Source organism: Rhinolophus ferrumequinum, chromosome 13 (genome assembly GCF_004115265.2).
Source record: "Rhinolophus ferrumequinum isolate MPI-CBG mRhiFer1 chromosome 13, mRhiFer1_v1.p, whole genome shotgun sequence".
NCBI lineage: Eukaryota > Metazoa > Chordata > Mammalia > Chiroptera > Rhinolophidae > Rhinolophus > Rhinolophus ferrumequinum.
The window spans coordinates 39,136,942-39,281,120 of record NC_046296.1 but is presented as its reverse complement, the minus strand read 5'-3'; the positions used below and the strand labels follow the sequence as shown (position 1 = coordinate 39,281,120).

General features: G+C 45.3%; 1 protein-coding gene across 1 annotated transcript; it reads left to right on the top strand.

Moving 5' to 3' along the window:
- The first annotated feature begins 32,714 nt into the window (after positions 1-32,714).
- Positions 32,715-117,768, top strand: EPAS1 (endothelial PAS domain protein 1). Its single transcript, XM_033125564.1, has 16 exons — positions 32,715-33,280; positions 79,002-79,192; positions 85,768-85,919; positions 86,309-86,393; positions 89,882-90,000; positions 90,093-90,298; positions 99,711-99,817; positions 106,643-106,790; positions 107,455-107,669; positions 108,761-108,951; positions 109,522-109,632; positions 111,177-111,667; positions 112,706-112,832; positions 113,128-113,245; positions 113,548-113,721; positions 115,483-117,768. The coding sequence occupies exons 1-16, from the start codon at positions 33,255-33,257 to the stop codon at positions 115,632-115,634; spliced, it is 2,613 nt and encodes an 870-aa protein (XP_032981455.1). The 5' UTR covers positions 32,715-33,254; the 3' UTR covers positions 115,635-117,768.
- Positions 117,769-144,179: the final 26,411 nt, after the last annotated feature.

Below are 144,179 nucleotides of genomic sequence, written 5' to 3'. Positions count from 1 at the left end.
CCATTACAAGGACATTAGTTTTTATTTTTTAGTGGGACAGTGACATGATCTGACTCCCCTGTAACAGGTTCCCTTGTGTTTAGGAGAGACAGCAGAGGACATGGGGAGACAGGACAGCAATTTGGACCGAAGTGGTTGTGTTTTGCCTGTGAGACACGGTCAGCTTCTGGATATGCGCCAAAGCAAAGCTCCCAGGTCTTGCTGATGAATTGAATGTGGGTATAAAAGAAAGAATGACATCAAGGTTAACTGCAAAGCTTTAGTACTGAGGAATGGGAAGGGTGGGGTCACTAAGTGAGGCAGAAGACACAAAGGGCTGGGGGGGTTGGGGAAGAGCAGGAATGTCGCTTTGGGCATTTTGAGTTTGAGATGTCTGCCAGACGTCCAAGTGGAGATGTCAGGCACGCAATTAAATATGAGAGTGCAATTTTGGTAAGTGGTCCAGGCCAAAGACATACATTTGAGAGTCATCAAATTTATATTATTTGTGTTTGGGTAGGTCCATCAGGGCAGAAACTCTGTCTTAATTGTCTTTGAACCCCCACCGAACCTAGAAATGTCTCGCCTACTCATAGTAGAGACTCTATAAATATTTATAGGCTACATGGATATATCTGTCTGTAACAATAAAATCAGGATTGAGTTGTGAAAACAATGGCACCCCTTACCTTCCATCATGCATAGGTAATAGCAGAAGCCCAAGGTCTAGAATGAGCTGATGTAGACATGAGTTCTGGTTCCACTGCTTATAACTGGGTAATCATGGCCAGGTTTCTTAACCTCTCCAAGCCAGTTTCCTCATTTGTAAAGTGGGAGCAATCTCAATGGCTGTTTCAAAGGGCGGTTATCAAGATTAGAGGAGATCGTGAGTGTGAAGTGTAGGAGTATAAGCCCCTTATAGGTGGGGGTTAGTTGTGAGAGTCAGGCAGGGGTGAGTGAAGACAAGATTCTGCACTTCAGGCTTCACCTAAAGGACTTTGAATAGGGACTCCAAAAGCTGGGATTCAGAATGCAATGGGCTAGCCAGATACTCCTCCCTGCTAAACAGCCAGTTTAACACCATCACCCCCCCACACACACACACACACATACACACACACACCGCACCAGGCAAAGGCAACTGCAAGTACAAAGCCACACGCACTATGCATCTTTTCTGGACCACCTCAGCCCAAGCTGAGCTTTCCTTCCTCCCCTCTAATATCAGTGGCCTCCAAAGTGCCCATAGTTTATCTACCACTAAGGCAAAGCTAGAAAATACTGGAACATTTGCTCATATTTATTTTTTATCTTAAAGAATGAATAAATAAAAGATTCTCAATATCAGTCATTAGGAACATGAAAATTAAAACCCTAATGAGATACCATCACATAAGCATTCGAATAAAAAGAAAACAAAAAGAACAAACATAAATATCCATAATCCTGATAACACTGAGTGCTGGTAAGAATTTGGAGCAATTGGGGTGACTCCTTCTCTGAGCTCACCCACACTTTCCTCTAAAGTGTGTACTTTCATTTTTCAATAAATCACTTTCACTTTACTGCAAAAAAAAAAAAAGAATTTGGAGCAATTGGAATTCTCATCTATTTCTGACGGGGATGCAAATGGCATAGCCACTTTGTCAGTCTCATATAAACATACACTTACCATATGATCCAGCCACCCTACTCCTATATATGTAAACAAGAGAAACAAAAGATTGCATACACACAAAAACCTGTGTGTGGATGCCTGCAGCAGCTCTATTCATAATTGTCCCAAACTGGAAACAAAGCCGGATGTCCTTCATCTAGTGAATGAATAAACAAACTGTGGTACGTCCACAAAATGGATGGAATACTACCCAGCAACAAAAAGGAACAAAGTATTGATTCAAACAACAACATCGATGAATCTTAAATGTATTTTATAAGTGACAAAGTGAAAGAGCCAGAGCCAAGGGGCTCTATATTGTATGATTCTATTTACATGACATCCCAGAAAAGGCAAAATGACAGGGGCCGAGAACAGATCATTGGTTGTCAGAGGTTGGGAGGAGTTGACCGAGTCAGCATGAGAGAATTTGGAGGTGACGAGACTATTCTGTGTCATGTGTTTGTGGTGGTGGATACACTGCTGGATGCATCTTTCAAAAACCATAGACCTGAACATCATAGAAAGTGAATTTTACAGTCTGTACTCAAGAAAACAACCATGATGTGGGGGTGAACTCAGAATGCAAATTGTAACAAATGAATTTAACTGAATTAAAAATTAATAACATCACCAAACTGAAGGGGTGGAGAAGAAAAAAAATTAACCTATGCAATTTTGGAAAACAGTACTTTGACTGGCTGCTGTAAGACTAAAGAAAAAAATGGACTGTACACAAACAATGGTTAGTAAATTTGTTTCTCATAGGGATACGCATTGGTTGTTCTGAAAATGGATATACTGGGGTTGAACAAATAAGTAAACATATTATAGATGAGGGGAGCTGGATTTCTCGCTGTCAGAAAAAAGTTACAAATAAGAAAGGGGGAGGTGTTGGATTGGATTCAAAGACATCAGTATGAACTCATGTCTGTTTGTTTTTGTGATACTATATATATATATATATATATATATATATATATATACAACATAACAGTTACCATTTTACCCATTTTTAAGTGTAAAATTCAGTGGTAAGTACATTCATAATGTTGTGCAACCATAACCACTAACCATTTCCAGAACTTTTTCTTTATCCCAAACAGAAACCCTGTAACCATGAAATAATAATTCCCCATTCCCCTCTCCTGCCAGGCCTAGTTAACCTCTATTCTGCTTTCTGTCTCTATGAATATGCCCGTTCCAGGCACCTCATGGAAGTGGAATCGTACAATATTTATCCTGCTGTGTCTTGCTTATTTCATTTAGCATAATGCTTTCTGGGGTTCTTTCATTTCTTTGCAAGGCTGAACAATATTCCACTGTATGTCCCTACCACATTTTGTTGATCCATTCATTCATTGATGGACACTTACAGGTTTTTTAAAAATATATACACAGATAGATAGCTACAGAACTATAGTTATCCATGCATGTGTATACATACCTGCTTTTCCTGTCTCTGTCTGCTGTGAGCGCCTAGAAGCAATGACAACTTCGGTGGCAATGAGCACACCTAGCACCTAGATCTTGGTTTGTAAATATCATTCTCCAATGAAAGGAACCAGGGCTCTTTGGAGACGTGGTTGATTCCAGATCTGGGGCAGGGAAAATGCAAGATGAGCCTAAAGCATCCTGTGGAGACAGAGAGTAAGGAAATGTTTTTAAAAGGTTAGGAGAATGTTAAGAAAGCGCAGGAGCCAAACTGAAGGAGGCCCCAATAGCCAAAACTAGAACAATTTAAGGAATAAAATGAATAATAATAGTAATGGTAATAATCTTAGATTATAACCACATCACTACCTACAAATTCATACTGGCATAGAGAAATAATTGAGTAAATCAATAAATGGAAGTGAAAGAACAGCTCCTCCTTTCAGAAGAATTCCAACTAATAAATGTAGAAAAAATGAAGGAAATAGAAAAATCACCGTTAGAACACTCTCGTAATAATTGTCAGGCGAGATCCGCACAGATGCCAAAATTAGTGGGCAAAAGTTTGAGGAGAAAGTAGACATGTGCATAGTCTGAAAGTAACTCTCCCAAGAGTGTTATTATTTACAGAGGGAAAAATTGTCAGTGGGGGGACCCAGCAGACACCACCTTCACGGAGTGACCAAAGTGGACATCACCAGTAGTAAGATATATGGACACCCTGGAGACCTTGCTATGATACACTGACAGGAGCCGGTTGACTCTATGGTATTCTTGCCAAAAATGTAGAACCACAAGCTAAACAGCAGAAAACCTCCCACAAATCCAACTTGAGGGAAATTCTACAAAATGTCACAGTCATGAAAGACAGAAACTATCACAGATTCAGGAGACATAGGCAACATAACAACTAAATGATGTGGGATTCCGGACTAGATCCCAGAACGGAAAATGTATATTAGTGGAAAGACTAGTGAAAATCCAAATGAAGTCATCTAGTTTGGTTAATAGTATTGTACCCACGTTACTGTCTTAGTTTTGATAATTGCCCTATGATTATGTAAGATATTAACATTAGGAAAAACTGGGAGAAGGGGGTATGGGAACTTTGTACTATTTTTGCAACTTCTCTATAAGTCTAAAAATTTTTTCAAAATAGAAAGTTAAAAAAGAAGGACTAAAATCTTTACTGCTCTCTACATATTTTCAAACACACATAACGTATTAGTATAGCAATATATGCATATTAATTTATAAATTAATATGTATAGATATATTGGTGGTGTGTGTACAAACTTATTTAACTGAAGGGAGTTCATGGCTAAAAAGATTTGGAGACCACTGTCCTCCAGCATGAACAAAAAGTACTGCAGGTACCTAGAGTCGTCAAATTCATAGAGACAGAAATTAGACTGGTGAGTGCCAGGGGCTGGAGGGGAGAGGGAATGGATGGGGAGTTATTGTTTTATGCATGAACTTTCAGTTATGCAGACGCAAAGAGTTCTGGAGATGCATGGTGGTGACGGTTGCAAAAAACAACAACAATGTGAATGTACTTAATGCCACGCTTAAAAATGGTTAAGAATTTCATGTTATGGGTATTTTACCATAATTCAAAAAAAAAAAAAACAAAACAAAGACTGCAGCGTTTATACGAGTATTTGATTCTGCAGTATCTCACTTCTGTGTATTTATTGCGGGTTAGACTTTTCTTCCTGACAGCACTGTATGTAATCTGGGTCTGGAAGACAGCTTGTTCTTTGAGATTGAGCTGGGAGTTGGTTCATGCTTAATCCACAGATAGGGATCCACAGGAGATGGGAAAAGGTCAGAGTGCAGAAAGGAAAATTCTGTTGACTTGGGGGGAACTATTAACAAGGTTTCATTGAAGGTTATCTTAATCTCCCAGAGACAAGATAAGCCTTCCCTCAGATCTGTGAGGCCTGGTTACTGGAGGCTCAGAGGTAACCTGGGAGATGTATGCCCACCTTCTATCTTCCTTCCCCACCTTCCTGAGGGGTCGGCTCAGGTTGTTCCTTGGTTCTGTGAGATCTTCCTACAGGATTTATGCTTACCCCATCTGTATTTGTGCACAGACCCATCTGTGTAGGCAAGGTTACATTGTGGCAATAAACGACACCCAAATCTCAGTGGTTCAAAACATCAGAAGTTTATTTCTTGCTCATTCTCCACATCTACCACAGGTTGGCTGAGGCTCTTCCTGTCATGGTCCATCTGGGATCCAGAATGATGCCACAGCCACTATTGGGAACAGTGTGGTGACTGTGGGTGCTGGCTCGTGCAGCCTTTGCCTGGAAGTGATCCAGGTGATTTCTGCTCACATTTCATTATCTACAGCATGTCGTATGGCCCAGCGTGCCTTAAAATAGGTGGGAAATTATAACCCTCCTGCACGACTTTTGGGAGAACATGATATGGCCCGCTGCCCTCATCCAGCCTCCCAACACTTTTCCTCAACCCTGGAGGAAGAAATTTGGGGCTGGAGAGAATTCCATCCCCACCCGCACCCAACACTCTGCCCCACTGAAAGAACCTGTCATACCTCTACCTTCTGCAGGGGAGGCCTCAAAGCCCAATGAGGGGAATTTGTGTGGGATTTAGAGATCTCTGTTGGTCCCCTCCACGTCTGTTCATTTCCTATCCCATTCCCACACTCGGGCTAGTTTTGCCCAGATGGCTGTGAGGGTCCCACCCTGCTCCTTCTGAGAGCAGACTCATGGTCACTGACGTGGAGCACATGGGCCGGCCACAGGGGCCCCTGTGTGACTCACTGGCTTCCCAGAAGCTAATCAGCGCCTGATGGTTAGTGATGCCCTAGCCTATTTTCCCCTCTGCCCCCTCTGGGAATCAGAGGCTGCAATCCTGGAAGATTAGGAGTATCCTTATCACTCACTTATTTGCATTTTTAAGGGCAACAACACTAGTGTGTTTTCTCAGCTTTTTTCTTTTTGAATAATCTAATGCAATCTTAGCAACAGATAAAGAAAGACATGGGAAGCTTCAGTGAGTGTGTATCTGTGTTATGTGCCTCATTTCTGTGATTTAGCTGGATTTCACTTTTCACTAATTTAACAAAGTACTCACTTTCTATACAAATGTGTAGCGTTCTTAAAATAGCCAGTTCCCATTGTGCATTTAAAATACTAAATTGTTTCACAAAAATCTGATTTACACCCAACTTTTCGGGAGTATTGTTCCTTTATAAAGCAAAGCCTCACTGTGCTGATGTTTCTCACCAAATTCCTAAAACTATAGACAATATGGAAGTGGAGGGTCTTGGATACAACAATTGGAATATTTGTGACTCACCCGAAACTTGCTTCCCTTTTGGGATGGGGGATTTCTGGGAGGAAACAGATTCATTCATTTGTTCAACAAATATTTGTGTTGCTGAGTGGCTTCTAAGAGCCAAATACTCTGATAAGTACTACAGAAGATGCAAGGAAAGATTAGCTCCCATTACTCCCTACTAGGAGTTTACAATGTGGTTGTTTGATCATATTTCATTTGCATGACATTCTCCAGAGGTATCTTCCTGCTTCACGACCAGACAAGGAAACTAAGACCTGGAGAGGTCAGGCCTCTGGCAGATAGCCCCTGGCTGCCACCTCCTGTGTCTAGGATCAGACTTATTCCACCAGACTAATCCCTCAGCAGATGAAAGCTACTGATGCCTGGGCCCTTTAAACAAAACCTACCCTTTTCTCCCTGGCACACCTTTCCTCAGAAGTTGTCCTTGGCATAAACAATTCCCTCCACCAAACTGGTGGCCTCCCAGGATCCGACGCTGGCCCCAAATGAGTCAAATCAATCCAACACAGGGAATGTCCAAGCTTGGGCGTCTCTATTTGCATAAGCTAGTCGTCTGTTATTGTTTGGCGTTAATATCTTATTAAATCGGGGTGGACTGAAATTGGCCTGTGAGTGTGCTTAAAGGTAATGGCTTTGCAGAGCCAGTATAATCCTGTTCTGAGGACGGAAGCTAGCACCTTGGTTTGCTTGGGTTTGGTGGCAGTGGCCATAGCCTGGAGCATTTTATCAGAACCTGGGAGATCTGGTCAGTGACACTGTCAGGCAGGTGGTAGTGTTGTGATTGCGAAACGCCACTGGAAAAGACTGGTCCTTTCTCTAGGGTGAAAGCACTTGCTGCCCCAAAGGGCAGACAGTTCTAATACTCACAAGGGGAACAGTAATAAGTTAAGAAACTTCTCCAAACCTGGCCTGCTATTTGGTTTCAATGCCTCCGATGTAGAACAGCTTTACAAAAGGGTAGGGAAGACAACCTTGGCTCCTTGGAGGCTGATCTAAGGCCCCAAAAGCTTCTGCAAGGACACTGGGTGTGGGGGAGGGAGATCATCTTAGAAAGCCCGTGAGAGTGAGCAAACAGGAGCAGCCCTGTGGCTAGCAGCTATGGCCTGGTGCAGAGGTGCTGGGTGAAGCAAGCTGGCTGACTTAGAACCTATGTGGGATTGTTGTTTCTCTCTCTGAGGGATTATTGCTTTAAATATAAATTACCCTGCAGTTACAGTTTGGGATTTTAAGAGGTGATTTAGTTAGCACAGTCCCCTGCCTCTGGTCAGGATGTCATGTAAGCTTCATTTTATGCTTCCATGCTTTTCCTCTCATTAGAAGTACCCTATATCAGCTCACCTTCATTAGAATGTCCCCCCGCAGAAACATTGTTCCCTCCTCTCTTTCTGCATTCCTACCTCCATTCCACACAGCACAATATGACATGACTATAGTTGGGAAAGTAGAAGGCAGGACCCCTCGCACTTCTCGTTGTGGGAAGAGTTGTTTCTGCCCAGAGCCGAGCACGGCACCTGTCACAAATGGATGCTTCCACAGTGTTGCAGAATTGAATAGAATGCCTCCTCCAACTCTCCCCTTCCCCCAACAGACTTCCTCTCCTGCCTCAGTGGCTCCTTTCCAACTTCCCCAGCCAATTCCTAACCAATTCTTTACCCCACATCTTAACCTCTTTCCTCAGAAATAAGTTACTGGCTAGGAGATGTCTTCTTCCCTATGCTTGTGGTTTTTATGAGGAGGAACTTCTCTGTCCCCTCCCAGATGCTTGCTCCACATATTTACCCTCCCCACAGAGGGGAACTGCATTAACTAAGTGAAGAGTTTGAGAGGAGAATAGAGCCCAGTCTGGTAACAGAACTGACATTTTTATCATACCTCTATCTGCTGATTCTGTATTTCAGAACTTCGGGGGCGGGAGGAACATGGGTGTTATATCTTGACCTCCTCAAGCCCCAGCAGGGTCAGAAAGACACCACAGAACTGTCTTGTGCCCCAGAGGCATGTGGTAAGCTGGGTGCCCAGGGCCTGGCACCCATGTTACCAAGTAGCTGTCTCAGTCTCTAAATCCATTCCTGTGCTCCATTTCCCCCGAGCCTCCTGACATGCATGGATGTCTGGCAGGGTCCCAGGAGCTGCAGTGTCATTTTAGACACTATGCCCAACCCAGTGTCATTATCCAGTGTCAAAATGAGTCAGCAGGCAACTCAAATTAAAAACAGCTCACTCACTGTGCCCACAGTCGACTGAAGGAAATTTCTGAAGAAAATCTGTGGGAGGGGGCAGGGTGTAGATAGCAAGGAGTCACCAGGAAAGTGCACTAGCTTCTGGGTGAGGTAGAAAGGATGGTGAGGTGTCTCAGGAAGAGAGTCAGAACTCCCCAGCACCCATTGTTCGTTTGCAATTAGAACCCCCGACCCCTGCAACTCTTTCCCTGGAGATGATGAGCCCTGGCCAACACCACTTCTTCCCAGAAAACATTTGCTGCAGCTGAATTTTGTGCCCAACCCCTAAAATGGGGACATATGGAGGGCTACTGGAACCTAAATAAAACAAGTATTTTCAGGATTTTAGCTCAGGCTACACGGTCTACTTCCTGAATTAATTGTGGAGGATTCCTTCGCCTTCCATTGAGGAGGTGACACTTGATAACTTTCATGGAATAATAATGGGATGAATATTCCTGGAGAGAAGGACTGAAATTTCTGAGCCCAATATGGGCCCCAAATTAAACAATCCTGCGAGGTCCCTGTATCTTTAACCAACTCTATAACCCGATTGAGCAGGAAGCGAATGGCTCTGGATGATTTTATAGGTCAGTTAACTCCAAGCCGTTATTTCCATGGCTAGTAGACCGGCCATTTATCAATCTGTAAAGAATAACTCTGTTAGCAAAACTAACCAATCCTTCTCTGATGTGTCAAACGTATTTTAAGATATTTGGGATTTCAAAGTATTCTTGGGAACGTCATTCATATTGCACAGACCTGTTCAATCAGAGAGTAGCGACCTGTGGGAGGAGCCGGGGCATTTAGCTGAGAGAGAGGAAAACTCAGTCTAAAATTTGGGAAGGGATGTCCTGTGGGTAAGGGCCAGACAAGTTTAGTACACCTCAGAGAGCAGGACTGTGTTCAGTAGATGGAGTAGTGAGGGGGAAGTTCAAAGGGAGACGGCATATGCATCAGCCAGCGGGGGTGCTTATGCACCCATGGGAGTTGGCTCCCATCCCAAGACACTTCCCACCAGTTATGGACTGAATGTTTGTATTCTCCATAATTCACATGTTGAAGCCCTAACTTACTAGGAGGTGGGGCCTATGGGAGGTGATTAGGGTTAGATGAGGTCATGACAGGATTAGTGCCCTTATAAGAAGAGGAAGAGACACCAGAACTTCCTCTCCCTACCATGAAGTGAGGAGGTAGTTGGCTGCAAGCCAGGAAGAGGGCCCTCACCACGAACTAAATTGGATGGCACCTTCATCTTGAACTTCCTTGCTTTCAGAACTATGAAAAATAACTGGTCGTTGTTTAAGCCAAAACTTCTCTTTGGTTTTTTGGATTAGGTTGGTGCAAAAGTAATTGCGCTTTAAAGGGTTAAAAATAATTGCAAAAACTGCAATTACTTTTGCACCAACCTAATAGCAGCCAGAACTGAATAAGACACCACCAGAGGGTCATTGATTACATGGAGGTTCAAGAGATGGGCTGAAGCTACACCAACTTGATGAGATGCCTAGAAAATTATGACAAAGAAAGATTTCTCCCTTGTCTCTCTCAAACTCAGGAAAAAACCGTCCGTGGTTTATACTTGCATTGTATTATGGATAAACAGGAATCTGCAAAATTTTCATGTGTTTTCCTGGGACCTAGAGGGCGCCATTTAGGGGTACTGAGTTTCACTGTACCTTGAGTCCAGGAGCATCTTCATAAATCTCCCACTCGCTCGGAGATTGCAGCGATGGATAGAGACCTGAGTTACCAAGAAATGACATTAGCTCCAGCCTTCCTGCCAGAGACCACTTCTCCTGTGGTTTCCCTTCAGTCGGCTCATCCACCCTCCCATTCAAGTAGCAACAATTGAGGTCTAGCTCAGAGGCAGAAAATAAAACATGCAGGAAGCCAAGGAAGTGGGCCTGGCCTTTGTGTGGGAAGAGCAGGTGGCTCTCCTTGCCCCCAACCCCCCCCCACTCTGAATCACCCACAAATCTCTTCTGCTCACAAAACTGTGATGGTGCCTTGGTCTCCCAACTGGTTAAACAACAGCACCAAGGCAGGAACCCAGGACTTGCATTAATTCAGCAATCCTCCAAGAGTCATCATGGAAAAGAAAATATGAATCTTGTCACTCATCCTTATGTTGATTTCACCTTTAATCTTGAAATATTTTAAAATTATGGAAAAGTGAAAAGAATAATATCACCAGCATCCACATTTTCACCACCTAAAATTTAAGCTAAGGTATTTTTCCATTAACGTTTCAGAGAGGCTGAGTGCCCTTGTATTTATGCCCCAGTCCTATTCTGACGTTTCTGTTTGTGTAGCTGTTTATCTATAAACAAACAAACAAATAAATAAGTAAAATAAATGACATGTAATTCTAAAATTACAAATGGGAACCGGGACCCCATGATATTTTTAGTGCTTGGGACCCCGTTTAGGGGGTCTCTGAGGTCCAGGAGCGAGCCCTCGGTGCAGCGGAGGGGTGCCTGGCACCACCCCACATTCTTTCTCCTCCAGAGCCGGAGGAGGCCAGGCAAGGCAGGGCCGCTTCCTAGAAAACCCCGCCCAGACTTCCGCGATCGCTCACTGCCTTCCTGTGAGCCTTTGTGCCCGAGCCCGGCCCAGCACTGAGGGGAGGCGGCTCCGGGACCCGCGGCTGGGCAGCCTGGCAGGGCGGTCCCGCCGAGGAAGCACTGGATTCTCCCCCAAGTGGCACGTTCGCCTCGGGCCCTGCCAAGTGCCCCGCTGGGCACAGTGGGAGGGGCAGTGCCACACTGGGGTCCAAACCAGGCCTTTAGTGATTTTCAGTGGAAACCTGGGTGCACTGACTTTTTGGCCCCTTCCTTCCTTTTTTCTTTCTTTTTTCCTTCCTTCCTTCCTTCCTTCCTTCCTTCCTTCCCTCCTTCCTTCCTTCCTTTTTTCCTTCCTTCCTTCCTTCCTTCTTCCCTCCCCTCCATCCCTTCCTTCCTTCCTTCCTATCTCCTTAATCTTTACAGCACTTCTGACTGCCAAGCTCTGTATTGGGTACTGGAATTGCAATGACAGTTTCTGCCTTCATTCATTCATTCGCATTCATTCCTTCCACAAATACTTACTGAGCTGCTGCATGTGCCAGGCACTGTTCTAGGTGTTGTGGATACAGCCAGGAAATGAAATAGGTAAAGATCTTTGCTTCCTGGAGCTCCCATTCTAGCAGAGAGACAATGAGTAATAGACATAATAATATACAGCCGATGATGAGTGCTATGGAAAGAAAGAGTAGAGGGGGGTGAATAAATCCATAGTGGGGTGGGGGTTATTTGGAGAAGAGCATTCTAGGTAGAGGAAACAGACCGTGCAAAGCCCTGAGTGGGGTGGAAGTGAATTACAAAGAAATACTTTTCTTTCTCAGCCACTTTTGCCTCACCTGGATTCCCAGAGCTGAGGACGAAAAAAATCTCCCTGAAGCAGGGCCAAAGGAAATAGCCATGTCTGTGTTCCAATGGCTCCCTATGGTTTGCAGATAATTTATACACCTTGGGATGCCCACAGGTATCCTCTTTACCTGGATTTTGTTTCCTTTTCCAGGCCCATTTCCCAACCCTTTCTCCTTGTACCTGCTGCTTGACCCATGACTTGTGGTTCCCCAGGAGAACCGTGCTGCTCCAGGTCTTGGCACATGGAATTTTCTGGAATGCCATACACTTACCTCCTACCTGTGTCTACCTGACAAGCCCTTATGCTTCCTTCACAATTCTGTTCAACATCACCTCCTCCATGAAAGGTTTTTTCACTTTCCCCTGAACATTCTAGCCCTAACCTCTGCTTATAAGGACTCCTGGCACAGACCTCGACTGGCAGGTGTCTAGCCACACTGCATTTATGTGTCGACTTGTCTATGGCCCCAGTGGGCCTGTCTCCCTCACCTCTGTATCCCCAGCATCTAGCACCTTCCTGGCTCAGAGTAGGCGCTCAGTAAAGGCTTATCAACCGACTGAATGCCCAGTGCTTGACTGCTTTGTTCCCCAGAGAGAGCTTCAGGGGCCTGAGTGGGACAGCCTGTCTGCCTGAGGCTATTTAACAGACTGTATTCACAGCTGGTGACTCCTGGGACCCGGATTTCCTGTGGGTGAGAGACTGGCAAGGAGAAAGGCCTTCATTATAACCACAGAAAATGGCTGGCTCAAAGAGCATTGTTGTTGGAGAGAATAGGAGAGGCTGCCCCTCTCCCTGGCTGCACCCCTGCTCCGAGTGCCCATTTGTGGCTGCCCGTACAACTCCTGGAAACCCTGGTCAGAAATGTGCTTCCTCTCCCTCTCCCAGGGACTCTGAGCACTCCTGAGGCAGCAGCAGCACTGACAAAGAGTGCAGTGGGGTGGAAGGCCCCCCACCACTCAGCCCCCAAGGACTGCCCAGACTTCCCTCCAAAATCCCTATCCTTTTCTTCCCATTCTCACTTTCACAGTCCTACTCTGTTTGTGTCTTTGCACTTGGATGGATGGCCTAGCTTTCCTCCTGACTCACCACTTTGTCTCCACCCCATATCAGTTCCTATGCTCTCCTGCCCCTGTTAGAATCATCTTCAGAAGCTTCTGTCTTGGGTTCATTCAATTCTACCCTGTTTTCCCTGCCTTCTTTGCCTGCGTGTTCTGTGTATTCTAGATTAGGGGAGGAGAAAGGAACTATTCCATTTGCAAGGAAACTCATCTTTTACTCCTTCACTGCATGCAAACCTTACCTCACTAGACATCCCTGAGAAGAAACCTTGGGCTTAGGTTTTTTGGGTGGAGGGAAGCAGGTGTCATCCCTGTCCCTCTGTCCCTGATCAGCAAGGCTGCCCGGAGCTCCTGCCAGCCCCTTGACCACAAGGAAGAGCTGTGGGAAGGAGCTAACTCAATCCTGTGGTCCAACAGACCCACTGGGGAGACAAAAGTTACTTGATTGAAGGAGACGGACTGCCGATGGTGCATAGGGTTCAGAACAGGAAAGATGGGTGGGGAGGAGAAGGAGAGGGAGAGGGAGGGATGAACTTGTATTTATTGAACATCTGTGATGAGGCCAGGCACTGTGCAACTCACATTCACATAGCTTAGCCTCCTCTAATCTTCCCAACAATCTTCTGAGATAATTGTCATCAACTGCATTTCTCAACACAGAACTTTATTTCCTCTCACACCCTTTATCCATTGTTGTTTTTTCTATTTGTTTTTCCTTTTCTGGTCATAAAGTAATTAGTGTTCAATTTAGACATGGTATAAGAAAAATCATACAAAAGTGCAAGGAAGAAAATAAAAACCACGGATATTCTCACAACAAACTTATAACCATTATTAGTACTTATATGTGTATATTTCAGTTTTTTAAAATTCATCTTAAACATGTGATATCACATGGTATACACAACTTTCTATTCTTTTTTTAAAAAATTGACCTTTATGACAAAAATATTTTAATGTCACTAAAAATTCGAAAAAAGGATCTATAGTGCCTTCACAGTGCCCCATTAGGTGGAAATAACTTTCCCCAATTGCTGGACATCTCTTTTTCTATCTTTTAAAATTATAAATAATGGTTCAATAACATCTTTGTACCAATATCTTTTTCTGAATTTCTAATTATTATTTTTTTTAGAATAGCTTAAAAGAAGTGGAGTTACTGGGACAAACAGTATAATTGTGATTTTTAAATAGTAGTTTTATTTTCTGATTTTAAAAGTAACAGTTGTTTATAGTGAAAAATTTTGAACACATAAAAAAAGAAAAGAAAATCATCTAACCTTAAATTATTATTATTAACATATTGGGGTGTTTATTTCTCAGTCTTTTTTTCCAATGATATACATATATAAATTTAAATAAATACAGCTGCATAAAACTGGTATTACTATATCCTGCTTATCAACAAGCATTGTATTATAATCATGTGATTAATTATCTTTAAAAATATTATTTTAATAGCTGTGAAATTCCACTCTAAGAATATACCATACACATTTAAGTGTTCTTTTACTAGTGGACATTTAGATTTTTGTTTCCAAAAATTTCCTATTAATAACTCTCTTATGAATATCTGAACATCTGTGAATATTAGTCTTTGACCTCATCTCTGATTATATCCTTCAAAAGGATTACTAGAAGTGAAATTACTAGGTCAAAGTGTACAAGCATTATCAAAGTATTGGTACACCTTGCCAAATTGTGTTCCAAAAAGCATTTTTAATAGCAGAAATTGTGCATATTACCATACCCTGGAAATACTGATTATTATAGATTAAAACTATAGTTGCTTTTCATTGCTTTTCAAAATGTTCTTCAGTTCTTTAATTTTCACTTTTATTATTTATTAGAGTAAACATGTCTTGAAATGTTTATTAGCTACTTGTAGTTCATTTTTTGGAATTATCTGTTTATGACCCCTATCTACTTATTGTTTCTGTCATAGTGTATTTCTTGTTTTAGGGAAACTCTTTATAGTTACATGATATTAACCCTACATCTATCATATTTATTTTTGATGATTTCCAAATAAAGAGGGAAAAAAAATCTCGTTTTACAGATGAATAAACCCAGACTCAACGAGGAAAGTGAATTATCCAAGGCCACCCAACTGGTAAGTGGTCTGGCTGGGCACCTTTGAACCCAGGTCTTGCTGGCTTCAGAAATCTTGACAGAAAAACAAAGTTAGAAAAGGACGGGAAACGATAACTGTAGCTGTGGGAACCTTTGTGGTAGAACTTGAGTATGTTTTGTTAGAATGATAAGAAGTCAGCTGTTGGAGGGGTTGGGGACATTTATGGAAGAGGAGGAGGAAGAAAGTGCTGGAGGACTTGGAAACCAGGAATGGGCCTGGACTGTGCGGGCTGTGCATCTTTCTAATCATTGTCTCCAAGTTTAGGGACATGCTCCTAGCATCCCTCATTCCTTCATCACCCTTCCTCATTTACCTGCCTCCATCATTTACCCATAGCCTCTCCAAATCTGGATGTGGCAGCACAACCTTTGCTTTGTCTTCACCTGTATGTTCCCAAGGCTTTGAGGGGCTCCTAGTTATCTCTTGCATTAATACGCAGATATAGGAGGACCCTGGAAGCAACATCCTCTGCAGAGTCGCGAATTTGAAGATTACCTACACAATCAAAGACCTGACAATATAAAGCACAGGAAGTTCTTTTAATAAAATACAAAATTTTTGCTTTCTCTTTATAATCTCTTATTAAGGACCTACCAATAGTATAGGAAAACGTTGGACTTTTAACAGAAGAGAAGGAACAAAAGTCTAATTTTGCATCAGCTTACTTTTATATTTAAATTGACTTATTTAATTAAATTCCTTTCAATCTTATTTGGCTTGACCACACATAAAATTTCCTTTCTCAAGATTCCTTTTTCACAAACTTTCCAACTTTCCTTATCTCGTTTAGTTTGTCTCTTCTTACTCATTCAGAAATAACCAACTTATTTTAGGACAAACCATTTTCTTTTAATTCCCTCAAAAATTGCATTTCTGTATCTTATATCTTGTTTTACTGAAAACACATATTATTTCCTTGCATTCAAAGTTGTTTCCCTTGTTATTTCTGTTTGTTTCAATTACACATATTCATTAACAGATCCAAATTTATCTTTTCATTTATCTATAATAAGAAATCAAAAGTAGGTAAACTTCGAATTAGTTAGCAATTAATATTTCAGTATTTTTTTATTTGGAGATGATCTGGATATTCAATGACTATCCATTATTTAATTTAGCTAGCAAAATTTTAAAGTTGCAAGTTACTAAAAGATTTCAGGAAACTATTTTTGTACATATAAAGTATAATTATTGCTAAAGAGTTTGTCTAAAAAACACCCTTTTTAGCCTACTTACATTTATTTAATTTATTAGTTCTTAACAATTATGTTTAGATCACTTGTGAAAATTTTATCATACTGAACTTTTTTATTTTTGCTGATAAATTTTGCAAGAGATAACAAGAACTTATTTGATTAATAAACCCAGGTAGAATAAAAGTATTATGCTTAATACTGATAACTCTAAAGACATGCCTACTTAACCAAACCAAATTCAATTCAGCTTTAATATCAAATATTTTCCCACATCACATGATTCTGAAAAGCTTTTGGGTTAGTTTCTATTATATTTTTGAGAATGTTTATATAAGTGCCTAATTCCATTAAGCCAATTAAACAGAGCTTTTAAACAAACCAATTCTAGTAATATTCTCTACAGATAGATGCATATACAGATATATAGATGCAACAAGAGACCTGATAGTTTCAATTTTTAAATTTTCTGCCATGAGACAGATATATTAAGGCAAACACACACACACACACACACACACACACACACACACACACACACACTAATTTATGGCAGTTGGAATAAGTTAAGTTTATTCGCTCAGATAGCTAAGGCTTTTTCTTATTAATATTTGTGGAGAAGACAAGATTTCTATTTCTCCTTAGCAAGGAACCTTGGAGCCAGAGCTGCAGTTTGCTTTAAGAAACGCTTGTTTCCTATTTTTATCCCCCTTCAGACTGAGGAATTGAGGATGGTAAAGATAGGTGGGTTTTGAACTGCTTCTAGAGTTGCATTCCTGATTTCACAAAGATTTCAAAGATTTGTAGGATAAGGACAGTTGCTCTGAATTCCCCAAAGAATTGGATTGTAACTTTAGAGACATTATAGGTTGATCTACCCATCCAACTACTATATCATTCCTAATTTGTTTCTTTCCCTCTGGGTACATAGTTTTATTTTAGCTCAGGGGAGGAGGTTTTTTTCCCTACATAAAAAAAAAAAATCCTATTAGGCTTTGAATCTGTAGCTTCCTATTTTGCCAAATTTCTGATCAAAAAAGTTATTAAATCCTTTCAAATATTTTGTCAGATTTTAGGTGGGAGAAACAGTGAAAACCCTGAGAGTACCTACTACGATGGCCAAAGCTGTTAGAGCTGATTTTTTTTTTTTAAGTCATTTTGTCTTTTAGAAGCTTCTGCTTTTCAATCAAAGAATACATTCCATTGTTCCTTAGTGGTTTGGTATTCTCTCTGTAAGGGAGGGCCCTTGAAGTGGACTTAAAACAAAGGTTTTCCTGAATGGCCATTAGAGTTTGAAATTATTTTGGTTAGTTGATCCATTTTACTAAAAAGGCACAAGAAGAGGGACCAAAAGGTTTGTACCTATAACCAGAGTTCCCAAGGAAGGAGCTTTTGGGGAACTTTTAGAGGGTTAATCTCCCACGTTAAAGACAAATTCCCCTGAAAGCATTCATGGCTGGACAAAAAGACTAAAGTGGTGTTAAGGCTATCTTTGAATCATTTAATTTCTTAGAGGCCTATAACTATCAATTGAAAAATGCTTCCCATTCAGCTTGTTTAACATTTCTAAGATTCTCTAATTACGCATGTAAGTATACTAATTTTGGAATCTTGAAAGATCCCTGGAGTGGCCACTGTGATTCCAAATTGTCCTTCCTATCAGAAGTGCACCAAGACAAACACGGAGCAGAGGATGGACAGTAAATTCAGCTGGTGTTCCAGAATGGGGGCGTTCCTCCAAAGCAGAGTTAGGAAGAGGATGCCTCATTATAAAAACTGGTATCAGAGGACCCAAGAGTAAAAGGTCTGAACCTCTAAGGAGGAAGGTTGGGAACCCAGAACACTCACCGCTAGAATCCTGGTGCTGTTGGAGATTACAGAGCACAAAGGGCCCAAGGAGTTACCTTGTTTGAATCCAACAGCAGCACAAGAATTGAAGCAGAGTTCTTCAGATTTCACATCCTTGATGCTTTAAATGTCAACTGAGCACAAGAGTCAGGAGGCTTTAGCTAGACATAAACGGCCAAGATTTATTCAAGGGTCTTAGGATTTGTAAAGTGGAAACAACTAGGTAATAATCATAGCATTCCAAAGAAGAAAGAAAAGCTGAATTCTAACAGTAAAAAAACACATTCTTGACAGTCCTGCATTCTTAACCTCTAGATTGGTCCGAGATGGTAATTTTCCAGATGTCTGGTGGTCTGGATAATGGATGTCAGGCAATGAAGACATGTGGACATTCTTTCCTACGTTCTTCGTTTTTTTCCGAAGTCCTTCAGAGGATTACTTATAGGAATTTATACACCTCCAGGCATTGATGTACAACTGAAATGTTTAACAGTTTTAAGTTCTCAGGCTAATTAACACAAGAATAGATTATTTTCCTCATGCCTGACTATAGTGACTCCATTTTACTTCTGCACTTTTTTCTCAGGCATGAACAAGACAAAGTCCTTGCCCCCATCAAGCCGGTGTTCTGACAGTGGGAGACCAGACACAAACATGATTCCAAAGAACAAAAATTCCAGTAGGTCAGAGAGGCCTGGAAGTCTGGGAAGACCCTAGGGTTAATGAGAAGGAGGCAAGCTGTGAAGAAACAATGTGGGGAAAGGGGAAGCATGAGCAAAGGCCTGGAGTTGGGCAGAATGAAGACAGCACAGTCTGAGAGGTGTGCAGAAAAGGAGCTTGGAGAAGGGACAGTGGCTGCACCAGGGGAGGCACCTGGATTGCATTCTGCCTCTAATGGGAAGCCATTGGGTGATGTAAGCAAGGGAGTGACAAGAGATCTCATTTGAAATTTAAAAGATGACTCTGGCTGCTATGTGGAGAATATTCTGTAGCAGTGATGAAAGCCCAACAAAACCAAACAATGGGCTAAGAGATAGGAGCCCTGGATTCCTCAATATGCTGTGTGTGATCTTGGATATGTTCCTAGTCTCTCTTCTGTTGTCTGTCCTTAAAATGCCAATAGTAACATCTATGCTCTTTTTGTCATAGAGACAGAGTAGCAATCAGTGCTAGGCCATTTAAAAGTTCCTTTTAAAGAACAAAGGGCTATACAAAAGCAAAGGCGATGGTATCTTCTTGTGCCTTTGGTATATTAGACACTCACTAAATTCAATTGATTAAGTGGTGTCAGTATAATAATGACTTGAGTTAATTTCCTCCATGAACATTGTGGCTTCTGAGATTTTACTCGCACAGAGATGATTAGCTAATTTGGTTAATGAGGCCGAACTCAGCTGAGTAACCCCAGTGCCCAGTAGATCCATTCCCTTGTGATCCCAAGCTGATCAGACAGCTTTCAGTTGGCTGTCATTGGTTACCACCAGCCCCACTGAGACAGTGGCACTTCCCCACCGCGGAGGCAGCCCCCTATGCAAGGAAATGAGAGCAACTTCTGGGATTGAAGACCAGCTCCAAGCCAGCTGAGGTGCTTCACCTCTCTTCCGAGGTGATTTCCTCTAAGACCAATAGGGACAAGAATCTTGTCCTGGTTTCCTCACAGGGAGATGTGGAATCAACAGAAATCCTTGGAGACATGTTGGCATGCTATTTGCATTGACCTGCTGCTGAGGGAACTGCTCCTGTTTTCAGTGGATTGGGAAAGAATGCCTATGACACATCAAGAAAGGTTTTTGTATTCTCTCAGCACATGTCACCCTGCGCCCAGCTCCGGCCCTGTAGTCTGGATTCCAACAGAAGAGAACTTTTTTTGAAAACACATGCACAAAGCAAAACAAGAAACACAAACAAACAAACAAACGTAAGAAGCCAGACTCCATTTACATGTTATACTTTGGGTGGTATTTAGGTGATTGTTATACCTAAGCACTATATGTATATATATATGTATATAAATATATATGAATCCTTACAGCATCCCTCCAAGTAGGTTTCATCAACGGATATTCAGAGAAGGTAATGGATTTGTCCAAGGATATCAGAGGAGTTCCAGAGCTGGGAGTTGGTCCACGTCAGCCTAATTCCAGGGCTTGTACACGCCAGGCCTCAGGCGTACAGTCCTGAAGCATTTGATGTACCTCTCTTCTTTCTTTCTGTGAAGGCCAGCACTCCAGACATCCTGGGAACCCCTCGGGCCAGAGATGATTGAGGACAAGCTCAGACCTCTTGGGGCTGGTTTGTCATTCAGTCCATCAAAACTCAAATAATCAATCATCCAGCAAATATTATTTGAAGGCCTCATGAGAGGTCTGGCAGCGGAGGCAGGAGGTGTACGAACTTGAGAATAATTCAATAGCAAGACACAGCTACATCTATGCCCAATGGAGGGGCAGTGCCAGCCACTGAAGAAGGAACTTGCCAGGGGCTAAAGGTGAGGCAGGGTCCATGGATACAGAGAAGTGAAAGAGGGTGATGCCATGGACTCAGCTGCCACCATGGGAAAGCCAGAGGAGGGCCTGACTTCTTCCCTTCCCGGGGCCTGGGACTCAGGGCCCTGGGCCCTGCTGGAGCATAGAGGATGGCCAGGACAGGGTCATTGGAAATGCCAAGCACAGCCTGTACCCACCTCTTAGGCTTGTCCAGGTGACCCTGTCCATCTTCCTACAGAGCCATCCTCTCAGCATTGGCAGCTTCTAGCTGCTGACTGGCAAGTGACTGAGGCTGCCCAGGCCCTGGATGCAGGAACTGAGGTAGGAGAAGGGATTTCGTCCTATGTGGGGGGAGGCCCCTGGGGAAAAGGGAAAATCAGTGGGAAGGACAGATTATTGTGGAAAGGCTGTGTGGGGCCAGTGTAGTGCCCTCTAATGTGAGCTCCTCGGGGGTGACAAGGTAACGGGGTGTGCGGTTCAGCAGCGTCGCCTGCCTTGACACCAGAGGCAGGGAGGGAGGCAGAAGAACCTGCCCTGCCTGTCGGGTGGGCCTCCCTCCCTCTCTCTCTCTCACTCAATACTATTTTAAAAATGTAACCAGAGGCTTACCTTTCCCCACCCATCTGTTCAGGGAGAAGGGGAGGAAGGTCACCTAAACACCCCGACCTTGGTGGGTGGGGAGGGGAACAGCAGGCCCTCCCCTCCGGTAGGCTAACTTACCATTGGCAGAGCAGGGAAGCGGGGTCTTTTCTGACTCTTAAAAATGCCTCTTAATTTTAATATAAGCTGATTTAAAATGATGTCCAATAAAAAAACAAAGTTTTGAAATGTACGAAATTGATATTATCTTAGTGTGCAAGATTTAGCTTTCTTAGTCCATTCTGAGACTATTCTATCTTGCTAATACTCTCCCTTTAGAGATCCATATGGCATCAGAAACTATGATACTGATAGCATATTGCCAACCACATTTGTATTCTAGTGTATAAGGTGTTTCTGGGCACCGTATTGCATCGGCTTCTGTCCCTAAGTCTGAGAGGTAGGGATTATTAGTATTCCCATCTTGCAGATGATGGCAAAGGGGCCAGTGGTCACCTAGGAAGTAGAGCCCAGAACCTGAGCTCAGTGGGCGCCACGGCACCCTCTTATGTAGAGATGTCTGGACCCAAAGGAGCAAAGAGAAACTCTTCAACTGCCTTTTATTTCCAGCTCCACCCCAGTCCGGAGCACCTTAACTCCCACAGATTTGGTTTGGTCAGATCAAGGCCTTATAGTGATACAGGGCTTTAGACTTTTCCCATCCCATGTCTCACTTAATTCTTCACCTTGTAAGAAAGATAGGTTTCCTTTAATTTGGAAGAAGAATCAATGTAGGGACAAATGGGAAATGGGATCTCTTTGTTCCCGACACCGTCTCTCCAGCTCTCTACCATACCTGTCCAGCATTTGTTGTCCACGCACTTCCCAGTACCCCCTCGCCCCGCCAGGGCCTAGCACGGTGCTGGGTTCCTTGGCACTGACCTCAGTAACTTCCAGCCACAGAAGCTGGCTGGAGCCTGACCTCCTGCCTGCACGTCATCCCCTAGAGTTCCTCATCAACAGTCCAGCCAGGCCTGCAGAGTCCAGCCAGCTCTGCTCTCTCTTATGCAGAGACTAATGGATGTGGCCTTCTTATCTCTGGGATGGTCATGGTTGGGAAAAGTCAGGTCATTGAAACACTCAAACTCAGTAGAAACTTCTGGAGAGAAATGATATATTCACTGGGAAAGAGGAATTGGGGGGGGGGGGCGGTGTGGAAAGAAAAGGAGAAATGAAGAGGAGGAGAAGAAGAAAAGGAATAGGCACAGAGAGCAGGTCGGGGCCAAGACCGCTCAGGGCAAGAATTGAGTGGAAACCTGCAGGACCCAGGGACTTCCTTTAGGTCCTCTCTTCCCAGCTCCAGGGATCTCCTCATGCCTCCACCAAAATAACCCCTGAGTTGAGCTGTGGGGGAGAATTTGATTTGCCTTTGACCCTATTTAACCTCCCCATGATGTGATAGCCTCCGTAGCCATCCATCTATACGTCCAGGGCCACACATAGAGACCAGTATCCTCTCCAATGTCAGGGCTATAAAAATTGGCTCCTTGCTTCCAGGGGGCATACTCAGGACATTCTAGGATCTATAGGAATTTTTCTCTGACGCTAACGTCTATTGTGCAAAATTTCAATATAAAGAGAGCATGCAGGCTTTGTAAAAAGTGGGCTGAACGAGACAGATAAAATGTTTTTGAGAAGGACTGGAAATAGGTGCCTGGCAACCTGAGCCAAGTGCTGCCCAGGTCAGGGACATGTGCGTTCTGTTCCACAGATGCCCCTAGAATTTGCAGAGAAATACTCACGAGTCTGCTTTGGTGTCATTACTGCTGTGACGGCCACTTAATTATTGGGTACAAACCCAATAATTTAGGTGTTAATCATTGGGTACAAACCCATGGTGGGACAGCTGGAGTGTCATGACTAAAACATGAGGGTCACATCCCATTCCTCACCAGCCCAAGTGTCACTGCCATCTTCAAAAGGCCCTATCGGTCACGAATTCGGGTGTTATAAGTGCTGTGCAAAGCCAGTAATAGCTGATAACCTTAGTGGACAATAATAACTAAACCTTCTCAAAGGGCCTTTTGTGCTGCTTCTGTATCCCTGCCCTTTGCTTTGAGAGTTATAAGAGAGGAGTCAGTCCCTACCCTTGGACCAGCACGCTCTTCTGCTCCTTCTCCAACTGGCACACTCCTGGTCACCCTTCAAGATCCAGCCAAAACGTCACCTTTTCTAGAAGATTTCCCTAACATCCTCCACCCCTCACCAGGGAGACAAAATCATTCCCAATTCTGAACTCCCAGGAAAACAGGATTTTTACTTCTTCAATGTGGTATTTTTATCTGTTTGTAAGTTGGCCTCCACCAGTAGACTGTGAGCTTCAGAGGGTAGAGCTGTGTTTTATTTATCTTTCTAAGCTGAGTCTCAACCACATTAACTAATGATGGGGACACTCCAATGCTGAAGGATGGAAGAATGAATGAAAATGAAATTAACTAATGAAACAAAGATTAGAGCATACACAAAGGGGATGATGCCTCAAGTGCAATGGGGTTTGAAGAGGGAGTTTGGAAACTTGTATTTTATAAATTATTGTTTTGTATAAAAATGTGCTCTGTACTCTTAACAGGAAACGTTAGCCTGGAATTGTCTATGGGCCTTTCCATTACTCTTTTGATTATGGCCTTAAGTATTAAACCTTGGGCATAGGAGCTTCACTCTGTAATGCTCTTATCCACAATAAACTTTGGGCTCTCTGCCTTGGAGTCATCTACTTAGAGCTTTACCGCTAGCATGTTTTTAGGTCAGAAGGCATCTCTCTACCATAAATTACTATCTGATTAGGATCCGCTTTAATTTAGCCTAAAATAGAATAACTAGGAGGGCTAATCTGCTATGATATAAAATTAACATTTAAGGTCCGTTGTCATTGTCTCAAGGCTTTGAAATGTGTGTGCCTCCTTTTCCTTCCACTGGGGTAAATCACTGAGCACATGGGTCACAACTGGGCTTGCAACCTCAGCATTCGTGTACCCTCTTAGGGCTACCAAGAGAAAATCCTCAGAATTTAACATCTTAAGTATGTAAAGACACATCGTCAGCATCGCATCCCTGGTTTTCTTCAAAAGGGAAAGACAGAGATATGCACTCGAGAAATGAAGAGTTTAAAATGAGGGTTGTACTGTGTTTCCCCGAAAATAAGACCTAACCGGACCATCAGCTCTACTGTGTCTTTTGGAGCAAAAATTAATATAAGACCCAGTATTACATTACATTACATTATATTATATTATATTATACCCGGTCTTATATTACATTATGTAAGACCAGGTGTTATATTATATTATATTATAACCTGGTCTTATATTAAAATAAGATTGGGTCTTATATTAATTTTTGCTCCAAAAGACACATTAGAGTTGATGGTCCGGCTAGGTCTTATTTTCGGGGAAACACGGTTCGGGAACTTATTTCTTGGCTTGGCACCTGGGGAGGTATGCGCAGGGTATGTGTGTCCTTGGAAGTACATTTTGGGGTATGCTAATATGTGCTTCAAAAGTTGCCGCTGACGCCCTCCCCTCTAACACCAACAATAAAAAAACACCTAACTTCAGTTTCCAGAATAATGCAAATAGAAAAGGCCTTTACAGAGCCATAGAAATCATAAAGAAGCAAACATTTTCCTCATTCTTTGTATATTGATACATTTCAAAATCAAACTCGTGCAGCATCTAGATCCCCTAAATGCCATGTAACCATCCTTCTCAATTTACGTAGGTCCAAAGCCTCAGTCGTCTTGCTATCTCTGACCACTTCTTGAACCTGCACGGGGTTTGCTGGGGAGACATGATGATGATTTGAGGGGGGAACCATTTCTGAATCTGTGAGGCCCTTTCCTCCCATTTTCCTTTTCACTTCTATTAGTTTAAACCTGAGATTTAAACATGGAGAGTGGGCCAGATGTGACTATGATCTTCTCTCAATACCTGGGCTTTCTCAGGGTCATTGCTGGGTACTCTGTTGTCTGCCCCAAGAGTGCTTTGAGGCTGGCAGGAGAAACATTCTAGATGAGGACATCATGAGAGCGGGAGACGAGAAGATGCTGGAGACCAACTCCTGCCTGAAAAAGATGCCGAGAGTGGTTAGTTTCCCAAGTAGGAAATGAAAGCTCTGATGACACAATTTACAGCCTAACCCTAAGCAGTCAATGAGGGCCTCACATCTCTGCCAGCCTAGGCTCATGAGGAAGAGAACACCACCTAATTCAAGGATGCAGAGATTATTCAAATGTCAGAGCTTAAAGGAACGCTAAAGATCCAGTCCTCCCGCTTTAAAAAAAAAAGGAAACTGAGGCCCCAAAATAGAAACTTAGCTGTTCAAGAAACTTATACCAGGCTGTGAGTTACTTGAGGAATGGAGTACGTCTCATTGATCTTGGTGTCATCAAAGCCTAGCAGAGGGCCTGGCATCTAGTGAGTGTTCAACAGACGCTGATCAAGTAAATACTGTATATGCATGAATGAGTAAATGAATGAATGAATTAGCCATCTTAGCTACAAGGAACAGACAGGATCTCTAGCTAATTTGAGAAGAAATGATTCATTACAAAGGTTTTGGATAGCTCACAAAATCTCTGGGATACTGGAGAGCCAGGCTCAGAGATTCAGCAACCAGGAGTGAAGCCCCACGTTCATTGGACGCCACAGTTCTCATGGTTGTCATGAACCATGAGAACGCCACAGTTGCCACTGCAGATGACTGCCTGAAACCCTCTTGCAGTCTCCTCTTCACTTATTTCTGGGACTGCCTGAAACTGCCTGGTTGCAGGACCAACCCACCAGCTCCTGATTCTGGATGCTGATGCCAGATCTGCTGCCACCGAGATGGTGCCCACTTTGCAGGGTGCTTGCTTCCCTCAATCACTAGCTTCAAAGTCTGGGCAGATGTATCTGATTCAAAGAACCTGAATGTATGTCCATACCCAGGGTTCCAAGGAGGCTGAGAGTATCTGGCATTTTTACTTTCTGTAGTGAAAGGCAGGCCTTACTTCATAATGCGAGTGACGAACTCCCCAAAGATTGAAAGATGCTACGGTTTAGACGCCAAGGGGCTAAGAAGAAAGAGAAATGTCCATTACCGTGAATGAATTAAGAAAATGTATGGTGCAAGATATTAATACATTGCGCATTCGGCTGACTCTTGTAGCAAGATGTCCCACCCTCTTGCAGTCTCCTCTTCACTTATTTCTGCGACTGCCTGAAACCTTTTTCACAAGTTCTGTCTGTAGGTGCCATTTGCTTCCCAATCTCTACAGCACTTCCTGGGATGTCCATACTTAAGGACTCTTTCAAAATTGGGTCAGTACGCTTGCGACTGGGCCTCCTGAGCCCATCTTTTTTTTTTTTCTAGGTCACTTCTTGAGTCCCTTTCAACGAGTCACCAGCATTGCTCTGGCTTCTGACATCGTCCACATGCACAGGCTTCAAGAGGCCCAAAGTCTCCTGAAATAGTTAAGTTGAACAAGTGGGATTTGTATAGTACAATTAGAAAGCAACATTATTATCTTCTCCCATTCAACTTTTAAGTAAACTATTTGATGGATTATTGCAATCCCACTTTGCATAAAACCTCATTTAGGTCCTAAGACGTTTCAAATCACCCTTCAATAGTAAAAATACAAATTGCTTTGCTCATACTGAATAGAAGTCTGAGTCCAGTGTAATTATGAAAAATCCAAGCTTCATCTCAAGTTAAAGCTCTATCCTCCCCAATTTAGACCTCCTTTAGCCTGTGTGGACAGGAGGAGAGAGGGGGTCTCTTGCTTCATCTTAGAATGTTGACTGACACATTCATTTGTTCATTCATTCATACAGTCATACATCCATTTGATCAGCATTTACTGAATGCCCATTTTATGCTAGATGCCCTGCTAGGCACTGAGGATCCTAAAATATTTCCTCACCTAGCACCTCTTCTCCTATCCCCCTAATAGCCTACCTTATCCCATCTAGGGTAGGAAGAAGAAAAGTAAGGAGTAGGAAAAGGTTGTTTTGGCTTGCTTGTTTGTTTTTGTTTTACTAGCATGGGTGTAATTTCTCTTTGGTTTTCTCTGGCGATGGCAGCTGTTTCCCTCATTGGTGTCTTAGTGGGTTTCTTGGATATCCCCTGCTGGTGCCGTCCAACTGCCGCCCTCATGGTTTCAGAAGGACCTCCTTCAGCCGGCCACTTGTGATCTTTCCTTAGATTCTGCTTCTAGTGGCTTTTCCACCTTTTTCTGCAGAGATGTATTTGAAGAAACGTATACGGACGTTTCTGAAACCCTACATGGGTTTCTTCCTGTGGCTTCCACATCTGTTCTGCAGACATTATGTACTGTACTGGGTATTGTGATTGCTGCTTAGACCAGCCTTCAGGAATGAGGACACATCCCACCAAGTGGTGTCGTCAAAGGTCTCACTCATTCCCCAAGGGCAGCCTAATGTCTTGGGAGCTCAGTTGAAACTGAACTGGAAAAAGTCCCATTTTAATATTTGTTGCAGGCCAGCCAAACTCAGACTATAGGAGTGGGAAGGGTGCCTCTGACCCCCACTCCGTGTCGTTCTTGGTTATCCAGGCTCCAGAGAAGCACTGCTTGGGGCCCACTGCCATTGGTTAGAGTGACAGCAGCACCTTCATTTCTGCTGGGCCTTTTACTCGCTGGGTCGGTCCTGGCAGTGAGCATGGCTGGGACGCTAGCTTTTTCTGCTTTTCCATTCACTCTCTCCACCCTCCCACCCACCCAGCCCCAAATTCTTACAACACCTACCGCCGTATGATTATATGATTTTCCTCTCAATTATTTTATTTTTTTAAGGAGGGGTGGCCCATGAGGGGATCGAACCGGCAACCTTGGTGTTATTAGCACCAGGCTCTAACGAACTGAGCTGACCGGCCATCCCTTAATTTTTATATTTAAAAAAAAATAAGACTATATAAATTGTATATATCAATTAAAAATCGTTTTTGGAATCATTACTATTAGGTTGGTGCAAAAGTAATTGCGGTTTTGCGATTATTTTTAACCTTTTAAACCACAATCACTTTTGCACCAACCTAATACATTAAAAGAAGCTCATTGATTTCAGAAGCCTTGAAAAGTAAGTAAATGTGTATGTCAGCATCTGGGAAATGCAGCGTGTGCATAACTGGATGGTCTCCTGGAGGGATGAGAACCACTGGCTCTTTCTTCCAGCAGGCTGCTGTCTTCCATTCTCCCGGAAGAAGCACTGCACGGTATCCATGGACCAATGACTCTTTCACCATTAGTTGAATGACAGAATGATAAACATGCAAGATGTTTCACAGGCCAAAATCTCATCCCTAGACCTAGAAAGACATTAGTCTTGAAATCAGTGATAATCCAGACCAGAGGGGTGGAGGCTGTGGTTCTTTAACACCGGATCCTTATCAGTAAGCACTTAGAAATTGAAGTAGGAAAAAAACAAAACAAAACAAAAAAAACCTTGACCCTTTACTCAATAAAAATCACAGAACTCTTTTGGAGGTCAAAAGTCCCAGCAATTAATGGTAGATACAGCTTTGCCCTGAAGCCAAACACAGGGGGTATGGTTTTCTGTCCTAGAGTTCAGTGACCGGGAGTGTGAGGATAGATTTTGGAAAGTCACGATTGAAGAGTTGGTTTTGTTTAGAGCAGGGGTGTCCAAACTTTTTTCAACGTTTTTCACCAAGGGCCCTATGCGGTAAAATACACAAGCAGCCGGGCCACTCACTCGAGGTGAAGTACGTATTGCCTCACCTGCTTTATTTAAGTAAACTAAATATATTTTTGGAATTTGCTGCGGGCCAATTAACAATGGATTGTGGACCGCAGTTGGCCCGCGGGCCGCAGGTTTGACACCCCTGGTTTAGAGGGAGTAACACGCAAGTGTGAGGGAAGGGGTGACCCAGTAAAAGCATTTCAATAGAAAAGGAGCCATAGTCTCTGCCAGATTACCCTTCCTTCCACTTCTGCTCCCTAGCCTGCACGTTCTCCCCAGCCCAAAACCAGCTAAATGGCCAGACCAGAGCCAAGGGGTAATCTGAGAGATAACAAATGTTGTAGGCCAGGACTAGTTCAGGAAGTGCATGACCCAGAGAGTGAGGGCCTTCTTTTGCATCCCAGGGGCCTCTCTTGCCTCGATGCACTGAAAGTTGTAAAATACTAAAGAAAGAGCCCCGCTTTCCAAGGTCTCTTCTGCTGTCGGATCCCACCCATTCCAACCTGATTTCTAACCATATCCTGGCCCATACTGTCTGCTACTATTACTGAGGCCCTCTTTCTTCCACCTGCCTACTTCATCCCAGGTGCCTGCTCTCTGGCAAGTTTGTACGTTAACTAACTCCTCATCTTGATCCCATCCTCTGAAGGGTGTGCTCTATAGAGGAGAGAAGAAGCTAGAGACTTAGTCTTGTTCTTTGTTAAAAACGAGCGGCTGTTTCCTTGTTGCCACAGGTTTTGTGGCCAAGCCACCCAGTCTAGAGTAGGGAGACAGGTGGAGAGATTGGCTGGGAGATGGGCAGTTGGCTCCCATTTTAAGTAGCCTGGGAGCTTTGCTTCGTGTCGCAGTACCCTCTGCTGCCCTCTGTGGCCAAAACAGTAATGTCTCTAGAGACACTAAATCCTGGCATCCATCTCTCCCTGCCGATGTCTTTTAGTTTTCTATGGGCTGCAAAAAGTAAAATGGGACACTCTCACTGCAAGCCTTTGTCTGGCTTACACTCTCAGATCCTTCCGGCAAAGTTGGTTGAACTGAATCCTCAAAGAAATCTTAAAGGGCCATTGGGGTCCTCAGCTCTGCTCTAAGCAAGTCTGGGTCCAATCCTGGGGGGAATTACACAGGCTTTGGTGACTCTCTAGACACTGCCAAAATACCAGATTCTTTAAAGTTCCTCAGTAGGATTTCCACAAAATCTGTCCAATTGTTAATCTTAGCGTAGGGACTTTTCACTTAGAGGGCAAAATCCCAATTAGAAAGATGGGCAGGCTGGTGGTCATGGAGAATAGGCCATATTAACATGGCTGATGTGTTCTTCAGTGACCTTTTAACTTTCTTCTTTTTTTTAACATCTAAAAAGATAATTTCATAAGCTCAACCCTGCTGAAATGTTCTCTATGGGTTGGAAGTGTTGCTTTGTGACTTGCAAGCACAGCTCAGGACTCAGCAGTTTTTCCTTGCTTTGGCAGTGAATGGCTTTGGGTACCTGGAAGCCAACAAAGCACCTGTTTCTTCCTCCACTCCAGTCCCAAGTAAGGTGAGTAAGCTTATTGCTGATTAAGGGAGAACCGTGTCTTACCAGTTTGAATTCCTCATTAAGATAAATAAATGTGTCCACTAGGATTGGCTGGCTGGAAAAGCCCAGGATGAAATCACCCCATTTCTGAAACCCACCCAGTCCCAAAAAATGGCTCCCTGGAGAGATTGGCAATTTTTGTTTGAAACATTTGGCTGTCATGTCAGGCTAGATGTTTGATTTCAAAGTCTATGTGCACAGTGCTCAGTGGCTGTAGGAAAATGAGAAAAATGTGCCTAGTTCCCCAATTCGCCACAGGTTTTATTCATCTCTCCCGAATTCTGCTCTCCAGTGCTTTCCAAAGGCCCCGCTCACCATGTGCAAGGGAAAAATGCATGTTAATTTTATGGTGGTGGTGACACAAACCTATAACCCAAAAATCTGCTTATTTTTTTCTTGATATTTATTTTTGTATTGTAAAAATGTATAGCATTAAATTTCCCATCTTAACCATTTTGAAGTGTACAGTTCAATAAATACACTCACATTGTGCAACAGATTCTCTAGAACTTTATCATCTTGCAAAACAAACTCTGTGTGCGTTGAACACTACTTTCCACTCCTTGCCCTGCACCACCCCCCTCAGCCCTTGGTAACCATCTTTTTACTTTGTTTCTATGAATGACTACTTTCGATATTTCATGAGTGGAATCTTACAGTATTGTCCTTTTGTGACTCATTTATGTCACTTAACAAAGTCCTGGAGTTTCTACAGGCAGATTCTTTAATATAAACTGTGGCATATAAACTGTGGTAAGGCTGAGCAGGAAAAGGTTTCAGGTCCCAGGGCGGGCCAGTTCCATGGCCCTTGCTTTCTCTTGTCTTCAACTCACACCTGTGAAGCCTGTGGGCCCTTCTCAGAGCTTCAAAGATTAAAAGCCTCCCCGGTACCTTCCTGAGATATACCAGCTGGATCACGGTAAGCTATGTAGGGGAATGGGGTGGGATTCTTGGGAGAGTAGCTCAGCGGCAGGGCAGAGGCGTCAGGCCTGCAGGGGTTGGAGACAGCGTTCAAAGCGCAACTGGAAAATCCCTGAGCTCTAACCATCTGCCCGTTAGATCTCTGGTCTCTCCACCTCTAACACTTGCAGCCTTCACGATCCTAGGGCTTCAGTGGGACCCTGGAGACTCATGGGGCAGATCTGAGGTCTCACGATTGGAGGACAGCCTCTCAACTCTTACCCCAAGATAACACTGGGAAGCCAGACTGACTTGTCCAATTCTGAACTGGCCCCAAAACCCGGGCGGTGGTGGCAGGTGTTGGGTGCCAGTAGGATGTGGCAGGGCAGACCCTCCTCTCCTGCATCCCAGCCAAAGCCGGTATACCTCCCAGTACAACCTTGCAAGCAACCAGCATGCCAGTTGAGGAAAGGGAAGAACAGGCGCAACCCTAGCTCAGTTTCACTGTACTATTTTCCCCAGACCCGACAGGAGCAGGTGATAGATCTCCCCATCTCTTCTTCCAAATGGCAAACTCGGGGCGTTCTTCGGAAGAAAGCGCATCTCCCAGGCCTGCAGCGCGGCTGCTGGGGCTCTCTGAATTATCCCCACCCGGCCGACGGGCCATGCAGAGAGGTGAGGGACGGCTCTGCAAGCAAGGCCAGGCGCGGGAACCCTCGGCGCTGGCGGTCCTGCCCTCGACTCAAGGGCACGGCAGCGCTAGGAGGACACCAGCGCTCAGGAGCACTCCCGTTCTCCGCAGCACTCCCAGGGACCGACTGTTGCTATCGTGTAGCCCACATAAGCCTCCCCTCCGCGGCGCGGAGTCCCACCTTGCTACCCGCCACCCTGCAGACCTCATAAACAACTTCTGCAACAGCGGAGGGAGGAGGCGGGGAGAGCCGGCCGCGGAGGAGCCGAGCGCCCGGGTAGGGGGCGGGCCGAGGTCAGGGCAGAGGCTGAGGCCGCGCCTCCCCATTGGCCAGGACTTAGTGGGCTGCCCGGGCGCGCGGCGCGGCACGGGCGGGGCCTCCCGGAGAGCACCCGCCCCGCCCCCCGCGCCCGCGCCCCTCTTGCCCTCCCCCTCGTGGGCCGCCGGAGTTTTTAAAGTGGGAGGGCAGCCGGGGGAACTAGACATTCGGGAGCAGCCCGCGGCACTGCTCCGGCGTCTGCTGCGGTCCGCCTAGCTGCTCTGAGCCGATCGTACAATCCTCGGCAGTGTCCTGAGACTGTATGGTCATCTCAGCCATCGCGCCCGCCCGGCCCCAGACTCTTTCAACTGCCGTCGTTAGAGTCACTTTTATTTTTAATTTTTTTGAAAACCCAGGACAGTGGCTGCTTTTCGAAGAAGAAAAAGAACTTCGGTCCCTTTTCGCTCCCCTCGTTTTTGCGTTTGACAGCCTCCTCCCACTCCTTTCCCTGACCCCGCCTCCCGGTGCAGGTTCCTCCCTGTCACCTTTCTCCACCCCCTTTTCCCGCACCTAGCCAGCAGCCCGCAAACTTGCACCTGACTGTGCGGGGCTCTCGAGCCTGTGAGCACTTAGGACCATTAACACGGGCCCGGACCTCAGGGAGTGGGAAAGCGCCAGCAGCTGCAAATCCCCACCGGCCAAGGAACCCAGGTGCTCGGCGTCTCAAAAGGGCCACAGCGACAATGACAGCTGACAAGGAAAAGAAAAGGTAAAAACGCGCGTCCGAGCCGGCTATGGAGCTGGTCCGAAGGGGTGTCTGGGCTTTGTGGGGCCGGAGCGGTTGAGAGCAGCTAGGAGAAGAGTACGGAGAGATCCTTGAGGCTCGAGGATCAGTTTGGAAGGTTTTGAGGGGGGAGAGCAGGTGCCCCGTCTGGGGACGCGGTGCTGCAGCTTCGCAGTGGAGAGTTCTGTGGCCCGAAAGAATCGGAAATCAGAGCGTGAAACGAGGCCAGGAGGCCAAGGGAAATGGCCCTGCAGGTCGGAGGTGCTCCCGGGGTACCTTCCAAAATCTCCCCTGCCCCTACCCCAAACTCCCGCGGCCAGCTGGTTGAAATGTTTCTAGGTTGATTTAACTGAAGTCAACTTTCGATTTTCTTAAGTCTCGCATGCGGGGCAGCATCCACACCTCTCTTTTACTCCGGACTTTTCGGGTCGGTCCAAATGAATTGCTATGCCCTTTGTGCGCCCCAATGGACAAGGGGTCGGAGGCGGAACGCGACGCTGGGACACTGCCGGGCCGAGGGGCCCGGACGCAGCAAAAGGCCCCATTCCGGGTCTCCAGACCCCACTGACGCTTAGAAAACCCCCTTCCTGATCCCGCACCTTGACTCCGCGGGAGAGTGGGTAGTGGGCGGGGCTGCTTTGCGGGGGTAGTAGGTGTCTTGGTGTGCAGCGAGGGGATGGCGACAACGGGCGTGTTTCCCACCCGAGGACAGAGAAGGGCAGCCGCGATCTGCCTGCCTGCCCTTGCCAAGCCTCTAGGCTCTGTGTGAGAAGCAACTCCGGCCAACTCTCACTGCCCTCCCGCCCCCTCCGGGCTGCTCCCCGCCCGGCCCTCTCCCGGCGGGAGTGAGAGTGCTCCGCGCGGCCGCGCAGACGTGAGTACCGCGTCTCTTCCCGCAATCGTGCGCTGCCTGCCGCCTGGCACCCCACTTCCCTTATCTCCACTGGTGCTGCCCCAGCGGGCTGGAACTTTCAGCCCCGAACTCGGCAGCGGCTTGGCAGGACTCGGGTTCGGGGAGGGCGGGATTGGAATTGAACGCGGCCAGCTGAACAGCCTGAGCTTCAGGAGATCAGCTGGGCGGCTGTGAGGTGGTGCGGAGACCCCGGACCCAGCCACGAAGAGAGGAGGTGACTGGCCTCGAGCTGGGGACCCGAAGAGCTCACTCAGTGTCAGTGCCGATTTGCTCTATTCTGACTTCCACTGAGAGAACGGAGCTAGAAACTGTGTATACTCCTCTGGTCGAAAGCCGCAGTTCCCACCTCGGGGCACCGATAAGGATTTGATAAAACCTCGCTGGTGTTCTGGCAGGGAGCCCTGGCCGTCCGTTCTCTGATCGATGGGGGGAAGGGACTGAGCCCGACTCGCCCCTTCCCGACCGCAATCCGCTTCCCGCGTCACTGTGGCGCCCCCAGGCCTGAGAAGGGTGAGCGAACCTTGGCCCAGTCACCCAGGGCCCTGAGACTGTGCCCCCGGGGGACTGTAGCCCTGGAGTCCTCTGTCTTTGAAGGGCAGCGAAGCAGGAAGGAGACTTTAGGATTCCAACGCCTTTTGTAAAACCAATGTAGCCTGCATCATAATACCAATAATAATGACCGAACAATCAAAAAACAAAGTTACAGTCAGCTTCTCTGCTCGAGCTCCGGACTCGGGAGCCGGCGAGGGAACTTTTTCTACGTTTACAATTGTGATGCCTATTGGTGAATGTCGCAATCGCAGAGGTGGGGCCTGACGGTAATCTTGAAAGATGTGTGAAGTGTCAGCTTCTCCCGTGCCGCTCGGCTCAGTTCCTGTGCTATTATGTATATTAATCGTCGCAAGAAGCTTGAGAGCAGAGGAAGAATTATTTCGACAAGCCCGCCTGCAGTGCTTCCTCCTTCGTTAGAGATGGAGCCGGAATGGGAGCAGGAAAAAAAGTGGGATTATCAGACTCCGAATTATTTGTGAGAGCGGCAGGTTTAAGAACGACTGCCAGGATTGCCTGCGAGTAGCCTTGGAAGTTTTTAGGACACTGCTCAGTGGGTGCTACCTCCCAGTGTGACTGCCCTCTGCGACTTGCCTTGATTTCTTGTGTTGCAGGCTGGCAGGGCAAACAGCAAGTCCCTCAACCATCGAGAGTCCCTGTAGGGGTTGTCCAATTCCTGTTGGGCTAATTGTTTAAAGACATTTACTTTTCGTGTCTGGCTCTGTTTGCTGGCTGCAGGCTCCTTGCAGGACAAAGGTGTAATTAAAATAGGAGAACCAATACATTGAAAGTTGGTGTGACATGTAAGTGGTTGTCCTTAGTTTTCCCAGAGTACCTCACAAGTGCAGTGTGTCCCCTGCCAACGGGGGACTGTCGGGTGATGGTTCTGCGCATTAGTTGTTAAGAGTTGTGATTCTTTTGGTTCTGCAGAGCCATTTCTTCCCCCAGATTCAAGATGCATGGAACACTTGCAATGTTCCTTTCAACAACAGCCCTTCAAGAAGTGGGCAGGAACATTTTGTTCCAAAATGTTCATGTGTTGATGGGTAGATTAATGTTTAATAATAAAGAGTTTGCTTTCCAAGAGTTGGCTGTCTGGCCTGGATAGAGGGTATTAAAGTGTACTTTCTGGTAGTAGTGGGCATTCCTGGTGACATCAGAGATGGTCAGAAACCAAAGCTTGATAAGGGTGCTGCCCTTGCCTTTCTGCACTGATCTGTCAGGAGTGAAGTAGAGGCCTCTTTAATCGAGATTCCTGATTCTATAAAGAGCTAGAAAGCGTCTGGGTTACTCACCTCCTGATATGACAATTTCTGAGTCCCTTCCCTGGAAGAGAAAAGAGTCTGGAAGTTTTTAGGTACTGTGGGGAATAGAATGGTTTTGGTAAATGTAAATGAGATCCTTGGATTATCAGGGATCAAAGTCCATTCCCAAAGCCAGACCCAGCTCAGAACACTTTCTGGAAGGCTTAGTGTGGGGCCAGTGGTGGAAGGAGTCAGAAACATCTGGATCAGAAGTTTTCAAACTATCTCCTCCTCCCCCTGCCAGCTGGACATATTTGTTCCTCTGCTAAAATAAAACCAAAGTCCATCTATTTTCAGTACTGAAGGCAAAAATACTACTGGACAGTTTTTCTCAATTTAAGTATATTTTCTATAAATATTCCTTCAACATTTGATGTTTGTTTCTGTTGCATTACCAGGATTCAGGGATGATAAGGAATGTAACACATAGGTTCAGGTAGTTAAATTTTTAATTCATACAGCTTTTGTGAAATTCTAAAGAATGCTGTGGCTACAGGTTTTTTCAGTGTCACTAATGGGGAGCTTAGAATTGTTTTATAAGGGACTATGGAAAGCCTCTAGTCAAACGTTTCTCTTTCTGGATAAGGAAACTGAGACCCAGAGTAGTTAAGTGACCTCCAGTCACAAGGATAGTTATTGCTGGTGAGAATCAGAACCCTGGTTCATTACTTTCAATTAAGTATGTATTTCCCAATAATTGACAGAATAGTACCCCCAGCCCTGAAATGCCTCTAGACAGTGAGAATGAGCCCCAAAGGATGATAATGCCCCCCCCACCACCAGCTCTAAACACTGAACCTTGCAGAAAGGAGACTTGCTTTTCTGGATAATTATAAAAGACTTCAGGCTGCAGATGGAGCGATTCTGTTTGCTTTTTGCAAAAAAGGAAGTAGAGTTGGTGCCGGTTCCAGTGTCTGTAAACTTTGGGAAGTATGAATTCATTGCTTTAGTGCTTTTCCTTTATTTCACTTAGAAAACAAATTAGTTATATGTGAACCTCATTAAACAAAATCAAAGCAAGGACTGTTCTCCAGTGGAGCAGATTGCTTTGTGATGTAGAGAACTGCCTGTCAGAGGAGACATTCAAGCAGCTACTAGATTGATTCCTATACTGAGTGAGGTGGCATTTTCACTAGGAGTGAAAAGCCTGAGACTAAAACTGTTCAACGAGTTTTGAATGTAAATCAATCTCTCTCTCTCCCCCCACGCCCATCCCTATCCCTATCTCTGTCTCTATCTCTGTCTCTGTCTCTGTAGGATGACACTCAACTTTCTAGGAATCTACTGTATAAAATGTTTACAAATCGAAGGAACCAAATTAGATCAATCTTAGTGTGCTCCAGGATTTTAGCCCAATACATTTGAAAATATTTGCTACCAGTAAGTATCTCAAGATTTAGGATTTTCCACATCTCAGGAAATCTATCCAGTAGTATTTGCTTTTTTTGTATTGTCCCCAATCCTGTCTGAAACCCTCAGAAGTTTTCCACTTTAGCCTACTGAATCGTTCCTTTGGCTTCTAGTACTTACCACCACTGATCGATCACAACGGGTAGAGTGTTTCCTAATACTGTAAAGTTAGCAACGTGTGCTTGCTGTGCCCTCAGTACCCTTTACTCCCACCTTCCCCCGTACCATGTTCACGTCACAATATAAATAAGACAACAAATGTGTATTGAGCACCTACTCCTACTCTGGATAAAATACTGAAAAGGAGATGAAGAAGCAGAGGATGGGATCCTTGTCTTCAGGTCCCTTAGTTTGGTGGGTGGGTGGGGGAGGGGAAGACACACAAGGAAGCTTAACTAAAAATATAGGTAACTAGCAGCTTACAAGTGACTTTTCTGTTTATCTTTTGAAGCTAAAGATAAGAAGCTCTTAGCTTTTCGGGCAGTGGTAACCATTTCCACCAGTACACACAATTATTAAAAAGCATTGTGTGTGTTTGGGGGTGGGAGAGTTGGTTCATAGTTTTCCCTGGAATCACTCAGGGTAGGTCCTGACCACCAGCATAAAGACTGGCTCTGACAGAGGGTCAAATGCGAGTCGGGGGTAATGAGAGGAAAGAAGTGGAGGGTTCAAGAGTATTTCCCGTCCTGTATTTTGACACCAGTCAGAAAGGCCCCCAACGTTGCATGTTTGCTGTTCTCTACACAGTTGCTTTGGACAGAGAGGGAGGCATCTAGTAGGGCTGCAAGAGTGATAGGTCTCCAGGTTCTTGTCCCACTGAGGATAACAGTGGAGAAGGGAGAGGGAGTTTCTTGCCCTAGGCTTTGGGAATAGGCTTCTGTGAGCCTCTGAAATTCTGTGGAAGGGCTGATGTATATAAGCATTTTTTTTTCCCCCTGATGGAAGTATGTTCGACTCTCAGTAGCCTTTCAAAGGCTCTATCATCTGGAAAAGGTAAGCCCTGGCTCTTAGAGGATGTTGGTGACTGCCGGACATTTCAGTATCTTTCTGTTCAGGTCCCAGACGGTTCCTAAGTTTTTCTACCAGTGTCTCTCACTGTCGTAGAGATGGGGAAGGAGATTGGTGCTTGCATCTAGTAAAGATACCGTGGTGCAGCTTAACCTTACCTGTACTACAGGTCTTCCATCCGTCCTGGAAGGCAGGGGAGCCGAGGGCCTTGCACAGGGTGAGTTCTGGTGTGATTCATTTCGTTACTGCTGCTTAAAATGGCCGTGACAGTTTCTCCTTACATTTTCCATCTTCCTCAGTTATTTGGAGGTCTTTTTATGCACTAGGAATGTGTGTGTCCTTAGTAGAAATCATATATGCGGTAGGACGAAACAAAACAAAAAAAAACAACCCAAACGCTTAGTTACATTTGTATAGGCACTGTTCTAAAAACTTTATATGGATTAACTCTCGTAATCCTCATATTATTATAATAATGCTTATCCTCATAAGCATTATTATTATCCCCATTTCCCTGATGGGAAAGCTGAAGTATAAAAAGGTGAACTGCCAAAGATCAAATAGGTAGTATGGGTGGAGCTAGGATTTGAACAAGGCAAGGTATCTCCAGAGTGTCTACTCTTAACCACTGATCCATACCATCTTACTTACTTTCCCCACCATATCAATAAAGTATTTAATATTCCTGACTCATGGTAAGTACTCCATAAATGATAACTGCTTTTGTCGTTGGAGTTATAGTCATTACAATTACTTTTCCATTTTGTGACTGACTCATCACTTGCATTGAACCTCACACGTAGACAGGGATTGAAGATCTGAAAGGTAGAATTGGCAATCTTGGAAATTCTTATTTTTCATGGGTTTTCCTCAACTCTGGCAGGAGGTGGTTCTCTCCTGCCCCAAAGAAGTTCAAAGCTTTCCACCTCCCACCCTTCACTGGTGGCAAGACTTCAATAATTACTTTAGCCTTCGGACTCCATTGTGCAGAAGAACCTGTTAGAAGTCTTCCTCTGTGGCTTCTGAAGAACCATCTCCAAATCAAGATGCACAAGACTTCCTCTGGTTCTTTTGATCCTTTGAAATTGCCAGCACAGGAAGGAAAGAATGGATGGGGGGATAAAAAATAGCTATGATCGTTGCAATAATAATAATACGTTGCATTTTTATAGAGCCCTTTCCCTGATGAGCTCCGAGCTTTCGCGGCCATCACACTTTTGACCTCTGCACTCTGAACCTAGAAGGGCCTCTTGAGTTGTCCAAGTGCCGTAAAACAATTGCACTGACACATATCATAGCACCGTATGTGTGGTATCCATGCATGGGTACGTGCCATTCACAGCATCTGATTTTTCGAGTAGAGATGGGTGTAATGTGGTCCCAGTTGTCTGGTCGTGCAATTGGAAGCTACAGAAGTGATCTGCCAGCATGAAATCAAGAAGAGTGGCATGGCCCTTGAAGATCGCGGGAGCTGAGGAAACAGGTGTGGAATGGACCAGCACGTTATCTACTTCTAAGTGGCCTCCATTTTCCCCTAATTTCTCAAGAGATACTGGTTCGCTTGACGGCCTTAGGCTGTTTCTAGGGGCCCCTTGTACATCAGCAAAAACTCTTGTTATAGCACATCACCACCTGAAACATCATGTATTCCCCCGTTTTTAAAATGGAAAAATTCTTCAATTTTAAAGTTACAAGTCACTTTGATGCAAGGTAATGACTCCGGGAAGCAGTTCTTTTCTCACATGCAAAGGTATTTCAGAAAGGGTGGGCTGGCAGTCAGGAAAATGACCCCCATTAAAAAATGTATTTATTTATTTGCCATTCACCCATCTGGCACTTTCCCAATTCTACAGAGCCTTGGAAGTGGATTGTTAGAACTCTGTTTTTATATTCCTCAAGTGACTTCCTGCGTCCCCTCTCTGTGGCGCCCTCCAATAGAAAAATAAACCCTGAGAGGTTAGTGCTAGGAATCATAACAGATTAGGGATCGTCGTGGGTTAGGCTATGTAATAAAACACATGAGCGGGAAAATGACTCCATCATGGTTCACTCATGATTGTGACGCTGCTGGTTAACCCCGCTGCCGTGTTTGCTGCCTGCAAATGCTGGGGGTATAGCCAATATTATAGTCTTTTTAGAAATTCATCAACTCTGTAGCAGCTTTAGTGAGGACACCTGGGCTTCATCTAAGACAGTTCAGAAGCATTTTATAATTCCTTTAAAATACATCAATGAAACTGTATGATTATTTTTTGGTAGTAAGCATTTAAATTACTGTGTTGTGTATCTAGCCAGACGGTGCTCTCTCTGTGTCTCTTGATGTCGTATTTATATTAATAAAATACACATATTTTCTTCTTGATAAAATTTTCATATTGTCATCGCTTTGTATAAGATTTGTCCTGACTGCCTCGGGATAGGGGGCAGAGGGAAGGAAAGGCAACACATTAAACAAAGTTGACGTTTGGGAAACGGAACTGCTGAAAATAGCGAGTCATGCCGTATGCAGTGAGACCTAGAACTGGGCCCAGGTGTCCCTGGTGAGCTGTGGCCTCTACCTACCACCTTGGGCTCCTGTGACAAGGTAATGAAGACGCAGGAGCACAGAGGGGATGACTCAAACTTTAGTACTAACTATTCTCATTACTAATGAGTAATTACAGCAAATATTTACAGGCCTCTTTTCCTACCTTTACGACTTCCTGTTGCTGAAGCACTTTGGAGTATTGAGAAAGATAGTCCTGGAAAAATACGTCATACACAGTTGCAGGAAAGAGTGTCCTTAAGCACACACACAAAATCAGTTGCTTGGCTCTGTTTATGAATTCCATGTGCAAACAACAGAAAACGATGCTTGCGAGGGGCTGGCTGATTGAGCATCTATTCTTTGAACTTCCAAACAAAATTTTAGAAATCAAGTCTGGATTATCAACTCTATGGGGAAATGGGTCACCCAGTGTTTAAAGATACTTTTAGAGAGTATTCTAGAAATAACAGGACTGTGCAAGTTAGTAAGGTACAATTGTGAGTTACAGCACAGGTCATTGGATAAGCACTGTTTGATGCACCTATGACCTCTACAATATTTTTCTGAATGAAAACAGTCTTGCTTAATGGAGTCAATCAGGATGCATAAAATACGCCTTGTGGGGGATTCAGGGAGTTAGAAGAATATCATTCACTTTATCAAGATTCTAGAATAAATCCTGATAATGCTCATGTCCTTTTATGTGGTTTAAAAAAGCACTCTGGTGAAATTGCTTTCTGTAGTAAAAGTCTGTAAACCACGGTCCCCTTGTATTTCTCTCCTACGTTTCCAGGAGTTCTCAGTGCTATTTTAGAATGGCAGCCTTCACTCCGGCACTGGCTGAGGTTGATGAAGCTAATTTTGGTGCCCAGGGTAAAGGGAGAGAGGAGTCACCTGCAGAGCCAAAAGGGCTTTCTGGTGCTTGGATTTGGAGCACCGTGGTGTTACCGGACACACCACATTTCACCTTTAGAACCTTTATTTGTGTGCTTGCACAACAAACGTTTACTCAGATATTAAGATAAGAAAAGTATGAAGGTCACATTTCGCTGGTGACAAGGGAGCTTCTATAAATGTAACCATATCACCGTGCAGCAGGAGTCTGTCTTTTATTCTATACCGGGGACTTAGGGGACTTAATGGTGGGTGGGGCCTGGGAGCCAGGCAAGGCCCTTCCCAGTTTTTTGGCTTCTCTGCATGTTCTGGCTAAACCGACATGCCCCTCCCATTTGTAAGGCCCTTTGGGGTGGCCAAGAAGGGAGGTGGAAATCCTAGTCCACTCTGTGCTCCCCCCACCCTACCCCACCCCCACCCCCTACTCTATGGAGCCTCCTGGTAGGTATTCCATGGACATTAGTGCCCAGTGCATTTTCCTGCTGTCTGACCGTCTAGGAATCAGTCTGGCTGCTAAAATAGCTTTCCTGCCTCTCAGAAGAGGTTTGCAAAGGTTCCGAGAGTGCCCCAGTTTTAGGCAGAGCACAGAGAGAGTCTTCAGCGTGGGAAAGGGGTTCCTTTTGTGGATTTGAGTGTTTCCCTTAAAGATTGGCAAGGATTAGCTAGACACACTCAGAGCCTGAATGAAGACACAGATCCTTGGCCCAAGGGCAGCCTCCAGGGCAGTGGGAGTTCATCTCACTGATTGTAAGGGACCCCGGCCTAGCTCTCTCACCTTGTTCACCATCACCGGCATGTCTCCTAAGCTCCAAAGATGCAAATTTCCTCCCTCTGCCCCAAAGGCTTGTGTACCCTGCATAGTGTCGCAGGATTCCCACCTCTGTTCCCTCACCCCAGTCCTTTCATCTTGGAGGCTCTTCTCCTCTCTTTCTGCTCACATACCTCCCACTTTCCTAGCGTGAGCCCAAACCCACAACTCCTACAAACGCTTCTGTAGTAATTCCCACACTGGCACCTCCCCCTCCACTTGTTTCTAACTCTTGCTTATGTTTGCCAAAGAGCCTGCCTGATTATATTTCCTTGTTATCTAATGACATTTTATGTGTTTGTGTCTTCTCAACAAGAGTGCCTGTTGCTCAAGGGCAAGGATATCCAATTTTCTGACGTGCCCTGTAATACCTTGCATATTTTGAGTCCCTAAAATCATAATTTTTATTTATTTTTTTAAAAAATTTTTTTTAATGGCATCTTCAGGGTTTACCTTTGAGCCACTGCTTAATTTTTATTTGTCTGATTGCATCGTACAATTCACAAAGTGAGGTATAGGAGTGTGATATTGTGATTTATAATAAGAAATATATATCTGGACTTCATCCCATTTCTGGCACAGCTCCTAAAACCCTAGGAATTTCCTCAATTTTTAGAAAAATCAGAATCGCTTTGTTGTCTTTTGGGTCCTTGGAAAGCCTGCCTCTTGGGCTTTCATTCGTTGTTGTTTTCCTTCCTATAGATTTGAGCCCTTTACTCATTATTTTTGGAAAAGAAAAAATCGAGGGGACCACTGGCAGGTCTTGGTGATAAATGATTTTACATCAAAGGCAAACCTTAGGCTAGTATTATGCCAATGCTTGACTTCCAGAATGCCCAATACACTAAGGCAAGGACCAGCCAAACAATAAAGTACTCCAGCTTAATCTCAAAGTTAAAAAGCCAGGTGGGAAAGCGTGTGTAGGAGAAACCCAGCTCTCAGCTCAGAAATCCACTTCCCTGGGGGGCCCTCCCCACTTAGCAGCACATTGGTTACCCCTGTGTTTATGTGGCCCTCAGTCTATATTTTATTATTTGTGTGATGCTTTTACAACTTGCTTCTGAGTGGTGTGTGTGAGAGAGAGAGAGAGAGAGAATCTGTCCCTGCTCACCACTTAGGTGGTAAGCCTTCCAAGGGCAAGGACCCAGGCATCCTTTTCTGTTCTGTCTTCCCACAGCACCCAGAACAGAGGCCTACATTTGGGTGCCCAATAATTGTGTATGAACTCTGTAGTTCTATGTCCGAAACCACGGGAGCTTAGTGCAGAGGCTTAGAGGCACAGGCAGGAACCTTTTCTCAGATCAACTTACCCATCCTCCTGGTCACCCACCGTGCATGTAATAAGGTGGGTGGGGACGCTGTTATCATCGCTGTGTGCAAAACTTTGTAGGTTCTGTTCCACATTCAGGTGCCATGCCATGCAGTGAGATTACGAAGAGGCATTAGATGGACTCTGTACTCAGGAGGCGCATAGTCTAGTTAGAGAGTCGAGAAATACCTAAAATTATTTGTTTAAAATATTGCAAAATGGTTTATAGAATGGGTGCCCTTGGCCCACATTTAAGATATTGGTATCTTGTTAGATAGTCAAAATTAGCTCAGATAAAACATGAAGCAAACAGTGGGATTTTGGTAGTAATTAGTGAGAGTGAATTGGGTAAATAGATCTTGTGTATTATGAATCGACAGAAAGAGGGGTGAACAGCATAGATTAGGGGGAGGTTTCATGGAGGAGCAGTACGATCTAGGTCTTGACGATTCGGTGGACTTTGGATGGGCCGGAGGGCATGGGATGTTCTAGTTGGAGTGAACCGCTTGAGTCAAATGAGGAAGGAGGAACCAACAGGGTGTGCAGGCAAGGGCTGGAGAGTGGCTCCTTCCGGGACTGAGTCTGGAGCTCTGTGAGTGGACAGGCGATGAGGACCAGGCCCGGACGGATGTTTGGGAAGTAGAGGGACAATCCTCTCGAGTCACACTGCGATGGAATCTTTGGGCTGCCTTGAGGCCACGGGAGCAGTGCATGCCTCTCTTAGGAATTAGTGGAACCTGAGGGAGCTGCTCAGGGCACCTCCATTATCTTCCAGCCAGGAGCCTGGTTCTAGTGTGAGCACCAAGGGGTGGCTGGAAGAGGCCATTATTATTCTTTATAAGAATGACCTGAAAGGCTGAAAATGTCCCCCTGTTTCCCTTAGGAAATCGCTCACCTGAAAATGCCTGAATTGATCTGGAACATATTTCTTTGTGGACTGTACCCCCCCTCAGGGTAATAAATGTCTCCCCGTGTGCAGAGGGGGAGCTGGAGGAGACAGCTTACCATATTGGAACACAGAGTCCTTGGGGCTCTGGGGAGGGGTGCAGTGACCCTCATCCTGTGCTCTTGTTTGGATGGTAGTCTTTGTCCCCTTGATTATTTGCTAAGGACTCTCATTCTAGCCCCTCTTCCCCTTTCTCCAGATCTAGGCTTTTTGAGTCTGATCACTGTGGAAAGATACGACAGTCCCTTTGACACTCCCCTGTTTGTAGGGAGGCGGCCTAATCTAAGTCAGACCACTCCTTTTGTCATCTTTAGCAATTGTCCCTTGCGTGCTCTGTGAAGCAGTGCAGCAGAGCTGTTCCTTGGCCTGCTGCTTTCCTGTGATGTGGCTTCACATTCCCTAAAGCCCGAGCTCTGACTTTCTTGGCCAGATGCTGCCAGAAGAGACAGAAAAAGGAGCCATCTTTCTAGGGTCACCTAGGTAGGGCAGCTGGGGCTTTTCCCCTCCTCCAGCAGGTCTAACCTTTCCCCTAGAGGTATTTAGAAGCAGTTGAGGTCATGGCTGGACACTCATGAGCAGGGCTTGGGCCAGAGATCCTGAATCACTGGAGAAGATCCCACACCAGGGACCAACAAAGGCCAAGAAAGTCACTGTAGTGCGCCCTGTGCTGTGGTCCTTCGAGGGAGGCTGCAGCCCCTGAACAGGCTCTCGGCTTGGAATTTAATCTCATCACGGTACCGGCGTGTCTCCTCTCGTTCCTTTTCTATCCCCGCAGTCATCAGCACATGGTTGTAGAACTGGGATACTGCAGCCCAGTCCAGGCAGGATTGCTTTACTCAGTGGTGTGCTCAGTAATCATTTAAATGCCTACTCTGTGCAGGCTGCTGAATGTTGGGCCTGAGCCCAGGGAGGGGCCCCTGGAGTCAGGTGGAAGGGGCTGCAGAGCCCAGGTTGCCCAGCCCAGACACAAGGCTGTCTGGAGCTGTGGGCGTCTCCCAGGAAGCTGCCTCGAGGACGTCCTAAGAAACCCATAGGCCAGAAAGTGGTGTTCACTCAAATCTAGCCAAAGTTGAAAATGCGAGTGTAGCATCTACCTTCCTACAGCCGCAGGTAGGCCTCAGGAAGGCAGAGGAAGGTGATCTAACCAAGCTAATCCGTGACTACGCCATTAGGGTGTGAAACCTGTGAACTTGTCTTGTTTTGTTCGTTTCTTGTCCAAAGTAAAAGTTCCTTTTGAAAAATTCCGATGTTGTCTCTCCTGAACTCCTCGCAAACTGTTTTGCCCCACCTGGGTCTGTGAGGTGATGGGACTTGCGCACACTTGCGGGTGACGTGGTCACTGCTGCCGCTGGCCGGCTTCAGGCCTTGGCATGCTGAGATGACCATGAATCCTGATTCCTTCTTTTCTGAGCCATTCACTTGAGCACATTAGAAACCATTTTCCGTATTCAGATCAACACAAACCTTGTGATTCTGGGCCACCTGTAGCTCCTTGTATGAGTTCACATATTACAAGGGTAATGATGACAGCTTAATTCTCCATGAGTTAGATCTTCCGGGCCAACGCAGAGTACATGTTTATTTTGGAAAGGGACAAACTTTCACCCACTTGAATTCCTTTGCCTTCAAAATTAGTGTCAGGGGGAGCATTTCAGATCTTGCTCCCCAGCATATGTTGTCAGTTTGGCTCAAATACACTCATAAAAATGCTCAAAAAAAAAAAAATTAGTGTCAGGGATTGACCACAAGAGTTGCATATTTCTTAGCCTTTGTCTTGCCAAACAGATTATACTCGTAAATGCTCCCAGGGCCACCCTCACTTCTTTTGTGTCCCTGGCAAAGCCTGCCTGCACAAGAGGTTCAAAGGAGTACTCAAAAAGGCTCTAGGAATGAGAAAGACTGTTCTAGATCCTTTTCTGACGTGTGTAACTTAGAACAGGTAATTTAACCTCTCTGCATGTTTCCCATTCCTAAATGGGGGTTAGACACACTAATTGCTTTCTAAGAGGACTATTCTGAGGTTGGAATGAGATAGAGTTTCAATAGAGCCATGCATTTTAAAAGTGTATTACATTTTAGAAATCTCCTTGTAACCATTATATCCATAGAAAGACCTTTGAAAAGTTTAAAGTACAGACCATTAAGGCATCATTATTAACAAGCCCAGCAATATAATCATTTGGCACATCATTTGTTGGAGTGGTTTGACTGCAGTTGGAAGGGAGTCTTAGGAGAATCTAAAAAGTGCTTGTGCTCAGGCCTTTAAATCCCACCCCACCCCCACTTCAATCCCTGCCTGAGCTTTTCAGGATTATGAGCCCTTCCCAATAGTGATTTCAGGATATGAATTCTATTTTCCCCCATACTCTGAGATGTGAGGAAATCTGATAACACCAAGAGACCAAGGAACCCTCCTGGACTCCTGAAAAATGGCATGACCTTGAATGTGCCCTTTCCACGCCTGGCTTGTTCTCCCCTCACCTGTGGAGAGAGAGGGCCCATGCCAGCTGCCATCCTGTCATGAGTGGGAGTTTGCCCTTTGATTTAACACCCCCAAATCTCTAGACCTAATGGGCTACATCCATATTAGATCCGCTCTGGTCCACTTGTTGCTCTGAATCTTACATGCAAGACCTAATTGTGGGCTCCCGAAGGGACTAAGTGCCTGGCCCAAAGTCATTCCAAGGTCAGACCACTTTACTGGGAGATCTAGAAATGAGGGGCAGGATGATACCTCGAAGAATACCTGGGCCTCCTGGAGTTACTAGAAGTGGGAAGAGGCTTTGGGTGCGAAGGGTCAGGCTCGGCAGCACAATGACCGTGAGACTTGGCAGGTCACTCAGCCCTGGCTTCAGACCCATCACCTGTAGCATCCCTAACACCTCTTATCCGTGAGTCTGCCCGCCCTTCCCTCAGCCCAAGCCGAGGCAGCCAGCTGACTCGGGCCTTAGGTCTCAGCTTAATATCACCTCAGGGAAGGCGTTCCAGACCTCCCCCAGTTAACCTCCATCCCTCCACTTCTGGTCTCCTTTTTTTTTTTAACAACACTTCCTCCATGCTGTAATTTATTTGTCTGTTGTAAGCTGCTTGAGGGCAGGGACTGTGCTGACCCTCTCACCAGCATATCCTTAGTGTCTATGTCTATGGCAGTGCTGTGCACATATTAGATGCTCCTTAAACACAGGTTAAGGAAAATAATGAATCCAGGGTTGCTGGGTCTTCATCTTCAACTCCGCATTGAAGACGCATTTGTTCAGTGTTTAATTTTTTCCCCAAAGCTCATAATGTATACTAAAGTAGTTGTTATTTTCCTCATATAGACAAAACAACTGAAGCACAAAAATGGGATCCTAAAGCCAGAGAGCGGGAGAGTCCATGTTAAGAGATCCCAGCCCCAACTTCTTTCCACTGACTGGTGGTGTCTCTCCAGGCACTTTCCTCTTTTTTTTCTGTTGTGGTGATGTTATTGTTTGTCTTATTTGGCAATGTTTACACCGCAGTGGTAGGGGCCATTGTGTGTTGGTGGCGTCTGGAAATACACAACAGAGTCCCAGGAGAATGCCACTGTCGGTCCTTACCACAATTAGCAATTGTCAGGCCAGGGGTAGTAACTGGGTGGGTGTCATTCTCTACGTGGCTGGTCCTGCGTGTTGAAACACCACTGCCTGCTCCTGACAGAGGCGAAGGGGAGTAGACCACAGCCCCATTTCTGCCTGGTCCCATCTATCCTACCACACACACCTAGGCCCTTTCTGCTTGGGACATGTCCTGTTTTGTCCTGTCTAGTGGAATTCCTATGGCCTGGTGGAAAGGAAAGAGGAGTGCTAACCAGCGGGGTGACTTCTGGGCCTCAGTTTCTCCATCTTTAAAATGGGCCAGTAGGTGGGAACCAGACAAGATTGACTCAAAGATACCTTCCAGGGTTCTGATTCCATTGTGAAGTACAGTCTAAGTGGAGCCTAGTTCTGACTCTTGTTTCCAGATGCTTCCTTGGGGAAAGAAGATGGGAGGTTAAAGGTGATCAGTGAGGGGTTGGCAGAAGGCTTTCCAATTCCCCTGTAACTCCCCCCTCTGCAAGAGGTTCTGTTATAGTGGAGAGGGACAGAGACTTGGAAGTCACTATTGGACATGGCATGATGCCAGAGAGAAGGGGCTGGATCCACTTCCACAATAGCAGCGGGACCACCCTTAAGAAGGAAGTGGGTTCACATATGACAATATGCACTGCCCCGTGGTTTCTACAAAAGGGAACAGTTGTGTTATTAAGAGGGGCAGTGTCTGGTCTCCTAATGTCAGGGAAGAAGGAGGCAGGCTGCTGGAGTGAGAATACCCTTAACTAGGAGACCTGGCTCCCAGCTCTGACACCACACGGCAGCCTGTCATGGACTCATTCTGAGCCTGTTTCCACATCTGTCAGATGGCTGCATCAATTGCTGCCTTGCCAATTGGTTTGGGACTTGGAAAATATAAACAGCTACAAAAGGGGGTTATTACTATTATGATTCATATGTACGTATCTATATATTAGTGTGTATGTGTGTAAGTGAAAACGTCCGGAGTGCTCGGTTGATACTGATGTGGGATGATTGACATAATCTTGACTCTTACCTAAAAATACTGTGTCTTTTGATCTGAGGCAGAGAAAGAGAGAGAGAGAGAGAGAGAGAGAGAGAGGGGGGGGGGGGGGAGGGAGGGAAGGAGGGAGGGAGGAAGGAAGGAAAAAAGGAAGAAAGGAAGAAAGGAAGAAAGGAAGAAAGGAAGAAAGGAAGAAAGAAAAGAGAAAGAGAGGAAGAGAAAGAAATCGAGAAAGAAAGAGAACTGTGTTAGAAAGCCGGAGGCTTTGAGAGGATCAGGTTTGAAAATTACTGAATGGAGTTACACTGCATTGGGGAGGCGGGGGGTGCACTGTGGGTCAGAGGTGAGTCACAGTGCATGGGTGATGGGGAGTCACCTTGAAATTGTGCCCAAAAAGTGGAACTATTGGGACTTGAGTTTATCTGCCTTTCATCAGGTACATCAAGTCCTGGATGGCTTCCCGCTGGCCAGAGACCTGCGGTGGACGCTGTCCCTTGCCGCCCTGGGAAGGCTTTCTGCTGGCTTCAGCCCCGCTGAGCAAAGTCCGCTTGTTCACTGCAGTTCACACAGACTCTTTGCCAGGCCTGCCCAGAATCCTGTCTCCTCTGACTTCCTGTGCTCTTGCATAATATTTCCTTGCTTCTTGAACGGCTGCCCCCAGTGCGGGGGCAGCTCACTGACGCTGCTGGACGTTGAGCAGGATGTGGAGGGAGGGTGGGGATGTGCAAACATCATCCAGGGGTGCTCTGGGCCCTGTGGATTGAGGGAAGGAGGAACAGGGCTCCCCAAATTACCTGGTGGAAGATTTTAGCATAAGGGTAGTTAGGGCAGATGGTGCTAGCGCACGCGCGCACACATCCTCATAAATCATTTCTCCTATAAAAGTATTTTTAAAGTAGCTAAGTTGTTTTCTTCTGATTATAAAAAGTATACATGCCCCCTGTAAAAAGTCGTAGTACAGGAAGGCATCAAGATAAAAATAAAAATCACCAAAATTCCACCACCCAGAGATAACCACTGTTAACACTTTGGTGAACACACTTCTTCAATATAATAAGTGTGAATACGTAAGGACAGAATATTATATGCTGTTGTGAAAATGTACTTTCTATACAGCAATACGTCAGAATTATCTCTTGATATCAAGGTGCATAGATTTAATAGAGCTGTCGTAAGTTCTACTTCTAGATGTATCATAATTGCAGTCCCTATTCATCGATGTGTCCAGGCTCAGAAAACAAGCTCTAACCAGCCTAAAGATTATTCTCCAACTGGAAAAGCAGCATCTCTTCTAGATGCCGGACCAATGTGTTAGTTCTGGTGTCCCAGAAATGACGACAAATTCAAAGGTTTTGTACCCATGTCGACCTTTCTCTAGGCTTAGAATAATTCACGTGATTACGGAGAAGAGGCTGCAGTACTGAAAGCTGTCAGAGCTGGGCTGGGTCTTCCAAGGTGGCCCTTGTGTCTGCTTGAGCAAGAAGCCATTAACTGGGAGAACGAGTTTGTCTTCTGTGGCATTCCTGTGCCCAAGGTTTCACATAAGCTCCATTTAAAATTTTAATTTTAATCTGAAACTTGGTGACACAATCTATATTTTTTGAAAAGGTACTCTTCTTTACACAGTGTATTCATGATACTGAAAACTTTAATGCATGTTCAGTATCATTCAGATTTTTTACAGTTGGAAGAGCTAAATTTCTTTTTTCTTACCTGAAATAGATGCTATCTGTACAATGCTTCTGACCCATCCCTGAAAGCTGTATATTCATAAGGGTCGTGATGAGCTTTTTCTCTTCCACTGCTAATCGTGGTTGTAAGTGTGGCCTAGATTTACAGTAAATTTCAGCATAGAGATGACTCCTGTGCATTTGGGAGCCAGGTGTCTACAGCATTTGCTTGTTTTCTTTGAATCATTTTTAAGCTGGATTGGACAGTTTTTTTAATTTAATCAGGAGTTTTAGTCTGAGGCTGGGGCTTATTGCTTGTGGTTGGAAATTTCTTGTTAGGTTTACTTTTGAGTCAAGACAAACTGTTTCCTAGAGCTGTTTCAGACTTCTAAATCAAAAAGCATGATAATGCTAGTAAGTTAAAACACACTTATTGAAAAACTCTCAGACATCATTTAAAACAAAAATTTGTAACAGAATTTGGCACCAATAGAATCCAAGTATTTTACTCCATTTTGTTTACAGTTGTCTGCTCTCCAGGCAAATAATCTATTATGACAATTTGCATAATTTTAGTCGCTCCTTCCATTTATTCACCCAGGACTCCTTTTTCTAGAATTACTGCCAAACTGTTATTACATCAAATTCTTGACTGTACTCCTGAGGAATTAGGAGGGCGATGAGAGTTAGAGAGAGGAATGAATATAATCTTTGCCTTCTTACAACATTTTTGGTTGTAGACTTTCAACACATTGGTTCTGTAATTGTTCCCTTTCTTGGTCATTACCTGGCTTTGGTGAGGTCTTTGCCATGTGTGCACATTTGGGAAGTGGGGAAAGAGATAGCAAGACTGAATTGGTCCTCAGAATTATGAAACAGGACTTTGTGGAAATTGATACTTCTGTACAGTGAACATGGAGCAGCTGTTGGCATAGCAACCCCTACGTGGAAAAGCGCACGCTGCTGGCAGATGACTTTTGCAGTACTCAGTGTTAATCTGATAAATGGCTTTTTTAATAGTAGTTTGTGGGCTAATGGAAAGGTCGAAGCAAACCTTTATTAACGGGAAGAAGGATGGGGATTTTGAAGTCACCGAGTGCACACACTGGAGAGCCACAGCTAAAGTGTCTCTTTTTCACATCAGATATGCTTGGAGCGTGGCAAGCCGAAGCAAATTGGGGATACTGTTTGTCTTGACAGGGTGTAACTGCCATTATCACTTTATATTTCAAGCATGGAGAGGAGTCCTTTTTATTCAAGATGTTTACTTTGTGTGAGCATTTAGGAGCAGTTTAATTTTACACTGTGGTGTTTTTTCCTTTGGTGGATGGAGGTGGTTAACTACTTTTTTTTTTTAATGTTGTGGTAAGTTATATATAACATAAAATTTATCATTTTAACCATTTTTAAGTGTACACTTGAGTGGCATTAGGTATATTCACATTGTTGTACAGCCCCCTTCACTGTCCTTCTCAAGAATGTTTTCATCATCCCAAATTGAAAATAAGCATTAAACAATAACTCCCCATTTCTCAGTTCCCCGAAGCCTCTAGTAAGTATTGTTTTACTTTTTCCATGAAAGTGACTGTTCTAGGTACCTCACAAAAGTGGAATTATACAACATTTGACCTTTTGTGTCTGGCTGATTTCACTTAGCATGTTTTCAAGTTCCACTCACGTTGTGGCATGTGTCAGAATTTCATTCTTTTTTAAGGCTGAGTTATATTCCATTGTATGATATTCCACATTTTGTTTATTCTTCCATAAATGGACATTTGGGTTGTTTCCATCTTTGGCTATTTTCAATAATGCTTCTAGGAACATGGGTATACAAATATCTGAGTATCTGCTTTCAATTTTGGGGGTGTATATACCTAGAAGTGGGATTACTGGAGCATATGATAACTCTATGTTTAATAATTTTTTTGAGGAACCACCATAGCAGCTGTAACCATAGCAGCTGTAACATTTTACGTTCCCACCAGCAATGCACAAGGGTTTCAATTTCTCAACATTCTCGCCAACATACATTATTTTCTGTGGGTTTTATTCAAAAGCATTTCTAGGGGATGTGAAGTGGCGTTTCATTGTAGTTCTATCTTGCATTTCTCTGGTGATTAGCAGTTTATTTGTCTTTATATTGTCACGTGTGTGGGAACGACAATCACTGCCCCATTGTTTATCCCTAGGGGGTAAATGAGACTATCAATGCAGTGATGTTTGTGGGAGTGAAAGGTGGAAGGCAGGGAGGGAGGCACCGTGTGCTTATTTTATGCAGTGCAGGCACCTCAGGAGACCTGTGTTCAAAGTTTGTGTTGTGGCGCAAGTGAAACTCTTCAAATGGAGGCCTCCGGGGCTGAAGGAACAGCAACCCTTTGGAGGAGATTTTCCTAAGGAAGCCCGTTGTGGCTGGGCCTACCCTGTGTAATCCTTCCTGCTTTAGCCTGATGTGTAGGCATCAGTGTCCCTCTGCCCCGAGAATTGTCATTGTTGTCATTGGCTACGGAAGGCTGAGCCCATCCTCTTCGCCGTTCCTGAGGAGGAAATGCCCCAGACGTCTTGCCAAGGGTTTTCCTAGGTCTTTAAATGACCCCCACTGTCTAATTTCTCCACTGAAAACACTATACACACCTCCTCCTCTCTCCCACCCCCCAGGTTCGTGTGTGGGCAGCTTACATTTTGACCAAGAAAGAGAAATAACTGGGAATTAATTAAGCATCTGTGATAAGCCTGGCACTTTGCTAGTCACTGTGTAGTCGAGGGAAGCACCTGTCTTTAAGTACTCTAGGACGTTTAATTTACTGTGTGACTCGTTCCGACAGGAGTTCCAAACGTTAGCGTGCGTCAGAACCACCTGGAGGACTTTCTAAAATGCAGAGCACTGGGCCTCATCCCCACAGTTTCTTATTCAGGAGGTCGGGGTGGGGCCCGAGCATTTACCTTTTTAACAAGTTCCCAGGCGATGCTGTCGCTGCCGGCCTGGGGACCACACTTGGAAAACCGCTGCCTCACATCCACTCTGTGAAATAGATGTTATTCTCGTTTATAGGAGCTGAGTTGTCAGGAGGCCAGCTGACTTGCCTCAGCTCATGCAGACAGAGCGCCGAGGCCCACATCTGAAGCTGAAGGCCCTCACGCCAGAGCCTCTGTTGTTTCCGTGCTGTCAGGAGGAGCAGGCGCACAGCCCTTGAGCACCCCTCATCTAGCCCACCCCTGAGACCAGCAGTAGTAATGGATCACGGCATCTCTGAGCCCAGGGCAGCCTTGGTACCCTCCACACACTGCCCCCGACAGCCATAGCTACTCATCAGGGGGAGCTGAAATTAGTTATACCTATGCCAACGGATAGAGCCTCTCTACAACAGAGATGTTAGCAAAAAAGCAATCTATGAACATCGAAAAAGAGCCCTAGACGGAGCGCCCATCTGCTCTGCTCTGCTTAGGAGGGAAGTGGATGGTGGACTGGGAGCTGCAGGAAGCACAGTTGTCCCACATTGGGCTGGGACCTCATGGCTCGCCAACTAGAGTCTTCATTCAGCACCCAGGCCAGGCAGGACCCTTGACCAGGGGCCCTTATCCTTCCAAATTTTAAAATCTAGATAGTTAGCGAAGAGAGTTTTTTTAAAGCTGCCGTAATCTGTGTAATTTGTCTCTGCTACATTTTACTCAGAAATTAGTTATTAGCCATTATTTGGCCCTAAGTTCAGTGATGGATAGAAAATGGTGCTCAGTAAATACTTGTTAACAAAGGTAAACATAAAGTAGGTGCCAGAGGCAACTGTGTCCACACTTGATGAGATCTTTCAACAAATGGACAGGAAGATTAAGTAAGATTGAACAGAGATAATACCTTGCATTTGTATAGCACCTCTGAGTCCCAAAAGCATCTATAGATTTCTATTTTCTTTGCGTTCTTATGAGAGATTAATAGAAAACTGGTCAAACTGACAGATCAAGGGAATAATTCTTTTTTCTCTCTCTCTAAAAATCATGAATTGTGTCAGGCATTGCCACTGTTATGTCCTTCGGACACTTGCTCAGAGTTTTCCAAAGGAAGTTAATGGTAGTCAAAACAGAATTTACAAAGGTCAAGAGTCTTCTAAATTGCATAGGAGTATGTGAGGGATGAAAGGAAACTGATTATGTCAGGAGTGATTCTCCTGTTCTCTGGAATAACCCACCGCTGTCTTTTGCATGTTTCTGCCAGCCCACACAATGTCTGGCCCTCGTCATCACCAACAATAAATATTTACTCTGTTTCTGTTGTGTACACAGGGAAATCTCTTGTCTCATTTGCTGTTTGTAAGCAACTTAAAAGCAAGGGCAGGCTGAATTATATTTTTATATGTTTCGAGTACCCCCACCGTACTTAGCAAGGCCTAGCTGTAGTAGATACTCAATAAATATTCATTACATGTAAGTACAGATTTTTTTCAAAACCTTGGGGAAAAGAAACAATGTAATGTTCCTAAGCATACTCATGCATGTAAGATGTTCTTATGTGCATACATCTACCCTGTGTATCTGACATGAAAGCGAGCATGTGTCTGTGGGTATTTGCGTGTATGTACTTTTTAAGTGGTGGGTGATTTTGCCTTTCAGATCTGAATCGGGCACCTGATGAGCTTGGGGAGGAGGAAAGCTTGGAGCTGAGGTCATCTGTGCCAGGGTTGAAAAGAGCATCAATAAGGAAGGTATATTTTGGAGGTAGGGAAAAGTAACCCTCAGAACAGAGTAGTTCAGGGGTGTTTCAGGCCAAACCAGGATGCAGTTACAGGGAGCATTTATGTTCATTACCTTGAAGAGCCTTCCTTGGTTTTGCCCTGTTAATTGTTCGAGAGGAAAGACTTTGTGGCACTTGACCATCGCTACCTCGGACTCCCCCTTTGTATAGAAAATTCAACTTTCTGTGCATATTCTTAATGCCCGTATTTCTATATAAGCATGCTTGTAGTCATGGTTTTTTCGTGTGTTTTTTTTTTTTTTTTATAAGACCTCCTGTGTAGTCTGACAAAAGGAAGAAGAAAATTTCATCCAACAAACATGTCCTGACAAGAAAGCTTTCCAACAGCCACATGGGTAGTCAGTGAAACCATTTATGGGATTGAAATCTTGTGCAGACACACGGTGGTGACTCAATTGGCCATTGAAAGTCATGGACCATAGTGATGCAGGTCAAATGAAATAGATCAATGAGTACAGATTATTTAATGACTAAAAACTTAAACGTAGGGCCTCTAGAGAGAAAAAGAGATTCCTTCATGATTTCCTCTGTCCTGGCTGAATAGTGTACATGCTTTGTTGGGAGCCCAAAAAAAGAAGTGCATCATCCCTGCTGCCCATTTGGACTGTGACGATGCCTCACGGTGGACAAGACTAGGATGGGTTAGAGTAAAAAAATGGTCATCTTTGGGCAGTTTCTGGATACCAAGGTTTTTCTGCATTATGTTTTAAAAGCTATGTAGTAAAAGCAGCTACATAAATAGGAAACTAACTGCACCTTGTCAAAGGCTTAACAGGGGAGGCAGTCTTCCTTTTGGAGCCTGTTTTGTTAAAGGTCCAGGGTAGGGAAATCCAAAATGGGTTAATGTTTCTGCTCTGTGCTGAAAATGGATTTGGCTGAAGGTAGTCTCACAGCCTGCATGAGCCATACTTTTGCCCTACCTTGTGAGGGTACAGACTTGAGCTATAGTGTTGGATTATGAAATTCCCCATTGACAGAGAGGCTGTTTAATATATAGGTATGTTCTATGTAGCTCATTTAACATTGAAGGAGAAGAAAAAAGATCCAGATTATCCTTAGGATGGACTGGACCTTTCCAGATGGAGCAGAGAATTCCTCTAAGGACAGGTCCCTGGGAAGAGCACACGTCCTTCCCTAAACACACAGAGAAGACGGCTCCCTTGGACCTGGATGAGCCATTGCTCTCCAGTGGGCAGTGGTTCTGCGTGTTCTAGGTCAGAGTCTTAGATAAAAAATACTTTAAAAAATAATTATTGTGTTATATCAGAATATTAATGTCCTTTAACGTTATTTTAGATAGGTGTTTGGGAGGAGGGGGGCTGTTTTGCCCTATCCATTGTGGATAGAAGAGGCACATGTGAAACAGAGCATAAAGAAAAATTTGGCTGTTGTGGGTGTTTCCTGGGGGCTGAGGGACTATGAGAAGCACTGAGGGTGTGCTTCCCTTGTGGTAAAAGCCCTCATAGTCTCAGGGTCAGAATGTCCTGTAAGCAGGTGAAGGATGACTTTCTCTGTTGCTTGACAGGGATAGTCTGGCCTGTTGGACAAGTGGCATCAGGCAGGTGATGGAGGATGAGTTCCATAACCAATTTCTCTGTTCCTGCCACCTTTACAGAACAACTCCATTGGGATATACACCACCATTTTCAGGAGGTGTTATGTAAGTTTACCCATAGCTGCTGCATGGATGAAAATTTTAGTGGAAAAGTTGAAATTCTATTACCATGGTGTTTTCTCAGAATCTGTGTTAGGACTTTTTGATTTTAAAAATAGGACACAAAAAATATAGAAGAAACAGAAAACAGCTATCTACAAGGTTAGTGAAAGCCCCTCACCTCCACCCCCCTCTTTAAATCCTGAAGAGAGAAAATAGCTGAGCTGTAGCAATTACTTCCTACAAAGAAACTGTAATTATGGGGCCCAGTTAGTCTACATAAGGGGCAGCCTTGGAATAACAAGGATGCTATTTTGAATATTTGAGAAAAGAGTGACATTCAGTATGAAATGGAAGTGACTCTGCTGCTTTTGTTGGGGCAGTTCCCTCCAGGCATCAGTTGCCCTTGGGGATAGCCCAGTTTCCTCTCCTGTGTGGGTTTGGGAAACACTGGAATCCAGTCGTCATTACTGACTCTCCCACCAGCAGGGGATCAACTTATGCTCCTGGGAGAAGCTGGGGGAGTGGCAAATCTGCTTTCCACTTTAGCTTCCAGTTCCAGCTGCCTAATAACAAGGGAAATAAGATTTCTTGGAGTGGCTTAAGTATGGGGGTCAGGATGAAGTCCTCTGTGCAGAGTGAAAGAATTAAGGAATAAAAAGCGTGACGAGGCTGAAGAAAGGAGTACGTAATAGCTGGATCGCCTGCTAATGGGATGAACCTCCCATTTGACTTCATGGTTGTGCAAGAGTTGGGCAACATTTGGCCAGGGTGGAGAGGCCTTGGCACACACATTTGTGCTCCTAATAGATTCCTATCCCCCCGTGGGGAAAACAAGTATAGGCATACCTTGTTTTATTGCGCTTTGCTTTATTGCACTCCACAGAGATTGCATTTTTTACACATTGGAGGCAAGGCTCTCCACCAGCAAAGAATGATGACTCGCTTTTTTGTGATACTTGCTTTATTGTGGTACTTGCTTTATTACAGTGGTCTGGAGCAGAACCTGCAATATCTCCAAAGTATGTCTGTATTCAAAGTTCTGCACAGCATTTTAGGAGAAAGAAATAATTGCCTTACCTCGCATTGCATACTTTATTTGTATCTTCCTGGAGTTTTAGTCAACAAATACCCACTGGAGGGAAGGCACAGGGCTGGAGACCCCAGAGGATTAAAGGAGAATAAGACGTCTTTGTTTCTGCCTATAAGAGCTACAGTCTAGCGGGAGCTGGGTGGGGGTAAGACAAGTGTGCAGGTGATCACGGTCAAGCAGGAAATGGTCAATACTGTGACAGGGAAGTGGACGAAGTGGTTTTAGGGGTTCTAGAAAGGAGAAACAGGATAGAAAGGTGGTAAGAGTGTAGGCCCTGGAGCCAGAGAGCCTGCATTCAAGTCCTGGCCCTGCCACGTATTAGCTGAGGCGTCTTGGATAAGTCTAACACTCTGTACCTCTGTTTCCGCAACTGCGAAATGGGGGCCATTGTAGTACCTATGTCAGAGAGTGTGCCTTAAGGCTCATAAAGTTGGTCTTAGCTCCAAGACCGAAAGAAGAACCTGTGCTGACCTAGAGTTCGTGACTGACAACCTCCAGGCCTCAGTTTCCCTATTTGTACATTAAAGGGACTGGATAAATGCTCCCATTTTGTTTATTCTAAAATGCTATTATTCTGTGGCTGAGTGTATATTAAGTGCCTGCTGTGTGCCCAATACTGTGCTGAGCATGATGGGAAAAAGAGAAAGTAAAATATGTGGTCCCTGCCCTCAAGAAGCATAATCTAAGTGAGGAGAGGACATTGCTCGTCAGGAGACTATTAGAGAATTAGGAAATATGAGAAGTTAAAGCTTGGTTGTATGGTAGTAAGAGACTAGGAATAGAGAGGTTCAAGTAGACCAAAGTAGCCAGGAGATTTGACATATTTATACAATAAATTTGATGTCTAGAACCACGAGGATTGAAGACAGGAGCTCAGACTTGTTTGCAAAAATTCCAGAATTCTTCAGCTTGGAACATTGCATTAATATTTCAGTTAAGGTTGAACTGCAGAAAATGATGGTTACCTCTTTAGGATTTAAATGGGATAAGATCTGTAAAAGTCCTTACCCAAAGCGGTAGCATGGACTGAAACTATAAAGAGGCTCAAACTGATTTTCTACATGTTCTTGGATGATAATTCCAGTAGAACACAGTGCCTGGCACAAAGTAGGCACGAAACAATTCACCTGTTGAATGACTTGTGGGAACAGCCAGCGCTCTGCACTCCTCAGCTTTGAACATCCCGGCCATTCTGGTGGTGTTCTCAGCCCCGCCTCTAGAGGGCAGCACACAGAGGCAGCCCTGCACAGTCCTCCAGCCACAGCTTTGTGAGAGCTTAGTTGTTGCCTCGTGCCTCCTGATGAGCCCTCCTTACCAAAACATGAGTTCTCCTGCTCCCTAAGGTTTCCCCTGCTCCTGAAGGTTTCCCCACCTTAGGGACTACAGAGCCTCTCTCCCCAGCAGCGTTTGAATTGAGGTTGTAAGAAAGCTTGGCAACAGCCTCAAATTTCTCTTGCAACGTCCCGTAGTTCCTCAAGGGAGATAATGCAGATTGGGCCATTTGTGACCCTGGCCTACACAGGTGACAAGAGACTTAACAATACTTGGCAGAGACTGCTACATGCCAAAAAGAAGGGTGGAGACAGTGAGGTCACGCTGCCCAGGCAGCTGAGGACACCTCCTGGAATGGGTGAGCGGGGGGCTGGAGTGAGCCTTGAAGAGGGAGGGAGGCCAAGTCAGCAGATAAGATAGCTAGAAGCATCAAGTGTTTCCATTGCCCCCTCTGATACTCTCCGTACTACTCCTCACTAACCAAACAAGGGAAGTGGCAGAGCCAGTTTGATCTGGCATTTTATCCTGGGGGAAACAAATGAGATGGAAATGACAGATGAGGCACAAGCATGAACCCCTGGCCTCAACCAGTTGCTGAGAATTCCCAGTCATCTCCCAGGCGGTCAGCGATGGTCCGACTTGATAGGCTAGCCTGTGACACCCTGGCTTCAAATGAGCAGACCACAAACCCTCAGGGAGCTTCCTGCTGAATTTCCTTAACAGTCAAGAACCCAGAAATCCTGGTCATACTTGTCAGTACATTTTATTTCTATAGCACCTTCTGTGAAAGCACAAAGACATATCACATCTGCCATCAAAACCAAACTTCACGTAAGTACCCACAAAGGCAGGGAGGCCACGTGGGGTTGTGGAGGTTCAGAAGGGTGAAAGGTGCAGTGACTTGCCATTTTAACCCTTCAGAGAAAATTAGAGATGAAAAATGTTCAGAACTCAAATCCACTTTCCAGGCCAGTATTCTAAGTACCTTTCTTCCTTTCTTCTCTCCCCAATTTTACCCTGTCTCATTCTCCTTCTCCCCCTCCTTCGCTTTCATTTAAAAAAAAAAAAAAAAGTTATTTTTTTCCCCAAATAAGCAAGATGGAACCAAACTTTGCAACCTCCAAATGTATGAAATAAACATTATTCCTAATGAGCCTCTGGGAAAGTGCTCACCTTTGAACTTGGCCAAGGATTATGGAGGAAAGAGAAAGTCTTAAGCGCTTGATAGAGTGTTAGAGTTTCCTGGATTTTTAAGTCAAGTTACATCTTACATTTCTTTTCCTTAATAAGGGCAGTTCCAGAAGTCCTTCCTGGCTGATTAGACCATGTCCAAAACTGGAGACCTATGGTTGGCTACTGAGGCTGGTTTGGGGATTGTTTTCTGGGTGCTAGGCAACAACAGGGTAGGAGGAGCCGTTTCTAGAATGCTCCTGCTTTCCTAGGACTCAGCCCCTACTTTCTGGGTCCTTGCTTGCAAGGCGGGAGAGGAACATGTAGGTTATCCTCGTTCGAGGTAAAGGGAGACCCATAAAAGAACAGGAAAATGCTCAAGGGAACCTGGTTGCTAAAAGATAAAACCCAGGAGCCCTCTCTCAAAGCTGAGGTATTTTTTTTTTTCCTTGAGACCTTGCCTGTTCATTGATCTGTGTTCATCTCTATTTCTACTTCTAAGGAATAATAAGAATAGTAAGAGTTCTTTAAAAAAAACTTTCCTAAAGGTAAAATACCACTGGCTATCAATATAACCTCTGCATGTCTCCTATGGAAGATCATACATTTTCGTTTCCCTAGTTATCTATCCCCTCATAGCCAGGAAGTTCCCCTATATGCATCAGGATGAATCATTCACAGCATGACTTAAATCCAACTAAGATCCAACTAAGACTGTGTAACTGCTGACAGTGTTCTGATTCAGGTCCCAGAACATTTGTGCTGCCCTGTGTTTGTTGTACCGTGTTTCCCCAAAAATAAGACCTAGCCAGACCATCAGCTCTAATGCGGTCCTTTGGAGCAAAAATTAATATATGACCTGATATTGTTATGTTATGTTATGTTATATTATATTGTATTATATTACACCTGGTCTTATATAAGACCCGGTATTATATTATATTATATTATATTATATTATATTATATTATATCCAGTCTTATATTATATTACATAAGACCCAGTCTTATATTAATTTTTGCTCCAAAAGACGCATTAGAGCTGATGGTCTGTCTAGGTCTTATTTTCAGGGAAACACGGTAATACGTAGAAAAACTAGTAATATTTTGTTTACCCTTTTCTTAAAACTTTTCCTCCAAGTTTCCATCTTAATGCTTTTAATCATGACAAAGTCAAACAAGCTCTGTGCCCTCCCACCCCTGTGATGGCATGAACTGCACCAGGCACTGCCACTCCCACAGAGGTCTCAGGGAAAAAGGTTATGGAATCTAGAAATGTGAATGACTATTTCTGAGCTGTTACTACTTCAAGGCAGAGGCTGCCTTTCTCTTCCCTCCAATCCTTGCACACGAAGGTAGGCACACGTTGATGTTTAGTCCACAGCCCCTGAATTGAAACCGTCCCATGTCAACACCTGTTTTATGCGTCTTATCTTTTAAAACAAGCCATCCTGCAAAGAGCAGGTCCCCTAGTGGCCTTGGGGTTTGTCAGAGGTTCTCTAGAATTGGCAAGTTAGCTGTGACCTCAGAAGTCTTGGCTCTGGCAAGGCAAGGTCTTTGCACTAAAACGGGCTCAGTGCCCATGGAGATAATCACCTCTTGTAATATCCACACAATCATCTCATTGTCAAAGCACAAGGAATGCAAAAATAGAAGAAATGCCACAACAGGGTTGCCCCATGGTTCAGCTAACCCAGGATTCTGCTTCTGGCTGAGGGCACCTTGGGACACCTCGGGAGGGACGGTCCCAGCTGTCATTCTGGAGGTCAGCTCCGATTGGTAAGGCCTGTGCTCCGAAAACCTGCGTCGAGTGCTTCTTTAGTGGGTCTCACATGCCTGATTCTGCTCCATCTTCTTGGGACCCCTTCACTACCTCTTTGTCCTGGATACTTGTGTTTGTCCTTAAAAATCTCACCAAGAAAGCCCAGCACAAGGCTCCCATTTGTCCCTGCCTTGGGTTATGGCACCCTTTGTGCTTCCAGAGCACTTGTTCCTGACTTCTGCAGCAGTATCTCAGCGCTGCCGAGTGCACCATTGTGTGTGAGGGACCATGATAAGCATGCTACATGTATATATTATTCTTCACAAGAGCTCTAGGAGGCAGGGACTTGTAGAGTGATTGTTTTACAGGGCACTGAGGTTTAGGAAAACCTAATATCTTGCCCCAGGTCACAGAGGAAGTGTCTGAGCCCCCAAGCCCAGGCAGTCCATCTGGCCCCGTGCTCTGGTCTGCTTGTCTGTCTCCATCACTAGGCTGTCAACGCTTTGCAGTCAGAGACCTGTCTTGTCTTCTGCATCCCCAGTGCTTGGCACAGAGTAGACTCTCAGCACATGTTGAATTCATGAAAACTAAAGCTCCCCAAACATAAACATCAGAGGGGATATTAATTCCAAAGGGCCACCCTTCTTGCAAAAATGCTAAAATGAAAAGGAATACTTGCTCTTTTAGCTAAAGCATGGCTCTTTAGAACTCTGGTTGCTTCAGAACTTTGTTCTAGGTGCCACAGAGTTGTGAGGTTGGCCGACGGTGGTGGGTATAGGACACCTGGGTTTGCCACACTCTCTGAGTCGATGAGAAATCACTCCAATGAAACCCAAGCCATGTCTGGCGTTTTATAAACAATTAGGAGAAAAAAAACTAAGCAGGGACCCAGAAAAGAGCATTTCTTATTTGATTCTGGAGAAATGACCCTTTTCCTTGTACCCGGTGGCAGCAGGACTGAGAGTGTTCCAGGCATCGCTGAAAGACGAGCCATGAGAGCCACTGGAGTTGCACAACTGCCCTCCGCTCAGGTCTCCTTACACTCGGGCTAATCTTGTAAATCGTTTAATCGAACACGGTGCGGCCTCTGAGGCTTCAGGGACTTTGGGGTTGTTTTTTCCCTGGGCTTAAAGTCTTTCTCTGCTGCTGACTCACATGTTAATTATTGCTTTCCACAAAGTAGAATTAACCGTGCAACTGCACTCGCCTGCCTGGACGTTATACAACTGATTTATCTGCCGGGTAGAACTGAGTGTGCAGAATGACGGCTGCGGAACCACGCTCCCTCCTTGAGCAGTCAGGGCAGCGAGTGGCCCAGACCTAGAAATCAACGTTTGCTTTATCGTCGCAGGGGAAGAGGCTGCTGTGCGTGCTCTGCTCGGCTCAGGAGGTGAAGGGTTAACTGCCCAGTCTTTTGACCAAAATCTCTTGAAAAGTGTGGCCAAGAGTTTCAGTTCCCGTCACCTGTCAGCGTTAATGGACCGAACTGGCGTTTCACAGAAAAAAGACAACTTGTTTTCCCTTTGACCGCGGGACTGGATAATGAAGTAAAAACGACATTATCTCTAATAAAAGTGATTTGCAGAAATCACTGATAGAATCTCCATGGCAGAGATTCGCCATTAGCAAGTTAGCCAGATAAGGGGAGCAGCTGGATTCTATTAACCCCCTCCGGGTCTGGTGTGTGCTTTGGGGGTAAGATTGAGGTTTGGGGACTCGGTTTTTAACCATTCAAGTTTAGGCTAATAGGAAGTGTTTATTCCAAAGGGTGGCTCATGCTGAACTTTAAAGTTGTCATTAGGTTTCTAATTTGTTTGATGCTTTTACCCTTAGGATTTTTGTGTTCAGTGGCTTTTTTTTGGCCTGGCCCATTTTCTCATCTCCATGTTACATCACCGAAGGGTGGAACCCTGGCCAAACCCTGGCACCCTCCCTGGCAGAAATCGGACTCCAAGAAGGGCATCTACACATGTGATGTGTGGGCTTTGGGCAATAGATGGTGTTGGGCAACAGATTGTTCTGCGTGTCAAGGAGGTGGGATCAGAGGCAGAAACCTCCCTGGTCTCATTGGGAGGGAAGAGGAGGGGTGGAAGTGGTGGGGGGGAGGCGAGGAAGGGGGCCGCCCCTGTTCAGGCTTGTTCACCAGTATCCGTGAAAGCTGACTGGCATCTAGCTCACTGAATACCCCCTGTGATGTGACCAGCAGGAACAGCCAGCAACTTCTGTATGAAAACATCCTTAGAGTATGGGGATCAGTTTCCTGGGGACAGTGACGAGTCCTCAGATGTTTGGTAATCTAGTGATGAATGCAGCCACTGTCACTCATCTTTATTAACCCACTTTCTTTGGTGTTTTTCTTTGGAAAGCACCAAAGCATTATACCTCCATCGTGCTAGTCCTACAGCTGGGGCTGGGGGTGGGGGGGGTCATGCCTTGCTTTAGCCTTCACTCCAGGCCTCTGTACTGTATCTGAGAGAGCCAGACGGAACTGCTATTGTTGGGGTAAGGTATAGTACCAGGCTGCGTGATACGTAAGAAGTTTGACATCTTGCCTCTCCCCTCAGAGAACACCCTGAAGATAAGGAATAATGAGGCGGTGCTGCCTTGTAGTCAGTGCCTCAGGTCAATTCTCCAGGTGTTCAGGGTCAGGGTGGGAGGGGAGATCCATGTGGGCTGGCTCAAGTGATCAGCACAACCTCTATGGAGGTGGTGGGCCTATGTGATTTCTGAAACTATCAAGTATGGAATGGAGGAAAAGAAGGATCGAATTTCAGGTAGAAAAAAAGAATACCTAGGTAGCAGATGGGTGTTGAGTGGTGAGTGGCGGTGCAAAGTGTAGGCTGGTTGGAGCAGATTGGGTGCTGTGAGCTTGTGGGAGCTAAGGTTGGAAAGTAAGATCAGGGCTGATAGACTTCAAGGGGCATCTAGAGCTTGGACCTCATCGTGAGGGCAGTAGGGAGCCATTCCTGTTTTTAAATATGGGAGTGACGTGCTGAAATGGTTTGTGTGGGGGAGGGCAGTGGACTGGTGAGCTGGTCCTCTCCCTGACATCTGATTGGAATCGTATTCTGTTTGATCAGTGGTCACAGAGGTGAGGGGAAGGGGAAACAACTGAAAAAAAGATTGGGACTAAAGTCTTTAAAAATAAACAAAACACCACTGGAGCCAGAGGAGGCATGTGCCCTCGGTAAAGTTTGCTTTTCGTCCCATGGGTAGCATTTATGAGTTACTGTTCAGCAAGAATGCCTCACCGAGGTCTCCGTGGGCTGAACCGAGGCTCCAGCCTGTGGTGACCCAAGGGTTGCTGCCATATTTAGAGCTCCTAACAAAGGACGCATAGCCCTTGGCTTTGCTGCCAAGTAAAAGGGGTACTCATACTTGCTGTGTGGCAAAAGCTCCACCAGCAGAAGAGGAATCCAGGCTGGGTTGTGCCCTGCCAATCACCTAGCAAATCAGCCACTAACTAGTCAATGGCAGAGGCAGTCATCAGATCATCTGACTTTATTTACCAGTCTTTTTGTTGGTGAAAGCCCTCCTCTGTGCTTGGTACCTTGTGGATACTCAACGTTGTTTGCGGAATGAACGCGTTCTCCCCACTCTGATGTTTCCTGCCCTCCACCCTGTCTCCTGACCGCCAGCCTCCCTGCTCATTCCCCAGCAGAAGCTTTGTCCTCAGCCCTCCTGCCCTCCCGAGTGCCTCTCATACCTGTCCCTCTGTCAAGCCCTACCTCCAGCACTGAGCTCTCTTGGAAGGTCCAGCCTTGCAGACCCCCTCCTCTCACGCTCATCGCATCATGGACACCAGGTTCCCGTCCTTCAGGACTTCACTCTCTCTGCAGGCTCCCTGAGGTCAGAAATAGTCATTCCATGTTTCATTCCAGGGCTTACTGCCCCAGCACATGAAGGGGAATTCATAAATATTTGTTGAATGAGTGGAGAGCAAAAGCTACTGCTGGGGGAAAAAAACAACCCTATTTCCCAAATAGCTCCATATTATCATTTGAGAGCATGACAGTAACTTGGGAAAGACTTTTTGGCATTTCCCATGGCTTTTGATGACTCCTCTGCAAAGGAACGGCGTGTAGCTTCCTAAATGTGCGTGAATCTCTTACTTCTCATCGTAGTATGACGGGGCAGAAGTGGGAGAAAACACAGGCTTGTGCTGTGGCTGGGGCCGCGAATCGAATCAGATCCCACAGTTCTAGACATGCGACCATGTAGGCTGGAAATTGGGGTTCTAAAGGAAGCCCCAGAGAGAAAGGGTCTCTGAGATTCTCTCTGGGCTCCTTTCACTTTTTCTTTGTTTTTGCTGTCCCTCTTCTTTTAAAATAAGAAGAGAAGGGATTATGGGTTCCGGTTCCTGGGGAGGAAAGTAAGAGATTTTGTGCTTTCCCCACCCCTTTCTCTTGCCTTTTTGAAATGCTTCAAATACCAGGCACTGGAAGTTCTGGCCTCACATTGGGATTAGTAAAGCAGATCCTAGGGTATTTCACTATTAGCATATGATTAAGCGTCAATCCCGATTAAAAGACCAAACAAATGTTATTTTCTTTGAAATTTAAGTGTCTGAAATAAGAGAGAACTCACCCTTAAAAATCATATCCTGTGCTTGAAAAGAGCTCTCTCTGACAATTGTCTATTCCAGTTACGGCTTTTAAAATATTTTCACCCAGAATATCATATCTGACAACACTGCCAGGGTAATTTCTACCCCCTCCTTCCTGAATACACCTTGCTCGCCCCTGAGGCGGCCCAGTTCTGTCTTCTCGTGACAGGATGATTATTTTTGGCATTGCACATATTTTCTCTAATGTTATTACCCCCTTCACACACACCTTGGTTGCCTTTTGAGGAACAATAGTTTCGGCAACTCTGCATAAATCAGGGGGTTAATTTTAGTTCAGTGTGGTGAAGGGGGGCCGTGGGAGAGAGGAGGACCTCTACATTTGCCTCCTCTGCAGCACCCCTACCCCCCTCTAATGCAAAGGCAGAGGTCCTCTCTTCCCCTGCTCATGAAAGAGCTTGCTTTTATTAGGCTCTGTGCTCACCATTCAGGCTTCAGGGGGATATCTAGAGGTGACGCTGGGGGCTGCACCTCAGGGATGGCATCTTAATGACTTGACTTGGCGGGTGTTAGAACAGCCCCATTCAGAGTGAGTTCACTCCCTGTGCAGTTGGCTCACTCAGCCTCTGTCCATAGATGTTCTCTTGTTCACGCTGCATGAGGAAATGGAGATTTCCAAGTGGGAAGCAGCCTTCCCAATGCTTTAACTCTTCACTGAAGGGAAGAGTTGCTGCCGAGAACTGAAATCGAAGCTGGCCCAGCTGCAGCTCCCGGGAGAGGAGCAAGGCCTCAGGGGCTGGGGATGGAGGCCAAGGCAGCTGGGATCGCTTTTTCTGTCCTCCCTGAGAGGGAAAGGAGAAGAGTAAAGGGCACACTTGAGTTGTCCTTACACTCAATTAGCAAATATTTACCCAGTTTGTCTGCCATGGCCCGAGGTCGTGTGAAGGATGTCATGTCTGTGCCCCCCACCCCCAAGGCACCAAGGTACTTACAAGTCCAGGTATAGCAGCAGGAGGTTTGCATAGAAAATCCAGACAGACAGGGGGGCCTTGTGAGTAATGTGGGCAAGAAACCCCTTGGAGAAGGGAGGGAGGATGGCCAAAGCAGCGTCTAGAGGAAGTAGCACATGAACTGGCCCTGAGGATGGAATTCTAAGAAATAAGAAGGGATGAAATGATAGAGGTAGAAGACATGAAGGAAGAGACATCAAAGTAGGGCTTAGTGAAATCCCATAAAGAAATATTAAAAAAAAAAGAGTAAGATTCTTCCCGGCAGGAGACCTGGCTTGTTAGACTTCAGGTGGCTTTGGATAAGGATGGCTTGAGGGTAGCACGAAGCCTGCCAGATGTTGGCATCTCTATTGTGTCCTTGGTCTCAAGATCTCAGGTGTCCCTGGGTCTGGGTCTCTTTCTACTCCAAATGTGGTCAGAGACCAGTAGAATTTACATCATCTGGGAGATTGTTAGAAATGCAGAGTCTCAGGCCCCAGCCCAGACCTACTCAGGTAGAAACGGCATTGTAACAAGATCCTGGGTGATTCGTGTACACAGTTAAGTCTGAGAAGTGCTGGTCTATGCGAACACGGGCAACTGTCGATAACACTACTTCAGATCTCAGATTTGATTCAAAGTTGGGAACACACACACACACACACACACACACACACACACACGGGCATAGTATCTCTGCACTATGGCTCTTCCCAGAAGGAAACTTTTTATTCTGATTAAGAATTGGAGTAGAATTCTAATGAAAGATCTAGAGCAGAGAGCGATTTTGAGAAATTCATGGAACAATTCATTTAAGTGGTTTTTATCCAGTGCCTCCCATTTGTACCACTCTGTATTCTTTATGCTCTAGAGGTCACCAAAGGAAGAGATGATGGGGTCCCCTCCCTCAAGAATGTGTGGTCCAGTTAGGCAGACAAAAGCTACAGAAGTGAAGTAAACGGAAGTGCAGCATGGAACTGGATCGCTCAGTGCGGAATCTCTGAAGTGGGGTGCAGAGAGGTCAGCAGAGGTGAGGCCTTCCTAGAGAACATGGACTGAGGGAGGTCCTGAACGAGGACAGTGGTTTAGACAGGCCAAGGCAGTGAAGCGCGTGTCCTCCAGGAAGTTCGTGGGTTTGGGATGGAGCGGAGGCTAGGTCTCAGGATCTATGGGGTGGTAAGCTCCTCCCGGCTCGCTCCAGAGAGAATGCTTGTTTTATGCTGGGGAATCCGTTTTACTTCTCAGACACTTTTTTCTCTTTCCTTTTATTGTGCAATTTCTTTGTCAACATTCTTAGCTGAAGGCAGTGTCGTAGGAACAGGATGGCGGTGCACACAGAATGGCTTCAGCCAGACCACAGGTTGTGCTGTTGGAAGCATGTGGGATCCAAAAGAAGAAGTCTGAAGGACAAACCCTAAATCAGACCTGATCACAGCTTGTGTGTGGGGAAACAAGCCCAGAGTAGTGGCACCAAAGAAAATAGTCTAGTGAGAATGAAACACCCTGTGGCATCTATAGACGTGGCTCGCAAAGTAAGTGCTATTTTTTTTTTTTTTTTTTAAAGACAGACATCTCCCAGCAGAGCAAAATGATTCCACTAGGCTTGGTTTGTCAATTGAGGCTGACCTGGGGCAAGAAGGTGACCAGGATGTCCCCTTTGCTGCTTTCCAGATGAATAGCTCATCAAATTAAGTGTCCTTTGGGGACTTCAGCCCCCGATAACCCAGCTCAGCTAAACCTTTTGAACCTGCAAGAGGGGCTTTTTTATAGGCATTTTGGGGAAGGTTGCCCAATTGCAATCAAGAATATGGAATTTAGAGTCAAATGATGGGAGTGAGTGCTGGCTCCATCACTGGGAGACACTAGGCATGTCACTAACAGCCTTGGGGTTCTGTTTCCTCATGTATAAAATGGGCTTGAGACCATAACTACTTCATGAGATTGTTTCAGGATTACGTCAGAGGCAGTGATGAGAGTTCTTTGTCTACAAGTATTACAAGTATTACCTGTGGTTTTCTCCTCGCTGCAATAGCAGCAGCCATCTCTTGGATAGCTGGGGCCAGGTAGACCCTCAGCTGGAGTCTGCACAGTGTAGGGGTAGGGCAGTAACCGGCCTCGAGGTCAGAGAGAATAATGGACGACCAAGCAAATGCCTGTTGTGGCTGCTAGCTGTCTTCCCCTTTTCCTGGGTGCAGATGCCACTGAGTCTTCTCCTTCAGTGCACTGGATATGGTGAGAGATGGGTAGGTGGAAAGAACACATTTTTACATGGGGGGATGAGGCCCTGCTGACCAACAAGAGTGGCCATCGTCACAGAACTGGGTTCTGCAACTTCAGTGGAGTTGGTCGTCTCTCTTCAGACGCTTTAACTTGGATACGGCATGAGGGAGAGAGGAAGCCTAAGGGAATCGATGACTGGCCAGGGAAAGTTGCTGAGACGGCGTGCACATCCTCCTGTCCTTCCACCGGATGCCTCTCTCTGCATCACCTCCTCCAGGGCTCCACATTCATTAGTGGTGGCCGTGGTCCGGACAGTGCTGATGTTGCCAAACCCATCTCCTCAGCGTTCCCAGGAGATCACTCTGAGGAAGGTGTGGGGAACCAGCAGCAAGCTGGATATGTGGCATCTTTTATTATAGAAAAAAGGAAAAGCAACACCTGATGCAAAGATACATATTATCGTGTTATGCATAACAGTTAGAAATTAGAAACTATCTGAACAATCATCAAGATTTGTTGAGGATCCAGCCATACAATATGATATCCCTGGCTGTTATCCATATGTTTAAGGAATTCTTTAAAATGGGATTGAATGTTAAGGGACAAGCCATAAATCCAACGAGATTTCAGTGTTCTTTCTTCAGACCTTTCTGTATTTTCAAAGTTGCCTACACTACATGTGGGTCACCCTTGTTTCCATCTAAACATTTTTTAAAAGGAAATGACCTGTTAAGATAAACCAGGTTATGAGATGGTGGTGCATGGTGAAGGTCTATTTCCAGTTACGTGTCATGCCTCATGAGGGTTGGCAATGGCCTCTCTGTTTCTGTGAGAGTCAGAGCTCAAGGGTTTTCTATCCTACCGGCTAAGATTTACAGATTTACTTATAAAGTGCTGTGTAATGAGTGATACAAATGTAAAGAGATATTACTCACTAATACGTTGAATAAAGAGAACCCTGACAAGGCTTGGGCTTGGTGAAGCTAAGCACAGGGACAGGTTTGTCACTGTTACCCCTGGACATGCATGGCTTTCCCCAGCTGGGCTGGGGACTGCACACGTCCTCCAATTATATAAGGAGCTGGGTTATCTGGAGCCCCAGATGGACTGTACCTATAGGGCTGCTGGTAATTGGATCTGCTGCTCTTTTCCGAGGCCGCCTGGAGCAGAGAAGGCCACCAGATAAGCATCTTCATGGGCCCCAAGCAGAATTGACTATTAGAGGGCCATGTTGGGTAGGCCCCAGACGTTACTGTCAGCGCTGAATGCAATCCAGGCCCTCTGTCCAGGGGCACAGGCCATCAGGGTGAGTCAGGGAGCCGGGGCCTCAGCCCCACAGGAGGGACAATGGGGGGTTGAGGTATGAGACACTTTTCAGGATTCCTCCTTCAGGGAAGGGGTGAGTGAAAACATCCATTCCTGTTTTTGTTTTTTTTTTAATTTATTGGGGTGACAATTGTTAGTAAAATTACATAGATTTCAGGTGTGCAATTCTGTATCACATCATCCATAAATCACACTGTGTGTTCACCACCCAGAGTCAGCTCCCCTTCCATCACCATACATTTGATCCCCCTCACCCTCATCCCCCACCCCCCAACCCCCTTACCCTCTGGTAACCACCAAATTATGTTCCCCAGATTAATTTTCAAACCCGTGGCCATCCTGTGGTCACCAAATCCATTCCTGTTTTAACCACTCCGGCCCTCACCTCCTCTTCGTGTCCCCGCTCTTTGGACTTTCGATACACTAGTCTGGGATATTAGCCTTATCTGCAAGTTGGGTGGTGGTCTCTTTCAGGGCAGAGACCATGTTCCTCATGGATGCCTTCTTCCCCTTGTCTGGGTCTGTCTGTTCTGCCCAGTTCCTCCTGAATTTGCTAATATGATTTCCTCTATTTTGACTGGCTAACATTGATGCCTTTTCCTCCTCTATATAATAGATTTCCCAGTTAATCACTACTGCCTTTGGAAAGACACCAGAATGTCCCCAGAAAGTTGGTCTCCAGAATACCGCCCTCTTCTAAAACATTTTTGCCCCTCCCTTCGCATTGCCGTCTGAGCCAAAGACCATTCCTTTGAAAACCTTCAATTGTGGCAAAGCCTTATCTTTGAGGGCACATTTTATTCTTTCAAACAACCAAATTCCATCCACAGCTGAGTCTGGCGACTACAGGGGGTGGGTAAATGGGGTAATGTTTGGGGGGATTTAAAATGAAGCATGTTCTGTGCAATGTTCTGACTGATTTTCTCGTGTGGCTCTGCAACTAATTCTTAAGAGGCCTCCCAAAACACTTCACTGGAGTAAAGCCTGTACCTTCCCAAGATGGCTATTTTGAGGGGCAGCTGCCTTTTATGTGGCATCTATGCAAATCTCTGCCTGCCTATTTTCACCTCCCTCTTTCTGTCAGCCATAGGTCTGGTACGGTGAGGGTCACACGAGCTCCCAGGCAAATAATCGTTTAATTTAGGAGGCTGACTTCAAATTTGCTGGCTATAGTGAATGTGAACATAGTGCGCTTCAGAGGGAAAGTGTGTGGTGAGGTTTAAGAAACTGACCTAGGCGTCAATCCTCCAGAGACATATGACCACGGGCTCAGAAACCTGTGGTTCCATAAGCCTCCAGGTGAGTCTGCTGCAGGCGAAAGTTGTGCCACCTTGCTCTACAAATTTGGGACCAAAAACACTGCATAATTTAAGTGAGGAGCAGATCAGATTGTTGATGAAACGTACCGAGCCCCTGTGCTCAGTAAATATCAGTTTCTTTTGCTTTACACCAAAAAATAAAAGTAAAAAAGAGGCCTTTTTATTTTAAAGCTGACTGCTTTGCCACAGTTGTTCTTATCCCCGGCTGCACTTGAGACTCACGAGAGAAGCTTTAAACCCCTCGTGCTCAGGCTGCACCCCAGATCTGTGGCACTGGAATCTCTGGGGTGAGTCCACAGAGGACCCAGGCATCAGTTTTTCACGCTCCTCTGATGACCGCAGTGAGCACCGCAGGTTGAGAAGCACCCGCTTTGGTTCTGCTGTAATTTAATCCACTCAGCAGTCACCCCATAGCTGTGCGGACCTGCCACTTGTCCTGACCTGATCTCTGGGACCTGAAGCTGGTGTGTTCCTCCCTCAGGCAGCCCTTGTGCAGCAGCTGCTCAGCCTCCCCATTGCTTTTGACCTTCATTTCCTCCACTCGCAGCGCCTGCAAGGGGACATCCCCTTAGAATTTTACCACCAACAAAAGACTGATCTAAGATGGCTTAATTAGCTTCAGTCTCTCTCCTTGACCTCCTAAAATCCATTCTGCTTCTAAGCAGCTAACCTTCCAGGTGACAGGCATATTGTTTTGCACCCTGATGATTCATAGGCATCGGGCTTGGGAGCCCCGACATGACATGCTAAAGGTCTGGAGACGACAGCCAATTAAGCAGCCAACCCCCTTGGTGCAACTGGTGACATCTCGGAGGCCCCCCACCAGGCTGTGTTCACCTACAAGTCAGAAACCAGGGTCATCTTAACCAAGAACTGATAACGGTTCAATGACTGACGTGAGGGATCCCTAAGCCAGACCCGGAGCAGTGACCCAAAAGTGGAGACATTTTTAAGATAATGAAGCTCTGGAATAAGAGGTTTTTCCTGGCTGGGTTGTAACGTATACCCTGCTGGAGCTTTAGGACAGCCAGCTTTGTTTTGTCTTTTGACGGGGGTTGCTTCCCTGAGTTGGGATCCAATGTTTCAGACGTTGAGTTTCCAACTTGGGGAGACTAAGTATAAATTCGTGTATATTCAGATGTCCAAAGAAAACACAAAGACAGAAACTGCTGTTCTCCGCCAGCAGCATGGAGAGATGCAGACCTGCAGGTTGGACCGGCAGCTTCTATGGACCTCCATGGCGTCACTGCTGAGCACACCTCACCGCCCTGCAGCACTGCAGTCGTGGAGGCAGCCTCCTGTGCAGGCCCACGATGCTGACTCCCCTTCTTCCCACTCACCCCATTCGAACTCACATATTGGTTCTTAATCCTACTCCTAAGGTTCCGGGGTTTTTCCCAAGGTGAGTGGGTGCTCACTTACGGACAGAATCTCCTCCCACCCACCACGGAATCTTTATGTCACTGTCTCTTTTCCAAATCTTAACCCCCCTCTTCCTCCCATCCTGTGTTTCAACATCCAGTTTGTGGGCAAGTCTCTAACACAGCACTGTGCCATTGAAGGTATATAGTGAGTTTCCTTGTTACCAGTGGAGGAAACTTCCATCTTAGAGACCCAGAAGAAAGAGGTGTGAGACAGCATCTTTTAGCAAATTACTTAATCTCTCTACATCTCCACTTCTTCATCTATTCAATAGGGATGATAGTTCCTATCTCTCCGTGTTATTGGGAGACTTACGTGAGATAACGTACGTGGAGGAAAAATGCCCTCAAACACTGTAGTTGTCGTTTGTCCTAGAATCAGCTGAAATCCTTCCTGTCTCCCCGAGTAGCGTTCGCTGACCTTTTTTGCTCACACCAGCCTATTTCTTATCTTAACCACCTATACTGTTTATTGCCTGTGCTTATTTCTGTCATTAATAGAAATGCTTCAAGTTATTGTCTTCCTAACTAGACTGCATTCTCCTTGAGTACAAGGAATGTAAGCCTTGTCCACTCTACAGCTCCACAGGGTCCAGCTCAGAGCTCAGTAAACACTTCTGGGACGGCACAAGGATACAGTGACCCAGGGCCCGGTTTCTGCTGTGTGTTCCATGTATGAAATATTGTGTAGGACCACCCTGTGGTCACAGGCGGGTCACCAAGAAAGACAGGAGCAGGAATTTTGTAGAAAGAGCAATTTGGAGTAAGAAATAAATTTTGCAGTCTTTTCTGATGATTTGAAAAACTTGGGATAATTTTTTTTTTACAAGAAACTGGAGAATTCTAACATGCCATGTCTAGAATTGTCATTTAAAAACAAATAACAACAACAAAAAAATCCTGGTCTATTGCAGTTCATTCTATCACCCATCTGGGGAGAGAAAATAAAGTGCAAGTATTTTAGGAAACAAAACCTCGTTGACCTAAGGAGGTTCAGCAACATGACACAAACTGCTGACGGCAAATCATCTCCAGCCTCAAGACAGCACTGATTTGGCGATGAAGAGCAGCTGTTTTGGCCAAAGTCTGAATGTGATTAATGCTCAGATTAGCCAGATAATGGGATCGTTATTATCTGTGGTGATGGTTTTCATTTGTAGAGCGCTTTCTAGTACAGGCATACCTCAGAGATAGTGTAGTTTTGGTTCCAGACTACCCCAATGGTAGGAGATAATGGCTTTAGCAAAAAATAAAGAAACAGCAACAAATACCGCCAAAAAGTGAGTTGCAATCTTTTTGCTGGTAGAAGTTCTTGCCTTCATTTTGTAAAAAACTGCAACATTTGTGGAGTACAATAAAGTGAGGTATGCCTAGACTTCCAACCCTTTTACACTCGTCTCCTTTGATCCTGACAACTAAGACATGAGAGCGCTCTCATTTTACAGATGAGGCTATCAGGGTACAAAGAATGTATTTTCTTGTCCAAACTCAGATATCTGGATAGTCTTGTAGCCAATATATTAAAACATCAGTTCTCCTAATTTCCAGTCCCCTGTTCTATTTGTTAAGAAACCTAACCTGTGATAAATTGTGTAAGGAAGTAGCTCGTATATGCATCAGTTGGACTTACGGAGGTCTTACCTTCACACTTAGCATTAATTATACTTGTTCTTCAGTGTTACTAATTAAATCATGGCAGTGTTACACATTTTTGTCTGTTCTTCCAAAAGTCAACATTAGACAGATATCTCTGGGCTGTGTCAAGTTTAACTAGATAATCTAATTAAAGTTGTGTTAGTCCCCAGAGTGCAACTGTAAAAACAGGGTAGCTAAAATGGAGCTCATGACTTTAAAACCAAGAGACTGCGTGAGATTCTCAATCTTTTTCTAAGTGTTAAGACGTTGCTGTTTCTTTATTTCTTGCTCATGTCACTGTCCCCTACCATTACGCAGTGGAAAGTGTATTGATCTAGGAAGAGATGGGTTCTAGCCCTAGCTCTACCACTAATTAGATTGCCCTTGGTGAGTCACTTAACTGGGTTGGGCCTCAGTTTCTAGATCTGTGAAATGGGGACAGCAGCAATGCCTGTCTTGCCCATCTCACATGTAGTTTGTGAGGATGGAATTAAACAGGGCACATACATATGTCTCAAAAATTCTGAGAGTCTACTCACTGACTGTACAGTCTTCAAGGGCTTATGCCAGCATTCATTTTGTGATCTTGGGCAACTTACGTTTTGCGTCTGAGCCTCAGATTCCACATGTGTAAACTGTGTTCACAATACCTACCATAAATGTGTTGTTAGGAGGATTATAATGAAGTAATATAATGTAGGGTTCTTGGTGCAATGTCAGGCACAAAAGTAGGTGTCAATAAATGTTTGCCTTGTCCAGGGAACATAGTAAGACTCAAATGTCAAATGCCATTGCCAGACAGAGCACCGACTTCAGACTGCCTTTCCCCCTCTTGGTTCTCTCTGTCTTTTCTGCTCTTCCACTCTTAAGGAAGGGGCAATGGCAAAGGGAAACTCTGTTCATGTAGACATTGGCCTTAATGTCACAGCCTGTGCCGGGGATCTCTTCCACCCCAGCATGGCTTCTCTAGATGCCCTGAAGATTGATTATGTGTCGGAGAGCGCAAGGGTTGGTGCTGTAGGATGGCATATAACATCGTAAAGATACTGGCTCTCCTTTACCTTGAATAACTGCTTTTGCTCCACAGTTGGAGGTCAGGACTAAAATGCAAGTGGGAGGGGCTAACACACAAAGTGTCAGTAATGGTCTGGTGCAAAAGCAACATGATCCCCAGGGCAGGTCTGAGAGGGTGGAGATGGGTGAGATGCAGGGGGAGAGTTCTGGAAATTGGAAGTCAGGGGGAGACGAGGGAACAAGGATTAGGTAAAGAAAACAGAAGAAAGAGGTGGGACAAGAAAAACAACTTCACCCATTTCACGATTTTTCTGAAGGCCCTTCTTGTCCATCAACAGCTATTGGACATTCCGCAGTTTGAGTACATGGTGCTTAATCCATTCAGATTGCTAGATGATCTATTTTTAAAAAGGAAGCAAAACAGTGCCTCTGCCCCAAAACTGGAAGGGTTTGAAAGGCATGTCAGCGTTCCATGAACCCCCAAATACTGATTATCTGTCTAGATAACAGGCTCCAAAGTCAAACAAAAGGAGCAATAGCCCTGGTTTGGAAACCTCAGAGGGAGGACAGAGGGAGCCGCGACTGATTGGAGGAGGCCTTGACAGCCGTGAACGGCACTGGACAGGTTAAAAAAAAAATACGAAAAAACCAAACTCATTTACTAAATGTACAGTACAGGTGATTTATACAAATATAAGAAAATACAGATAAGGGTGAAGAAATAAACTCCCCATGACCTCACCATCCTGAAACTGTTAATATTTTTGTGTAGAGAGAGGAGAGTTATCCATGGCTAGGAGCCTGGATTCTGGGGCCCACCGGCCCCACTTCCCCGTTTACCTGCCGAGAGGTTGCCGGCAGATTAGCCCCTGTGAACCTATTTCCTCATCTATAAATTAGGAATAAGAATAATAATTACTTCTAACGGTAGTGTAAGGATTAAAGAAGCTAAAGTAACAGGCTGGTGACCTAGGCTGGCAGGATTAGAAAGAAAACGTGTGTGTGCTCACTCCTCTGTAACCTTTGCACTTGGGGTCACCCGCCTAACGGATAGGCGGACTGTTCTTTTTGGGCTCTCCTGGCATTTTCGATTTTTACCATGGAAATCACGCCGATACAAAATGGGATCTAAGGTTCAGTACTGGACTTAATTTTTCCTAAGTGCCTTTTATCTAGAAAGAGGACCTTGAAACAGTTTTCATCGTGTGTTCCAGAGCCTGTGACACAGCCGCTTGGGTCACTGGCCATAGTTCTTCACACTTGCCTCCCTCACCCACTTGCCTCCTTCACCTCGGTGCCCAGATAAGCCAGGGCCAGGTCCACGGCATTGCCAGTGGATGAATTTAATTGTCAAGTCTCCTTAAGCCATGTGACGCTCTGTCCTGGACACGGTGGGCTTACAGGAGGAGGAAGGTGGTTAAGAGGACAGAAACGTGCAACTGACAATAGAAAGCAGGCGGTGTGTGGCTCCGACGATGGGAGTGAGCCCAGGGAGGTTCAGTGGGACAGTTTGGCTGTACCGTGGTTTGGGGGTCCTGGGGACGTCTTGATCAGGGATGTGACAGGATGACAGTGATGTTTCAGGGGCTAACCTCTTCTCTGTCAATTTAGGAGCAGCTCCGAGAGAAGGAAGGAGAAGTCCCGGGATGCAGCGAGGTGCCGGCGAAGCAAGGAGACGGAGGTCTTCTATGAGCTGGCCCACGAGCTGCCCCTGCCTCACAGCGTGAGCTCCCACCTGGACAAAGCCTCCATCATGCGGCTGGCTATCAGCTTCCTGCGAACACACAAGCTCCTGTCCTCAGGTGAGGCTGGGAGGCTCCCCCAGGCTGGCGCTGCTAGCAGCCTGGCCAGTGTGTCCCTGCACACAGGAGGATCTGTGCTGCGAGAGTTAGAAGGCCCCTGGGAAGGTCTCCCCGCTCAGCAGTCCCCACTCTGCAAACCTTCCGCCCACAGAAACACTGTCATTGGTGCTTTATTCCTTCGTGTTGCACATCTCCTTCCCAGCAATGACCTTTACAATGAATACAGCCATGGGATGAAGGGCGAGGACAGGACCAAGGAAGCTGAAGAGGAGAGAGAGGAGAACAAGAGCAGCTTCTGCTGGCCTCCAATAGCCTTTCCATCTGGCTGTAGGACTCACACTCCACTCTAGATTGGCTCCCTAAGAAGTGTTTTAGTACTTCTCTATGAGCTACCTTCTCCAAAAGGGCAGACGTGTGCCCATATATATGATCTTTGACCTCTTACTAGCCAGTATTCCAGGCAAATTATTTGGTGCCTCTGCTCTTGGTGTCCTCATCTATAAAAAGGGGTTAAAAATACTTACTGTACAGGGTGTCTGTGAAAATGAACCGAGATGATGTCTGCAAGCACCTGACACACCACACTTATTCACACTGGTGAGTCTTTGATGGATAACAACCTCCACGCCGAGTCAACTCATTCTCACCCTCCCTGGTATCTCGGCAAGTCTCAAGTTCACAAAAGTTTTTCTGTTGTTTTCTTTCCTCGGAGTTTACATTCTTCAAATAAACCATTTCCTGTTAGTCCTGGCCAGAAAGAGGTGGCCTGAATTTTCCAGTTTTGGATCCTATGTGACAGTCCTATTTAATCCATTCAGTTTTGGAAGGAAATTGGGCAGTGGGTAGTGTCCCTCCCCACTGGTTGCGGTGCTACAGGTGGGTGGCATTCGAGATAGTGAGTGTGAGGGAGGCAGGTAGGGGAAGGTTCTTTTGCAGTTGTAGTTTTTGTGAGTGAACCTGGTGCCTTGGAGCTGGGTGGATTCTACCATCCTGTTATGAAGTGGCTATTCTGGGAAAGAAACCCTGAGCAGAGGGAATCCAGTGTGAGACTGGGAGGCCAGACCGGCATGTGCTATTCTGGGCCCTGGAGCACAGGAAGGATATGGGGGAAAGACTTTCAGAAAATAGGATGACAGCTCAGTGAGTCCAAGGGTTGGAGGGCTAACGCTGTACTGCAAGTCTAAAGAGGCTTGGAAAGGAGCAGACAGGACAGGGAGAACCAAGGGCAAAGGCGTGCTCTATAAATACTTTCAAAGAAATAATGCAAAGCAGCAGCAGATTCGTCATCCTACATGCTATCAAAAGAGGGAACAACGGGCTGAAGCGTGAGAAAAGCCTGGCGATGGCATCTCAGGGTATATGTGTACCTCTTTCTTTTAAAGAGACTCATTTTCCTGGCTAGGTGAGGGCAGTGTCTGGTAGTGTTAGAATCACCTTTATGTATACACAGGGTAGGCAGTGGAGGATTTAGGGACCAGATGAAGACCCCTTCCCCACACCCAGAAACTTCCTTGCTGTGGTACTTACAATTTAACTCTTAAACATTAATTCCTTTGGGTTAACCACTGCTTCCTTCCATCACCACCCGCATTCCTCCACTAAAAGAGAGCCCGAAAGAGACAATACATTAATCCTGAGGTGCCTCTCTGATTGAATTTGGACTTGCAGAATAGTTCACAGATGATGAAAAGTGAGGCACAGGAAAGTTAAGGTTGCCCAAAGTCTCATATTTAGCACGTGGAACTCAAGTCCTTTTGAATCTCCATCCATGGGAAAGACAGACACAGGAGGGCGGGAGCAATCTGCACACGTGGCCAGGTGAGGATGCTGACAAGGGCCAGAGGTGGGGAAGAGGAGGGGGAGCAGGGCAACCAACGTTAAATGGAGCTCACCTGGGGGGGGGGGAGGTGGTCCTCACACATTCGGTGACTTGTTCCTATCCTTTCTCTTGGTGCATGGCCTGTTTTCCATGCTCTCTCACACAGAAGCCTAATCTTCCCTCTCAGTGATCAGAGGTTGGCTTTGAGGGAACCATGAATCGCAGGGCATGTCTGCTTGCACGTATCCTGATGTGAATCCCCTGTGTGCCAGACGTGCCCAGGGAGAAAGGACCAGAGTGGTCACAGTGAGATATCATGTATTCCCACCGAGCTGTTGCAAACTGTGAACACAAACTGCCCGCCCACTGGCTGGACTCGGCCCCAGACCAACCAGCGTCCTCAGCACGTCAGCTCCGGTCCTCTCTATCCCAAGGAAAGAAATGACAGAAAAGGATAAAAAGTGTCTACATCTGACCATCTGGTCCTAATGTCCTTGGAGAGCGGTTCTCATGGAACAAGCAGCGCCCCGGGGGAGGAAGACATAGATGGCATTCAATATCCCCTCTCTTCCAATTGTTAAAATTGTCCTCAGAGATGGCAGGGGAGACAGGCCCTTTTTCTTTTCTAATCACATTTTGCTTTTTCAACACATATGACTCAGTGGAAAGGAGTACAAGAACTGTGGACAGAGAGCTCCTGTGCTGGAACCTTGGTCTGGCTGCCTTCTTTCTCTGCCACCTCGTGAAAATCTCTACTGTCTTTGAGCTTGACTTGCCTCATCTCCCCGAAGGCGATCACGGCACTTACCCTGGGATGCTGTTTGAGGATGGAGATAACGGACATAAAGGCCCTTATCCAACTCTTGCCGGCCACAGACTAAGCTCTCGACAAGTTATAGCTTAGACATCAAAATTATTACGAACAAGTAAATTGATTTATACTAAGTATATATAAATAACATACATAATAAGTATACTATCTTCTGCAAGTCTTTTCCAAGTCAAAACAGACTCATTTTATTGAAACATTTCTAACAAAGGTGAGCACTGATGTTGGCTCATTTTACAATAGGAAATAGCTGGTTGCATACCTCAGAGTTCAAAAGGCTAAAAAAGACCAGGTTTTGCTTTAGAAAAGTTTCTTCTTTACTTAGTAACACGCTTCCCTTTGATTTGCACAGTAGGCTGTTCTGTGTGGGAATGTTGGAGAGGAAACCTCAACGCTAAGAAATTCAGGCTCGGAGTCTGGGCTGCGGATTGAGATTCGTATCACAGGAAGCAAACTGAAACAATAGCTTTATGATATTAGTTTCCACACTGGGCCGAGAACAGAACACACTCTGACGGGAACATCTGTGGAAATACCACTTGATTGTCTTAAATCCTCTTTCAAGATGAGCCCCACAAATCAAGACCAAATGAGCGTCACTTCTGCATTCGAAGGGCGTTAAAATAAACAGCAGTAAATATGCAAAATTGGCTTTTCACCATAAAACAGATTTTTTTACTTCCCCACACTCACATGCGGTGAAATCAAATTCATTGTACGCAAGAGCTGGAGATTAACGTGAAGCAAGTTTTCTCAAGAGAAATGTCAGGTTTAGTATTGATTCGTTGGCATTTGCTTAGTGAAGACATTAGTCTTAATAAAAGACTATGTTTTCCTGATCTGTAGACTACGAAGGGGAAGATATTAAAATGTGGGACAAATGATTTTAAAATGTCTACCATGACTTTTTCAGGCAGAGAAAGTGGAACCAAACGGGGAAAACTGTGGAGGCAGATAATCGTTTTTGTTGCCTTCTTAGGTGCCACTTTCAGACTGCCTTTCCTAAGTTTTCACCCCCTACTGTTTTTACTGTCCCACCCCTTGGCCCCTTGGAGGTTGGCCTCCACACCAAGGCCTTTTTCTGTCCCGTTGGGAGAGGAGCTGATAAACTGATTTGTGCTAGGATGTAAATGGCTAAGAGCTGCTAATGTATAATCTCTTCTCGAGATACTGACCTTGTTCAGATTATTCTCTTCGCTTAAACCAAAGAAGGATCTGGTCAATGAGTAGGTGTTTGCTAACCTCAACCCTGTGCTTACAGCTTACAGCTTAAAGGTATGGCTAATGAGCCCGAATAATTTATTCGTGGTTTGAGTGGCATTGCTCTTGCAATCAGTATACCCCAGAAGGCCGTGGGAGGTGGCGGGAATCCATGGCCCTGGGAGCGCGCGAGGGGAGGAATCGGTTTAAATGGAAAGCCCCTGTGATCAAAACTAAGTGATGACTGTCTGCCAGGCACAGCTGAAGCAGGAAGATCACAGCAGAATGGTCTTAAGAATAGTCAAAGCAATCCGGGAACTTCTCAGAATAGGAAACAAAGAGGGAAAATGACCTTGGTGGAATAAAAATGCATCCTGACCAGCAGCCACATCGTGTGACAGCCCGGTCTCAGAGACCCTGTCAGGAGCGTCTGTCCTGCCACCCTGTCCGCTCACCCCAGATGCCTAGTTCCCACTGCCTAGTGGGTCCCACCCCATAGGGTGGTGCTGCCTGAAGGAAATGAGCGGTGCTCCGGAAAAAGTGCTCCGAAACCTCAGCCGGAGCATATCCTGGCTGTGGGGAGTCATCAAAGCCTGTTTACAGGGCTATTTTTAGCATTAAAGAATCTTGTTGTGCTCCCTGGGCTGGGCAGGCCTCGTTCTCAGCAGAGTGCCTCTGATTTTGGTGACCTGCCCCTCGTCTCTCAGGTCAGACCCTGAAAGGTCCTGGGAGGCAAGTACCTGAGACTGAGAACCCAAGGTGATTTAAAGACCCCCCATTTGGTGGCTTATTGAGCACCTACTGTGGGCTCCGCTTTATTGGGCACCAAAGATTTCTCTCCCTTGTTGTGTAACCTTACAGTGGTTTATCTTTGTCTTTACCACCAGTAGAGTCCTGGTGAAAGGATTGCTCTTACACCCTTTGGTATCCCTGATTCTCCCTAGAACAGGACTGAGCACAGAGTAAGTGACACTTGTTTACAGATGCCTGATTCCTGCTTTGTGTTCAGCACACAGCAGACACAGTAGGAGCATAATAATTGTAGCTAATGAGTGAGTTTTCCATATGCCTAACACTAAGTCAGAGATTAATGATATATCAGGGAAGACATGATGTGCAGACAAGCGCAGGAAAAGGCCGAGCAGTCTTCCGCAGGGGCGTGATGTGCAGGAGCCCTGGCCCCTTGCGTGAAAGTCTGCCTTCACCCCACAGCTTTCACCCTCCGCTCCAAGCTGACAGTGAGCTAGCCAGACTCCTTCAGAAGCCCCCAGGAGGATAAACAGGTGCTGCAGGAGTAAATAGTTCCACAGAGGAAAGAGGCCTGGCTGTCCCAGGGTCCCTGGGGGCCAGCCCGTTAGCTTCCTGATCCTCCAGCCATTGTGACTTCAGTTCCAAGATGTTCTGTTTCCATTCGTGGCCCCCCGAGCGCCCCTCTCCCTCCCTCCCCAGGCCAGCTGGCCAGCTGCTGTAGCCAATTTCGCCACCTCCTGGAAGCAAGTGTACTGGGCATGGATGGAAACCAGCTTAGCTGTGTCAGAACTGTTAAAAACAGGAAATTTTAAGCAGAACTATTTCCTCTGGGCCTAGTTAACCCAAATAAGGTTGTCTTGGGATTACTCCAGGTTTTAAAGTCAGTGTTGCCACTGAGATCAAAGAAATTGAAGAGAAAAAAAAATCTTCACAGGCCAGAAAGCACAGGGCTGGCCTCTGCTGTCTGGAGAAGGTGGTCACCTATGTGGTGTGATTTAAATGGTGCTGAAAACCTCTCCTCACCCATCCCCCAGATAGGTCACCACCTGCCAAAATAGGCTGATTTTCCTAGCATTGGGGTCATTTCTAGGAGCTTGAGTTACAGTGGTTCTTCTCCATCTGTGGTCCTAGGGCCAGGAGCGCTGACAGCAACGCTAGGAACGTGTCGAAAATGCACATTCTCAGCCCCCAGTTGAGCCCTCCCTAGTTAGGACCTCTGCAGATGGCCGATCCCGGGCCAGCTTCCTGAGTGTGTGACTTACACAGACCTGCAAGGCGCCGCACTTAGAAGGGCCCTTGGCCTGGTTTCCGTTTTCAACAAGAGGTCCCACATTTTTATTTTGCACTGAGCCCCACGAATTATACAGCAGTCCTGGGCCCAGCAATCCTTGTCTTAGCAAGCCCTCCACGTGATTCTGGTGCACGCTGAAAGCACTGAGTTTTCAATCATTGTCCCTCCTAAAGCCTCTGTTTAAGTGTAGATGTTAAGTGAGAGCGCTAACATTGTCAGAGGCGTCACCCAGACCTGGGCTTCAGCTCATTATCATCAGCTCAGCTGACTAGTTAGTTGGCAGTCACCCTAAGCAGGGATCAAGGGTGGGTGTGTGGTATAAGGACATTCCCCTCCCACAGGCTGGCCACTGGAACCAGGGTGTGAAGAGGAAAGAATTTCCCTCCTTTTGTTCCAACATTTTAGCAAAACAGAGGGAAAGCCTTGGGACACCAGTCTGTACAGCCTATCTCTTGGGCTGGCCTGTCCCTGCCTGGGCCTGCTCTATTCCTCTGCAGATAGCATCTGTGACTCTGGCACATTTACTGATCTTGGGCATGTGGCAGACTCTTAGATGGTTGGCAGTGTGCATTTCCAGAAAAGTCCACTTGATGCCTTTGCACCATCCCTGGCAGATATCCGCCTACGCCTGTCACATGTTTTAACACCACATTCATACATGCCGTCCAATCCTCCTCTCTTTCCAGTTTGCTCTGAAAATGAGTCTGAAGCCGAGGCTGACCAGCAGATGGACAACCTGTACCTGAAAGCTTTGGAGGGTTTCATTGCCGTGGTGACTCAAGATGGCGACATGATCTTTCTGTCGGAAAACATCAGCAAGTTCATGGGACTCACACAGGTGACACCCTCCTCTGGCTCTTTCAAAAAGGGAAAGTGTTCCCATTTGGGGGTAGAAATTAGTGGAAGACTCTGGTAACATACCTCCTGACCTCTCCCCGCACGTACCCACCCGGCCCCCTGTCTGATCTCAGGCCACAAGCCTCAGGAACACACTTCCACTCCCTGGCATTGAGTTTGGCATTGCCGATGTCCATCCTGGTGGACAGCTCTGCTGACTAGATTCATAGGCCCACCCTTGTGAATCAAGTTTCTGTCACCAACAGCCCTCAGTTACATCCCTATGTCTGGGGACCTAATACTGGATTGAGAATGTGAGAAGAACTGATTCAGTCTCCTCCCTATCACTAAATCTAGGACTAATGAAGCCCAACCTTGTTTTTGAAATAGGTGGAGCTAACGGGACATAGCATCTTTGACTTTACTCATCCCTGTGACCACGAGGAGATCCGTGAGAATCTGAGTCTCAAAAATGGTAACGTGTTCTTGGGTTTCCTTCCTTCTTGTGCCACCTGGTAGGGCATCTGTATTCCCTTTGCACATGAATGTAGGAGAGATGCATCATGAATATCATCCAGGAAAAACTGACATCCAAAAAAAAAAAAAAATCCAGCAGGGCCTCTGAGATGAGATCGAGGGCCCTGAAAGGTCCAAGTACTCAGAAACATCTCCTCTGGGCCTGCATGGTGCCTGGTATCACACTATTAGGGCACTCCATGGGATTAGGACACTGTCTCCAGGAGGTTTCATCACCAGAGAGTTCAGCGCCTCTGCCAAACAATGCCACCCAAACCAGTAAACTCCTCTGTACCAAAGTGTTCATGGGAACTGTTGCAGCTGTCTATTGCTACGTAACAAACCACCCAGAACGTAGTGGTTTAAGCAATCATTTTATTACCTCTCACAATTCTGTGGGTTCTGTGAGTGGTTCTTTTGCTCCATGTCCTGTCGTCTGGGCTGCCAGTATCTGGGGACTGGGCTAGGTGGGATGACCAAGATGCTTACCCACATGTCTGGGACCTTGTGGCTGGAGGCTGGCGCCAGATGGGATACTGGACAGTTGGACCTCTGTCTCACTCCATGGAGTCTCAGAGCCTCTCTCTCTTCACCTGGGATCTCCAAGGTAGCCAGACTTCTTACATGGCAACTCAGGGTTCCCAGAAGTGGAAGCTGCTAGGCCTTCCCAAGGCTTAGTCCAGAAACTGGCACAGCATCACTCTGCCCCAGTCTGTGGGTTAAAGCGAGTTACAGGCCAGCCTCAAATCAGTGTGGAAGGAACTACACAGGCCATGAATATCAGGAGGAGTGACTCATTGGGGCCACCTTTGGAGACTAGCTACTCCGGGAGCCAAGAACTAAATTTGGTCCCCTAGTGGAGATAATAGGACAGGTAGTGTTTGATGGAAAGAAATTTAAAAGGTCTAGTGTACAGTACTCTAGCTGTGGGGGCATCCATTAGATGCTCATGGATGGGAGGCCCATGCAAACAGAAAACACTGTGCAATGACAAGTGAAGTTGCTGCTTCATCTCATGTAACTGGGGACATTCAATCAAGGAAAGGGATGAATGGGGATATTATAAGAGGACTGAGGCTTTGGGCAGAAGTGGGGCTCAGTGACTTTAACAATCCCTTCTGAACCTGAGATTCAATCACTGTCCTGGGAAGATTATGCCCATGTCTAAACATCCCCTTAACATCCTTCACCTGTCACTGCCACGGGTGTATGCTTGTCCAACCTGAATAACAGAGGCCGTGATACTAAGCCTGCAAGGTTTGAATACTGTTACTGTACATGTCGCAAAAGCAGACACTTCCTTGGCCCACTTCCACCCTTGTTACAGACCGAGCCTGCAGTCTGGGCCTGCAAAATGCAGACTAAAACCACCCCCACACCCCATCCCGCCCACTGACTTCTCGTGCAGCGCCTCTTTTTTCCCCCCGGAAGGCCTCGGGCCACCTAGCTCCTAGAGTCCAGTCTGGAGAGCAACTACATGGGCTATTCAATACCTTAGCTGTGCTGCAGAGAAAGTCCTGTCTGGTTCTGCGGGGAAGGAGCTACCAGACTTTCTGAATCCCTTTCTAAAGCAGGTGCTTGAAGCCTGAAGAAACCAGAGTCTCTTATATCTTCTCTACTCCAGAAACCCTTCGGTCCTTGGGTTCTCATTCTCAGAATGACCTTAGTCGCGGTCTGAACATGTGACCTGAAGCAAGTCACTTCATTGCTCTGTTCCTTGGAGTCTTTCTTTTCAAATTGATGGGATTGGACCAGGCAAAGTCTAGGACCTTCCAGCTCTCAAGTGCCATGATTCACAGCACGATACTACTCTATTTATCTGAGTAGAACTTTAGGTCTCTTGGTTTTCGAGAACTTGGTATCAAACTCAATGAATCAGCAAGCAAATCCTTATTGAAGGTGCCGGCCTGAGTGGACTCATGATCTGGAAGCAAAGGGTTAATGTGAGCACCTGGAGGAAGATAAGGTCAGGAGGTAGATTGTGGAAGACTTTGAAGGCCAGGTGGAGGGCCTCGAACTTTATCCTGTCGACAGAGGGGAGCGATTGAAGGGTTTTGAGCAGGAGTGGAGTAATCTGATTGGAACTGGGTTTAGAAAGATTAATCGAATGGCAGCATGGCAAGAATCCAGAGGCTAGCAAGTTAGGAGGCCACGATAATAACGACGTAAGCCACAGCCACACTCATCCCCAACACCAGAGCTGGTCCAAGAGGTGGAGGGTCCAATCTCATATGAGATTACGAGAATATCTCATGATATGCAAACCCCAACTATGAAAATTATAAGTGTAAGAAACGTAAGTCTGGGAGGCATGGTTCTATGATCATGATGGAGGAATATTCTTTCTTAAAAAGAAAACAGATTCACCATTTGGTCCATTACTTAGTGGGCTCTCCTAGGGTTAAGATAGATTCAAAGGTGACACAATCCACTGGTCACACAGATCTTTGGGGACATGTCAATCAAATAAATCACAGCCCTCTGGAGGTTTAGGTGCAGAGGCTGGTGGCCATGCCGGGAGGGAGGGGTGTGAGTATTTGAAACAAGGCTCTGGATTGTTCTGTGATGCTACACAGGTGCTAGGCAAGTACTTGGGAGGCCCAGGATGGGGACGGTGGATTAGGCAGAATTTAGACATGGACAAGGGTGCTCAGATGACACGTACTGCATTCACCAGTTTGCTTGACAGAAAGTGGAGAAAGTTCTGAATGGGCAAGCTATGTGGAGACTATAAGGAAGGAAGCTGTATTGTTTGTCTTGGTGATTTATTTAATTCTGGCTGAGAAAGGATATGATCCATGTGGAGTTCATCTTTGGAGTGGACTTGCTCAACAAATCCCAGGAGGTTTGGACCAGAGGTGTCTCTTGAGCTTGACATACGCGTATGTCACTTTAGGGAAAAGGCTGATAGTACATTATCCTGAATGCAGCTATTGCTAGTTGAAAATAGAGCACAGGAAGCTTCCAGTTTCTGCGGGACACAAATGAAGAAAAGACAGTCATGTCCGAGGGACAATTCTAATCTGAGAGGCTTGTCCCCTTGGATAATTGTGGTCTCGCCCAGACTGTCCTTTGGAAATTCCTCCTAGGAAACCAGGGCCTGCCCCAGCAGAGGTTTGCTGAGATTATGGCTAATAGTCACTCACTGCCTCGCTGCTCTGAAAGGAGCTCTGACCACGTGGTGGGTGCAGTGGACATAAAAGAGCGGAATCGTCCTACTCCTCAGGTGCTTGTACTCCAGTTGGGGGGACAAGCTGGAGATGAGAAAGCTTTAGTCCATATGCCAAGATGCTACTCTGCATTCATGGCAGGCTACAGGTGCTAAGAGAGCAGATACCTGGGAAGTACAAACAGTGTGTTGCCCAGAAAACACTGCCGCTGGGTCCCTCTTCTGAATATAAGTGAAAAACTAAATTCTGCTGATTCCCTCCGCTATTCCCCATCCAGGCTCTGGTTTTGGGAAGAAAAGCAAAGACATGTCCACAGAGAGGGACTTCTTCATGAGGATGAAGTGCACGGTCACCAACAGAGGCCGAACTGTCAACCTCAAGTCAGCCACCTGGAAGGTAGGACAGCATCAGGCGTGGGTTGGAGCCCCAGATGTGCTCCCACCCCACGCGCTCGGCCCCACATCTGACACTCCATGGCTGCTCTTCAGGTCTTACACTGCACCGGCCAGGTGAAGGTCTACAACAGCTGCCCCCCTCACAGCAGTCTCTGTGGCTACAAGGAGCCCCTGCTGTCCTGCCTCATCATCATGTGTGAACCCATCCAGCACCCGTCCCACATGGACATCCCCCTGGATAGCAAGACCTTCCTGAGCCGCCACAGTATGGACATGAAGTTCACCTACTGCGACGACAGGTAGAGGCCTGGGCAGGAGACAGTAGTTGTGCTTGTGGGTATGGGTGTGTGTCTGGGCATAAATGTTGTATTGCGGGGTGCAAGTTTGTGGGCCTGTGTGACTGTTTCATTCCATCTGTGCAGCGAAGGGGTTCTGAATATCATATTTGGTGGTTCCCCACTGAGGCAGCCACACAGTCTGAGAGCAGAGCTGTTCTGGTGTGAGACTCTGTTGTCATTTTTGATCACTGGGGTGTGTACATATTCCTCCACATATGTGTCAGACTCCTGAGGAAATTTCCAGGCCAGTCCGCGTCCCCAGGAGATGACTGTCAAGAGAGTTCCATCAGCATTCCCAATTCAGAGGCCAGCTGGGCGCCCGGCTTCTGGCTTCCGCAAGTGTTCTCACTTCCGTGCATTATCTGCCATCACTGAGCTCGTCCCTCAGTCTTTGCTCTTTCTGTGTCATCTCCATTCTGGCCACTGCCCAGCCTCGTTTTGAAAGCATGTTGCTGAAGGAAGCTAGGCCAGACTCTAACCCTCAGCGCTGAGCCCAAGTGGAAATTCTCTTAGGGGAGAGTGGCGTGGTTAAAAGCATCGACTCTGGGGCAAGACGGCCTGGGTTCAAATCCAATAGGAAATGTTCTGTGTTAGTATTCTTACCCTCAATGGTTTCTTTCTTAAAGTTGTCAAAAGAGCACCTAAAACATGGCATGTGTAAGCCAGGTCAAGGTGAGGTAGAAATAGGCCTGGCTGAAGTAAATGCCACTTTGACTTGCTGATCAGTGTATCCCCAGACATGCCCGTCAGGGCAGAGATCTCTCAACCTGGCCTCTGCTTTCTGCAGTATCCAGAGTCGCCATTTTTTTTCCAGTGGCACAGTTTTTGCAGTAATTCTTTGCTACTCAACTACTCCCCTTTCCCCTTCTAGGGTTTCTCAAAAAACCCTGAGGTCTCAGCTTCCCCTTGTTAAAATGGAGATGGTAATACTTTCTCAACCTGTTTCACAGGATCATTGTCAAATGAGATCATGGCTATAAAAGCACTTTGAAAAACATGAACACCATAACTGATGTGAAACTTTTGTTACTGCTTATGTCTTACTCCCTGTCCTTGCCCTCCCCCGAAATAAGTCTCCCCACTAAACCCAAGGGGCCAAGATCACTTCTGGAGGCATGTGGTGGCTTAGGGCCTGCAAGAAGAGACCACCAGGAAGAAACTGCCTGGCCTTCCTAGCCAGCCACCAGACCCCTCAGACTCCCCTAGGCCCACCCAACTTTCTCTCATCCACTGGACATCCCTGGGGTATCTGGGTTTCTTCATGGGTGGGGCCTAACTTTCCAGGCTAGGCTGAGTTTCCCTCCCCTGATTCTAGACTGACCTGATGTTGGCTGGTGCCCCTTCTCAGAATTGGCCACCACTGCAGACACAATTTAAGAATTTTTGTAAAAGTGCCCTTGTGTCATTCCTGTTTCCCAGTTCTAACCACCATAGTGCCAGCACTCAAGGCTGTTGGAGGTAGTGAGTTGGTTATATAAGTAGAAATAAGCGCTTTAACCTCATAGGGAGAAAATGTCACATATGAAGCCCTTCGTCCTGGAACTGACACAGTCACCATTAATTACAGTCGTTAGTACTGTTATTATTGTAATGATGATGACGAATAGAGAGAAGATTGCTCCAAAGGCAGACACCAGAGAAATCCATGTTGTGTGTAAGGTCATTCATCAGATGCAGTCTTTGTATTCAAATGAACATTCTGGGCAGAAGACAGTTTTGTAAGGTGTACCCCTCTGCGTAGTCTTCCAAGATGACAAGGGAAATACCTCTGCAAAGCCCATGTGTCTCTTCTCTGGCTTCCAGGTTAGCTGGTGCTCCCAATTGTTAGCCATATAGCCTGGTAGCAGCCCTAGTGCTATGAGTGATGAAAGCTGCGTGTAGCCCCTGTGAGTGAAATTCATTCCTAATGTGACCCCACAGCACTGACAAAAACCCTACTGGGATCCTAGAAAATAACTTGTCATTCCCTAGATAATAGAAAAGAGAGATTGACATTTAAGCTTAAGACTTTGATCCCTGTTAAAGTAAAGGGGGGAAAAATCCTCTGGAAAGGGTAACTCGAAGTTATCCTTCATTCAGTATCTTATTTTGAATCAGTTTCAGATTATTTCCTGAAAGCAACTAACCTTTGGATAAAAGAGGAGGGGGAAAAAACACAAGGAATTGGGGGCCTAAGATTGGTTGAAGAGGAAAGGGACACAGAAAGGAGAGCGACCCCGCACTGAGTGTTTAGTTGGGTTCAGGGATGGTGGGCAGAGTCCATACTGGCTTGAAGAAACCTGTGATTTAGGGCTTTGTGACTCAGAGTGTGGAAGGGGATATTGCCTATAAGTTCCGCTAGATACACTGAACTTTCGGCAAAACCTTGCCTTTCAAGACACCTAGTTCCATGGCCCAAACTCTGAATTCAGTGGTGCTGGGGACATGAATGCAGAGGTATTTGAATACATAGAATGCTGTGCACGCAGAAGTTGTGTTTAACCGATTAGCAGATTAGTTGTTCACAAGGGCACAGGCGTGGCTTAGACAGTTTATAAAGTGACTATTTTAAGTCCTGACTATTTTAAGACTATTTTAAGTGTTATTTCTCTATTATTTTGATGAGAACTGGGAATTTTTAGTGTTCGTAGCTTCTTTTGTTTTCGTTGTTTGTATTGGGATGGGAGAAAGCATATGCATATTCTCTCTCTCTCTCTCTCTCTCTCTCTCTCTCTCTCTCTCTCTCTCTTTCTCTCTTCCTCCCTCCCTCCCTCCCTCCTTCTTTCTCTCGCTCTTCCTCTCCAACATATTCTTTTTAATACCCTTCTGAGGTCAATGTTTCAAAAACTAACACTTGTATATAATAGCTAATGGTGGAATTTCCATTTTAATAATGGAATTCACTAGATTTAATGATACCTGACGCACCTTAAGGGCTATGATTTCCCACAAAGTGAATTGTTTTCCCATAAGGAAAATTAGAAGAAATCTGATGAAAATGTAAGGCAATTCCAAAACGACTTTTGAGGCTGTTTGTACTTTTCCTTAGATGTATTGAGACCACAAACATAATCAAACAAACAAACAAACAAAAAAAGAAAGAAAGAAAAGGATCGTGGAGAAAAAGAAGGGAGAACAGAGAGGAAAAGGGGAAAAGAAATAAAACAGAAAGAAGAGAAAAAAATGACTCTAATCTTGTGTTTAACTCTCAGGTTTCCAAAATCGGCTTACCTGAAACCACCTATTATTCTGAAACTCTGAAACTGAAAGAAGGAATGCCGATGGTTCAAAATGCATTTGTCCTGCTCCTTTTAATAAAGGGTCAGAAGACCCTATTAAGTCCTGTATGAATTATCTGAAGTACGGTGAATATTTTAAAAAGCGAATCCTATAACAATTTCTGTGTCAGTCATATTTGGTATATGGCTGACTGCTCCCAACCGGGAGAGTCAAGTTGAGTAGCAAAGTTAAAGAAGAAGAATGTCCCAGTTACCAGTGTAATTAATAATCTCACCTCCATTTATATACTCTGTTTCCTAAAATACTGAGTAACCAATTAATGAACTGTTATTTATCGAGCATCTGCTGCTATGTATCGAACCCTGTGCCAGAGACTTTTATATTAAAGAAGTAAAAGAGATGGTTCCTGATCACTAAGAGTTTAGAGTTTGAGACACAAGCAACTTAATGAAACCACAGTGAACAGTACATAATAGAGTATCCCATTCACTCAAAAGGCAGACAAAATTTGTTCCCAAATAGTTTAATTTTAAAATTGGATGATTCTTCAATTCAGATGGAAGTGCCATCTTCTGGCAAAAGAGAATAACTGTGAAGGAAATCAAGCCATTAAGAAACGCAGGACAAAAGTCTGGAATTCACAGTTTTATGAGTCTTCCTGTATCTTAGAAACAAATTATAAAGGCAAATTATGTGAATAGAATCTGTATTAATGAGGGGGAAAAGGCATCAAAGTTGCAGTAAAAATTTTAAATTAACAAAGAAGGTCATGTAATCTTTACAGGTAGGATTTGAGAGCAACCCTGCTTTGGCATTGGATTAGGACAGCATAGGGTATAATAATATCAGAAGTTTAATAAGCTAAGATGCCTGCATTTCAAATTCTGTGGATTAAATTTATGGTGATTCTTTTTCTACAAAGAAGTTGGGAATAGCAAAGATGATAACGGGATAGTTGAGGGTTATACAGAGAATGTCAATGAAGAAAATTATAAAGAGCCATGAGTTGTAAAATAGACACACATCAAAACACCTGGAAGGCAAGAGTATTGAAGTCTGAGAAGAACGTAGGCTGACTTCAGGCAAATTAATAGTAAAAGTTTATTCTTTTATTGCATTTTGAGATGGATTTAATAAATTATTTTGTTTTACTTTTTTTAAAGGGTGGGTGGCATCTTTAAATTCAAGGTGATCTTCCAGATTAATACATTCCATGTAGTTTTTTAGTTTAATATGTAGTCTGCTCTAAACATTTTTGCAGACATTTATATTAGCCTCTCTGTACACATCTTATGCAAGAGGGTATAGTGTGTTTTTTTCAATCCCTTAGAAGAAACTTTAAGTGCTCTCCTCGTGCATCTCTGTCTCCTACAAATGAGAAAGTTCTGAAATCGGCCCTAACAGAATTTGAGCACACAAATGAGAAATGCTTATATATTATCCTGTCTAATATAGTCTACTCGAAATACTCCCGGAAAGGGGTAGCCCTACAAATTCTCTTTGAAAGTTATCTCACAGTTTAACAGACCTCACAATTCAAAAGGTATTCCTTCTACATGATCTGCTTCTCTCTTGCTGTGATTCATGGCAAATCTCTTACTATTTCAGGGTAATAAAAGGCAGCCATGCATCCAGTGGCACGCAGAGCAGGGTCAGTCCAGGATTGAGCCAGGGCAACCTGCCTATGAATAAATTCACCCTACCCGTAACACATCACACTGACAGGGTGGAAATTGATTATCCATTAACTATAGAGCCGGTTGTATAGATTTCACATAACCATGTAATATTTGAGGAAAACACAAGGCTTCAGTAATGTTATTTAAAGCAAACAAAATCTGGATAAAAATATATTGCAACAGAGTTAGTGAATATATTGAAATCTGAGTTAGTGACTAGTCTGGACGTTACTAAGGAAATAAAATTTCAAAGTTCCTAAGCACATATAGAAACCAAAATGAGGCGAATCAAGTGTTGCCTGGGAGAGGCCATTGCCCGAGGGTGGAAGGGAAGAAAGCAGACCCTTAACCATACCCTTAACATATGGTTTATTAGCAATGCACTCTTTGGAAAACAAGCAGGTGGTTTATCCTCTTAAGTAGGTTAAATGTTCTAACCATTTTGTTTACATGAACAATTGACCTAGCGCATCCGTAACTCCTGTAGGGACCAGGGTAGAAACTGCAGCCAGACCTTGTTTGACTCCACGCAATGGTATCTGAAGTCAGAGAGCTTGCTGCCAAGTCCCATACGGACGGGTACGAGGCAGTGTCACTGGGAAGAAAAGCAAGCCATCTTTGGCCTCCTTGGATTTCTTCTGCATCTTGAGATGCTGGCACTGACACTGCAGCCAAGAGGATAATTTTCTTCCTAGCACTCGTCCACAGGTAGTGCATGTTGAAAAGAGCCTCTGAACATTTTTAAGGGTAAAGAGCAATTGAAGAGCCATGACTAAGTGTCATTTTACATTACGGAGGTGTATCTAACTCAGAAATCCAGACTCTGGTGGTCTGACCCACATATTTACTTGGGGTAATACTAATTTCAGAATTTAACAACCCTTTTTCCTCTATATTTTGTTTTCTTTTTTCCTGTCTTCCTTCTTTCTCTGTCTTCCGGTTGCCTATGTCTACAGCTCCCTCCCTAACTTCATCCTTGATCTGTTTCTTTTCCTCTTTATTATTAAAAAGGGACCTCTATTCTCATTTCTCAAATCTGGTGAGTTAAGCCCTTTGACATTTCCCTCTTCTCTAAAAAACAGAAGAGCCCTACTGAGTGGACTTTTTTAAATTTATGGGTGACCCCAAGCTGATTTTTCCCCTAGTGAGTCAGGAAACCTTAATTAGAAAGAAAAAAAATAAATAGTTTCCCTGCCGTTGATTGAGAGAGCGGGTGAAACTGTGTTATCACAGCCCAGCTCCAGAGGCTTCTGGGAAATTCTCAGGGAAGGCCCTTCTGTGCTGTTGTAGCCGACCCTATAAACAAGCTGGGTTCATTAACCTCCCCACTGGCGTCTGCGTGCCTACAGATGAAGGCGAATGACCAGTAGCTTTAAGTTGGGGTTTCCTGGCTTTGTGAAGTCTGACAACTTGAATGTTCTTCAATTGTGTTCAGGGTATACGTATTTCCCAGTTTTTATAGTAGTCTGTTTAAAGGAATGAAGAAAGAGACGTTAAATATTTATTTTAGTTGACAAGATAAATGAAGGCTGCTGCTGGGAAGATAGCTGACAATTCTGAAATGTAGGTTTGTTTGTCTCCTTCCAAACCATGCCTATTGTGTGCCTTTGAATGGATGGTACATTAATTAGATTAAGAATACTTTTATTATGTTTATAATAAACATTTGCTTTGAACATTTTAATTTAAAGATTCTAATCTTGAAAGAAAATTTAATTTCTTCAAGGAGTAGAATCAAATCTTTCCCAATAGCCTCATTTTTGAGTCTCTAGAAAATTCTAGATCTATCTAGAAACAGAAGCAGCTTATCTGTCAAATTGGTGAGCCTGTAAATGGCCAGCTCAATGTCAGCAGAGCCTGCTGGTGCAATTCTGTTTCCCAGGCTGATCTAGAAAGGTACTGGTCCTTATAGAAAAGCTATCTGGTTGTAGAAAAGGAAGGGCTAGCACTGTTCAACTGTCTCCTTATTCTCCCCCAATCTCTACTCAGCTAAGGTACCGTTGGGCACCAGCCCTGGGGTCAGGCTGACAAGGGCCATGTCCGTTGCTGATGAGTTCAGAGACATCTCTGCTCAGAGCCAAGTAAGGGGACAGATTCTCCTAGTCTGAGACGAGCTGGCTGATGTAAATGAGTTGGTGCAAGTGAGCTTCTGGAATCTCACTGGAGAGATTTCCACGGGGCTCAATCAGCTGAGACCTACGCTTCTCAGCCCTGTTGGACTGTTCCTTGTCTGACAAAGGCTTTAAGCCCCCAAGGCTCACCCAGGCAGACAACTTGCCTCTTCTCTGCCCTTGTCGACACCAGACACACCTTTCAGAATGAAGAAAAGATAGATTGAATATCATGAGGGGTCCTGCTCAGGGCTGTGGGTGTGTGCACCAGCATGCATTGAGGCAGTTCATCATATTCTTGGAGGAAAAGTAGAACATTGGTACCCAGATTCCTTAGCAGTGCTGGGATAGACAGTGCTGTGGATGTACCTCAGGTCCTAAGAGAGAATCAGTCCAACAACCCAAGTATTCACTGAGCACCCATGTAAGGGAGGCCAAAGGAGAAAATTGTCCCTAAGTTCAGAAGCTGAGAGCCTAGGATGTGGAGAGACGAGTACATAATTCTCTGTGCTATTATATGCACCTGTGAGGACTTCATGAGGAGACGTTGGCAGAGGAATTGGAGAGGGCTTCATGGAGAAGGTGAAGCCTGAAGCTGGCCCTGCCATAGGCAAGGCTTAGAAAACGGGAGAAGAGGAGGCATCAAGGGACTGTGAGGAGAGGAATCCGCCAGGCAGAGAGTACAAGACAAGCTGAGAGTGAGCTGCAAATCAAATTGCTTGGAAAATAGAGACTAGATGGTAGGGGTACTTGGAAGTTAGGCAGAGAGTTTATTTACTCTTGCTGTGGTTGGTAATAGGGAAAGCTGGGGATGTTTAAATAGGGGAATGACATGATGGAAATAATATTTTAGGATGATTTATTCTGATAGATGTATGCAATCCTTTGGAAGAGGAGTGAGAGTAGAGACAGGAAACCAAGGAACCACTCCTGCTTTCACTTCTGCTGTCCTCTCCATATTATTCATCTCCAACATAGATAAATAATGAGGCCATCGCTAAAAGTCATGCGTTCTGAAATAGAGGTTAGAATGATGAGAATGGCATCACTTCTAACTTGTGACAGGCCAAATTAACAAGACAATGAGCCCATTAGAAAAATGCAGGAGATAACAAAGATTATGAAAAATAATACAGAGGGTGCCAAAAAAATGTATACACATTCTAAGAAAGGAAAAAGACTATATTAAAATTATGCTAATGGTAACCACTTTGAGCACCTCTTGTAATTGCAGAAGTCAAACATGACTTGTTATCTTTTGTTACTGGTATATATTGAGTATTACAACTTTAATACAGTTTTTTTCCCTTTCTTAAAATGTGTATACATCTTTTTGGCACCCTCTGTATTTAGGTGTGACATGGGAAAGTGGTTAATCTTGGGCAGGGCTTGTTTATTTTAATGACTCCAGTACAGAGCAAAGGGTCCTTGGAGTGTTAGGTGATTCTTCATGGTGCTCCACATTTGCCTTTTCTCTGCCCACTTCCCATCAACAACAGACACCTTATAAGATGAAGCAAGGGACATTTGGGACAGCCAAGCCGTGTCATTTCAGAGCTTCCTGTTTACCAGAAAGTGTAACGAGGAGGCACATTTCTACAACTGTGATTTTGTATTTCTTCTCCCAGCAACTCCTGCCCTCCCTCCTGTAGGGACAAGTAGAGGAACCCATGGAAGGCAGACTCCCTGTCCAAGAGGAATCTGAGGTCACCAGGCAGGACATGAGGAGAAGCGCTCAGAGGAGTGAAGCTTTAAGCACAGATGGGGTTCTCCATGTGTGGGGTTCATCCTCGCTTACGCTGTGGTTCACACACAGACAAATGTCATCTCTGTGCTTTTCCCCACTTGGGGCCATGTAATTTTCACTTTTCATTTATATCACCCTCTATTAGAATAAGCTTGATCTAGTAGGTAATCAGGAGGTCCTGGTTTTCTTTCTTGCTCTGATCGCTGGACACGTGTGAATATCAAGCAAATTGTCGTCCATCTCTGGATCACTACCCCTCATCTGCAAAAACTGGGGAGTGGGGACTGAGAGCCCCTTCCAATGGTTGTTGGAGACTAGGCATACGTGTATATTAGGGTTGGGGGGGTAGGGCGTCCCCTGAGGAAGTGCTTTTCCTTCTTCCCCAAACATGACTTCAGGAAGGGCAGGAAGAGTGGAGGTTGGGTGGACCCATAGTTGCAGGTTGACCACCATGTTTTTATTGCTTGCCTCAGTGGTGTGACCAGGAAGCCTGGAGTGTTTTCATCTGAATGTGGTGCATTTGCTTTACCTTCTGGGTTTATATAGCTCCTTGAACCTCTGTCTACATTCATATGTTTTCTTTTTCCCACAATTTTTTTTCCTAATATATTTTTCAGAATCACAGAACTGGTTGGTTACCATCCAGAGGAGCTTCTCGGCCGCTCAGCCTATGAGTTTTACCATGCACTGGACTCAGAGAACATGACCAAAAGTCACCAGAACTGTAAGTTCATGGGGTACCCTATGTGGCTCCCTTGTTTCTGTGGAATTTGGCCTTGAGTGGGGTGTGACTAGTGAGACAGGAGAAGACCTGGTCACTTCCTTCATAGAGCCACCATCTTGTGCAGCAGAAAGACTCATGCCCTCAGGATGGTTAGAGCACCAAGGCTGCCACCAGCCTATAGTACACCTTCATGCAAATTAGGAAAAGGACCTATTCCTCTAGGGGACACACCCGCGCCAAAGCAGACAGCTGGGAGAAAGGAAGGTGGGCTGAATCTCAGACTCCACATACAGCCTCTGCTGAGCACCCTTGCAGAGTCAACAGTCTGCACAGCTCTGTGGAACAGCCCTGTGGAAGTAGCGAGTAACACAAGACAACATGTAATCACCTTGGGTTATGTGCTGCAGAAGCAAGTATATCCATTCAGAGAAGAGGAGGGCTGGGAAAGTTCAGGAAAGAAAAGGATAGAGCATTTGAGTGGACACCTTGAAGGATAGGAGAGGATTGAGTTAAACAGAGGGGAAGGTAGTAGGGTACAAATTTAATAGATGTGTTGAGATAGACATGGTTCTCGAAGAGTTTGCTGGCTGGATCAAGAGAGCTCAGTGGTAGGAGGCTGTCCAGGTAACCCAGTGACGGCAAATGGAAACGGTGCTTTTCAGCTTGTAAGAAACCTGAGTTATGAAAGACTGTAGAATAGGACTGTCCAATAGAACTTTCTGCAATGGAAATGTTCTACATCTGCATAGTCCACCTGTAACCTATACAGTACTTGAAATATGTCTAGTACAATTGAGGAACCGAATTTTTAAAATTTAATTAGCTACACGTGGCTAGTGGCCACCATATTGGACAGGGCAGTTCTAGTGCATTCACTTGGCCATATTCCCAGGTCAGTCTTCCCATTTGCAGGTGATCCAAGACCATTTTCTTGAGTCTACAACCTATCAACCTGCAAGGACTCTGGGTTTATAACCCTACACTTGGCCCATTGAGGGTCGTAGAAATTGATAGGATTGATATCCACCCTAAGGGATCTCATTTCTGGGGGGGAAGGGGCTGTGGGCTCCGCGGAAGCCAGGCGGCTCATACCTTTAGCTACAGTGTCTGGCATAGTGTCAGGTACAGTACAGGTACTAAATGAATGATAAACCCAAGGGCGAAAACCATATTTGGGGAAGAATGCTTCAAAATAAGTATCCACAGTGGTGCAAACAGAGGTGCTGAGAGGATTATGGAAGGATTAAAAATGGGAAGGTAAGTCTAGGAAGATTCCCAGTGGTTCTGCTGGTCTGGGGCTCTCAAGAGTAGCTGTAGCTTGAAGAGGCAATGAGGAAAATGGAAGTACAGCTATTTGCTCATTATTCTTAAATCCATTCGTCTATCCCAAGATTAGGGCAGCTGAAGTTCAGAGCAGCTAACAGATCAGCAACCCCATGAGCTGTATGTGAGCACTGTTAATAGTCTCTAATGGAGTGAGGTCTTCTCTTTCTAACTGGTTTCTCTGCTTCTTCCTCATGACTTTTGGGGTTGATCTGACCATGCCACAAACAAGGCCCTTTGATGATATCTCAGAGAAGTTTCTCACTGAGAAGTTGCTGTCTGGCAAATAAATAAATATATAATAAACAATCTCAATTCAGCCACATTTAGGGACCCAGAGGTGGGGGAGGGAGGCGGAGGTGTTGTGTGTCCAGCCCGCAAGACTGGGGGTGACCCTGCCCCAGTTTTGAAATTATAGGATGTGCTTCCAGCTTTCACTTTGTTGCTCCCTGTGCTCTTCTGGTCCGTGACTGTTCCTGATCCCAAAGTCATCGTAACACAGGGACTTAGGGACCTGGGCTCCAGCCCAGCTGCCCCACTGATTCCCCAGAGCTGGGCTTTCTGGCCCTTCCCTCCTTTAGATGTAAAATAGGGGGAAAGTCCAGCTTTTCTTCTCAGCCAAAGGTGAAGTCAAAGCAGGGACAACAGTAAAAGTTTCTGGGAATTCTTTGACGACAGTATTATACTTTGTCTTCTGGGATGGGAAACTGGAGGAAACTCCTTTCCAAGGAAACAAAAATGATGACTGCTCTCTATATAAAGGATTTTTTTTTTCTTTCTTCTCCTTAGAAAAGCTTTGGTTCCTAAAAACAAGCTGGGATAAAAATTTGTCACATAAGTTTCCTGCTGACTCCAGGGAAAATGACATTTTTTATTGAATCTGTGTATTTAAGCATTAGGCGCACTTCAAGGTAATTCACAGCCCAGACAGAAATCACAGGCTCCCTTCTTCCCCTGGTGGAACCAAGTAAAGCAGCTGTCAGCTTAGAGGCCTGTACCTAACCAGCAAACCCAAACCCAGAAAAGGGAGATCTTCATGGGTTGGAAATTGGGTTAATGCCGGCTAAAACAAAAGCGTCCCCTGCCCTCGCGCCTGCCTCTCCCTCCTTCCTTCTTTCTCACTCTCCCTCTCATTGGATTTGTGCAAATACAGTTGCACCACAGACCCACACTCATGCTGTGTAATAGCTGGAGGCCCAGGTTTGAGGCTGGTCTACGTTGACACACCAGCGTCCCGAATTTCGGCACGTATGTATGTCTTAGCCTGTGAACATTTACTGTTGAAATTGCTGGGGAAGTTCAGCCCTCAAACCAGATTTAGATAATTGAAAGCCATCATTTCCAAATGGATTAGTAATTTATACTGTTGTTACTCTCAGAGGGGAGGGGTTGGTTTCTCTTTGTTGTGTGAGGACATTATGTGCTCTTAGGAAAACAAGATTAAAGGCCATAAAAAGCCTATCTACCAAGTAGCAGGCCCCTGACCAAGGCTAGCATTAATGAGCAGATGATTAGAAGGGAGGCATAATTATATTCTACTGACAGCAGGCCCTCGCCTGCAATCGCTAGAAATGCAGTTAAAACCTTTGCTCACTGCACTGTTTAATCAAGAAGAATAAAAGCCCTGAATTTTGTCTGCATTAAGAACCGTCTAAATAAGTTAACTCCAGCCACTTGAAATTGTGCAAGAATCATTTCACTGCAGCAGGGAAGCCTCAGTGGTGCAGATAAAGTGAAGTCAGGGAGGACAGAAGTTATTTCTTTGGCCGAAGAGTCCATGATGGTTCTAGACAGAGGCAACAGCAAATTTAGTATTTCCAGTGAATTGTTGCTCAGGAAAATGTAGTCAGAGAAAGCTGGACTAGGAGCCACAAGACTATTGTCTTGCCCAGACTGAGTCGCTATCGTCCTGGGTGATGTTAAACAGGTCACAATCCCTCTGGCCTTGTTTTCCTCATGTTAAAAGAAGGTGATCTCTAGCCTCCTGATAGCACAGCATCCCAATAGATATTTTTTTTTTTAAAGATTAGGATAATACAACGACTTGGGAAATAACTTAAAATAACTTGGGAAAATAACTTAAAAGTAAACATATACTTAACATATGATCCAGCCATTGCACTCCTAGCTGCGCCCACGAGAAATGAAAATACATGTCTGTGGAAACATGTGTACACAAATGTTTATAGCAACTTTAGTCATAATAACCGAACACTGAAAACAAACATCCGTTGACAGGTGAATGGATAAACTAGTTACGGTACATCCATACAATGGAATACCACTTAGCTATGAAAAGGAACAAACCATGAATCCCTGCAACAACATGAAGACTCTGGAAAACATGCTGAGTGCAAAGAAGCCAAACACAAGAGTACATAGTCTTGCATGATTCCACTTATATGCAAATGGAGAAAAGAGCATTTCCATATAGAGTAACAGAAAACACAGCACTGATTGCCTGGGATCGGGATTGACTGTCAAGAGGCATAAGGAATTCGGGGGGTGGGCGTTGATGGAAAAGTCCCATTCCTTTGATTGTGGTGATAGTTACAAGGGTGTATACATTTGTCAAAACTCATTGAGCTGTATGTTTTAAATGGGTGCCTTTTTTATTGAAGATAAATTAAACCTCACTGAAGTTGGTTTTAAAAAAATGAAAACCTAACCAAAACAAGCTTAGACTAGGAGTCTTTACTTTGGACTATAATCTTGTCTACTGTTTCCACTGATGAGGGCCTTGCAGCAAATCATTCAATAGTTCTGAGCTTCAGTTTCTTCAGGTGTAAAACAAGAATAATAAGCTACCTCATAGTGTTCTTGTGTCCTAAGTGAGGTGACGGTAACACTAACAGTCTTTATTGATGCTTTGTGTGCCAAGCACTCTTATTATTGCTTTGCAGACATGAATTAGTCTTGAAACAGTTTTGAACCGTGGAAAACACTATAGACCTGGAAGTTATGGTATTTCCTGTACCTTGGAGGTACTTGTTACATTTTTGAGAAGGGTAATATGTACCAAGAAGACATAAATTAGTGTGAACCGAGCTGCATTTCTGAACCACACAGGGGTGGTGAATGGGGAGGTGGCCCACTAGCCTCCCAGGAGAATCTGGATGTTCTCCCACAGGGCCCCTTATGACATTATCTACAAACGTGACCTGGAGATGTGACAGGGCCTGAGAGTTATGCATATTATTATAGTAACTTTGGGGAAGAGGTGGCTTTTCCTATATAGCATTTGTCGGTGACGTTCAGTCAACAATCTTGTACCTGATAAGCCAGCCAGGCAGATTGAGCCCTCAGTACAAACAGCTGTGGTGTACTGCGTAGCTAATAATGATAATTGTTGTCATTACTATTATTATTATTATTGTCAATACCCCATTTTACAGGCAAGGAAACCAAACCCAAGCGTAATTGTTCTTTACTCAAAATCCCCACACTAGCAAGATTTCCTGATTCTTCCATCATGCTTCTTTATAATTCTCTGTGATTTGGGGATTTCTGAGTTGGGATTCTGAAGAATGAATTCCCAAAGAATGAAAGTAAATGGGCAGTTTGGAAAGCTACCAGAAATTCTAACATCAGTAGACTTTCATTTAAAGAGATTTATTGATTCATTTTTTTTTTTTTAATTTATTGGGGTGACAATTGTTAGTAGAATTACATAGATTTCAGTTGTGCAATTCTGTATCACATCATCCATAAATCACACTGTGTGTTCACCACCCAGAGTCAGCTCCCCTTCCATCACCGTACATTTGATCCCCCTCACCCTCATCCCCCACCCCCCAACCCCCTTACGCTCTGGTAACTACCAAATTACGTTCCCCAGATTAATTTTCAAACCCCGTGGCCATCCTGTGGTCACCGACTGCCCTCCAATCCCCTCACCCTCCCCCCCATCCCCCACCCCCCCCGCCCATCTAGCAACCCTCAGTTTTTCCTCATTGTCTCCCAAACAGTTTCTGATTAGTTCATTCACTTATTCTTTTCTTTAGAATCCGCAAATAAGTGAGATCATATGGAACTTATCTTTCTCTGTCTGACTTATTTCACTTAACATAATGTTCTCTAGATCCATCCATGTTGTTACAAATGGTAAGATTTCTTTCTTCCTTATGGCTGCATAATACTCCATTGTATAAATGTACCACAGTTTCTTAATCCAGTCATCTACCGATGGGCATTTTGGTTGTTTCCATGTCTTAGCTATTGTGTATAGTGGTGCAATAAACATAGGAATGCATAGAGATTTTTGAATTGAAGTTCTGGATTTCTCTGGATAGATACCTAGGAGTGGAATTACTGGATCATAAGGTAGTTCCATTTTCAGAATTTTGAGATACCTCCATACTGTTTTCCATAGCGGTTGCACCAGTCTGCAATCCCACCAACAGTGCACAAGCGTTCCCTTTTCTCCACATCCGCGCCAGCACTTGTTGTTTGTTGATTTATTGATGATAGCCATTCTGACTGGGGTGAGGTGGTATCTCATTGTAGTTTTTATTTGCATTTCTCTGATGGTTAGCGAGGTTGAGCATTTCTTCATATGTCTGTTTGCCATCTGTATGTCCTTTTCAGAAAAATGTCTCTTCAAGTCCTCTGCCCATTTTTTAATTGGATCGTTTGATTTTTTGGAGTTGGGTTGAGTAAGTTTTCCATAGATTCATTTTTAATGGGAGCAGATAGAACATTCTAGACTCGGGGAGAAGAGGTGCTGGGATGTGAGGTCCCTTCCCCCATGCTTTTATACAGTAAAAACAAATATTAAACAAACATTTAGAACAATCTGGAATTGGAAAGACGTCATATGTAGGCAGCCTAGCTGGGCAGCTGGGAGAAGGAGGAGCAGGAAGGACTAACCATAGCTTTTGAAGAGACTGAGTGTAGGCTTCTGGGGGCCCAGCCCTTCTTCAGCCTCAGCTGGGGGCCAAGGGCCTACTCTGCCTTTGCTATGAGTCACAAACCTTCTGTGGCTCTAAGGTGGCAGGCCTAACAGATGACCTGAAGCAATCAAGGATATTGGTTTTTTAAAAAAACTGCATTTATTCGTAAAGTGAGTCTTGGTAGCGGGTCTGCTACCAAAGGCTGCCCTAAGGAGGGCTTTCTTCAAGCTGTTTCCAAATACATCCTCCCCCTTCCCCTCAGACACACAGACAAGGCTCTTCCTGGCATCCCCTGCGGGGGGGCTTCCTGTCGTTGAACCCTAGGGGCAAAGTGGGGCCAATGCTGTTCTTGGTTCCTTTTACAGCTGAGCAGGTTGGCGAACCACTTCTCAAGGGATTGGCAATGAGCCACTCCCTCAGCGGACAGCCTTGGGCAAGTCCTTTAATCCCCTCTGGACCTCCTTTCTCTGTGTTTAACATGAAGAGTTGGGTGAGATGATCTCTAAGCGCCCTTCCAGCTCACTTTCCCCGTTTCCCCACAGATGGCACTCCCAGTGGGGTCTCTACTCCCCCACTTCCCTGACCTCGGGCTCCATTTCTCCTTCCCTAGTGTGCACCAAGGGTCAGGTGGTGAGCGGCCAGTACCGGATGCTGGCAAAGCATGGCGGCTACGTGTGGCTAGAGACACAGGGGACGGTCATCTACAATCCTCGTAACCTGCAGCCCCAATGCATCATGTGTGTGAACTACGTCCTGAGGTGAGTGTGCGAGGGCCAGTGGGTGGGCAGGGGGCGAGGTGCCCGAGCTCCCCAGACTGAGAACGCAGGCCTAGGGGCTGCCCAGCTTCTCCGAGGGCTCTCTGTGAGCTCTGTGCAGGACTGACCCGTATGACCCAGAGGGCTTTGTGGATGTCTCAGGAACAGTGTGACGCTTGGGGTTTCCCTTTGACAGCGCTTTTTCTGCCCCTTCCCCCTGGTGTGTCATCTAGGACATGCCTCTGACCCGCATAGGGAGGCAGATAGAACATAGTCGTCACTTAACAAGTATTTTCTGAATGGGGAGAAAGGGAAGAGAAATGTGTGTTTTGGGAAAGAAGATGTAAGACCTTCACTCTGTCACACCTAGGGAGAAAGCTGAATAAAGTCATTGCTCGGGTGAAATACAAATCTTCAAACCCATATACACCGTGCAGCGTCTGATAATAAAATAGCATCCAAGACGATACATAGTCAGAGGGCAATCTCCGCACCCCGACCTCAACTCAAATTTCCCTTGCGTGGTTCTTTACGAAATGCGGACACACAGTGTCCATACCCATGTGTTAGGTCGAAAGGCTTAGCCACCGCATTTCCATGTATCTGGAGAGCAGATGGGTTTTCCTAGAAAATGTGACTGGACTGAAGCCCCCTCTTGTCCCTTCAGTGAGATTGAGAAGAACGACGTGGTATTCTCCATGGACCAGACGGAATCCCTGTTCAAGCCGCACCTGATGGCCATGAGCGGCATCTTCGACAACAGTGGCGAGTTGACTATGTCTGAGAAGAGTAACTTCCTGTTCACCAAGCTGAAGGAGGAGCCTGAGGAGTTGGCCCAGCTGGCTCCCACTGCGGGAGATACCATCATTTCTCTGGATTTCGGTGGGTGCTTCTCAGCTGAGCCGGGGCCCATCGAACCCTCTTTGGGTGGGGGAGGTTCTTACTGTAACAGGCCACCCTGACTACAGCTATTCCTTAACCAGAGCTACCCTGGCCCTTCCCTGAGTCTTGCTCAGGATCTGTTCGTGGCCAGACTGTGCTGGGTGCCACACATGCACCCACCTCACTTCGGAGTAAGATGTTCCTATTTCTGACCTCGTAAAGTGCTGAACCAGGTGGGGTGATGGAGGAACCCCCCCTGAGGAGTCCCATCTGGCCCACAGGCAGTGGGAATCTGAGATGAGAGAGGAGGACAGCAAGAGATCTGCTTCAAGGCCACTGGCACGATTCCACAAAGAGGGCTGGTCTCTACCTGGCCTCGAGGCACAAATTGCTTATTGAGGCAGAGGGGTAGGATGAAATAATGTTGGGAGAGATAACTCCAGAAACTTGGATGGAGAAAAGATTCTGGCCCAAATTTAGCCCTCAGAGGTTCTACTTCTTTAAAATGTGTGCCTGTCCCATGGGAACGTTGAGTCCTGGTGGCCTCAGACAGAGATATCAGGTCCTACCCCACTCCCATGCTGGAAGCTCCCTTCGTGTATACCTGGGGGCCCCTTCCTCCCCAGTGTGTGACCCACAGCCTTGCCGTGGCTGCTGGGGGAACAGGTGCACCTCCGTGTGCTCTCTCTGAACTGTCTCGGCCCCTTTGGATGTGTTCTTGAGAGGTCGAGACTCGCAACTTGAGAGAATCATAAAGAACAGTCCTGGGTTGAGAGGTCTTGTAGTTTCCTTCTCTTGTGGTAGTCCTGAGGCAAATTTCCCAATTCTCCTCTCATCACCTCATCTATATTCTGGATTGCTCTTCAAGGAAGAACACTCCTAATACATTTAGTCTCTGCAAATGAAATGCTACAGGAGGGGTGTCCTCTTGAAAGGCAGCCCCTTTGTCCCAGCTAAGCCTCAGAGTGCTGACGGCCTAGCCCCAGTCATGACTTCCAGACCCTTGAGGATTTCTTGTGCATCTTTGTGCTCCCTCTGCCCCAGGGCTGAGCCCAGTGGTTGTGGGTGTTAATCAGGCCTTGTCTCCACAGGGAACCAGAGCTTCGAGGAGTCCTCAGCCTATGGCGAGACCATCCTCCTCCCGAGCCAACCGTGGGCCAAGGAACTGAAGAGCCACGGTGCCCAGAGCGAGGCCCAGAGCCTGCCCGCCTTCACCATGCCCCAGGTGGCTGCCCCAGGGAACACCAGCCCCAGTGTCACCAGTAGCAGCAGTTGCTCCACGGTAAGCCTCCCTTGGAATGAGGGCCTGGAAAGGGTGGCTTCCTTCTTCTGACCACTGCCAGATGGCCGGACAGTCCAGACAGAAATACTGCTCTCCTCCTACGCAAGTTATCCTAAAGACCCCTAAAGAGGTGGTGACATTTACCTGCCTGCCAGGTATCCAAGCTGTTTGTTTGCTGTCCGTATCCATCCCCACTGCCATCTAAATGATAAGTTCCTTGAGGGCAGAGGCTGAGTCGCACAGAGCTTTGAGCCCCAGCTCCATCTTGTGCAGGGCAGTAACCATCCTGCTTGGGGCACAGAGCTGTACAGTTTCTAGAACTGGCAGGCCCTGGCCTTTATCCTGTTTACTCTTGAAGATAGGCTCATTTTCCGAGGAGGAGACTGAGGCTCAGAGAGGTTGATGAATTGACCTAATTCACACAGATTGTAGGGAGTGGCCCCTACAAGTACTTGTTCAGTGGAATGGAGTTGATATGTGGGTCCAAGAATGTATTTCCCCTTCCACCTTGGACTTCGGGAAAACCACTGCCATACCCTTGACGTGGTCACCCTCCTTCCTGTTCCCCAGCCCAACAGCCCTGAAGACTATTACACGTCTCTGAATGATGATCTGAAGATTGAAGTGATTGAAAAACTCTTTGCCATGGATACCGAGGCAAAGGACCCATGCAGCACCCAGGTAGGTGGCCATGGAGAAGGCAGGGGTGGTGTGCCATGCCTGCCAGCTGGTGGCAGTGACGCCTCATATCCATTCTTGCAGTTTTGTCCCTTGATTGCCGAGAACAATGAGGATGCTTGCTTGGCCAAGGCCATTGTCACTAAATGAGGGAGGGGGCGGGGAACTGGAGCCTGTGTCGGTCCCCTTCTCCCACTGCTACTGCTTTACGAATGTCAAATCCAGGCCTGCCATTTTGAACTCTCACCTTATTTATCTCCCACTTACTGAGATAGCTTTCTTAGTGCACAGAAACCAACATTATGACTGAACCTTTCTTTACGGAAGCCCAGCATATAAACAGTACATCCAGAGGGATAAGACATTTATAAGCATAAGGAACAATTACTCCCTTCACAAACACAATCATCTTAGGATTCTTTGAAATAACTTTTATTTTTAAATGCATTTAAAAATAACATCTGATTCATACATTTTCATTTACACACAACTTTTCAGGAAAGCATTTGTTACATAAGGCCAAATGTTCTTGCAAAAACTGTAAATAAGGCTGAGGTGGTAGAGGGGTGGGAGTACGTTTCAGAAAACCCATTAATTCCCGTTTGGCTTAGTCTGTGTTATTCATCCAAATGTGTACCTTGCTCCTCAGCTTGAATCTTTATCCTGCTTGGCACAAGTTGCCGCTGTTCTGCAAAACTGTCTCTGTTTCAGCCCTTCACTCTCAGCCCTCCCTTCTCTCTCCTCTGAACTTCTATAGGATTTATTAGTTAGCCCTTGATCATAACTGTCTGCCTCTGCTCTTTAACCATTTCATTTAGTTGTAATTATTAATACATTAAGCAGCATCCTCCAAGGGAGGGTGTCCTTCGCTGCAGGTGGAACCTTTTTACTGCCTCTACCTGTGAGTATTCTCGGTGGGGCACATCATGCTACCGGGGACCTAAGGGGCCGTCTCTGAGGACTCGCTGATTGGCATGAAAGTCCCTCCGCCACTGCGGCCATCTGTCCCTCTATGAGCCATCCACAGATGTACCCTGGGCACTGACTGTCTAGGCCTATGTCGGGGCATATGAGGAAGAGAGAACAAAGCTGCCCTTGGCTCTCCAGGAGCCGCTGTGTGTACCACAGGCCTTAAGTCCTCACAGGAGGACAGGGACGGGGGAGTCATCGTGAGCCAAAGTAGACAGGGACCCTTTGTGGAAGAGGTGGGATTTGCCAGGGCCCTGTGAGATAGAGAGGAGGGCACTTCGGATTGGGTGAGGGCAGTGACACGAGTGTAGGTCGTGGAGGGATGACTGAGTGGGGTGTGGAGACCCGTGGCACAGGCTGCAGAGGGGTAAGCCACATGGAAAGGCTAGAAGCGGAGTCTGAGTTTCCTCCCGGTGGGCACAGGGAGCCCATCAAGGCCTTAGAGCCACAGGCCGTGCCCCTGTCGAGCTGTGCCCGGGTGAGGACTTAGCAGGGGCGGGGGCGGGGGCTGAGATGGAGTAGTGTGTGAGGCAGTGCCAACTGCTGAGCCTCTTTGTCTTTGCTCCATGTCTCCTCAGATGGATTTCAACGAGCTGGACTTGGAGACACTGGCACCCTACATCCCCATGGATGGGGAAGACTTCCAGCTAAGCCCCATCTGCCCAGAGGAGAGGCTCATGCCAGAGAACCCTCAGTTCACCCCCCAGCACTGCTTCAGTACCATGACAAACATCTTCCAGCCACTGGCCCCTATGGCTTCTCACGGCCCCTTCCTCCTGGACAAGTATCAGCAGCAGCTGGAAAGCAAGAATATAGAGGCTGAGCACCAGCCCATGTCCTCCATCTTCTTTGATGGCGGGAGCAAGGCATCCCTGCCACTGTGCTATGGCCAGGCCAACACCCCTCTCTCTTCTTTGGGGGGCAGATTCAACACACAGTGGCCCCCTGATCCACCCTTACATTTCAGGCCCTCGAAGTGGCCTATTGGGAATCAGCACACTGAGGCCTCGGGGGCGTCACCGTTGGAGCCCCCTGACACCTCGCACCATCTTTCCATGTTGAAGAAGAGGTAAGTGGCACTGACCCTTGGCTGCTTCAGCAAAGTCCATGCTGAACAGGGAAGGGACGCATGAGCACCCACTGAGGGGCAGGCTTCCTGCCCCGTCACCAGCTCCCACTCCACGGTGGCTGGTCCTCCAGTTAGCCCTTCGCAGAAGCCCAAGAGCTTAGGCTACGGGGGGGATCACCCCAAGGTCTGTGAGGCCGTGGGTGGGACACGTTTGTATCAGGTCCAGAGGAGACTGAGAGGGCACTGAGGACAGGAAAAGGGAAAGAAGTGGCTTGTCCAGGCCTTGAACACCGATGTCTCTCTTATCAGACCACCCTTTAGAGTGCCTTTCTTACCTGAGCCACAGAACACAAAACAGTTACCTGACAGATGATGTCCTCAGTTCTCTCATGAAGCCCTGGTTGGCAAAAGCGAAAAGATGCCCAGGCCTCTCCTCTGCCTTTTGGCTGCTCAAGGTCTGGCATTGCCTTTCCTGCCCTGCTTTCTCCTGGCTCCTTCAAATCTCCCAGACGAGCCCCGTTTTAACCACTGGAGCTCCCTGGGCTAAGGCACAATGTTTGGCACATGGCCTCCAGCTCCCGGAGCCCATTGGTTACGTTGCCCTGGGGCACTTGCCCTTGACAGAGCAGGCTCACTGGTCCTCAGTGGGAGCTCTTCAAGCCGCGCAGGGGGAGACGGGGCAGAAGAAACCTTCCTAAAGCCTGATGTTTCCTAGCTGGGCATCTGCAAACGAGGTCAGGCCTGAGGGCTGCCTGGGTACAGCCGGGCAGCTGGAGATGTGTGGAGAGAAGTATAGGTGACATGTACTGTCAGCATCTCACCAGGCCGAGGAAGCTGGAGAAGGGTAGCAGAGGCAAATCTCAGGCCCCTTCTAAGCCTATGCGCCTCCTCTGAGACTCTGCCCTTTGGGTCTTAGAGCCACCACAGTCATAAGTATTAGTTCTGGAAAGGCCCTCTGTGGGCCCTGACATCGGGTAAAGGTACTGGGTGGCGTGGGGCTCCAGAATCCCTCATGACCCACTCTCTTGGGCCTGGCAGGTCTGCAAAGCGCTTCAGGCCTCAGGGCCCAGACTCAATGAGCCCGGCCATGATAGCCCTCTCCAACAAGCTGAAGCTGAAGCGACAGCTGGAATATGAGGAGCAAGCCTTCCAAGACATGAATGGGGTGAGCCATCTCCTGACGGGTACCATTGTGGGTTCCACAGCCCTTGGGGCAAGCTGGGCGGGACTCAGGGCTGAGAGCAGAGATCCAGGCTGGCTGGCTGCTCTCTCACTGCTGTGAGGCCCAGACGTGTGGCAGGAGCAGCAGGGAGGGGTGGCCTTTCATAGACAGCAAGTGTCAGCCCCATTCCAGGCACAGCTGCTCTGAGCATACCCCACCCCACCCCACCCCCGACTCACTCTGCAGATGTGGTTGTCTCAAGCCCTCCCCTCTCTACATCTGCCCTTTCCACACCCAGGGGGACCCTCCAGGAAGCAGCACTTCACATTTGATGTGGAAAAGGATGAAGAATCTCAGGGGCTGTGGGAACTGCCCTTCGATGCCTGACAAACTGCTGAGTGCGGACATACCCAGTGGTGAGCAGCAGGGCTGGGGGACCGGGGCATTTGCAGGCAGAAGGGCTAGGGACTCGGGGGTCTATCCTGGTTCCTCCACTCACTCACCACCTGCCTTGCCTGCCCTACACCCAACTTACCCTTTCCACTCTGGCTCAAATGATGGCATCAGAAATCTCTGGGCTTGGAGGCCCCCGGGAGCTGGCTCTCGTTCTGGTGGCTCTGAGCACCTTTGGTGAAGGAAGTGGGAATGCTGGGGCTTCACAGTCTCTCTCCTCCTTCTGGTCGGCACTGTCCCTCACTCTGCAACATTGATCTTTCAGATGAGTTCACCCAAAATCCCATGAGAGGTCTGAGCCAGCCTCTGAGACACCTGCCACCATCACAGCCACCATCGGCTGTGAGCCCCAGGGAGCACGCCAAGAGCGGCTTCCCCTCACAGTGTTGTGCCTTCCAGTACCAGGACTACAGTCTGCCATCAGCTCACAAGGTGTCAGGTGGGTGCGCTCAGGAACTCGAACCTCCTGCCAGAGTCTGATGTGTGTGAAAGGGTAAGGGCCAGGAGACGGACCTCACAAAGCAGCTGGTCTCTGCTCAGCACGAGGATGACTTGCTGCCATGAACAGCCACTACCTTAGAAGGGTGACCCTCTGTCCTAGGAGTAGTGCAGCAGGGGCTGGAAGGCTGTCTGTCCACAGGGCTTTAGAAGGACCCTCCCAACAATCAGGTGACGTCTAGGGCTCTTTTGATCCAGAGTCTGCTACCCTGTGTCTTTTACTCGGTTCTTCACGCTACCATATTGCCTGATGCCCCGTTAACCATTGGAGGCATCACTCTGAGTTCAGCCAGGAACTGAGCAGAGAACGTGCTGCTGGGAGGGTGTCCTGGAAAGTTCTGAGGGGGTTCACCCTGCTGTGCCTTCTGGGAGGGTTAGTCACCTGATGTCCATCTTCTCTCCTGGTCCTCCTTTGTCTATTACCGTCTGTAAAACATAGATGTTGTCATGAAAAAGTTGCTCTTTAGCATAAACATACGTAATTCATGGTTGTGGTGGAATGTACCAGACCCCTGCCCTAAAAGAGGGCAATTTCCTCAGCAGTATGGTTTGCGGCAAATTACTGTTCAGTGCTTCAGAATCCAGGCTTTGGAGCCTCCCTTTAGCCTGGGCTTAAATTCCAGCTCTGCTCTTTACCAGCTTGAGGACAGAGCAAGCCACGCATTTAAATGAGAAGTTTGCATTCAAAGTATTGAGTTCTGGTGTGGTGTGTGTTCACTAATGATAACCAACATTAATATTCCTTCTGTGAACCCACAAGTTTCCTTGAACTATAGAAATCAAGAGGGATTATTTCTGACAGTAAGTAAAAGAAGGGGGGATTAGAAAGGGGTGGTAAGTGTCCATTGCTACAGTGGGGGCTACAGAGAGACATGAGACCCTCCCCCAACCTCAAAGGAGCGCTGTCGAGTAGGGGAGGCAGGTGTGGACCTTGGGAAAGGGCTGAGGAAGAGGGCCCCGGGGACGGGGTGCTGCTCATAAGCCAAGGGAAGAGAAAGTGGGTACCGCACCTGGGAGGGGCCCAATGAAGGGCTTCCAGGCTGTCCTATGGGTACCTAAGCCTCCCTTCCAGGGTAGTGGGGTTTCGGTGCTGTGAGACTCCCCTTTACCACTCTGCTGCTATGTGGATATATGTTTGTGCACATATTTGTATGTGTATGTCTGTTCAGATGCATGTATACATATTCATGCACACGTGTGTATGGTGCAGCACACATACAAGTGGGTGCGCAGGCAGCAGCTGGTTCAGAATTCCCTGTCTCCACTGGGCCTTTCCTCCCTGCTGCCAATGCATGGTGGACACACACTCTTACTGATGTCTCCTCCTTTGAGGCCAGGAAGCCTTCATGGGGTCTTCCTCCACACGAACCCCCAAAACCCTCCTCTTGTTGCTTTCTACACTGTGCACTTCCTTTCTTCCCTGGGACTTAGCACCCCACCTAGTGAGAGGGGTCCAGAGGCAGACACGTTCTCTGCTGGGTCCACCCTCTAAGCATGGAGTAGGTCCCTGAGGAAAGACAACATTGAAGAACCAGAGTTATATTAGGGCTGCCCCACCTACTCCCCCAAGTCATGACAACTGAAAAATGCCTCTTGCTCTCCGCATGTGCCCTACTCATCCTGGCTAGCCTCTTAAGAAATAGACTGTTTTCCAAATGTTTGACTTAGAATTTTTAAAATATGGTGCCAATCATTCTTTCAGGAATGGCAAGCCGGCTGCTTGGGCCCTCGTTTGAGCCCTACCTGCTGCCAGAATTGACCAGATATGACTGTGAGGTGAACGTTCCTGTACCAGGAAGCTCCACGCTCCTGCAAGGAGGGGACCTCCTCAGAGCCCTGGACCAGGCCACTTGAACTAGAGCCTTCTACCAGGCAGGAACCCCTGCCAATGCCATCCTGCCAGCTTCACTCTCTATGTCTTTTTTTGCAACTAGGTATTTCTAACACCAACACACTTTTTACAAGATGTACTTACCTGGCAAACTTGCCCAAGTCACCAAGTAATGGCCTTTTTTGGAAGATGCTCATTTTATTATCCATATTTTTAAAATACACAATTGTTTTACCCTCTGTGTTTTACTTTGTCAATGAAAATATTCTTAAATTTTGTAAGATTTCCCCCTCAACTTCAGTTACTTCTAATTTATATTATTCATAGGCCTTTCTCTCTCTCTCACACACACACAAACATAGTCATACTAACAAGTTCGGTGTATGTTTGTTCTACTGTAGGGAAAGCTTTGGCTTCATTTAACTAAAAAGATTTTGTTGTTGTTGCCAAAGAGAAACAAATAATTTCGCTTTCCAAGCTTGATTTGTAGCCTCTCCCTCTCACAGCCCTTCTCCTTTCTTTTTTAAAACCAAGCACCATATTGTAAATTTCAGTCTTTTTTTTTTTTTTAAATCCAACTCTTTGCTCTAATTTTTATGACTTTTGGGGAAAAAAAGAAATGTGAAGGATGAACTCCAGTGTATGTGGTTATCTGTGAAAGTTGCACAGTGTGGCTTTTCCTAAACTGTTTGGTGTTTTTCCCCTACATTCAGTGAATTTTTTTTTTAATTATTATTCAAAACCATAACTGAGGTTTTTTTTTAAAAATTTATATCTGGGTTAAGTGTTTATCATATATATGGGTACTTTGTAATATCTAAAACTTAGAAACGGAAATGGAATCCTGCTCACAAAATCACTTTAAGATCTTTTTTAAGCTGTTAATTTTCTTTTTCCTGGTGTTGCTGACACTGCAGAATTGTACAGTACCTCCACGGGCCTGTACTAACACTGCGCAAGGTCCCTCGCTGTTGGCTTTTGCTTTTGGGGTATACCATACGCATGACAAACAATCAAAGATGTGGAATCAAGTGGGAGCATTGCGAGCTGTCTTCTCCTCATGTTCTGTATGTATTATGTATGTATGTATATATTATTATTGCTGCCAAGAGGGTCAGATGGCACATCATGGGTTGGGGGGGAGGGTGGGGCAAATCTAAGGGAGAGGAAGTGCTTTAACTTTTCTTAAGGTTCTGTCGCTAGCCCTTCAAGTACACTGAACTACGTGACTAATGGGCTTTCTGTGGCACATTTGGATATTTCCAGAACTACCATGAGATGGTTTAGATGGGAATTCATGAAAGAAAGTAAGGATTCAGAAATGTCGTAGTGATCCAATCCATGTCTTCCCAGCTTACCACCTCGGAGCACATGGAGCTGGACTTAGAGGGCGCAGAAAGTAGGAGCAGCTAGTCCTGACCATCCCAGTGCCCCTTCCTCCTCCTGTCCTGCCCTCAGATCGCCCCGCAAGGCCGAGGTGCAGCGCCTCCTGCTGGTGAGCAGCAGGCAGACCTCCAGCACAGCCCCAGCCTTAGGCCCTCCCCCAGGTCTGTTTGTCACTTGAAGTGACTTGTATAGGTAGGAAGCACTGGAAATAGAGTGTTCTCAGAGCACTTTAACTCACTGGGTAAGAGGGACAATACTTTTTGGTTTTTAAATACCAATCACAGAACTCTTCTGTCATGGGTACAATGAAGAAGTTTCTAGAAACACACACACAATGCACAGCAGGCCAAGAATTGGGTAAGCCTGGATGGATTTATTGCCAAAAACAAAATGAAAAAATTTAAATTTCAGAAGAAATTAAGTGATAAATCTAATTACCTAGTCACTGTGTTGCCCAAATCCTACTTAAGCACCACAGCTTTGTTCCACACACGGCAATAGAACTTGAAGGGCTACTGACATGTAAATACTGGTGTTTGATTCCTGTGTGTGTTGCCTCAGCATTAAGGGTATTTGACCCTTGCAGTTTTACTAAAACACTCTGAAAAATATTCCGAGCTTCAATATTAACCTTACCTATCAACGTAACGAGTTCATGTACATGATTATTTTGTTGAATTCCTACTGACAACATTGTTACTATATGGGAGCTTAACTTTATAAGGAAATGTATTTTGACACTGATATCTTATTAAAGTATTCTGATCCTACCACTGCTGGTGGCTCTTGTTTCCTATGGCTTTATCATGGGTTACCCTGATGTAAAAGCAAAGTATTTATTAAATAATTTACAGAAAATGAACATTGGCACTGATCTTTGTGAGACAACGGAGGCCAACTGTCCCTAAGATAGGTGAAGGAAGAAAAGACTAATGTTAAGACTTGGAAACTGCCTGAGACGGGGAAGCCATGTTGCATCGTCTATATTTCTGTCTGCCCCAGGGCCCTTTTTGTATCCAATGCGGGGATCCAAGGAAAGCAGTCGTGGTCCCTGCTTTGAGAAAATTACATGTAGCAATGTGAGAGCCGTGCTGGTCTACGTGTGTTCACACTACACACTCTATGATGAAGGGAAAGCCTGGGCTCTGGCAGTCAAAAGACTTCAGTTTGGAGGTGGCAGGGCTCAAGTGGGGACTTTCCAGGTAGAATGGGAAGGGTGGGGGGGGGGGGGAAAGAAACCAAAAAAAAAAAAAAGCCAGAGACAGAGCACAGTGAAAGCCCCAAATTGGATATGGGCATGATGAGTTCCCGAATTCAAAATTTTACTTTTCCAAATCATGACCTGCTTATAAACAGACAGCTGTCTCCATGGTGTGACGGGGGAGTGGGGAGAGACCCAGCAGCCGTCTTGCTCACAACTGTCCGTCCTAGAACCAGCCGTTCCCGTATCATGCCCTTTGTTCACCTAATAGTTCAGTCCACATAGTGTGGGTCTCCCACTTACCTTCTTAGTTCGCTTGATCCTCAGGCTAAACAGTCCCGGGAGCTCCCAATTCACAGATGAAACAGTCAAATGAAGTGTCTTCCACAAGTCATACCCTGTTGTTGGAAGAAATGAAACATAAGCCCCGTTTTGGCCATGCTCTACTCCTCTCACACTGACTTTGCCTCCAGGGAGGTAGAGCTTACGCTGCTGTGTTTCCCAAAAATAAGACCTAGCCGGACCATCAGTTCTAATGCATCTTTTGGAGCAAAAATTAATATAAGAACCAGTATATTGTATTATATTACATTACATTACATTATAGTATAGTATAGTATAGACCCGGTCTTGTATTATAGTAAAATAAGACCGGGTCTTATATTAATTTTTGCTCCAAAAGACGCATTAAAGCTGATGGTTCAGCTAGGTCTTATTTTCGGGGAAACACAGTAGGACTCTGTTTCATTGCAGAAAAGAATATTTCTATCTTTATTACTTTTACGTTTAGACTGCCTTCTGGTTCTTTTGCTTACTGTCCTTCCCAAACTTGGTGCCTGGACTTTCAGATTGGATTTTCTGGGCTCTTTTGCCTGCCATCTTGGATTTCTTGAAAACATCATCTATTCTTTTCTGAAGCTCTTCTGCGAATGACACTTCTTAGCTCGACCTTCAACAGCAGAGTTGCCTCTGAGCACTGGCAAGTTCAGGAGTCAGACACGGATGGGCAACATCCTGCCGCCGGCCCTCCCACCCCACCCCAACAGCACCTTCAGCGGGCCGCGAGTCTACAAGCCATCTCTGGGCAGGGCTGTTGTCCTTAACCACTTGAAGGCTATGATTACGTCCTCCAGCCCCTGGGGGTGAAGGCAGATCCTTGCTTCCAAGTCCAGCAACGGGGTCGGGGTTGGGGAGTGTACTGAGTCCACTGGCCCCGATGGATTAGAGGACCTTGGCCTCTCCAAAGACACAGGCCCATCCAAGCTGGGCCTGCTTCGTTCATGTTTTCGCTCAAGTAATCCAGTGAAGACTAACTTAAATGCTTCTGCTTTCATAGTTTACTTTTCACAATTCAGCTTAGGAGTAGATATGTATCTGCATGGCCAGGTATGTGGGGCCAGAGGCAGGGCCCCTATGTAGAATTAGTAACCATTCAGCCACTGGGGCTCCCGATTCTAGATATGTTCTCCTCTAGGCAGGCAAGCCCAGCAGGGTGTGACATGTCCCAGCACTTGCTTTGGTTGGCAGCCTACAGATGAGAAGTGTCTCTGGGACGGGAACTCAGACCCAGAGCTGGGAAGGAGGCAGCCCCACCTAGTGGAGCAGGGCCAGCCCTGGCTCCCTCTGGTCCATACAGGGCAAAATTTACCTTCTCCTGAAGCATGGTCTCTGAGGCACATTTCAAATTGAGCTGGGATAGAGGGAGAGGGGCAGCCTGGTCACTCATAGCACAGGCCTGGAGTCAGACAGATCTAGGTTCAAATCCTGGCTCTGCAGCTTCTAGTTGTGTCAACTTGGGAAAGCCCCTTAATGTCTGAGAGCCTGTGTCCGCTTTCCTGTGAAAGGAGCATGATAATCATCCCCACCTCATAGAGTTAAGGCCAGAGATATGCATTTGGGCATCAACAGTAGGTCAGTTGTACTTCACTCCATGACACTAGATGAAATATACCTTTGAGATAAGAGCATAGACAAAGAGTAGCGTCCTAAGACAGAGCCCTGAACCCTATAGATGCTGGTAGAAGTCAGAGGAGGAGACAGATAAGGGGGAAAAATTGGCTCTGGGTGTGGGTAACAGGGAGGTCCTCATTGACCTGGATCCACGCAGTGTCAGCGGAGAGCTAAGGACAGTGGTTTGATGGGAGTGGCCTGAGGAACGAGCTGGCTGGGGGAGAGACCACAGCAATACACAACTCTTTCAAGAGGCTTCCACGTGAAGGGAAGCAGGGACATGCAATAAAGTTGAAGGAAGGGGTCAAGGGAAGTGTTGTTTCTTTTAAACATTTAATGAATTTTTATTTTAGAATAATTTCAGATTTATAGAAAAGTTGCAAGAATATTATAGAGCATTCCTGCACCCAGTTCCCTCTATTGCTAACATGACTATGGCACATATGTCACAAACTAATGGTTGCCAGAGGGGAACGGGGTGGGAGGAAGGGAAAACAAGATGAAGGGAATTGAGAGGTACAAGTTTTCAGTTATAAAATCAGTAAGCATAGGGAATATAGTCAATAATATAATTTTATATGGTGACAGGTGGTTACTAGACTAATTGTGGTGATCACTTCACTGAATGTTGAATAACTATCTTGTACACCTGAAGCTAATACTGTCTAATAACCATATTTTAATTTTTTAAAAAATGTAAAATTTGAGATTACAGAGGTGGCTGAAATAACATGGAAGAGACTGCCTGAGGAAGTAGGGGACACAGAATGTTGTCGGGACTGGCGAGGTAGGTGTTACAATGACACTGAGCATAGTGACAGAGGAAAGGCATAAGCTGGGAACTGAAATCATTGAAGGAGGCATGACCAGAGGCCACGGCTGACAGCTATGAGGAGAAACAAGAAGTTCAATGGAGGAAAAAGGAAGAAGAAGTGGTTTGGAAGCAGCATCAAGAATGTAAAAGGACCCCCCTCTACCTCGGAGCCCTGCCTGACACCTGCCTGTTGGAGAGAGAACCGGGGAGAGAGGAACGCAGGGAGCACAGGCCCCTAGCACAGAGTCGGGCTCCAGTTAAAAAGGAAGGTGAAGGCACATTCGGAGAAGCCGGGAAGATCTAGGAGGTGGCTGATGTCAGACGGTCTTCCAGAGAGTGCAGTGGAAGGATCTGGAGGGTGGGGAAGGGTGGGAGATGGGAGACAATGAACTGTCCAGAGACAGAGGCCAGATGACTCAGAAGCCTTGGTCTGCCACTGGTGACTGAGGTAAATACAGTGGTAGAGACGGTGTGTTATCCTGAGGAACTCTTCAGGGTTCAAGGTACAAAGCTGGGGATGTCTCCCCTGCAGTCTGCAGGGGCATGGCAGGGAGGTATGACAGCTGTGCCCTCCTGCCATGTCGGCGGAGCTTTCTACGCCCTCCTTATATCCTGCAGCACCTCGGGACCAACATACAAATAGACTCATTGAACAAGGTAGAGTTGCTGTTTTCTAAGGTACGTGTGAGCGTGGCCAAGGGGTGGCTCTCCCTCTCTGCCTGTCAGAATCTTGTTTTTAAAGCCTGTGGGTGGGCCTAGCCTTTGCAGGAACAAAGGAAGACAGCTGAAGTTGGAGGACCCATTGGCCTAGAACAGAGGGAGGTTTCCCCATCCTCATTAGCCTGGTTGAAGTGAGGGCAGCTGAGCATAAATATTGACATCGTTTAGGGGTCTGTGCTTAAAGGCCAAGGCAGGGATCCAGCTAAAGATTCAAATCTGGATGAGATAGATGACTCCAGACTGGGGCAGGTTGGCCCAGATGAGTGCAGGAAACCCAGGGTATGGTTGTCTGTTCCTGCTGCTTCTTAAAACATGGAGAGGTAGCTATGCTGACCAGAGAGGTTCTGCCATGAGGGTCAGTTATGCCCACAATCCCATATACCAAGGACCTGAAGATTAGGTGCCAATTCTGAGCCTCACTGAGCTGTGGGACCTGATAGTTCCACACTACCATGGGCTAAGGAGCAACCTGATATAGTATGTCTCTCTCTGGGCACCATATTTTAATAGACATACAGATAAACAGAACTTTGCTCAAAAAAGTTAAATACAATGTTGATGGGACCATGTCACAACAATTGACTGGAGAAATAGAGACAGTTTGTCCAAGAGGAAATAAGATCAGGGGAGCTCAAAAGCCCACCTTCAAATATCTGAAAAAACAGTGTGCAGAGTTTTTCTGGGTGGCAACAAAGGATAGTATTAGGTCTGTAGGTTCAGAGCATGCTGGGTCAAATCCCACTCCATGTGGCAAGCCCCACACACAGCAGTCCATAAGCCATGGATGTGCCCAAACCCCACAGCCAGTCAGCCGGAGGGTCAGTCCCACCCACTGAAGTGCCAATAGCAATCAAGGCTCAAATATAACAGGAAGGCACACACAACCCTCACAAGGGACACTCCTGGAGCACCCAGTGCAGTTGACCAGGGAGCCTGTGCCACTGGGCCCCACATGGCACCTACTACATAAGGCCACCTGGCAAGACTGGGAGACACAACAGATCTACCTAATACATAGAAACAAACACAGAGAAGCAGTCAAAATAGGAAACAAGTAATACATCCCAGATGAAAGAACAGGAGAAAACTCCAGAAAAAAAGAATTAAACAAAATGGAGGCAAGCAACCTACCAAAGACAGAGTTCAAAACATAGGTTATAAGGATGCTCAAGGAACTTAGTAAAAACTTCAACAAAGAGATAGCATGCATTAAAAAAGACATAGAAACCATAAAAAAGAACCAGTCAGAAGGGAGAATACAATAACTGAAATGAAGAATGCACAGAAGGAATCACCAGCAGACTAGATGAAGCTGAGGACTGAATCAGCAATTTGGAAGACAAGGTAGCAGAAAACATCCAGTTGGAACAGCAAAAGGAAAACTAAATAAATAAATAATGAGGATAGTTTAAGAGACTTCTGGGATAATATCAAGCATAACAACATTCACATCATAGGGGTATGAGAGAAAGCAAAGGATTGAGAACCTATTTGAAGAAATAATGACTGAAAACTTTCCTAACGTGGTGAAGGAAATAAACTTACAAGCCCAGCAAGCACAGAGAGTCCCAAATGAGATGAACCCAAACAGGCCCACACCAAGACATAATATAATTGAAATGGCAGAGGTTAAAGACAGAGAGAATCCTAAAATCAGCAAGAGAAAGGCAACTAGTAATTTATAAGGGAGCTGCCATAAGATTGTCAGCTGACTTCTCAACAGAAACTTGTGAAAACAAACGAACAAATGTTGACCCAATCTGGCCCCAGCCAAGCCTTATTCTATGTTTACATATGCTGCAATGTCCCTTGAAGGACACATCAGGTACTAGCAGTGGCAGTAGCCTCTGTGACCCAGCACTAGGAGAAGAGCCACAAGGGTGAGAGGAGAATCATCCTATTGTACCTTTTCAAGTTTGTACCATGTCAGAGTATAATTCATAAATCCAAAAAGAAATATGGTCCTGGCCTCAGGATGGTGTCCAGAGTAAAAGCACCCTAGGATGCCAGAGAAGGGCAGAGGTTCAGAGACCATCCAGTCCAACCCCTCCTTACACACCATGAGGAAACTGAGGCACCCATGGTCCACATTCCTTCAGGACGTAAAGTACATTATCTGGGAGGCACCATCACCTTCAACCTGCGCACAGATGAAGCTGTCAGATAGCAATGAAGGCCCCAGGAAGCATGTACAGGAAAAGCAGGTCTTCTGGGGGCCAGGGAGGGAATCACTGAGAACCCTGCATGGCATCCTGAGCAGACCAAAGGTGGGGGGATTCAGGAAGAAAGTCCTGACAACATTCTCCTTCTTCAAAGTAGGCTTGATATAGAAGAGCTGGTTGCATGTCTATTCATTTCTCTTAACTGAATCTTAGTTTCCACATCCATCCATCCATCCATCCAGTCAATCAATCAATCCACCCATCCATCAATCTTTCTGCATGCCTACTAGGCACCAGGCTCTAGGCTCAGCTTGAAGACTATAACCATAAACATGATCCTTGCAGAGCTTCTGAGTTATAGCACATATTGGCCTCACTCACGGAGCAACTTTGATGGTCTGTTGAGATGACCACAAACAAAGCTTTTTTTAATGTTCTGGTGTAGTTTAACGAAATGTGAATGTAGCACAAAGTGCATTTTTGTCCTTGGTGCTCATTTGAAATATATCTTTTCAATTATGTCCCCAAATTTATTGTGGTATAATTGAAGTATAATAATTTGCACATATTTAAAGTCTACAATTTGATCAGTTTTGACATATACTTACAAAACTATCACCACAATCAAAATAGCAAATGTTTCCATCACCCCCAAACGTTTCCTCCTTCCCAAACGTTTCCTCCTTCCTTTCTTCCATCCCCATCCCCAGGCAACCACTATTCTAGAGAAAGTCTTTTTGGAAATAAGAAAGCCATTATTACTTTGCTGTGTTCCTAGGTCAATCCTAAGAGGGCAGAGGTGAGGGAGGATAAAGAAATGTCAGAAATGAGGGTAAGGGAGGAGATAGCATCCATGTAGGTCAACGGACTTCTGAGAAAGGGAATTCCAAGAATCATGAGAACAACATGTTGGTATTTCACCCTCAGAGCAAACTTAAAGGAAAGGGATCATTATCCTCCTTTTATGAATGAGGACATGAGCCTCAGAGCAGTGAAGGAGCAGGTCCGAGGTCAGCCAGGTAGTACACAGCAAGGCTGAAGCTCAGTCAGCCTGCATCCACAGGCCACAAAACTCAGCTGAGTGCACTCCTTCCTGGCCCTGAGAGATTGGCTGTGCTCTCTGAGGGCCTCCACTGGGCCCCAGGGGTGGTCTGCCCTGTGTTCATTGAGCCCGGCTCTGTGTCCTAAGGGATTCTTAGCACCCTTCCCATTGTCAAGAAGGGAGCTAGCAAGGCCCAGGGGCCGAAAACACTGATGTCCCAGCTAACCTGTGGCCTGGCCCCACCTGAGGCTGTGACCAGGGAGCCCCACTCTCTGCAAGGGCACTTCCTAGGGACAACCCTCGAGGGCCCATGTTGGGAACAACTTAATGCCACCTAAATCCAACACAGCAACACGCACACACACTAAACATTTTGCTTTTGAAAAATTACATAGTAAGGTGCAAATGCTTTATTTTCTCCCTGCCCCCCACAATCATTTGAGATCTTGATGGTCAAGAAGAGGCTGAGGGATAGTGAGGAAGTCAGGGATGGGGCATGAGGATCAAGGTAGGGAGAGAAGGAGAAATGAGGTAGGGACATGATGGCTGAGGGAGGGACATAGTACTCGAGAAATCACCAATGAGTTTTACATTTGGACAGGGCCATTTTGACACATCCACATCAAACTGGCTATATCTAGGTGGCTGAGAGAATGTTCCAAGCCCTCTCTGAACTTCAGCTTCCACAGGAAGAGTGGGGTTGAGGCTGCAGGAAACATCTGGGAACGAACCACGTTTAAAGAGCAGAGTCTTCCTGGAGGAAGAGCTCACGCTGCCAAAGCTCACAGACCTGTTTCTTCTGGGGTGGGCATTCCATCTGATGGGAAAGACAAACTGAAGGGAAGAATCGTGTCCAAAACTTTGAGTGGTTGATGTTAGAGCTACCAGACATCCTAGGGCATGCACACTTGGGGGTGAGAGAACTGATTCCTGACTTGGTTTCCTCCTCTGCACAAAAGGCATAATCCTCAGCTCTTGAGTCTCAGTGGGGACCACGTGACACTAAGTGTGAAGGGCACCCAGCCTGGCACATAGAAGGAGCCCCATCAGTAGTAGGCCCCTACTGCCTCACTGCCACCCCTGCCAGCACCCCTGAAACACAGGCTGTTAGACAAACGGAAGATTCTGGGTGTTGTGGCAACTTTTCATGAGCCTCAAAATGCCCTGTCTTGTCCCTGACTCATAGTTTTGGTTTCAGAATGAATACTTTGCGAGAAAGACATTTCTTTTATTCTATACATGGATTCCTTGATTACAGTCATGTGGGAACAGGATGGCCCCTAGTTCTGCATTTGAATCCCTTGCTGCTCTTTCTGTTATTGGGGAGAGTGCAGCTGTGATGGCAGAGAGACGTCCCAACAGGACCCATTGCGTGGCTGTTTTCTACCCTCAGCCCCACACCCTTCTTCATTCTGTCCTTGCATCAGCGGGGCAAGATCTGACCACCAAGCCTCCTTCTCCTGAACCAGAGAGAACCAGAAAACCAGAGCTTTTCCCAAGTAGGCTGGCTTCTTGCGGCTCCTCTGCCATCCGCAGACCTAACCAAGAGCTGACCGTACATACGGTCATGCGCAAAGGAGAGGAATACTTCAAGCAAAAGAAGAGGCTTCTTGGAAGGAGGAAGCACTCACCAGCTCTTTTGTTTTTATTTAATAAATGTGTATTAGGCACCCTCCAAGTGCCAAGCACTGTGGGCAACGGAAATATGGAAATGAATCGAACATGGTCTTTGCCCTCCAGAGGCTCACAGGAGAAAGCGATATGGCAGACAACTGTTCAAAGGAACAGCAATCACCAGTACAGAAGGCCAAACAACAAACTGGGTCTGGAGGTGGGCGGGGGGCGGTTCTGTGAAAGGGCAGTGCCAGCGAGGGCCTGAAGTGTGCTGTAGCGGGGCGGGCACAGGTTCTAGGGTTGGCTGTGTGGGTTGGCACCCAGGCTCTGCCAGTTATTAGTTCTACGAGCGTGGTCCACTTATTAACCTCTCTGTGCCTCAATTTTCTCGTTCTGTAAATGGCACCTACTTCATAAGGTTGCTGAAAAGATTGAATGAAGTCAGACAGGTAAAGCACACTTAGGACAGTGTTAGCTATTGGGCTCTGTATTTATTAATGTTATTGTCTTGAAGGAAAAGCAGGCATTTTGCAGATGAGGCAGGGCCTAGGGAAAGTGCTCCAGAAGCAGGAACCACAGGAACAGCGGCAGGGAAGTGAAAGCATGAGCTGCGGCTTGGCATGACCGCTACCTGGGAGCACGTGGTGAACTGAAGACAGAAAGGTAGGCAAAGGCCTGATGGTGCCAGGCTGTGTGTACCGCGGCGTGTGGGCTCGGTCTTGCCGCTGGCAGAGAGACTGGAGGCCTTTGTATAAGAATCAGACTCAGCGGCTGTATCACAAGGCAACCAGACTGGAAGAAGTGAGACAGACAGGAGGTAAGGAGCCCAGCGGGTAGCCTACTGCGATAGCAAAGAGAGAAATAAAGAAGCACTAACTAACACGGTGGAATCAGGAATGGAGAAGAGGTGAGTCGCTGAGGCATGGAGCTGATTAGATGCAGGATGAGGAACAGGCAGATCACAAGATGGTTTGGGTCACCATGGAGCCACTAATCAGAAGTAGGAAGACCGGACCAGGGGTTTGGAGGGGGAGAGGGTAAAGAAAAGACATAATAGGTGTTAGGCACTGATCTAGGAGCTTTACACGGATTATTTCATATAAACATCACATCAGCCCTTTGAGAAGGGTACTGATATTATCCCCATTTACAGGTGAAAAAAGCTGAGGCATAGAGTGATTGAAAGCTTGTATCAGAGCCACGATCTGGTCTTCAGAGCCTGCATTATTAACATCTCTGCTCCACGATGACCTTGAGACGCTGGTTTTGTGTCTATTGCTTAGCAGAAGCTTGGGCTGGAAGCAAGGTGTAGTTAGAGCTGCGTGGGGATCGTAAGGTCAGGGAGTGTATGAGAGTGGAGAGAGGGGCTCTGACATATTGGGGGTCCTGGGGAACGAGGTCCAGACAGCCTGGAAGTCCCCAGAAGGATCTGGAAGGCACCCTCCTTTCCCTTCTCTCCAGCCTGCAGTGGGGAATCCAGCCCTAGGACTGGGCTTCCTGCCTTGCTGATCTTCCCCACAGCCCACAGAGAGAACATAGGTGGGACTGGCCTTTTCCCGGCGCCTGGTGCTGGTTACATAACCTCCCTGAGCTGGTGAGGCAAGGATAGCATTACCTTCCTCCCCCACACACACTGGGAGGGGAGAGCTGAAAGGATTAGGCTCAGCTTTTGGAGACAAAACTAAGTACTCTAAATGGAAGTATGCCAGCCTGCTCTGGGCTATTGTGAGGCCCAATTTTGTCTCCCAGTCCACATGCAGACAGGGCTGAGGTTCTGTTGACAAAAGCTTCTCAAGGTGTTTACCTCAGCCTCAATAGCCACTGGCCCAGGTCCCGTTTAGGTGTGTCATTGCTCAGGTGAGGACACACACACACACACACACACCACTCCCTCCCCTGGAGCCAGCTCTCTAAGTAACTTCAATATTAGCCAAATTCACCTGAGACAGCTGGCATTTCTCTTGACACCCTAACAGTTTATCTAGTTAAGAGTTTTCATCCAAGAAGAGCTTGCCTGGTTCACTAATTCACATATTGAGCTTCATAAATTACTGGGGAGTGTTCCAAGTTCTGAGATTCCTACAGCACTTTTACCTTGTGGAAAAGGAGAGGATAAGAAAGGAAGAACAGTGAGAGCCAAAGTGGGGAGAAATTGTCCCCACCCTCAATTGACACCCCTCCCCAACTATGTTTCCAATCACATACAGTGCCAATGTTTGGCCCCAAAGTGGTAACAGAAAAGAGTGAGAAAATACACAGAGAAATGGGATCATAGAACATAGACTATATCCTCAAAGGGACCTTACAGATCATTCATTCGTCCACCTCTTTCATTTACAGATGAGAAAACTATTTGTCCTGTGACCAGCTAGGAACAGAATACAGGGCTTCAGTGTCCACTCAGTTCTCTTGTCCCTGTCACAGAGACTCCAAGACAGGAAGGACTGTAAGAGGCTAGGATGCCCTACATCTGCTCCTGGAGACACCCCAGCACACGGCTTGTATCCTTGTTTCCCTCGTGTCCAAGTTTTAGGGATAACTGTCATCCCCACATGTCACCAACAGCCTGCATCTATCACAGAGAACTGGAAAGGTCTGGACTGACCCAGGTTGCTGGAGCCCGTAGGACACTGGGAAACGATGCTACTGCAATGTCTAGCCAGGATGGGCACTTTCCCATCCCCTTACAAAAACCCTGGACAACCCGCGAATGTCTTGGGAGCACCTGCTTTGTGCCCAGCTGTGGGAGACCAAGAAATCACGCGTTTGGGCAGCTAATTTCTCCAAGTTCTTTTTTCTGCCAAGCACAAAAATGAACAGCCCAAAGAAGACAGGAAGAAATAAAGCCAAGAGTTCTCATGCTCCTAATTTAAAACATAAAAATAAAAGAATTATTCCCACTGTGCAAATAACAAATAGACCAACCCTACCTCCCAGCCAAATATTGCTATTTCCTTTAAATCTCAGGCTAAAATATCCATGCCTGGGCAGGGAGAGACTTGCGGTTATTGGCCAAAAGCTGTTCTAAGTCATATGCAGCCATTATAACTGTGATTTTCAAACAAAAGTTACAGATTTAGAGTGACTTTTTCAGCACTAAAGTTATTTTGACATTTAATAAAATAAATCATGAGACCAACACATCACCACATGTTGACAATAGTGTCCAAAATAATTTTACTATCTTTAGTATTTTTATTTTATTTTAATTTATTCATAACTATGTAATTTACATATAATTTATAATTAAACAAACAATATTTAATTATTTATATGTCTTTATATTTAGGATTTTTAAACAGCCAGTATAAACAGACAAGAATGGACCACTTATTGTCATACATATAGCAAATAACACGGAAGGTAACTTTTCCTGAAATCCTCCTTAACTGAATATTGATTGGCTTCATCTCCCAAGAACTTGTGGTCTGAATCAGGTAGACCAAGCAAAATAAAAGCTATCACAGCACAGGACCCACAGATTTAAAAGCTGTCAATTAAACAATTTAGATGATCTCTTTCTTCAGTCATGGCCAGCAGCTCAGCCCAACATCATCCGTAACTAATTCCAGTCCAGAATCAAATACCCCATTTTTAATACTCTTGACCTGACCTCCCCCCAAGGTGTGGCAACGCGTTCTAAGGTGGAAAAGCTGTACCTAGCGCCTGCCTGCACCTCTTGTAAAACATTGGACCAAGAAGCCCTGGCTTACAATTTATTGCACAAAAACTGACATTCATTTCAGAAGCAATACTCAGGCAGCCCACTTGGGTGAGCTGAGGGGGTGGGGAGTCACCTTTTCAAAAAAGGACTAGGAACACCAAATAGAACTGTCTATAGAAATGATAAAGGCAAGGAGAGATTGGATCCCAACATTTTAAGCAGCTCTTAAATGGCTTGGGGGCAAGACCTCTTCGCTAGGTGACATCGTATTTACTAGCAAGAAAACAGAGACCAATGGAGAATGGTCTGAGTTCTGCATAATTTGAAACACTTGACCTTGATTTGTAAAGCTGAATGTTCATGGAAATCTGAGCTCGAAAAGCATATCTGAGTTACCATACATAGTTAGTATAGCATGGTGCTGAGGCCAGAATATAGAATTTGAATCTCAGCTCTATCCCCTACGAACTGTGCCACCCTAGGCATGTAATTTACCTCTCCTTTTCTTTATAAAATAAGTATAACAACGGTACTAACCACATAGGCTTGTTTTAAGGATAGAATTAAATTTATATGAATAAAAAGCCTAGTCCCTGGCACATAGTAACCATTCAACAAATGTTAGCTATTACCTGGTCAAATCTATCAATCTTTCACTAGAATGTAAGTTCCAGAGGGCAACAATTCGTATATGATTTGTTAACTACTGTATTCTCAATATCTAGAACAGGGCCTACCATGCAGTAGGCAATCAGTCAGCTTTAAATGAATCTAATGGCATATTAACAAGTCCCATATGAATTTATTGTATCTAGGAGCAATGAAAATTTTAAAACAGGCTTTAGTTCAAATATATGTCTTTTAGAGTATTGTGCTAAGTTTGGGACAATTCATTATAGAAAGTAGAAAAGCAATATTCACTGAGTTAAAAACAGAGTGGTTAGTGTTTTTGAGGCCTTTAAATCTAGTTGAGCTTCTGATGCTGGCCAAGACGGAATAATACAGACTAGACTTACCATCCCAGATTCAACAACAAAAAAAGAGGGGGTGAGGGGGTGGGGAAGGGAGGAAATAACAGTTTCCAGGCATTAAATATAAGGCAATACCGGACAGGGATCCCTATCAGATGAGAAATCAACAAGGTGAGCCCCATTATTTCCCCAGCTTACTGCCTGGAGAGCATTTAGCGGCCATGGTATGGGCTGGGGTGGGGAAGCCAGGAAGAATCTCACAGTCTCTCTGAGTTGAGGAGACAGAGCTGGGAGTCTGGGGAGCCCAAGAAAGTGAGAGTTCTCAGGGAAGAGTAGCAGAGAGGAGAGAGCTGCACAAGGGAGGGGAGGGGGAGAGATCCAAAGATCTATAGAGGGTCCCCCTTGAGACTTCTGCTGGGCAGGGGGGATCAATGCATTCACGTGAGGAAATTGCCTGAGGCTAGAGAAAGGACCACTCAAGAAAAGAGAGGGAAGAAAAGTCCTGGAGTTCACACAAGGCTAGGAATACTTAGTATTCCTATCAGCCAGAACAGAAAACCTTGTAGTTCATGATATAGCAGGTAGATACTCAGAAAGGGATTGCCTCAATAGAAATTTAGCCCTAGACAAAAAGTTATGATGTCCGCACCTTACTTAAAGCAAGCCTCAATAGTATCATACTGTTTCCAAATAACTGAATTGCATCCCAGAACAAACTTCGAGAAAATTTGTAGGAATACAAGAATATCCAGCACCCAAAAAGGTAAATTCCATAATGTCTCACATTCAATACAAAATTACCAAGCATACAAAGGAACAGGAAGAAGAAAAAACTCAATCAATAGAAACATATGAAAATAACACAAATGATAAATGTAGTAGACAAAACCATTAAAATAATTAGTGGAACTATATTCCATATATTCAAGAAGCTAGACGAAAGATTGAACATGTTAAGTAGAGACAGAAAATGTTAAAAAATACCCAAGTCAAATTCTAAAAATGAAAAGGTCAATGTCTGGAATAAAATAAACACTGGCTACAATAAACAAGAAATTAGACATTCCCCAAAACAGATTCATGCACTTGAAGACACAGCAATAGAAAGTATCCAAAATAAAACAGAAAGAAAAGACGGGGGTGGGGGGTGGAGGGAAACAGCATCAGTAAAACTGAGTGAACAAATACATGCAACTAAAGAGGTGAAGGGAGGACAGAAATCCTATTTGAAGAAATAATGGTCAAAACTTTCCCAAAACGATGCAAATCATATGTCCAGATATACAGAAAGCTCTACCAAGCAAAAAGAAAAAAGAAAAGAGAAAAAGAACAATACATCAAAGAGTATTATAATTAAATTACTTAAAACCAGAAGCTAAGAGAAAAATCTTAATATCAGGCAGACAAAAAAAGATATACTATTTAAAGAGTAACAAAGATAAGAATCGCATCAGAATTTTCATTAGAAACATTGCCACCTAAAAAAATCAGTAGAATAAAATCTTTAAAATACTTAAGGAAAAAAACCAAACAAACCCTATCAACCTAACAATCTGGATCCAAGGAAAATCTTTCAAAAACAAATGCAAAATAAAGGCTTTCTCAGAAATACAAAAGCTGAAAAAAATTATCAGCAGCAGATCTGCTTAAAAAGTAAAAACAAAAAAACTCTATCGCGAATATTATAATTAATGGGGAAACAGTAAAAGCTTTCCCTTTAAAGTCAGAAATGAGACTAGTTTTCACACTGTCACTACTTTTATTCATCATTGTATTAGAGGTACTAAACAAGTACATAAGTCAATAAAGACTAGAAAGCAAGATGTAAATGTTATTTGCAGATGATATAATTGTGTACATTAAAAAATCCAAAGGTGTATTATTACAATTAATATGTAAATTAGGCAAGGTTGCTGCCACACGGTCAATAAAAATATTTCAATTATATTTCTATATATGTATAAGCAAGAAACAACGTGAAATTTTAAAAATACCATTTACAATGGCAAAAGGAAATAGCAAATATTTAGGACTTAATCTAACAAAAGTTCTGCAAAACCTTCACATAGAAAAGTATAAAACCTTATTGAAAAAAATTAAAGATGAAAACAAACGAAAGGTTTTTCACCATGTTCATGGACTGGATGCCAATAAAGATATCATTTCTCTCCATACTGATCTATAGAGTCAGTGAAATCCCAATCAAAATTCCAGTAGCCTTGCAGCAAATACAGACAACTCTTTCTAGAAGTCGGGCTGTGTGGGAAGGTAAAAAATAGGGTGATAGCTGGAATAGGTTATGGGAACATGGAAGGATATTTTTAAGAGAGAGACTTAAATATGCTAACAAAAGTGAGAAATGGTTGATGATTAGTGCAAGGGGTAAGATCCAAGCCAGGTGGAAGGAATGGTTTTAGAAAGAAAAGGGAGTGCCACACCTATAAAAATGGTAAGACAGAAACAAAAGGTGGGTATAAATATAGGTTGGTTTGTAGATTGGTATGGAAATCGAAGAGGATTCCCAAATGATAACTTCAATTTTCTTAGCAATATAGGAGATATTGAGTCATGAAATGGAAGGTGGCAAAAGTAGTTTTATTTTTTTCTGCTTTTTAAAAATGTTTATTAAATGTATTGGGGTGACTGACATTGGTTAGTAAAATTATATAGGTTTCAAGTGTACAATTCTGTAATACATCATCTATCTACTGCATTGTGTGTTCACCACGCAGGGTCAGTTCTCCTTCCATCAACATGTATTTGACCCTTTTTACCCTCTTCTACCTCCCCATTCCCTTAGAACTTGTGGAATGGAAGGAAGTGAGTTGACTAGAGAAATGTGGTTTAATTGCTGACCAAACCTGAAAGTCTATTTGAGATTGAAAAGTATGAATGTATAAAGAAAGCTGACAGTATAACTAATGCAGGATGAGATTTTAGGATATTGACAGTGATCCTGAAATGACAGATGATAGTATCTAAGCTGGATAAAGAAAGACACAAAGAACGGGGGTGCTGATGAGTTATGAGATAGAAAAAGGACCAATGGGAAGTGGATATTACAAGGAAAACCATGTCTTCATCTTTGCCATCTAATTCTGTACCTTTTTTTGCTTATCTCACTCAGAGGCAATGGGGATCTTGAAGTGACGTGATGAACTCTCTCAGGGACATAACCAGGAGTAGAAATGTCATCTCAAGAACACTAGTCTTATCAGTTAGGCTACCTTCAGCTGCAAACAATAGGACAACTTGAATACAAATGCCTTAGAATGAGAAGATCTAGGCATAGAGGAAACTGCAGGGTTGGCTTATTCAGAGCCCCAGGGATGACACTGAGGACCAGGTCCTCCCCATATCTGTTTCACTATCTTGTTCTTAGATGACGTCTCCTTGTGGTACCAAGCAACCGTGTCTTAGTCAACTCTGTGTTTATAGTGCCTGACACATAGTAGGTTCTCCAAGTGTCCTTATAGAACGAATGAATGAATGAATGCGTTTATTTCCTGTTTTTTCTTAGAACTACAAAAGAAGTCCAAACAGCCTGACTAAGTAAGGATTTTAATATGAGACTTGGCTCAGAGACCTCTGGATGCTAAGACAACTGACTCCTTTTGAGAACTGTCTACATCTGAGCAAACCACCATCCTGTGATCCTGGGTGATGATGGGGCTTGGGAAGGTGCCAAATTAGTTCTTCAATTGGTCTTCAATTGGTCTATAGAAAGCCCTTAAGCTCAAGCCTCCTTCCTTTTGTTAGCCCAACTTTGGCACCAGCCCTTGGCCCCTGGGGTCTCCCCTTCCTCTCATGTCCTGGCGCATACATATTATTTATGTCCTCATCTGCTCATGCCTCATCCACCCTCCTGCAACGTAGGTCTGCTGAGCTCGGGGGCTGCGGCTTATATAGCATTTCATATTTTATACACCTTATCAACATCTGCATGGGAGTTTGGGTTCAACGATTACTTCCCTAGTGACCTTAAGCAAGGCCATTGCACTCGGTGATGGTCAAGTCTCCTGATTTATAAAATGTCCCCAAAGGTCCCATCTAGCTCTCACAATTCTCTGGTTCTTTTCCAATGGTTTCTGTGGCTCTTAGAAAAGAGATAATGAAAAACAAAAGGCATGGCTGCCAAGTAGCTTAAGGTCAATTGTCCATGGAAAAGATTACAGCAAAAACCCAAGAAGAGAACAAAGATGGACTAATGGTGAGGAAGGGGAGAAAAACACCGGAAGTAGGGAGAGGGCTCAAACCAATGTAATAAAGGTCCTTAGCCTGTCAACCCCATGGGACGTTGTCTGCAGAAACAGGAAAACTGTGAAGGTCACCAAACCTTCCTGGAGGTGAAACACCAAGTATAGGGGCCCTGACATTGGGATTGGTGGGGATACACCACTGACGAGATCATCTGCCCTTTCAATTCCTTAGGGGTCCAATGGAAATTTAACACACCCCATGTCATTTTAAGTTTTCTAATAACCACATTACAAAAAGTAAAAAGAAAATGGTGAAATTCATTTTAATAATGTTTTAGTTAACCGGTATATCAAAAATTTTATAATTTCAACATGTAATACCAATTTTTAAACTATTAACAAGGTATTTGACATTTTTTTTGTACTAAGTCTTTAAAATCTGGTGTGTATTTTGCACGTACAGCACATCTCAATGCAGACTAGCCACATATTAAGTGCTCTATAATAGCCGTGCGAGCAGCCCATCTCTAAATATGTGGAATTTGGGTTCAGTTGTATTTTAAATATCAGACACTATTCTAGACTCTGGGGATAAAGGGTTAATAAAGCAAGAAAGGTTCCTGTTCTTATGGAACTGACATTCTTGTAAGAGACACAGGACATGAACAGATTTCTTCATAAGTTTATTTCAGATGGTGACAAGTGCTGTGAAAAAGGGAAAATAAGGTAACTTGGTAGAAAGCAACTGATGAGAAAATGGTGGAAACAACTTTAGATAAAATGGTCAGAGGGTCAGAAGGACTCTCTGAGAAGATGGGATTTGAGTGCAGAACAGAAAAACAAGAAGGAGCCAGTTAAGAGACGACCTGAGAGTGAAGCATTCCAGGCCAAATGGTAAGTCAGTACAAATGCCCTGGGGTCAGCATGAGCATGTCTGGACTTGAGGAGCAAAAAGAAGGCCAACGTGTCAGGAGTATGGGAATGAAGGGGACAGTGACAAAGGAAAATTCAGAGAGGCAGGCAGCTACCAGACCATGTAGGGCAGTCGCTCTCAACTCCCGTTGCAATATAGCTCTATAACTTCTGCAAAATATTCATGCTCAGCTCCCACACCTCACCCTGAGACTCTGATTCAATTGGTCTACAGAAAGCCCGGGCATCAGTGTTTTTAAAAAGCAGTCCAGGTGAATTTAAAGAATAGGCAGGGCTGAGAGCCACTGAGGTGTGGTGTTGTGACCCCAATAGAATTTGCATTTATTCACAATGCACTGAGAAGGCATTGAAGGGTTTAGGGAAAGGTGTAATGTGATCTGATTTAGCTTTTAGATGCCCAGGCTTTGTGGGGAGTGGACTGTGGAGGGATGACAGCCGAAGGCAGGGCACTAGTAGGAGAGAGTCCGAGGAATCAGGATGGATGGTGGATGGATAGTGGACGTAGGGCTGACTGGACTTGGTGGAGTGAGTGCTGGGAATGAAGGAAGGAGATGAATCCTTGGAGACCTGGAAACAGTAGAGCACCAGGCATGTACTAAGGACCTACTGTGCATAGGGCTGGCCCCATGGGGCCCCAACAGCAGCAAAACCAAAGCCACCGCCATAAATCTGTTTTGGCCTCTCTGGAGGAGAATCATTTGTCATAATAACTGGGGGTGGGGGCTGGAGGTGGGTGCTCCTCAGAAAGGTAGCATTTATGTTGAACACCCTTGTTAAATTTATGAGGTGGACCTAGTTAGCAAGATCTTTTCATTCTCCCTGGGAGTCTAATTTATATATGGGCCCCCAGGGGACTTCACCCCAACACTGTCAGCTTCATCTGTTTGCCCAGTCACTCAAGGGTTTTATGATCCTGGTCCCGCGGCATGAGTGACCCAAGAGTGAGGAGCTGATCCACGCTGGATCAACATGAGACACTGTCAGAGACAGAGAGACGGGGTAGGGGGCGCCATGCTCAGTGCACCTTGGAACTGTCAGCTGCCAGATTTCCTCCATGAGGAGTGAGAGACCATGATGCAGACACACAACAAGCAGCAGAGCGAAGCCTTCTAGGGGGCTTCAAATTCCGCTTCCAGCTGTTTCTGAGAACCAGCAGTGTGCCTGCCATTCCTGAGTCTGTGGCAATGACCCTTAACGAAGTGAAATGCCCACAACAGAAAGCTAACAACTTTAAAATGTACTATTTAGTGGCGCTTAGCACAGTCTCAATATTGTGCAATCATCACCTCTCTCTAATTCCAAAACACATTCGTCATCCCGAAAGAAGACCCCATTCCATTAAGCAGTCACTCCCCACCACCCCTAGTAACCACTAATCTACTCTCTGTCTCTATGGATTTACCTATTCTGGGCATTTCATATCAGTGGAGTCACACGACATGTGACTGTTGCCCCTGGTTTCTTTAAGTTAGCATAATTTCTTCAAGGTTCATCCATGTTGTAACATGTAATAGAATTTCTTTCTTTCTTATGGCTGAATAATACTCCATTATTTGTATATAGCACATTTTGTTTATCCACTCATCCACTGATGGACATATGAGATGGTTCCACCTTTTGGCTATTCTGGGTAGTGCTGCTACGAACAAGCAAGTACAGCTTTTGTTTGAGCCTCATTTTCAATTTGGCGGGGGTTGGGGTGGGGTGGGAGGGGGGAGGTGGTGGTGATATCTACCTGGGATTGGAATTGCTGGGTCATATGGAATTTCTTGCAACTTTTTGAAGAACCACCAATAGTAGTATTTTCTATTTGCTCAAAGGTGTGCATATTGTATTTCTGTCACTTTTACCAAGAAGAGTCCTGCTGTTACGGCTCAAATCAGCTTTCTGGTCATTTCAGCAAACCATCAATTCCTTTGAAAATACCAGGTCAAAAACATCCCAACAGCAGCCGCAGGACAGGATGTTGGGCCACTCCGGTTGCTTTGTCCTGACTCTACCTGTGCTCCACCCTATCTGCCCTCCTTGACACCCCACAGCTTGCTCCTAGCACACTCCTGCTTCCCTCAGTGCTGGCCCTGGCTCCTCACCCTTCTTGGCTCCTCCCCCTCCCCACTAATTGCCACGCCCTATTACCACCACCTCCTCATCTTCTCTACCTTAGTGCTTACCTGCAGCCCACCCTACGTCCTCATAAAGCATTCTCCCCTTGAGAACACAGCCCCCTGTTCTCCTGTCCTCCTGAGTACACCCACAGCCCTTATAACAGGTTTCCACCCAGTTCAGCCCTCAGTTTTGTCATTTCTGCCTATTGCTCCTGTAATTTCAGGTGTCAGTTACCTCTGCCACCCCTTTCTCTGATGGCCCCAACAGCCTCCAGCAGGACAGGCAGCTGGTACAGCACATACCGATGGCAGATATGAGGCAACAACTTCTCTGATGCAATAATCCACCTCTGTGGGGAACACAGATCTCCTATGTGATTACAGTACATTTCTTACCCCTCTCCGGGCTTTTCAAAGCACAGATGATATTTTCCAGTGCCAATCTCACAGGTATTTTGAGCATCCAAAGCAGTAAAGGACAATGACAGTTAATAGTTGTGACTGAGCACAACCCTTGTAGGGGTGACTGAGAACAATTTTACAAATGAGGACATGGGACTGAGAGATTAAGAAAGTACCTGAGGTGAACCTGTTATCATCAGTGCTAATGTTGGGTTCTGATCCAGACCAGTCTGACTCCAAATTCTAGATTCCTTTCACTACAGAAAGCTGAAATTGCATTTAAATTACAACATATTAGACTATATACTGGCAAGGTGGTGATGAAACAATTAATTAAAATTATACCTTATACTGGAGACTGGTGAAATTGTTTCAAAAACAGCTTGGAAATAACTATCATTCCTACCACTTGACCTTGATGAATTTCTTCTCAGGATATCGATCTTATAATAGAAATAAGTACACGCATAGGGTATTCATCTCTGCATTATTTGCCACAGCAATAAATCCGGAGTAATCTCAAGGTCCAGATTATAGGGGGTGGGTTAAGAACATTACGGTGTGAAGTCAAAGCAATAATATCCAGCAATGATTCTCAACCAGGGACCATTTTGTCCCCTCCAAGGGACGTTTGGCAGTGTCTGAAGACATTTTCTGTTGTCCCAGCAGAGAGGGGTAAGTCCTATTGGCATCTAATCGGGAGAGGCCGCAGACGGTGCTAACCATTCTATACGGCATAGGACGGGCCCCCAAATGTCCACTGTGCTGAGGCTGAGATACCCTGTTACATAGAAATTAAGTATTCATAACATAAAGACTTTATGATTTGATGTTAATTGAAAAAGTAGAATTCTAAATTTGGAGTATACCATGATTTTAACCATGGGAAACTATCTTGCACATGAGGGAATACTAGATGGAAACACAGAAAACCAAAAAAAATACATTAGTGGAAATAGAGATAAATCTTATTCTTTAAAAGTTCTCTTTAATGATGTGCTGCTATTTTTTACACTTAACAAAAATTGCGGCAAAGATTGAAGCAGAACTTGCTACAGGTATGATTTACAGCTGTTATTGTCTAGATCTAACTTTGTGCATGGCACATTTTTGTGCTCAATAAATACTTTTGGAAAGAAGGCATGCAATTTTTTTTAAACAAAAGTATGTAAACAGAACTGAAACTACCTTACACAAGAAATGTATTGGTACGTGTGACTCAGAATAAAAGCAGTAGATCTGGCCTCAGGTCAGAGGGATCCAAGATTTCAAACCATGCTATCTTCCATCTGGTATGTTTTGTGATTTCTCTTTCACTCTGAAACTACCGCCACTCCCTGAGTGTAGCCCTCGCCCTCTACTGCATACAGCCTTCTTGTGCAGACAGGGGACGGAAAAAGCACAAAGGGCTCTAGGCTTAACATCTTTTCTAGTATCCAGCTATGAGTCCAGACAAAGAGGAAACTATCTCAGTTTTCCCAGAGAAAATCTCAAATAAGTTTTCTGCTGGCTGTGTTTGGGCCACATGTTTATCCATTGGTCCAATTGCTATGGTTGAATGCTGTTAATAGAAAGTAGGAGCAGAACTGGCAAGAAAGAGGGCTAGCCAGACAAAAAACTACAATGTCCACTATCTTCATGAATTGACAAACATTTGAGTTTTTGAAAACATCTAGTGACACGGGAAGTACGAAGACAGAGCCCAAAATGTTATCAAAAAACCGAGAGGTTTTTTTTGGTGGACTGTTTTTTTTGTTTGTTGTTTGTTTTTGTTTTGTTTTGTTTTGTTTCTGCAAAGAGATAGGATGATGGGATCATAGAGTTGAAAGGGACTTTAAAGAGAGTATCTTGATCAACCTTTTGTAAACATAAGGTAACATAATAAATATATCATTTTTTGGGAGCCTGCAACATGCCTAGTTCTAGGAGAGGCCCTGGATACCTGGAAGAGAGGGAGAGGTCATTCTCGTCATCCAGGTCAGTCCTCCACAGCAAGATGGGACACAAAGATGGACTTTGGCCTTTAAGGCTATTCACTAAACTGGATCTCAGAAAGCATGGGCTTGGTGAATGAACTGAAGGAGGTATTATTTAGAGCAATGGCTTTCAAAACTGTTTTTGATGGCAACTCAATAAAAAATACATTTTAGATTGCATCTCTATATACGTACAACACAGACACACACATAACTGAGACGTAAGTTTGGTGAAATTTGTCCTTATTACATCTGCTGCAGGCTGATACTTTTTACTGTATTCTATTTTATTTCATTTTTAAAAATATGTTTTTGATGACCCATTAAATTGATTTCAAGTCAAGAGCCATTCATACTTTGAGACCGGCAATTTGGGGCATATATTAAAAGAGGCTTAACATGTATTATTAACAAGCTCCCTTAGTCCTACATTGTGGGTGGTACTTGAAGTTTCCACCATCAGATGCACCATTAGGGATTGAGGCATCTCCAGAAATCCCATTGAAAATGTAAATATCTTAATCGGGAGAGGTAAGCAATCTATTAAAACCTACTGAACGCTCCTCTATAAGCCCATGTGGAAAACTGTAAGAGTGGGACTGGTAGCACTATCTGGAGAAGGAAAACGCTGATGGGCTGGGTATTAGAAGTCAACTGGAAAAGCTAAAAGAAATACAGACAGTCTTTCATTCATTCATTTAAAAGCTGCTTCAATTATCTGAGCTTCTGTTTCCTTGTTATAAAATAGGGCTAAAATTGTTAAATGCCATAGAACTACTCTTCCTAGATACGAATGTACATTGCCTTATGTGATACTCCCAGCAGGGGAAGGCACCTGTTAGGAGCCTGTGATAAAATATTTCATGGTTCCCAACTCTTGGCTCCCTTCCTTGAAAGATGATCATACACCCCACCATTCCCATGTGACTTAAGTGCTTTCCTGGAGGTGGGGTTCACATCCTCCCCATGTAAGACTTGGCCATATAACTTGCTTGGGCCAATGGGATGAAAGGATATGACAAAGAAAAAGCCTTAGGGACAATGCAAATTTCTTCCAGTTCTCTTGCTCTCTCCTTCAGCCATGTCTCATCTCAAATCAGGGCTTCCCCTTCAGCTGGGGCCCCAGGTGAAAAGACACATGGAGCAGAACCACAGCTGACCCAGCATGTTCATGACACAGAAACAAATATGTTTTATAAGCCACTAAGGTTTGGGGGTTACTTATGACTATAGCAAAACCGGTTAATATAGAGAGACCCATAAGCAGAAGGAAAAGCAGGAGAAATACAAAGAGGACACTGCAGAAAAACAGGAGAGAAAGAGACATTTTTGAGTACCTATTGGTGGTGAGAATCATGTTAATGTCTGTGAAATATATAAGACCAAGGTTAGGGAAGATACACGTGCTGCCCTATAGAAGTTTAAAATCTAGTTGGAGTGGAGAAATGGCCTAGCTACAAGGACAACAGAATTGAAGGGCCAAGCGTGCTCCAGACCTAAGGCTACAGTAATTCCAGGTGTGGATGGATAACTGTTAGCGGTGTGGAAAGAACTTAAAGGACTTGAGTGAACCTTGAAGGATATGTAGCACTTGGGAGGCTGCGATAGGCAAACGGCAGAGTGCGGGCATGAGGATGTCTCAACGGGAGAGGCCATAGCTGAGAAAGATATTCTCAGCTTGAAGAGTCCGTGACTTCTCCTCGGGGTCATGGCAGGTACCTCTATCTCTTTGTCAGGACTGCACAGAGCTCATTGGCCCATCTGTCTTTTTAGTGATGAAATAAAGACAATTAGAGACCTGTAGATAGAGCAGAGCCACAGAGATCTGTGGAGGCTCTGGAGGCTCTGCCATGGCAGGGAAAGTGTTCAGAGCAGCTGCTGGTTCCCCCAGAGCTGAGGCAGACGGGGGCTGTGGGGTCTTGACAAAGGGTCTGTTTGGTTTTGGTTGTGACTCTAATCATCTACCCAGTATGACGGCATTTCTGGTCATTGGGCCCAGACCTTCATTTCTAGAACATCTCCACGATTTCCTGAGAAAGCTGAGCCTTGTGGCCTGAGTGTACGCCCTGTGAGGGTTAGAAGAAAGTTTTGCAGAACTGAGATGTAAACAGATGCTAACTGTTGTTCTCTGAAAAGAATGCCTCCCCTTTGCTCTTTCCTCTGGAATTTTTTACATGCCATGCTGACCTTCATCAAAGGAGAGTAGGCTTTTACAAATTTAGACTTGCCCTGACCTGCTCAGAAAGGGATTTGTGCCAGTTACGGATATCCATACAGTACAATTGGAGTTTTATTTCAATGAGAATATAGTGCTGAAGGAAAACTAAAATGGGCAAAAGAGATAAACCAAGGAGTAGAATACATGTTAGGTAGAGAGAGGACCACAAATTTGACAGTATGCTTCCCAGGGCAAATACACAGAGGGTAATATTGGTGATAAGTTTCCTGGTTTCTAAAAGGTAAAAACAGGTGCCCGGGGAAAGCATGGGTGTACTAGTACTAAAACTAGGGAGAATTGTCTCCCTGCCCCAGTGTAGTACATTGAATTCCACCTTTAATAATGACCCACAATGAATACAACAGCAGGTATCAAGGGGCTACCCTTCAGTACAGACTAATGCACAGGTCAAAGTTCAATTCATCAGAACGAATTATTTGAAAGACCAGATGATGCAGTCCAAGTCTGCAGCCATCTGCTGGTGTCCTTTGGAATATAAAGAAGCAGATGAATGACTTATTTTTCAAACAATCCTCTATGAACATTATTTCTTAAAAAGGAGCTTCTAATCAGAATAGAGCTGCAGAATTTGAAGTTATGCTATCAAGTAAAACCTTAAGGTTCAAATAATCCATTGTTTCTATTAAAGGAAGACTGGATATGCTTTGGACATAAGCCAGATGAAGGGTGGGGCAAAAGTCCTCTTTTGCCAAGTTAAAGAGCCTAATCGGGATTGGAGCCAGCATGGAAATCCATGGAACCTCCACACAGAAGAGCTCCAAAAGGAACAGCAAAGTTTCCCACAGGAATTAGTTCTGCATCTTTTCCATCCTGTCTCAACATCCCAAAAGTTGTATGTCATAGAGATCAGCCACTGCACGTTAGCCTAGAAAACATTCAAAGCGAAAATTACCGATTGCCCGCTAAGACCACAAAACATTTAATAAAGTGCTCAGGGCACTTAGAATCGTAATACCAGCTCATGTATAAAAAACACTGCATGGCCTAACCAAAACAAGCTATACACAGTTACCTTTACAAGTCACAGAATGAGACTGCGAGTGTTAGAAAGAAGGGAAAAGAGTTTACCAATGTCAAAAAAGAGAAAAGTGGTTTGGCTATTACTATGAACTATTGTCTTCGAAAATAGACACTTGTCCCCACAAAGTCTTCTGATGACACGAAAAGAAAGTTCTAAGGAATTCTCGTTT

Coding starts and splice junctions, on each gene's coding strand:
- EPAS1 (XM_033125564.1), top strand. CDS start 33,255: ATGACAGCTGACAAGGAAAAGAAAAG. Junction 90,001..90,092: donor TCAAGTCAGCCACCTGGAAG/GTAGGACAGCAT, acceptor GCTGCTCTTCAG/GTCTTACACTGCACCGGCCA. Junction 113,246..113,547: donor GAGTGCGGACATACCCAGTG/GTGAGCAGCAGG, acceptor TTGATCTTTCAG/ATGAGTTCACCCAAAATCCC.